General features: G+C 42.4%; 8 protein-coding genes across 21 annotated transcripts; 5 read left to right on the plus strand and 3 right to left on the minus strand.

Moving 5' to 3' along the window:
* Nucleotides 1-15,044: 15,044 nt before the first annotated feature.
* On the plus strand, nucleotides 15,045-24,960 carry LOC311252188 (protein Wnt-7b-like). 2 transcript variants are annotated; one of them, XM_084345128.1, is made up of 4 exons: nucleotides 15,045-15,292; nucleotides 16,279-16,505; nucleotides 21,066-21,340; nucleotides 22,671-24,960. In XM_084345128.1, the coding sequence occupies exons 1-4, from the start codon at nucleotides 15,210-15,212 to the stop codon at nucleotides 23,148-23,150; spliced, it is 1,065 nt and encodes a 354-aa protein (XP_084201254.1). In that variant the 5' UTR covers nucleotides 15,045-15,209; the 3' UTR covers nucleotides 23,151-24,960. The 2 variants fall into 2 exon arrangements, with proteins under 2 accessions (XP_084201254.1, XP_084201253.1); XM_084345127.1 differs by having other exon boundaries at nucleotides 15,108-15,282.
* A 68-nt stretch (nucleotides 24,961-25,028) lies between these two features.
* atxn10 (ataxin 10) lies at nucleotides 25,029-35,139 on the minus strand. Its single transcript, XM_084345123.1, has 11 exons — nucleotides 34,989-35,139; nucleotides 34,301-34,492; nucleotides 34,036-34,121; nucleotides 33,832-33,928; nucleotides 33,365-33,529; nucleotides 33,196-33,276; nucleotides 32,237-32,393; nucleotides 31,956-32,073; nucleotides 31,482-31,657; nucleotides 28,936-28,999; nucleotides 25,029-27,505 (listed from the first exon to the last, which is right to left on the minus strand). The coding sequence occupies exons 1-11, from the start codon at nucleotides 35,117-35,119 to the stop codon at nucleotides 27,321-27,323; spliced, it is 1,452 nt and encodes a 483-aa protein (XP_084201249.1). The 5' UTR covers nucleotides 35,120-35,139; the 3' UTR covers nucleotides 25,029-27,320.
* A 1,887-nt stretch (nucleotides 35,140-37,026) lies between these two features.
* On the minus strand, nucleotides 37,027-50,316 carry LOC311252694 (fibulin-1-like). Its single transcript, XM_084346108.1, has 17 exons — nucleotides 50,099-50,316; nucleotides 49,683-49,791; nucleotides 48,862-48,997; nucleotides 48,553-48,706; nucleotides 47,057-47,125; nucleotides 46,742-46,831; nucleotides 46,226-46,363; nucleotides 45,944-46,081; nucleotides 45,720-45,863; nucleotides 45,472-45,594; nucleotides 45,194-45,319; nucleotides 44,440-44,559; nucleotides 44,228-44,359; nucleotides 44,015-44,138; nucleotides 39,796-39,938; nucleotides 39,260-39,400; nucleotides 37,027-39,129 (listed from the first exon to the last, which is right to left on the minus strand). The coding sequence occupies exons 1-17, from the start codon at nucleotides 50,166-50,168 to the stop codon at nucleotides 38,990-38,992; spliced, it is 2,097 nt and encodes a 698-aa protein (XP_084202234.1). The 5' UTR covers nucleotides 50,169-50,316; the 3' UTR covers nucleotides 37,027-38,989.
* A 2,544-nt stretch (nucleotides 50,317-52,860) lies between these two features.
* On the minus strand, nucleotides 52,861-63,293 carry trim24 (tripartite motif containing 24). Of its 5 annotated transcripts, none has more exons than XM_084345852.1 (20): nucleotides 63,163-63,293; nucleotides 62,528-62,833; nucleotides 61,836-61,954; nucleotides 61,600-61,747; nucleotides 61,225-61,354; nucleotides 60,904-61,020; nucleotides 60,569-60,683; nucleotides 60,341-60,487; nucleotides 59,776-59,890; nucleotides 58,933-59,099; nucleotides 58,564-58,809; nucleotides 57,517-57,639; nucleotides 57,274-57,421; nucleotides 57,121-57,178; nucleotides 56,708-56,834; nucleotides 56,306-56,595; nucleotides 55,651-55,762; nucleotides 55,322-55,396; nucleotides 54,830-54,991; nucleotides 52,861-54,688 (listed from the first exon to the last, which is right to left on the minus strand). In XM_084345852.1, the coding sequence occupies exons 2-20, from the start codon at nucleotides 62,799-62,801 to the stop codon at nucleotides 54,113-54,115; spliced, it is 3,249 nt and encodes a 1,082-aa protein (XP_084201978.1). In that variant the 5' UTR covers nucleotides 62,802-62,833; nucleotides 63,163-63,293; the 3' UTR covers nucleotides 52,861-54,112. The 5 variants fall into 5 exon arrangements, with proteins under 5 accessions (XP_084201978.1, XP_084201979.1, XP_084201980.1 ...); XM_084345853.1 differs by having other exon boundaries at nucleotides 58,963-59,099; nucleotides 61,225-61,357; XM_084345854.1 differs by having other exon boundaries at nucleotides 57,517-57,579; nucleotides 61,225-61,357.
* Nucleotides 63,294-63,591: 298 nt separating this feature from the next.
* LOC311252416 (aldo-keto reductase family 1 member D1-like) lies at nucleotides 63,592-66,207 on the plus strand. Its single transcript, XM_084345567.1, has 9 exons — nucleotides 63,592-63,774; nucleotides 63,916-64,083; nucleotides 64,185-64,301; nucleotides 64,656-64,733; nucleotides 64,930-65,052; nucleotides 65,300-65,409; nucleotides 65,561-65,726; nucleotides 65,823-65,905; nucleotides 65,989-66,207. The coding sequence occupies exons 1-9, from the start codon at nucleotides 63,682-63,684 to the stop codon at nucleotides 66,029-66,031; spliced, it is 981 nt and encodes a 326-aa protein (XP_084201693.1). The 5' UTR covers nucleotides 63,592-63,681; the 3' UTR covers nucleotides 66,032-66,207.
* A 720-nt stretch (nucleotides 66,208-66,927) lies between these two features.
* kdm5a (lysine demethylase 5A) lies at nucleotides 66,928-83,233 on the plus strand. Of its 2 annotated transcripts, none has more exons than XM_084346278.1 (29): nucleotides 66,928-68,156; nucleotides 68,931-69,008; nucleotides 69,460-69,582; nucleotides 69,728-69,898; nucleotides 70,388-70,573; nucleotides 71,587-71,665; nucleotides 71,751-71,842; nucleotides 71,945-72,112; nucleotides 72,224-72,343; nucleotides 72,513-72,671; nucleotides 73,392-73,573; nucleotides 73,673-73,835; nucleotides 73,927-74,046; nucleotides 74,135-74,329; nucleotides 74,466-74,647; nucleotides 74,759-74,883; nucleotides 74,995-75,145; nucleotides 75,258-75,378; nucleotides 75,506-75,682; nucleotides 75,771-75,949; nucleotides 76,273-76,411; nucleotides 76,548-76,727; nucleotides 76,939-77,499; nucleotides 77,596-77,754; nucleotides 78,203-78,331; nucleotides 78,434-78,581; nucleotides 78,672-78,892; nucleotides 79,048-79,518; nucleotides 82,327-83,233. In XM_084346278.1, the coding sequence occupies exons 1-29, from the start codon at nucleotides 68,010-68,012 to the stop codon at nucleotides 82,651-82,653; spliced, it is 5,253 nt and encodes a 1,750-aa protein (XP_084202404.1). In that variant the 5' UTR covers nucleotides 66,928-68,009; the 3' UTR covers nucleotides 82,654-83,233. The 2 variants fall into 2 exon arrangements, with proteins under 2 accessions (XP_084202404.1, XP_084202405.1); XM_084346279.1 differs by having other exon boundaries at nucleotides 71,954-72,112.
* Nucleotides 83,234-84,876: 1,643 nt separating this feature from the next.
* LOC311252351 (sodium- and chloride-dependent GABA transporter 2-like) lies at nucleotides 84,877-94,039 on the plus strand. Of its 2 annotated transcripts, XM_084345432.1 has the most exons (15): nucleotides 84,877-84,958; nucleotides 85,339-85,521; nucleotides 87,542-87,676; nucleotides 87,817-87,957; nucleotides 88,051-88,138; nucleotides 88,233-88,365; nucleotides 88,479-88,613; nucleotides 90,029-90,132; nucleotides 90,383-90,507; nucleotides 90,596-90,708; nucleotides 90,982-91,119; nucleotides 92,052-92,154; nucleotides 92,282-92,382; nucleotides 92,534-92,704; nucleotides 92,939-94,039. In XM_084345432.1, exons 1-15 carry the CDS (start codon nucleotides 84,952-84,954, stop codon nucleotides 93,086-93,088), a joined length of 1,827 nt encoding a protein of 608 aa, XP_084201558.1. In that variant the 5' UTR covers nucleotides 84,877-84,951; the 3' UTR covers nucleotides 93,089-94,039. The 2 variants fall into 2 exon arrangements, with proteins under 2 accessions (XP_084201558.1, XP_084201557.1); XM_084345431.1 differs by having other exon boundaries at nucleotides 87,817-88,138.
* Nucleotides 94,040-94,711: 672 nt separating this feature from the next.
* usp15 (ubiquitin specific peptidase 15) lies at nucleotides 94,712-117,725 on the plus strand. Of its 7 annotated transcripts, XM_084345627.1 has the most exons (22): nucleotides 94,712-94,821; nucleotides 95,590-95,717; nucleotides 96,079-96,209; nucleotides 98,848-98,974; nucleotides 100,040-100,185; nucleotides 101,513-101,574; nucleotides 102,036-102,125; nucleotides 106,571-106,715; nucleotides 106,964-107,137; nucleotides 107,355-107,513; nucleotides 107,712-107,936; nucleotides 108,017-108,100; nucleotides 108,418-108,512; nucleotides 109,682-109,870; nucleotides 110,069-110,187; nucleotides 110,304-110,585; nucleotides 110,870-110,940; nucleotides 111,755-111,870; nucleotides 111,961-112,110; nucleotides 112,927-113,030; nucleotides 113,619-113,707; nucleotides 115,229-117,725. In XM_084345627.1, the coding sequence occupies exons 1-22, from the start codon at nucleotides 94,733-94,735 to the stop codon at nucleotides 115,589-115,591; spliced, it is 3,138 nt and encodes a 1,045-aa protein (XP_084201753.1). In that variant the 5' UTR covers nucleotides 94,712-94,732; the 3' UTR covers nucleotides 115,592-117,725. The 7 variants fall into 7 exon arrangements, with proteins under 7 accessions (XP_084201753.1, XP_084201754.1, XP_084201758.1 ...); XM_084345628.1 differs by lacking the exon at nucleotides 102,036-102,125; XM_084345629.1 differs by lacking the exons at nucleotides 94,712-94,821; nucleotides 95,590-95,717; nucleotides 96,079-96,209 and adding an exon at nucleotides 97,116-97,153.
* The last annotated feature ends 4,919 nt before the right edge of the window (nucleotides 117,726-122,644 follow it).

Consider the following 122,644-nt stretch of genomic DNA (forward strand, 5'->3'; position numbering starts at 1 on the left):
CTTGGATTATTTTTGATAAATAATAAGCAGTTTTTATTTGTCTGCGTCACACCCCTCCACCTTAATGTTTAACATCACATCCAGCTAGTCACATGGTTTAGCTATTTAGCTAAAAAACAGTCTTAACCAAGTTAAAATATGTATTTCAGCGTTGCAAACGTCGTGTTAAATAAAACAAAGTGCTACTCAACACCTTAAATATGGCTGAGTCACCTTCAAACACAGCTAAAAACACACTTTAGTTAACAGTGGAGTTCATTTCTCATGCTAGCTACAGGTTTAGCTCCACTGCTAATTATTTTGTCTTGTTATGCTAGCTCATGAAACACTCACGTGATGTAAAGCAGCGTCTCTTACACCTGTTTGCCTGCGTTAATGAGCCTGTTTCACTTTCGTCCTCCTTGTGCTAAGTTAACGAGGGGGGTTCTGGTTTTAAGACACCACAGGTGACTTGAAGAACAAGCCCAGACTTGTTGAGTTTCCCTCCGATATGCCTCACAGACACTTTATTGATTAATCAGCTGTGGAGATGAGGCGAGGCGGAGCAGTTAAAGGACCAATCTGTCAATCAAAGGAGTTATTCCAAAATAAAATGACCCCCTGACATCAGAAGCCGGCCGCTTACAGCTGCATGTGACCTCACCTGATGCTTTGTATGTGAACTGATGATAATAAAGCATATTTAATGTAACAATTTGGACTTTAACATGGCAGTATTTTATTTGTAGGGGATCAGTGGAGAAAAATAGACTAATTTTGAGTTTGCCTGTAAAGGATTGAGAATATTAGTGGAGCAGATTAGAGCAGATTATTCTCCATCTGCATGTGTGTATTTTTTTTAATGTTTTCTCTTTTTACTTTTAAAGACAAACACATTGCAAAAACACACATACATAGATTGTTATATAGTTATTATCTACTTTATAAAATCAGTTTTTTTAGCAGAATAAAGACATCAAACATTAAGTGATAGTAAACAGAGGAAATTAAATGCCACACTCCATTTTGTGCTGAGGATAGACCCCTGCAGTCACTCTTTGAAAATGTGGAGACAAAAAATTCAAGTGCATATTAAATAAAGTGCATCACTTTTTAGATTTAGCCTACATACTCTTTAAAGAAACAGATTCAAATTAATTATTAATATGAATTCCCTGGAATGTTTTAAAAACACACTCCTTCACTAATGTGATGTAAATGTGTAAAATAGCACCAAAGAGTGTATTATTAAATGTAAAAATAAATATTAAAAATAAAAGTCACTATCCTTCAAAATAAAGTCAGTTTGCAGAAAAGGTTTTAAATCAAAAGCATCAGACGAAAGCAGGATTTGTTTTAATAAGCTGTGAAAGAAACAGAAATGCTTTGTTCAACAATAATAATGTGGTGAGAAAGTAAAACTTTGCTGTTCAGTAGAACACAGACTCTTCATGTCACCGGTTGTGTGTTGTTTGATTTTTTTTCTCTTTCCTCTCTGTACACATGAGTCGAAGCACCAGTCAGTCCCACTGTGAACCTGCACAACAGAGCCGAGTGTATCGAGTAGTGATAAATCTGTATTGACGGGTGATATCACGGTCGCACTCAGTGACCGTGACCTGTGTACAGTACGCATATATCCACCAGGACAGACAGATACCATAGGATTAACCGTGTGTGTGTGTGTGTGTGTGTGTGTGTGTGTGTGTTCCTACAGCTCGGCTGTATATGGGCTGAGCATGTAGGTGATAGCTTACAGAGATTAGAAGGTGACACAGGTTCATATTGAGATGGAGATTCACCTGATGTGACCTCAAGACAAACCACACACACACTTGCAGTTTTTCAAAGTAAAATAAAGTCGAGTGTTAACAAGTATTTAAAGTGTGCTCTTTAAATAAAAGCTGTGTGAACACTTTTAAATCATTGGCTAATTCACTGCTTATTTTTTTCAGCTGATTCTAAACAAATGTAGGATTATTATCAATATGTAATTAATTATTGTACTATTTTGTCAAAACTTTTATGTCGAAAAAAATAGTTTTTAAAACATTATAAAACCAATTCCTTTTTTTCCCGACACACATAATAGTTTTTAATGACTTCATATAACTTTTTATAAAGTTTATCTTAATTAGCTGTCTGTATTTGTTCCAAACACACACATACACACACACACTGTGTGTTAATGGGAGCTTCTGAAGGTCCATGTGTTAATGTTATTTTATTATATATGCTGTTACAGTATTAAACATTATGGAGCATATGAATGTAAGCTGATAGCACTTGCAGTTTTGGAAAGCCTTAAAATGTTTACATTTGATCTATAAATATATTTTTGTTCCTTTTTATATATATTTCTGTAAAAAAGAATTGTTAATTAAGTTATTTAATATTTAAATTTAACTGATTTCCCTAATTGCAACTGTTTAATTTCCCTGAACTGAAGATGTATCCTATTTTTATATGTAAATTAAGATGCTGACACCATAAAAGAAATACACTTAGGGCAACAGATAGTTATATGTTTCTTGGTCTTTATAAATAATTTTGCATAGTTCCAGTCGACTCAAGTGGTAGAGACGTTCCTGAGCAGCAACTGTCAAACAATATACAGTAACGTAAAGCACTTAAGTAAAATTATCACCTCAACTATGATATTAATAGTTGTTAGTCTCACTAATGGACATACTGTAGATATGGTAATAAGCACTTATCATCCTAAACCTTGCACCTAAATGGACTTGAGCAGTCGATACTCATCAATCTTTCATTTTAAACTATTTGTACGCTCATTCACAGACATCAATTAAGAAAAAAGTATTGACAAATGTATCGACAAATACGATGGACAAGTATTGTATCCATCGTTAGACTTCTTTGAGAAGTTTTTTTCCATGATTTGAATGGAGAGGAGTGGTGAGGACGAAGGAGAACTGAGTCTTGTGGAGGTGGCCGGGGTGCTCCATTTGGCATTGCTAATTTGCAATCAGACACTCTCTTTGAGCTTCTTCGCTACCACGTCTCAAGACAGTGTGGATGGCAGCTGAGACAAAGCTAGCATTCTCGGCCGCCCAAGGCCCTTCTTAGTTTTATTTCAGGCCACTGCTCTCAGACACAGACCATTCTGCATGGAGCACTCCGAAGCCAGGAGAGGAGGAAGGAGCGAGTTCAGAGGAGGAGGAAGAGAGGCGTGGAAAAAGTGGGAGGAGGCTTTTGTCCAGCGCCAAACTGCTGTCTTTCCACCACCTACCCTCCTCTCGCTGCTCCTTCCTCTCCTTGGATGGTACCCCGGCCTGTTCCCCCGCTAACATGCTGCAGTGCAGTGCCACGCCCCACCTAGCACCATGAAAAGCCTTGATATTTGGATCGATCGCGCTGCTCTGACCGTGAGGGCCGATTACGACCTTTTTCACCTTTACCAATTTAGTTTGTCACTTTATGCCTAATCCTGACTTGAGTTTGAGTTCAGATTTCAGGCTTTCCATATCTCTGCCAAGGTTTTTGATAGCTTCAGCGGTAGTGAAATCCCCTTCCTCCCCTGCAGCATCCATCTTCCCCACGTGTTTTGTTGTCGTTCACTGTGTTCCTTGTTTGTCCCTGAAACTTTTTTAGTTTCTAACCCCACTCAGTTGAGGTCATTTTAGTTTCTAGTAAGAGCAATACTCGTGTTTTGTTGGAGATATTTTATCAAATTGACCAGGAGAGTTTTTGATCTATGCCGCCAAGTTGATCCTGACTTTATCAAGAAGATCAGGCATCGACCATGACATGACCGAGCCACATTAAATACAGTTTCTTTGACAATGATGCAGGTTTTTAGTGCCACAGGAATCCCACCCTCATAATAACTTACCTACAGATATTAATTCTGGAAACTGAAAACTCCTGTAGGTAAGATAGTAGATTTTTGAGCCTCATTCCCAACTCGTCAAATACTGACGATGGTGGCCATACCGACCTACAATCCTAAAGCCTCGGTATTTGATGAGATAGGAAACCCAGAGCATCAGTGTTACTATCTTACCAACAGGAGCTTTAAGAACACAATTATCACACCTGAACTCAACAGATGCCTTAAGCATCTGAGTCAGTATCAGGAGAGAACAGGTCGGAAAGTTGCTTCAAAGCTTACAACCCCCTCCTTTGCGATTGGTATGCTCTCCATAAATTTTTATTAAAGTTGTGTTTGTACAGTGTAGGTCGGCTGAGCATGCATGTTTTTACAGCAACGCCCTGTTTAGGGAAATAATGAAAATGAGTGAAGGGTAATAGCCATTCCTGGGCCTCACTGAGAAGATCACTACTCTAACTTATATTTAATTAAATGTTTTAGAACACTGCTATCAATACAAAGTGTGTGTCTGAATGTGCACCTACATTATCACTTTATTATCAGCAGTCCTGTGGTTGTGCAGTGTGTTGCGGCTTGGTTGCCCCAGGTAACAGGTCAATGATTACCCAGAGGGCCTTGGGTGTCCTCAAGCTCAGGTCAGAAGCACTTCCCCATGAGAGAGAGGGACAACAGCGGGCTGCAGCTGCCGTCTGTAACTCTAGGCCTGCGCAGTTATCGGTGTCTGTCTTCAAATGCTGCATTGTGCTCACGTTGTGTATGCGGGCTGCGTTAAGGGCAGGGCCACGCTTCAGGAGCTCATGCTGCATGAATGTGACGACATGGTTTCTTTTTTGTGCTAGTGGTCATTTCAAACGAGGAGGTGCTGCATTTTTGCGCTTACTGCCACGTGTTCAGCTGTGATAGGATCAATGAATCAATGGCTGGACCGTTGTCCTTCATTACGCAGCAGTAGTGTTTACAAGCAGGCCCAAAAAGTAAAGCTAACGGAAACACAGAGGGGGGAAAAACTGCCTCAGTCCTCTTTTGGTTTGGGCCATTTCCCACAGGTTGTCTCACTTATTAGCTGCTTTCCTGCGCAGGACCGAAGAGCACAATCCCTCTCAGTCTCACTCCAACATGTAACAATGCCAGGAATGGCTGCATTTGTGCAGTACGACCATTAGGCAACATCCGACTGCCTAATTCATTCAATTTCTCCCACTGCCATGCCAGCACAATTGGCCTGAAAGGGCACAGTTGGGGGGCAGAGAAGGCTGGGAAGCTCACTGCTGAAATGCAAGCAAGCTAAAGTCGGTCACACAGCTCTGACTGCAAGAGGGCCGGATGGGTTAAAGTACAGGACGAGAGCAGATCGTTGGGAAAATGGTGTCCTCGAGGCGATCCCGGCAGGGCTCAGCGGTCACCCTGACCCCCCACTCTGAGCTTGACCCCGGCTGTATCTTTAGCAGCGAACGGTACAAATTACTGGATCATATGGCTCTACTTTCTCCCTTTCTCTTTCTCACTTTCTTTTTCGTCGGATGACCACAAACAGCCATTGTCGCTGCAGACCACGAGAACAATTGGGTTCTTATGCTGTGGCTGGTCAGGGGATGGGAGGGTAAACTTCAGCAATGACTGCACTAAGTAAATTATAGCTCCAATGGCCTGTGTGGTTTGGAGAGGCTGCGCATTGTGAGAGGTCCTGCAACTAAAACCACCGGTTCAGCACATTCAGTGCCTCTGCAGTGCAAAATGACGACGGCATGGCAAATGCAGACGTTTTTTTTTTTTCCCCTCCTCGATTGGTTCACATTCATGTGACCGCTTTCAACTAACGGCGAGGGCTGTTAAGAAGCACGAGTAGCTCGCTTTCGGAAAGCACTCACACTTTCAACCGTCCCGAGTCACATCTTATGAAAACTGAATAATTGCGTGACTGCAGGGCAATGAAGGATTGCCACAGTCCTGGTCCCTCTCTCCCTCCCTTCCTCTCTCCCCCTTCCCTCTCTCAGATCGAGGCTCCGCCTGTCCACTGTCCTCCCGCGCTCCGATCGCTCCACCCTCCCGCCCTATCCCCTTTCTACATGACATCATCTGCACATCTGTCGTCCCAACAGGGTGCTGGTGACACAGACAGGCCACAAAAATTAGTAGAGCTCTCTCCCTCTGCCTTTGTCACCATCTCTTTCTCTCCTTCTGGCTCTCGGTTTCTTGCTGTTGATCTTTCTCTCCCTGTCCCTCTGTCCTCCTTCTTCTTTTCCCTTCGCTCTATAGATGCTTTTCTTTCTTTCTTTCTTTCTTTAAACACCTTTTTCCCCGCACTCTTCCCAGCTGCAGTATGTCCTGTAATAATACGGTTACATCTCACCGTTTCCTACGATGTGGGACGTACATTTGAGCAGGCAGGAAACAGCCATTAAACTAAATGATCCATGGGCCTGACCCCAGCCTTGACCCGTGTGATTGTGAGCAAACTCAATCAGCTAGGTCAGCGCTAACATGATGTGACTCTTACAAAAGTTGTCTTTTTTCATGACTTTCTCTGATTTGAGCTATTAGAGCCTGCTAAAACCGGTTAAGAGGTTGTGGTTACATCAATTTGTGTGTGTGTGTGTGTGTGTGTGTGTGTGTGTGTGTGTGTGAGGAAGAGAGTGGGAGCGATTTTGAGTGTGTTTCGCCTGTAAGGCCCGGCCCATTAAGGGCCAAGTATTGTCAAGGGAATAGAAACTTACAGAAGTGTAACACATGTTTGATTCCCAAAGCCCCAGTGCAATAATTCTTCACATGTGAATTACTAACAGATCAAATCAAGGCGTACTGGATCAAACCAGCTGCAGCAGAATAACAGTCTTTGGTGATGTAAATGCACAAATACAATTAAGTTTATAATTAACAAAGGTTGCCTGAACAAAATGTGTTTTCCTTCTATATTTTCTCTTTAAAACGAGATGAAACAGCAGCTCGTAACCTCATTCCAACACATTTTACTCACTCTTTCCTTTTTCGAAAAAATAATACATGATAAACAAATCTTGAACATATTTAAAGAACCAGAACTAATTGCTGCAAGTTGACCTTAAGCTTCACTTTTGTTCCGGCAGTTTAGACTCAGATACCAGCACAGAATGCAGCAGATGGGATTTGAATGCAGGATTACTCTGGGGGATCAAGGGTCTGATGACCACCACACACTCTTCAACCAAAACGCAAAGTTGTGAAATACTTTCATGTATTTTGTATGCATGAGTCTGGATTATTATTACTTTAATAAATCACACTAATAGGTTCTGTTATTTAGGACAAACTGCACGCTGAAAAATGACAAATGTGGCACTATTATGTAATTAGATGCGTTCTTGTAGTTGCTGTGGACACTTAAGCAGATCTGATGGCTTGAATACTAATGTCTGGTTCTCATGTAACTTACTGTAACGTACTGTAAAAGAAACGTCTGTCAATAGGGAGGTTAAACATTGCTCTTTTCACATACAATGCCTTTCACAATTCAGAGAGCACAAACTGATACCAAACAGCTTAAGCTGATGTGTCGAAATATCCTTTTAATTTGTGTTTTTTAAAGCTATTGTGTGATCCAGATTAATGTAATGATTAATGTAAAAAGCAGCACTGAGCATGATAATACTTTGATTTTAGATTCACTAAAAGCGTAGAAATCCGAAAAGAAAATCGTTCGTGTCTCGTGTTTACACGAACAAAATGTGACGGTTAAATTTTGAAAATTCGATGGTAGGAACCAAGATGGTGGAACCACGGAGGGGTGGTGGGAACCACAGGCTGCCGCACAGCCTCCTGCACTTTGAAACATAGGACTAAAGAGCCCCCTTGAGGATCTCAAACTTACTCATTTTACACACTTTGAAACGCTGCGACACGGTGAAGTCGAACACCCCTCAGGATCGACACTAAATATTTGTAGAGAATCTGAAACAAGTGGATAAGAAAAGAAGAAAGAAGATCGCTGCATATGCATTAATCATTTAAAACCAAATGATGACATTGCAATGTGATGATGAAACCGTAAAACATATTTACACGGTAATCCTAGCGTTTGTTGTGATAAAGCGTACAAAAGCTGCTGTTCTTGTGCCCTGAAAAACAAAAAGATGGTGTAAAAGGGACCAGCTTGACCCTAACAGAGGAGTCTGATCTGAACTAAGACCTTCTCTGGTGTGTTGTCTCCCTCTGCAGTTGGAACTGTGTAAAGGCAGAAGCTGTAGGCGCTAAACTCAAACAACAAAAAGTGACAAAGTGAGGTGCAAAAGGCTAAAAATCTTGCACAAAGCTGAAATAAAAGTGGTCTCCTGGGGTGGAAAACACTGAGTTTAAAGCAAACACTCTGCAGGCTTCATTCCTAATAACCACTACAGGTGATAATTCCACTTTTTAGGAGATTGTACTGCAAAATGTACATATTTCTGGGCTTGGATGGAAAATGTCAATCTAGGGGAACTTTTAGTTAACCCTTTTTTTAATTCATAACGATGGAAAAACTACTAATTAATGAGTGATAAGCAGCATCCAGAAGCAGCTTGTTCTGTTGGGAATCTCTCTCCTAGATGAATCATAACTTACTTTTTAATCTTTCCCTTTTCAGTCGCTCACAGCGGCTGAATTCAAACCCATTCCTGGTGATGCACTGTATCCATTTTCTCAACATCTGCAACATGTTTACAACTCCAAATCTGTATTTCTACACCAAAAACATAAATCCCGTTTTACATAAAAGGAATAATTTCTGCAGACATTTATGTGCCTCGTGGCATTGTTGAAAATATGGCCCTCCCTTCATCTGCTCTCAAAAAGGTTCAAGATGCTTCAAAGACAATAATTGCTCAAAAGTGGAATTGTTGTTCTGCAACATGGAAACAATTTCCCCCCTGTCAGCTTTCATGGATGCTCTGACAGTGTAAATTAGATTTGATTACAAAGTAGTTTCTTTTAGCTGTGTCATAAATACTCTCTTTGCCTGTTCGCCCCCGGGGTAATTTTGTTTTTTATCGGCAACACTCCGTAATCCCTTCAAAGTGCAGGGGGCGATGTTCATTCTCCCTAACCACACTCGGATTTCGTGTGCATTCCAGCATGCGTTTTAGCCCATTACACATATAAGCACCATGTGTTTGTCTTGCCATATTATAGTCTAAACAATGCCTCTGACATTGCGGTGAGGCTTGAAAGCCACTCGAGTTGCATGTCGCTGTGTGCCAGAATTACCCATGTGCACTTGTCTGACCTAAACAAATTAAAGCCATCAGGGTGTCTCAGTGGATCAGAGACACACATGATATACAGGACCAGGGCCTTTGATGCACGTCTCTCCCCATCTAATTAAATCTCAAATGTCATACTTAAAGATTAAGGCTGGTTTTATTCTGCATTTTTTTGACAAATCCTGTGAAAAAGCCCCAAACCAATGTGTTAGTCTGTCTCAGTGCTGTCTTTGTCTCATGTATGTCTTTAAAAACGGTCACATATATTGTACTTTTGCACGTTTCATGTTTAAGCCTTGTGGCTGAAGTTGCACATGTGGTAGGTACACGAGTACCTTTATGACACAGAATGATCACGGTATTCTTTATAGGACCAAACAGGTGTTCTTTTTAATCTGTGAAAATAAAAGCCATTGATTATTTAACTTAAAAAAGTTTCTTTTTATCGTTGACAGTGTCTTTTTTACAGTCAGCTGTTTCTCTTTAAACGTGGTTTAAAGAGTTTTGCATGTCAAACGCAGTGACTGTCACCGAGGGTGTTTGTGCACATTTTTTTTATCAGATGGTGTTGGTAATAGTGATGGTGACAATGTAAGGCTTTGGGTTTTCTTTTATTCATGATTTATTGTTGGTCTTTGTGCCATCCACGTTTCACCACTGTCTCAAAACCAAATTGGCTTTCAGGGATGTTACAGGCCAAGTTTTTCTTCTAGTATAATGTAATACTGTTTAAAATGTTTGGAGTTTGTGATATACTGAGCAGCATTATGCAATACTGTACTGTTAATATTGATTTATGACATTTTTGACGTCCCCAAAATCTTTGTGAAAATCGGTTCTACTCTTTTCTTACTTTATGCGGTATTTCTTGGGGCGATATTGCAAGTAAACAGCATGAATGCCATTATAATGCACATTTATGATTCATACAGAGTAACTGAGTGTGGAGAACTGCACTGCCACAGTTTAGTCAGACGCATTTACATTAGACTTAGCAGAAAAGACACAAGCTAATCAGCAGATTTACTAACGCTATGCTCCATATATTCTAAACCATTGGATCTAAACCTGGAGGTCCGGACACTGAAGGGGGTTTGCAAAATAATTTTACCAGATGGTCGAGGGAAAAAAACTAATAAAATAAATATATATATATTTTACAGTGGGGAACAGTTTTTGCATTACATTGCCTGTAGCAGTGATATATTTTGACGTAAAATAGATTTTATTGACTGTGAGTGTGCACTTCTGATCGGACACATACAGACCTCAGGAAGTTGTGAGTTAAGTCCCAGTGCAGGGGCCAAACTAATTTTTCTGGGGCGGCTTCAACGGTTGAGAAACAATGTGCTTTTTAAAGGATTTATAGACTGAATCACTGTGCCGACAACGACCGTCACTTCCAGTTAGACAACTGAATCTACATGATACAAAAAGGGCAAACTTGTTTATTTCTGTTGACGTTTTTATTTAACATTCAAAGATATAGAGTTAAACATGGTGGTCTGACCTATCCGACCTTCCTGCTATGCTTATTTTATGTACTGTGTTGCCACAAGATTCAATTTCCCACTTACTTAAGACAGAAGTTTTTCTCGTTGCAAAACAGTCATAACAACAATCACACATGGCTTCAGTTCGAATAGCCGTCTGTCAGATCAGAGGCTGGCAAATCAAGCCTGTTCTACTGTGGTCCTCGGTCCTGGAATGATCTGCAGGCCGAGCTTGAACTTGAGACCCCTGTATCTTTAAATGAATGGAGCCAGCGGCAGTTGCTACACACATGCTTAAATATTGTTGCCCGGTTTACAGACTGTATTATCAAATGTATTTTTGTAGTTACTGCCGCATTTGTGATTTGATATTGTTGTTGTCCTGCCACGTCCTTGATGCTGCTATTTTGACCCTGTCCTGGCTATGTCTCACTTGTAAAAGAGATTTTAATGTCAGTGTCACTTCCAAATTAAAAGAAGGTTATATATATTTGCTAGCGTCTTTAATAAACCAAGTCAGTAGCCGGCAAAAGTGCTGGTATGAAGAGGATGTGAAACATGAACGTGCATCTTAGATGAAATTCTGTTAAATATTATATATTAAAGGTACAATATGCAATTTTTTTTTACGGGCCTATAAACAAAAAAGACACCTGGCTCTTGATACATTGAATAGCAGTTTGCAAGAGCTAACGTGAGCTTTAAAGGTGTACCATTTGTTTACATTTGTATTCGTTAAAGGTGCACTATGTAGTTGTGGGGAAGAAATTTTAATCAGGAGAGAAAGATCTTCATTGACTGATTTTTTTTAATGCCAAAACAAACTCAACAAAACAAACTGTTTTCCTGACTGATTAAACTGAATAAACAAACTGACCTTAAAGGACAACACAGCTTCATACTGTTTTACTTTGTTTATATGTGGCGGACCCTGCCACCTTTCTAGCTTCAAACTGTTTCTGGGAACCTTATTTTCCTCTGAGAACAGCTTGTTTATTCAATTATGGAAAAAAATGTGTAGTATTACCTCATTAATAATGTAATTTTTATAATGAATTATAAAAACATTTCTCTCAAAACTACAGAGTGCCCCTTTAACATTAGAGCAAAACAGGCTTTTATTTTGAGTTCTTGCCCTGTTATGGTTACAGGGCAAGAACACAGGACGACATACGTACATCGTGCAAAAAAAAAGTTCAACACAGTTTTTTCAGTGTGTTTTTCCCTCCCATAAATTAATGAACCGGTGATGGGCCTGCACGTAGAAACTTCCTGTCCACTTAAAGCTGCTTGTGGGTGGGATTGTCGTTTTTTAACACTCATATATGAGCCCCGCTCTTCCAGACAAAAAATGTCACTTACGATCAGCAATACCATTTCCTCTACAACCGCTCACACATCTAGGGATTTAGGGCTCAATGTCAAGATAGGCCCACAGAGCCATAAAACATCATTATTAATCAGGACTTTTTTAGGCCTGCTTCCAGCTTGAGGCCCTTCTGCGTCACTGCTCCACTTTCTCCCTGCCTGTCTTCAGCCCTGTCACTCATCATCATATGGATGAAGCTATCAAAAACTCCCCTGTCTAAACTCTGGCAGCTGCCGCGACAGATAAAACAAAAAACAAAAGCTGTGTTCGTTTTACAGCCACTGTCATCCCTGATCTGATTCCTGTGCAGCCCTAAACTTCCCAAGTCTCCATGTCCATCTTGTGTTTTGCGCAAAAAAAATATGAAAAGAAACAGATATCACTGCATGGGCGCCAGGACAGTGAGTGCACGCTGCTTAAGTGCTATCTTGGCTTTGGAAATTGTGGTTTAGGAGGATTATTTGGACAGAAAGAGAGAGGGAGAGGGAGAGAGAAAGAGGCATACAGGAGACACATATACACAAAGGGCTCTGCTTCTGCCAGAGGCTTTATCTGCGAGTTGTCCTCTGAAATAGCTGCAGATTGAGTTCGTGTGATGAGGTTACAACAGCCAGCATGGTCCAATTTAGTGGCAGAGCTGCTTCTCATTCTAGACAGTATAGTACTGATACAGTATGGTTACACACAGGCTGAGTGGGCACGAGAATCAGGCCAATCTTATAACAGCCAAAGAATGAGAGGTATTTTATTCTTTTACACTCCAAATCACTGCTATCTCTCAAACTGTTTTGCTGGCAGCCAAAGGGAATTTAAATTAAAAGGTTCATTTCCACAAAACTACCCTCAATCATTTTCGAAGGTCTCACTTTTGTCCAGATGATTGATATCTCGCTTTGGAACAAATCTTATTAACATTATCTCCCTGTGGTTGTTTGTCCGGCTCAAGTAAAGCCGAGAACGTCTCCATTTCCAGTCTCCAAAACGTCAACAACAAGCGGAGGAAATATGGACTTTGTCCTCCGTCCACTCTGTGAAGTCGGCCTGTAAAACTGCTCGCCCTTTGAAGGTCCTGTGGGACCGAACAGGACAATCCCCTCCCATTGTACTTGTTTCACTCTCTTTAAAGTCCGACAGCAAACAGGGCGCTGTTTGAAAGGGACGTCTTTAAGAGGAAGAAGCAGCGTAAATTCCTTTTGTGTCGTCCTTGTTGGCTTTTCCAACTGATTACACCTGGGTGCTTCAAAGACTATACGGGTTTAACAAGAATATAAACCATGCAGAAAAATGTGGTTCCAACATGGTGATTAATCGAAAAGCTTCCCTCCATTTCCAAAAGGAATATAGTCTTAAAGACATCTCTTCTACCTCACGTTTCAAAAAGTACATCTTAATGAACTGCTGCTCACTACCTGCTTTGCACTCTAGCATCAACGTCTAGCCGGATGTTTTGGTGTGATGACATTTCCTTCATGCTACCACATGAGGGCGTATTGTTGGTGATGCACCAGCAGAACATGTGGGTGGGGAGACCAACAAGTCTCATGAACTGACTGTCTGAAGCATTTCAGCCAGCATCTGAGATGAGAGCAGCTCCAGCTATACAGTACTGAACTAAAACTGAGAAAAAGAGTGCATATGTCAGAGATTTTGCATCTGTAAAAGTTGATTAAGTCTGTAAAATGTCAGCAAAAACACCCATTATGATTTCCCAAAGCCCAAAATGTCCAAAACACAAATATATTGAGTTTAATATCAAATAAGACAAAGCAAAGCATCTAATGATCATATCTGAGAGATTGGAACCAGTGTTTTTTTTGGCATTCTGTCTTAAAAATTACTGAAAAGATTGTTTTATATTCTAAAAAGCTGCTAAATAATTTGCTGTTGATCAGGTAATGAATAAATCAACTGATGATTTCAGACCCCGTCCAGTCCACCTGTAGTCAAGCTACATTTTCCTGCCCTTTTTCAAATACTTAACATGTAACATTCCTACATTACAATGTGTAAAAACGACCAGTCGTTTCTATATATTTTGTGTACGTATGTACTTATTCCAAATGTTTTCAACAATGTTCAAACCCAGATTAATCCTATTTTTTCCAAGTTTAAGGTGAAATGTTCTCGATCGCCTGTCGCTTTAAATGCAAAAAGGTCAGAGTGAGGAAGGAAGTCGGATAATGTGACCAAACATAACATAAAACTATAACTATTCCTGAGTCACTTCAATAACTTCCAAGCTGGACACGTCTTTTGTTTCATTTCGATTAAGCGTCAGAAATAACATACTGTGCATTTAATCAACAACTTATCTGGTGTCTTCCAAAGAAGTCCCTCAAGAGAAAACACGATTTCATGTTACTTTAAAGGTGTGATATGTAAGAACTAGCCAAGAATTAGCGGCCAGCATATAACCAGAGTAACTAACTGTAGCTGCCGTTAGCTAGTTAGCTCTCTTAGCCGTGCATCTAGTGGTCAGACTGGGAACTCGGAGAACCAGAGGAGTGTTGACGTTTACGCCACTAGCACAGTAATGTCTTACCGAAACGGGCTGTTGTTAACTTGTATTAGCATATGCTATGCTAATTTGTAATTCTAATGTAAAAATGATTCAAGTTGAGTTTGGGGTGGCATGGTGGAATAACTGTACCCAGATGGTCACATGTTGGATCCAATCACAGGTAAAAGAGGCCTCCGCTTTTAGTCAGGAGCAGCTAAAACCCAAAATGTAAACACTGACTGTACAGACACAACTTGAGGGAGAGAGGGAGGGACAGAGAGAGAGAGTAGAGAAGGAGGTGTGTCGGGGGGTGGGATGCGGGGTGTGCGGGACTCATCCCGGGGGCTGGTGCGCCGGGAGAGGCCACTGTCTCCCACCCATCGAGTGCCACAACAGTCTCACTTTTGGAGACGTGAACGGCGCGTTATCATACATCCGGATACCCCATCAGCCCCCACTCTCCCTCCCTCTCTCTCTCTCTCTCTCTTTCTCTCTCTCTTTTCCCACCCAGTCCTCTATCAGTCCAGGTGGCAGAGCGCACTTCGGCCGTGGGATGCAGCCTCTCATCTCCGACACATGGACAGCGGAGCTTGGAGCTGCCGCAGCGCGCCACGGCTCCACTAGCTGAAGACACCCAACCGCGGAAAGAAGAGAGGAAGAGACGACCCTCCTGAGTTTTTTTAATCTCCTGGGACTTCAGATAAAAGGATATACTCGTTCACCTTCTTTTTTTTTTGGTTTGTCTTCTAATCTTTTCCAACCGCATGAGAGCAGAACCAGTTGGGTTCAATGCGCAACCATGCTCATCATCTCGTCTCGCAGTGCGCTGCTGTCCGTCTACTACCCGCAGATCTTCCTCATCCTCACCAGCGGTAGCTACCTGTAGGTTTCTTATCAATGCACTTGTTTCATTCAGACGCAAGTCGGTTTGATTCGCTTGCGAGCAGCCGTGCCTTACGCGCAATTACGCACAGGGGGAATCAAGTTAGATCGCACCTTGTTGCAGGTGTTTTATTATTTATTTTTACACTTTAAAAATCAGATTTAACATTGCTAAGTGAAGCAAACTGTCATGGTTTTAATCTCTTTGGTGACTTTATTATTTTGGAAATGGAAGAAGTCAGCCACAATTTAGGAAAAGTGGGTAAGAAATGTCGTATAATCATCTCTATTCCGCCATGGAACAAGATCTTATTCCCATAATATGAGCAATTATGTCATTTTCATTCAAACACTACGTCATAAATCGACTTGTAATAAATATCTGGACAATATTCAATCTGCATGTTTTAATATGAGCGCAGCTGATGAGAGAACCTGCTCTGCTGGATTTACACATTACACCAGAACCACTTTGTCAGAGGAGCACCTCGTCAGACAAGGGCCGTAATTGGAAAGCGGCATATGGAAAAGAGTCATGCTGGACTACCTCATGCCTTGCCTATAGGTGTAATGAGCTCTTTCTTCTGGCATTAAACGACCCAGAGCCCTCTCAGAGAGAATGATTGCTGCACCATGCATGCCTCTCATTCGTGACATGGGCAGGTCCTGAAACTTAAAATAGCTGTGGTGGTTCATGTTTTCTGTAACACAGAGAGGGTAGAGGGAAATGGAGTGGATTTGGACCCATTTTAACTATTATTCTCTTTTATGTCTTTATGAGGGTCCATTAGATTACACATGATGTGGTACGGGGTAAGGATGAATGCTCTTATCCTCTCATGTGGTTTATTTGGTTTTATCTTTGTGATCTGCAATGAAAGGTTTAGCAAAAAAAGTCTGTGTGTTCAGGTACTGTTTGTTCCTTTTAATCAACAGCAGTTGTCTCCATCTGTCCCCCTCATTAATCTCCATTTCTCCCCCCTCAGGGCGCTGTCCTCAGTGGTCGCCCTAGGCGCGAACATCATCTGCAACAAGATCCCAGGACTGGCCCCCCGTCAGAGAGCCCTCTGCCAGAGTCGCCCCGACGCCATCATTGTCATCGGCGAGGGTGCCCAACTGGGCATCAATGAGTGTCAGTACCAGTTCCGCTACGGCCGGTGGAACTGCTCGGCCCTGGGCGAGAGGACTGTCTTTGGACAAGAGCTGAGAGTAGGTCAGTCTCTGCTCAGCTTCTATAGACTTTTAAATTTCAATATAGACAGCAGGAGAGCAGGGTGAGTGAGGGGAAGAATGCTGCTCAGGGGGCAGGGGTCTTGTATAAGGTTTGTCTGGTTTATTTCTTGACATTTTTATGCCCTTATTAGAGATTTTTGCTGTCGATAGATGACTTGAAATGAGGGGAGAGAGATGGAAAATGACCTGCAACAAAGGTTCTCATCTTGACTCCAACTAGGGACGTTGTGGTTCATGGTCGGTCCTTAAAACCCCTCAGCCAGTGGGCCACACTATAGCACATCCTTGGACTTACCATACTACCTTACCTTACTTGTACCAAATGTTTTTTTTACAAAAGGAAGTCAGATCAAACCAAATGTAGACACAATAAGTCCTTGCCTTGAGGCAGAGTGTTGAAGTGACACGTCTCTCATTAATCAAGAGTTGCAACAAGTAGCCGATGAATCGATTAGTCAATCGAAAGGAAATTAGTCGCCAACTATTATATAATAATAATAGATTAATCGTATGAGACATGTTTCAGGTAAAAATCAAACTCTAGTAGGTTTCAAGCTTATTGAATGTGAGGATTTGCTGCTTTTCTTTACCATGTGTGATAGTAAATGAAGATTTTTCGGGGTTTTGGACGGCTGGTCGGACAAAAGAAGCAATTGTAAGATGTCACTTTGGGCTCTGGGAAATTGTCATTATGTTTAGTCACGAAATTCATCGATTAACTGTAAAAATAATTGGCAGTCGAATCGATAATGACAATAATCGTTGAATAACTGCCCTAACTGAGCTGTGTGGTCTGATTTTCCCATCCTTGATTTTCCCATACTTGTGGTACAGCTTGTGTGTGGATGAGCACAGTTCGTCATTGTGGTTTGACATCAGCCTGTCTTCTCATTGTTCCCGTATTTATCCTCAAACCTCCTGTAACTGTTGTCAGTGGCACAGGAAAAAAGCAGCAGCATAGCTCGACTGAGTGGCATGAAACCGACTTTGAGATGGGTGGCGAAACACCACATGCGAGAACCACAATAGATTCACAAAAAAACAAAAGGCTTTGAGGAAATTCAATGTGTGTGACATCACTGTGCTTGTAACTCACGTTGTCACAGCAAAGCAGCCATAAATGAGTGCGAAGACTTCCTTCTGAAGGAGGTTTGATGTCTGTCTGGGTGTGACATCTTCTAAATCAAACTTCTGCGATCTGTAAACACATAATCTAACACGTCTCCCTGGTTTTTAGTTGGCATTTTCCCCTGTTTTATTTCTCACCAGAAGCCTGTTTGCTCCTAATGTGAACCTCTTATATAAATTGTGTTGCAGTCCGAAATGTTTTGTTGCGGTCTTGCTGTGGGTTTGGATCCATGTTTAATCTAGCAGCTCTGGGAGCAATCACTTTCTTCTACACGGGAGACAGGCAGACAAGACGTCTGGATCCCTTTATTTCTTTTGTCAGAGGAAATGTCTCTTTTCTCTTGTGGTGTTTAAATGAGCTCAGAAAGACACTTTGGACCCTGTTTTGATCCTCTCGCCCTCCCCATGGAGACAGTTTCACCAAAGAAAGACTTAAAGGAGACTTAAACGTATAAGATCTGTATAATTAAGACTGTTATTTAATGTGAAAACATGTCAGATTCCTTTCATCTTCATGGATTCTCAGTATTGGTTTTCTTATGCCATCTTTGTGCAAAAACAGACCATACCCCCTCTTGCGTCACCAAAGCACCATCCACCACTTGGTTTGATTGACCTGCCGGTCCTTTGGACTCATTAAGCATTGAAAAAGACCAGAGAGATTCATGTTAACCACTAATTGAAGTCAGCTCCAGCAGCTGGATGGCAACAATGGGGCCCTGCATGCAGCACTGTACAATCAAAACAAATCACAGCGCGAGGAGATGGCTGTTTGGCTGTTGCATGCGCCTGATGCCTTGAGAAATGCTCACCATACAATATATCTGAATGGGTCGTGGATTTAGCCTGATGAGAGAAGACTTCAGAGTTTGTTATGAGTTATGGACGGGGGGAACCGCAGGGCCCGATGGTTTTCTGCGAGTGAGTTTGTCAGGTTGGAAAGGAGCCATTAGAGCCGCCTCCACCCGAGACGCCATGCATTAATACTCTGGCAGCATTATCCTGATTGGAGAGGGAGGATATCCTATTACCAATTGTAGTGCCAATAAATTCATTTCCCCCCTCCACACCATAAATATAAAATGTGTTTATTCTGAAGTTCAAATTGTGACATACAAAAGCTTGGGAATGGGCACATCTCACTTGAGCCTGGCCACAGATTATTTCAACATGCAACACAGCGGTATCATTTTAACGTGGACTTCCTAAGACAGACACAGAATGACACTTAAGCCGCGTGAGAAATTCCATTGATGAAAACATAAAGACGTAGCAGCTCTAAAGAAGCTCCTCCAGTCAGCCAGTAGATGTCACTTGTGTTTTCTACACTGCACTCATTACTGTTGCAACAGTCACTGACTGCTGATGCAGATCAGTGACATGAAACAAGGCAGAAAGGGAAAAAAACTGTGAATTCTTGTGAGATTATATAGATGGTCTCAATAATTCTTGTTATATCGATGCTCCTCAGAGTCAGCTTCTGATGTCTGGCCCTTTATTCTGCCTTGGACAGCGTTTAAAATGCACTGCAGCTGAAAAGAACACTACAGTCTCCTGAAGTGCTGATGCTTGAATTTAGTAAACATGGGGTAAGATTACTTAAACATCCTTTCAACATTAATTTACTCTACAACCTTCCAGTAGTGGAGTCATCCAGCAACAGTGCACTTCAGTAATGTTGAGGATTCACAGTTATTGGAAAGGGAGCGAGGTCAGAGAAGGAGAGGCATTAAATACAACTAAGGTTTAAGATCAACATAACGGTGCATCTAATCCACCAACACAGGTGTTTTTACTCATTTTTCTTCTTCTTACGACTGTGTAAGCTTGATATTGGTATTGTTGCACATGTTTGGGTGTCGAAATTTCCCCTTCATCATTTTTTATGGTTCATGAAGTTTGGTGACCACATGTAGCCTAGTTCTCATTCCAACTTCTACCTGAAACAGGTCTGATCAATAACAAGAGGCCTGTGTGGGAGTCAAACTTGCTCACCGTCCCAATTTTGTATTGCGCTCTCTTTCCCTCGATTTCCAATCCTTTTCTGTTCGCCTGTTAGTCATCATAACCTGTTTCTGGCACTGTACAGCGTGTGGTCAACTGCACTGTTGTGCCTCATCCTCCTCAGTGAGTGAGAGACGGAAAGAGAAATGGAGAGGAGAAAGATTATTTTAACATATTTCAGAGGCCCTGGAAAGAAGAATTCCCATTTCTTACATGAAGTTCTAGAGGAAAGGGGCTTTAAAATCTGCCATGTTTATTTTTCTGTCTATCGCTGGGGTCGCACCTCGTCAATCGCAAACAAGAGGCCAACAAACAGGGCAGTGACTGCAAAGACTCTCGAAAGGGTAGGGGCAAAATATTAATGAATGACACGTGAACACGTTAGGTTTCCCGAGAAGTAAAAATAAAATAAAAATGCTGGTTAATCATTATTTTCTTAATTTCATCCTTTAAATGGCGGCAGAATGCAGGAAACACAGTCCTTGAGTCTCATTTTTTTGAGGGTTGGACCCTCAAAACCCCATGTTTTAAGTCTCAAGGCTGGCAAGTATGGTGGGTGTACAGGGCCTTAAAAAAAGAATGGTAAAACTTGATGCAGTAGAAGTCGAATAAGTCTCTCTCAAGTCCAAAAACCAGTCCTTCCCACCGACTTCTCTGGGGAACAGATCCATAGTCGTGGGACCTTCGTCTTCATGCTAACAAAAATAAACATGTGGTTTACATGGTGAAGCAGTCACAGTTTGGTTAGGTTTAGGCAACAAAACAACTTGGTTAGATTTGGGAGATCTAGATCATCATTAATGTTAAACTAAAGTGACTAACATTACATACTGCACTATGTTAGATACGTTATGTCCGTTACTTTATGGAGTTGAGTTAAGCCAAGTCTTTGCTGACTTTCAGTTACACACAGGACACAAACAACCATCTCCTGGGTGAAAGTCATGTGTTTGTTTGACCCAACTATCCCTCACGACCTCCTCCACCCTGTGTGGACTGTCTCACTCTTTATACAGCATCACCTGACATTTTTAATTGTGGTATTCGGACCCATCTGTTTTCCACAGAACTTTATAGGGAGAATTTGACTTAATTTGGCGTAGTCAAAGTCTAAAGTTCTGTTAACTGTACGCAGACTGAACAAACTGGGCAGAGGTCAAGCACCACACATACTGGATCCTACATTTTCGCATAAAGCAACTCAGAAGTGTCATTCATTTTGACTCTTTCAAACTCCAAAAACCCAGATTGTAACGCAGGATCAAGCCTTTAAAAGTTCTTTCAAACTGATTTTAGAACGTCTACTTGAAATAATGAGAGTACTTGTAGCCCATTATGTCACTTTTTGCTACTTTCCACTTTCCACTCCAACTCAAATTGATTGACATTTCGCTCTTTCTCTCTTCAGGCAGCAGGGAGGCAGCGTTCACCTATGCGATCACCGCAGCCGGTGTTGCCCACGCAGTGACCACAGCTTGTAGCCAAGGCAACCTCAGCCAGTGCGGCTGCGACCGCGAGAAGCAGGGCTACCACGACTACCAAGAGGAGGGCTGGAAGTGGGGAGGCTGCTCGGCCGATGTTAAGTACGGGGTGGAGTTCTCGCGGCGCTTTGTCGACGCCCGGGAGATCAAGAAAAACGCCCGCCGGCTGATGAACCTGCACAACAACGAGGCAGGGCGAAAGGTACCACACTCCATATATAACAGTATATAAGGAAAATGTCTAAATTGGGATGGATTGTCCACGATTCTAAAGTTCAAGTACAAGTGCAGCAATGTGACTGAAATGCAAAACTTGGCAGATGCTAAGTGGAACTGTGCCATAGCCCTACAGTCCATTCATGAATTACTCACATTAAGTGAGCATAGAGGATATTATTGCAAGCCTCTCTCTATTCCCCTCTTTTAGTGGCAGCACCAAAGACCATGCTTCTGCACCACCGCACACACTGAACCAACCAAAGTCAAGAGCAAACTCCCCCCAGAGTGAAAGGTTGGCGTTAAGAGTCAGGATGAAGGGGAGTCACTGATTTGACCAGGACAAACACGTTACAAGAAGTTCTAATTACGAGCTTCGTCGCTTAATGATCACACGCTCTTATTGATGGAGAAGTAACTACAATAAAAGTAGACATGGAGCTCAGCCAAAAGGGCAAACAGTCACCTGTCAGTGTTGTCATCTGAGAACATTTGTATGGCATTATAATAGAAATCTGTCTTAAACCACAATGAAATTCTATACGTGTATGGTTGCGCAACAGCTCTGGTCAGTTTTCTGGGGCTGTCACGCCATTATGTGGTCTGAAGAAAGGTAAAGTTAATTAGAGACTACAGTCTCGGGGTATGAGTTATTTTCCCCAGGTTTTTGACATAAAGTTGGCATGCCGGACGGCGGGCTTACCAAAAGAGGCTTGAAGGCTACGCGATCGCTATTGACAGTTTGAGACTCAAACCATGGACATGTACAGACGATCGACAAATTAAGGGACCAACTTAAAGCTCCTGTTGGTAAGATAGTCCATTTTTGAGTCTCATTCCCAACTCATCAAACATTGATGCTTTGTGTTTCCCTAACTCATCGAATACTGATGCTTTCGGATGTGGACTGACTTGACCTACAAAGCGTCAGTATCACTATCTTACTAATAGGGGGCTGGGGGGGGGTTGAGTGCGTTGTTCTGAGTGATTACCTTTATCTGATGATGAATCATTTCTATCGTGAGGAGAGCAGTCTCTTTCACGATGATCCATAGGGGACGAGGGGTCACTGAATGGTTTGATGCATATGACTCATCATTAAAACACCAAATGAGGAAATATCTTTTCCAGTTTCGTCCCTCCAGTGGAGTTCTATGACTCGTTGAATCAATTCCAAGGAGCACTGAAGCTGTTTTTAAGTTGTTTTTCCCCTAATTTGTCACCCGTCTGTATATGAATCATGCAGACTATATTTTCAGCTCTTAACTATCTCTTTTAATTCATACAGACCTAATTTCTACTCTCTATGTGATCAGATCCTAGAGGAGAGGATGAAGCTGGAGTGTAAGTGTCACGGCGTATCTGGTTCCTGCACCACCAAGACCTGCTGGATCACCCTGCCCAAGTTCAGAGAGATTGGCTACCTGCTGAAGGACCGCTACATCGACGCGGTTCAAGTCGAGCCGGTCCGGGCCTCGCGGCTCCGCCAACCCTCCTTCCTAAGGCTCAAAGAAGCACGCGGCTACCAGAAGCCCACGGACACAGACTTGGTCTACTTGGAGCGTTCGCCCAACTACTGCGAAGAGGACACAGTCACGGGAAGTACAGGAACACGGGGCCGGCTGTGCAACGGCACCTCCACCCACACAGACAGTTGTAATGTGATGTGCTGTGGCCGGGGCTACAACACGCACCACTACACGCGCATCTGGCAGTGCAACTGCAAGTTCCACTGGTGCTGTTTTGTCAAGTGCAACACCTGCAGCGAGAAATCAGAGGTTTACACCTGCAAGTAGGGAATGAGGAAGTGGGGGAGAGGCTGGGGAAAGCGGACAGTGACTGAAGACAGGAGGGTTATGATAAAGTGGAATTTGAAGTGAAGGACTTGGAAGTATTTATTGAACAATTTGCACATTTTTACATCCTATTTTGGAATTCTTTAAAGAAAGAAAAAACAGACATGAGGATTGGAATAAAAGAGACACAAAAAAATTCTACCGCGCTGGTACAAAACTGTGACAAAACGCAGCATGTTGCAGTGAAAGGATTTGATGTTCTTTTTTTTTTGCCTCCGGCAAGGCAATGTTTGGAAGACAACATCTTGTAAAGATGTCGCTTACAGATGTCTCACACAAGAGGAAAAAAACAACAAAGACTATTGTTGGATCTCGAGAAGACTTTTGTTACACGGCAACTGGAAATGCTATGATAGCAAAGCGCTTCAGACTGCCATGAAGGGAGACAGGGTTGGATGACGGCAGTGAAATACTTTTAACTGTACACTCACACTGTATTCTGTTTGAACACTGAAATTAAACAAAATTATTTATGTATTTCAAACCTAAAGTCTTATAGGACAGATTTAACATTTTTCCTCTTTTATCATCTTCAATTGCTACTGATACATGTCAAGCTGGAGTCACATTTACAGCCACTAAACAGCAAAATCCTCTGCCATTTCATTTTGTATCCATTATCATTTGTCAGTGGCGTATTTTGCTATAGATTAGTTATTTTTCCTTGCACTCACATATTCACATTTTTTTCTTTTTCATGGGATATCAGTAATTTGAGGGTTGTGCTGTCGAGTGTGCTGACATCTCTCTCATGGACATGTCACCCCCCCCACTCCACCAAGCTCAGAGCCTTTGTTACGCCAAAAGTCAAAGAGGCAGAAAATACCCCCAAACTATTTTAAGCATCCAACCTGTCAGTTCGAACGGCACTTTCCATCCCGACCATGTTCGCTGTTTTGTTTACAGAGGGCTCTTGCCTTCTGAGAAAAGCATGTAAGCCTCATTGGAACTCCATAGAGGTGCAATCAGGTTCAGATGCATCCAACATTCCCATGAACAGCAGAGACGTGGAATTCCACATGGTGGCCTCTGCTTACACAAGGCCTTCCAGTGCGGTTTAGGCCTGCCTGGGTGGATGGCATGTGCCCCAACCACACAGAAGGGGGTATGAGAGGATCAAAGGCCTCAAAAAGCTATTTTTGGACAGCACCCTTAATGTATTCAGAAATGTTTATTTAGGCTTTATATAACTTACAAAACAATTTGAAGAGTATATTTTTATATGAGGAACGTGGCACTTTATGTCATTTATAGATGGAAAGGAAAGTCACTATTTACAAGTGTTTTCTAATGTCATTGTTTTCAGCTTTGAGAGCTATAAATTATTTGGAATTTATGTCTTTGGATCAAAGTTCCTGAACTGTAAATACTCCACGTGTTTTACCAAAGTAGCCCAGATTGTCTCTCTCGATGTTTTCCTTCACAACTCGACGTAGCTCATAAATGCTGAGTGATTCATCAAGTGTTGGAAAGTTGAGGAAATTTTGTAGAAACCACTGTGTATTTGAGTAAATGCATGGATAATTAATAGGAAGCTTTCGATCGAGCAGATTTCTATGTTTCCAGTTGTCTTCATTGCCTTTTCAGTAAACAGGAACAACTGACTGCATCCTTGAAGCGTAGTTGTGACTTCAAATACAGCTAACTTAAGTTTCTTTATTTGTTCTGTGGCAAAATCAAAGTCTGCATCACTTACAAACATGGACGGTTGTATTTTTTCTTTTTTACCAATAAAATTTGAGCATCCTTTTTTAATGCCTCTTGAGTTTTATGTCACGTGTGGCCTTCATTGGCCTTATCAAAAACTTTACAAACAGCTGTTTTTCACACACATACTTTATTAGGCATTATATAAACATTATTTCAACCAAACATCAGTATATATTTTACACCCTGACAAAGTTTTTTTTGCAGAAGGCCAGTAGAAAACCAGAAGGCACCAATACAATTTAGTAGAGGCCTGTGGTAGAAAACGCTGATATGGGAAACACAAGAACTTCTGGCCTCGACTGATGTGGTGCTAATGTGTTAGGAGGTGAACGCACGGCCGCGGCTATGCTACCTCATTCAGCCCGGCTGACTCGCACAGCCTCTTTCCTGTGGGGCTGAAAAGCATTGCAGCCAGTCAGTCAAGCGCAAGTAACAGCTGTTTTGTTAGCTGTCTGAAATCCTGGGGACCGGAACCGCATAAGCTCCCTTCACTATGCCGGCGGATTGAGCGGAGAGTCCAGCCGATTGTTTCAATACATTTTGTCATTAAAAATCAGTGGCAGAGCAAACAGGGTGGAGCAGGGTGTGGGCCCGGCCAGTAAAGCACTGCATTGTTGAGGTGTCAGGACCGTTCAGCTTATCCAGCAACGGGAGGAGCAGGGAGGGATGTCATTCTGCAAACTAATGCTTCTGGTCTGATTCACTCACTCACTCACACTTCGGATGTACACTTTTAGTATGCTCTCATCCATCGTCTACTAATCCAGGATTACTATCTCTTTTCAAAAGAAGCGCATACACGCAAACACACAGCTACAGCTTCATATAAAGTACAGTATTCACTAAATCTCTAAGAAGGTCTATGGAGTCTGCTAAAACTCAAAGATAGCTTGTTCGGAGCGAGGAGAGGCAATGTAAGGTGTAAAACATGAACTCAGTGTTATGAGTTTAAAGGTGGTTAATGATGTATGATGCATGCCATTAGCCCTCATGCATTATTTAGCTCTTATACTTTGCAATAGGGAAGAAATAGAGGATTTAGAATATGTTGAAGAAGAATAAGATGACATTCACTGGACTATGTTGAATATAAAGCTCACTACTGTTATGATCTTAATACAGGAAGCTTTGCAAAAGCAAGCAGAGATGCAGCTCATGCGTAGGCCCGTCACGATAATTACTTTGTCGACTTATTGTACATGTAATTAGTTGTTAGATATTGGCAGTACATTTCCTGTTAATGAATTAATGACTATTCACCTGAGCCAAATGTTTAATATAAGTAGTGGAATTTTTGTTAACGGAGAGTCAGTTTTATTTCTTGCTTTGGTTGTGTGGTTTGATTTTATTATTGGTCATTTATTTTGGATATTTCATATTTTGACGTTTGAATGTTCTTAAGAATTAAATGTTCATTGCTTCATATTGCTCTACATTATATCAGTGGCATTAAAAGCTCCTAACATAGCAATAATATTGTTTATCACAATTATTTCTGGGACAATATATTGTCCGACAAAAGAAGTTATCGTGACAGGCTTACTCAGACTGAGCACTGTTTTTAAATTACAAACATGCATAGCTTCAGTTTTTATTAGTTTTAGTATTGCATTTTGCACTTAGCTGCCCTTATATAAATAATACCTGTTTAGATAACCAGTTATTTGAAGCGTTTGAATGAGAATAAAAGTCTTTGTCCCTCTGGCGAAGACACCGCCCTTAACTAGGTAAGGAGGTGAGGGGGTTGATTACATCATATTTTGGTCATTCTCTGTTTCGCAGTTACTGCGGCAGAAGTCACTATGGGCCTGAGATTAAACCCCAACCCCTGCTGGTAACATCAGTGTCTGTGAAAGTGAAAAGCCCAGACACTGTGGTGCTCTTTGTCTTTGGATTAAAACACAAAGAATCAGCCTTGCCAAAAGGTACCAGCAGGCGCTCGCCGTTCCAAAACTCTTCATTTCCCACACTCGGGTCAAGACAAAACAAGACCTCCTGCTTCTATACCAGGGGGACCCCATGGACCTTTTGTTTATCAAGAATAACTTAAGCCCTATCTGGGCATGAGTGCAATCATCACTGAGGTAGAAAAGTAATTATACATACTTCTCTGACAGAAAAATCTCATTCAAAAGCGCTTTTTTGCTTAATATATCGGCAGTGTGGCTGTCAATTATTCTGGACAGGCACAAAAGTTAGGAATTGTTAGTGGACAGGTTATTCACCAGCAGATGAAGCTTAAGTATTAGGTAACATTAATGAGGCTTGTAGAACAACAAGAGAACATGTTCACACGTGTATATACACACATGTGCCTTATCCTTTTCTAAATAAATACTTCACATGAGAACCTGCGTGCAGGGCTTGAGGACCTCCTCTCTCCTGTCTGCTCCTGAGGTTTTACGAGTCTTTCCTCACAGGTTTGAGCAGCAGGCTTCCATCTCGCTCCTCCACCAGGAAACCCAACTCCCTGAGCGCAGAGTAGTCGGCGCTGCCACGGCGTTCCAGGGAGGCAACCAGCTCCTGGTTCTGTGTGTTGTGTTCTAGGAGGTTCCTGATGGCGAAGATGGCCCACTGGCTGATAACTGCAGGTGTCCGGTTAAGGACAGCAATGACTGTGTGGTATTTAGAATGTTTTTGACATTTTTTTTAATGGTTTCAGGCATATTGTTGGGTGTCAAGTATTTGTCATTCCTCAACAAAAACAACACTACCACATTGCACCACTTCTATAAAACGTCAACAAAATAAATTTAATGCTGTAAACGAGCATGCGAATGCAGTTGCAATGCAATAGTGCATTTACAAAATCGACTTCATGAAAAAATGCATAGAGGAAAAAAAAGTGATATACGTAGACAGATAAAAGGTAGAGGGGGTCACAGTTGGTTAAACATTTTTAACGTTCTCCCCAGGAAGTCAAATTCATGAGTGCCTGGTATTTGCCTTAGGTCAGTGAGTACACATACAGGCCAATAAACAAATGAGTTTCACAGACAGGTTATGTGTGTGATACAAAACATTCCCAACTCACCCCTCTCAAGTTTCCTGCGTAAATCCACAGGCCTTTTTTTTCTATAACAATCTTTTTCTTAACAGAAACAAATGCTGACACCTACACAAAAAAGGTGGACGGAGTGAACGCTGCGTATGGGAGAGAGGCACAAGGTAAAGGCTCGGCTCAGACTATTGACCTGGTTCAAAGACAACCTGGCACGATGCCCTCACTTGAGCCTGCTAATACCAACTGGTAGCAGGATGCCCAGCGGGGGCTCGACATGAGAACGGCTCAGGGGTGGGAGCTCATTGACCAGCAGTAAAACAGAGGTCAGAGTGTTCACAGTGTGTTGTGAACTTACAGCACAGAGTTATCACTGTATTTGACAAACCAAAAGGCAAGCCTTTTGATGGATCACATCTTTGCTAAGCTAAGCCAGCGTGTCAGAAAGATGTTGATTCAAGTGGATGTGTATTTTAGAAGCTGCAGAGATGTTTTTGCATTGGATTGCATCCTATTTAGAGGTTTGATAACATTCTGCCCCCTCATGTAGATAAATAGGGGGCTGAAAAAACATTAGAAACACCTATCAAAATGCAATCTAATACAAAAGCACCACTGTGGTCTAAATAATTACCATAGAACTGACTTGGTTCTCTGAAAAAAGTAGCATTCACAAGCAGCTCCAAAGACTTATGTAATGGACCAGCTGCGAGCAACGATGTATTGAGAGGTGCTGAATGCTATGTGAAAATTTCAACACGTTATGTTGGCCAGCCTACACACACTGCAGCAATCAAAGCTTGATGCAACACTTATTTCTAGTTACAAACACACCAGCCTTCCTGTGCCAACATGCCAAGTTCAATTCTTAAAGCGCCAGTAAAAGATACACAGCGGTTATAACGGCTTCTGGGCAGACAAGTGAACAATGATTTCAATAAACTTGCAATATATGCACATAAACACAGATGTGTTTGTGTTTCCAGATCACTGACTTGGGTTAACAAAGGATACATGGGTTGTTGCTGTCTATGTTGCAGTTGTCCAAGATGAGGGGGATGCCTTCCAGTTCTCTCACCTGAGGAAGCAAGTTCAGTAAGATGTTAAAGAATGTACCGATAAAGGAGTCTGCTTCTACTTTTCATGTTCGGTATCGCTGGACATTTTCCAGTTGTTTTGACAATTTAATACCAGTCCTGGAACAATACTTTTGCAGTCTCTATAAACAGATATCTTTATGGAAACGCAGAATCTGTAGCCAAGGGACAAGATTTTGGTGTTTCAAGCTTTTTGGTTTCCGTTTGCCCAATCGTGTTTGAGCAAGAGGCAGAAGGCATTAGCCAAAATGCAATCTACGAACACATCAGCTGTCATCTGACAACGACTGAGCTTAGTTTTTTAAAAAAGCATCTGCATTCATATGCAGATTAATTAGTCGTCTCTAAACTCAAACTCCATTCTCGCATCTCAAGTTGGTAACTGGACTGTTAACAATTACTGACGAACAGCCGTCATCTATAAAAGGTCAAATGTGTAGGATTTAGGGAGATTTAGGGGCAAAAATGGAGTATCATTTCCATCATTATGTTTTCAATCCTGTATAATCACCTGAAACCAAGAATGTTGTTACTTTAGAATGAGCCTATTATATCGACGAGGAGGACAGTAGCCTGAAAAGGAGAAAACAAACACTGGCTCCAGCGAGGGCCTTTTGTGCTTTTAGCAACCATCACAGGGGAGGGTGAGGCGAGGGGTGTTCAGTCTGCAATCTCACCGTTAGATGCCACTAAATCCTACACATTGGACAACTAATACCAGATCTGAAACAACATTTTGTTGACAGATTTCATAGCTCAAGAGAAGCTCATTTCACAGTGTTTAATCAGAGTATCTGTATGTGCTTTGTGATGACATGATGTACCAGGAATTCTGCATTGTCTTGATAAATCATTCATGAGACAAAAGGAAACTTGCATTTTCAAAGCAGCATGTGAGAGTAGTATTAAAAGCACCAATATTTTTCACCACACAATTCTCATACCAATGACCTAACAATGCTTGGAAAGTGAATTGTAGTATTAGGTCAAGCTGTGCAGTCAGTCAGTAATCACTTTTTTCTTTACAGAGAAAACAAAGTACATATTCATTTAAAGGAAAGAAATGTTTTTGACCGAAGTGTACTTCACATTGCTGCAAAAGCAGCAGTGTGGTTGAGGGTTAGTTTAAGACTGTCCCAATGGGGTGATCTGCTCTGTATCATGTGTCTAATTCTATAGGCTTAATTGTTGTCTTTGCTTGCTGTTGCCCTTGTGGTTACCCTCCAAACAGACTGCTAGGAGCTCCGAGACGAGACAAAGTGCTGAGTTTCAGAAAATGGAAATGTCATTTACACTGTCGAAGAAACAAAGTCGCTGACTAGTGCAAGCGCCCAGGTCTGCATTTTCCACTTTCGAAATAATTGTCTGAAGTTGCTTACATTATGTCCAAACCGATAAAGCGATGAATAACTGGACACTGACTGCAGCTCCGTACATGCAGCTCAGCGCTTTGCATGCACATCTGAAATTACAATCTCTCCCGAAGGTGAACAGAATGACAATTGGTTTACTGGAAGAGTTCTTAGTGAAAACAGATATGGGGTGATTTCTGACCACTGACAGACCACAGATCAGCATCCATAAATATTATAGAGAGGCCAACTGAGGGTGGCCATCCCACAAGCATTCCTCAAATCTGTTTCTATTAAGTAGGACTGAGTCTATAATGTGCCACAGATAGAGGCCCACTCCTCCCAGTCCACTTCGTTTTCTATCTGTGCTTTATGGTAATAGTGAGATGCTGACAGATGGCGATGGAGGGGAACTGATAAAAATCACTAAAGCGAGGGAGGAAATGTCTCACATTTCAGCGCAAAACCAAATTGTTGTGTTGAAAGAGCTCGTAAGCTTGCAGTCGTTGGAACACACAGCCTCGTGCTTCATTAGACGTTACACTCATTTGCGGTGCTCATTCCCGAGAGGTCATGTGGTTTGATACAACAGCTCATTACTAGAGCCTGCACTTTAAACATGCTAATTTAGAGCAGAGACAGGTCTGTCAAAGCAAGACAAGGAGGGCCCCTCAGACCTCCTCTTGACCTGTGACCCCCATTGTGTTAGACTGATCAAGGGTGCTCACTATATCTTGAGAGGCCCCAGATCCCATTAGAGGAGGGATCCAAGTGGATTAGAGAAAGAAAGAAAGAAATTCAAATGAATAACGATAACAATCATTAACACTTACGTAGGTTGTTATTTTGGGTATTTTATGTTGTTTTTTTTCCCTAAATTCCCCTCTTACTTATGGGGAAGTAGATAAATATGGGAATTAATACAAAGATAAATAAAAACATAAGCAAATCAAAACAGGAATATCAATTTAAGTTATGTTTTATGAATTAATTAATGCCTGCATTTATTTTTTATATTATTTTTTATGGAATAAATCGCATATCAATGTATTTATTTGTTCATGAAGTACCATTTTCTGTTCTTTCATCCATCAATTAATTAAATCCAAACCTTGTTCTGGTTGTTAGTGTTGTTGTGACACAGGTTTCCTATCAGCCTGATGAGGTGGGCCTTGAAGCTGATGACAGGGGATTGGTCTCCATCTCCGCCGAAGGAGGAGAAGTTCTGTGCGGAACTGAAAACATTCTTGCTGGACTTCCCTATAGCATGCACCTGCTCCAGGAGCTCTGCAGAGAACACGTTAAGGGTGAAAAGAGGAAAAGCACACAGAGTATTGAGATGATGTTACAGCCATTAGCTCTAATTACTCTAATTATGAATTAAGAATTATGGAATTTGATTTCTACAGTAGATACATTTACTTTAGATACGTTGTCTAAGCAACGTGTTTTTATTTGGATCAAGATCTTCCACCATTTCAATCAGTGTCTACTGTGCACAGATGAAATCACCCAAAGATGCCTAATCTGACCCACAAACTCCAGTTGGGTCAGAGAGGTAGTGTGAGTGTGAGTTTTCATTTACCAACAGTGGTCATTAGAAGGTCCGGATGGTCCTGCAGGAACATGAACTGGCTGCAGTCTGAGGTCATCTCACACAGCACGTCCAGTAGACTTATCACTGTCAGTGCCTCCTGCAGGACCTATAGGGGATTGCAACAAACAGGTGTTGGTCACATGGAGGGTGTTGTGTGAGTTCTTGTTAGGGAGGAGACATATCAGTTAGAAAATGGAAACCTTAAAGTAGAACAAAGCTCTCCCAATAGTACACAGTTTACTCGATTGAGTCAGGTTAACTTTCTGTACCTCCTCACTGGAGACCGAGCCAGTGGCGAGTGTCAGCACAGCTCCACAAACTTTCTGGAAGGTACTAGCCAGGAAACGAGCCACACTGGGTGGGATGCCACACTCATCTGAGTCCTCCTCTCTCAGCTGGGCAAAGAGCAGCTCTAACAGAGTAACTCTGGAAAAAAAACATGCACACACGTCTTTATGACACATCTGCAGCACCTTTTAGTATTACATATTCATATTTTCTGTAACACATTAGCAACTAATTAGTTAGCAGCTTCACACTTAGTCTTTTAGGTAGAATTTAATATTCTTTTTTGTGTTTGTCTATGACCCTTTCAAGCCCTTTGAATTGCTTTGTGTCTAAATGGTGCCCTTAAAAAAACTTGCCATGCCTTATTAAGCCACACAGGTTATTAGTACACTAGCATCACTTCTAGTTTTGAGTTTTGATGCATACAAACATGCAATATTTATTAAGTGTTATTGAGGGAGAATCACTATTCTTGTGGTATCACCACATTATAAGGCCCATACCTTGCAAAGCTTAGTAAGATCATAATTAATTTATAACAATTTCCTTATGATCAATGAGCTTGAATTAGTAGGTAATTGAGGGAAAACTCTTAATGTTAAATAGTGAAAGTTAATGGCCTAGTAGTGATAGGATGTGGTCAGGCAGAATAAAGCATTAAGTGCTTTATAATGACTAGTAAAGAGCCAATAGGCTAATAATATGCACACATATAAGCAATTAGATAATGGTTAATAAGTATACCCTAATATGAAGTGTTTCCTTTTTCTCTATGTGTACTCCATTATAGGCTGTGTTAGCTTTTCTGGGTATATTAACTTGCTATTCTGCAAGTCTTTTATTAGAGGTTTGATGCGGCCATGTTTTATTACAGGGTCAGTTTCTGTGTAATGTAACCAAGTGACATTTACTCTCTGTCACTACATTTAAAGGAAAGTACCTTTCATGGTGAGACATCCCAGAGTACATGCTCTCCACGAGAGCTGAAGACTTGAGGAAATGTTGGGTAGCAATGATAACCCTGTAATTGAGCAAATACAAAATATAACTCTTTATAAAAATGAACAATTGCTTTACATACACCATCACACACACACACACAATCTTACGTCCAGTCCAGGTCAGGCTGGGTCCTGCAGAGCTCCATCACCCTGAGAGCCACCTGGATGTTCTGCGGCTCAGACAGATCCTCCACCTTGGCTTCATCTAGACATGTGTGGAGCACCATAGAGGCGTAGTTCACTGCCTTCTCATCGTCAACACTGAGCAGCTGCCTGTTAACACATGTTTGGGTTGATTCAATGTGTGAACAAATGGCTTGGCTACAAATGTCAGCAATAAAGCTTTCACAAATACAAATACTGCTGCAGAATGTGTGTTCGTGTGAAAAACAAAGGGCTTAACGTGGTCTCACATCAACTCTGTTTTTAGTGTGGAAGAGACAGAGAGCTGTGGATGAGATGCTTTTTACATAATGTAAATCAATCAATCAATCAATAACTATTGTATTAGTATCATAGCGTTTATTTAAAAGTGTTGCTTAACATTAACTTCAACTGTAGTACACAAAACTTACAGGAGAAGATTTGGGAAACTCTGCTGCCAGATGTCGTCTTTACACATTTGGTTTCCAACGGCCAGGTTACCGAGGAACTGGATCCCACAACGAAGAGCTGGGCCATAGAGGATGATTGAAAAAACAAAGATCAGAATCAGAAAGGCTGCATTAAAGAAAAAGTAATTATTTTACGAAGGATCAATTACCTAATTTTAGACTTACGTTCAAGTATGTCATCTCTGTTCTCCAAATTTGGGATCCGAAGGATGCTCAGGAGTTTAAGAGATACATCAATGAAACCAACCTCCCTGGAGAAAAAGAGAATTACATCATTATGTTCTTACTGTATGTTTAGAAGATTATTCCCCTATTTTATGATGTTCCTTAATATCTTTCTCATATTCTCCCATCCACTCATCCTTAATAGTCACGTTATTGTATTCATCTTCTCAACCATCTCATTAACAATGTATGTATCTTGAAGTACCTGAGTACACTCTGGTTGCGAGTGCTCTGGACACAGGCGTTCCTCTGAGCCCTGAAGCACTCAGCGGTCAGCTGCAGCTGCAGGCCGACAGACTGCAGGTCTTCATCCTCACCGCTGACAGCCTGCAGCTCATCACACAGTCGGGACAAGACCTTTAAAAGGCTGGAGAAGGCCTCCTCCTCCACCACATCCCTGGGACAACAGAAAAAGGAAGGCACTATGGTTATTTTAGTACACAAGCCTGGAAGCAATAAGGGGGGGAAATGTGGAGTTGGAAGTTGAACGTCACAGCAGACATTTTAGTTTGACAAAAACAGGTGCAGCTTTACTATAAAACTGTTGCTTTGCATTGTGATAACTGCCTGTACTGACCCCTCATTACCGTCATTGGCTACACCCTGCCCTGATAACTATCTCTAGACAGAGAGCCACTGAGAGCTTTTAAGCTAAATAACTGCTGTAGTTAATAGGTCAGTAAAGTAAATATATCTTAGTTTGCTATACTGCAGCGAGGTGGTTAAATGAGCACCCAACTTAATGGTTAGTGACACAGAACTGGCCTGAATAACGGTCGTAATAACGGACCGGTAATGTCACGCTGGACGTTGTATTCGACAGTACGTAGCGTTAGCTCATAAGCTAACACCCTCAGTTTCCGTTAAAATGCAGTAAATGACTTTGTCCACACCTGTATTCCTTGTCCCGTAACGCAGTGGTGAATGTTTTTAGGACCGGCAAGTGTTCAGAGCGGTGATTTTCATTCAAAATGCCAGCGAAAGACGCTGGGATGTCCAAGTTGCTGTTGGTGATAGCTGCCATGTTTGCCTGCTTCACGCCTGTGGGCGGGACTTCCGGATATATCTCAAACACGCTATTGGTTGAATCCAGGATCAGGGCGGAGTCAGAGCATGTGCTGCTGTTTGCACACAAATGTCAAGTCACTGAGGCTCACTGAGGAGAAAGCTCTGGAGATGTTATTCATTCTTGGTCAGGGCAGGGGATAGCAGAAGTAGAAAGTAACTAAATACATTGCTTCAGAACAAATTTTATGGTGCCTCTACTATTTGATTATATACTTTATACTGTGACTCCACTTTGGCTCCGAGGCAAATATGGTGCTTTTTACTCCACTACATTTATTTTATCTATTTGAGTTCACTTTGCAGATTGAGATAAATAATATATAATCAATTAATAAATTATCATGTGTTATTAGGCATATACTCTATTGATACCAGGGGTAAATTCATAAATCAAACAGCAGTCTATAAAGTGGTTAACGCCCCACCTATATCAGCTGCAACGTTAAAGTAATGAACAAATGACTGCATCAGTGATTTTAATCCAATAATACTTTATTCTTAAATGGGCTGCTCTACATAATGAGTACTTTAATTTGTTAAGTATATTTTGATGCTGATAAGATAAGATGTTCCTTTATTGATCCCCCTTGGGAGAAATTCACAGGTAACACAGCAGTACAGAGGGAAATAAGTAGCAGCACAAGAGTGAGTCTCAAAAAATAGAGACAATAATGAGGAGATATTGGAAAGAATAAAATAACATTTTGGATAAAAATATAATAAAAACTATTTGAATAAAGATAAACATACCATATACAGTGTGTACATGACGTGTGCAATATATAATAAATGTGCCTGTGCAAATGTGTAATGTGCAGGGTTCCTGAGATAATAAAGTGACAGTGAAGTGTATGGTTGAGTCTCATCAGTCTAGAAAGGAGGTGTTGGGAGCTGTGGTGGTGGTGTTGTGTAGTCTTTTGCACTTTTGCACATGCTAATAAAGAAGCCTCTTTATAACTTTCTTCATTCATTTACACTTTCGTTTTCATTATTGCTATTAATAATTCATAAAGAAGCATAACCAATAATCTAATTTAGATATATACCATATTGTCTTCCGGTATTACTGACAACTTCAGCTTCAACTTTATGCAAAAAAGGACATTTGCAGCCAGGCGAAATATAAATCAGTACCATGTTCTAATAAGGCAGCCTTTATAAAGGGTTTTTAAATGGGAACTTATAGCTTCACTAGTAGTTGATGGATTGGTCATAATCCATTCATAAAGTATGTTGTCCGTAGTCTTGTGAATTGAGATGTTTTCTAAAATAAGGTCCAATAATTTCCTAAACAGAAGTTCTGTACAAGCTGCTCTCACAACTGATTTACCTAAAGGAATGCTGAAAGGTCTGAAGATCAATTCAATGAGGCCTGACAATTTGTGGGACAATTGTTGCAGCTGAAACAACAGAAGCCACAGGACAAGCCCTCGGGATTCCTATGCAAAGTGGCAAATTTTAGATTACAGGATTTTGCTCCGTCTGGTTGTCCCCTGTGTTTTCACTGGCCGGGCGCAGCACAGCAGTGGTGAAAGGCAGATCGATGTGGGGGAGAGTTGATTATGGATGGTAAGATGTATCCACCTCAAGCAATTTGTCAGCTTTAAGACGAGGTATTCGAGGATCCAAACATTCCCAGCATAGGAGTTCCATTATTCACTCTTTGAGTGGAATAACTGGAAATATCCTTACAAACTGGAAGCGGTATGGTACAACGGGGAATCTGAAGAGTTGAGTTACAGGAAAAACAGTACATCCTTTCAGTTTTTAGTTATTCTGGAAACCTCAGTTATGCTAACTAAAAGATGGCCTGTTTAGTCTGCAGTGCGAGAGGATTGGGCTCTTTTCAATCAAAAACACGAGTACAATTAACCGCATGGTCTTTATTATTCACAGATGCTCGTAAAGTCTCATGGTACAAAACACAATCAATGTTGAAAACAAATCCGCAATTCATTATCAAATGAAGCGTGAAGCCTCCGGTCTGTCAAAACAGATGAGAAGGAGTAAATATAAAACAGTTCCGCAGGTCAATCAACAGTCTATAATAGTGGCACTCATCACAACAAAGGCTAAACCCAAGTAGACAGTGGTTAAGGAGATGACAGCACCGGGTTAATCTATTACATTATTTCGTTCAACTCTTGTAAAAGGCATTTATTTTTCAACACATCTAGGGTCGAGGTATCAAGTGAGGAATGAGTCTTATTTTGGCATGGCGACGTGGCATGTAGCGTTGCTTTATGGATTGATGTTGGCTGTTTTGTTGGCTGGTCTACCACTTTGGTCTAGACTGAAATATCTCAAAAGGTTGCTACAGACATTCATGGCTCACACATGATGTATAATAACTAATAATTTTGCAGATCCCATAAATTCTCCTCTAACGCCTCCATGAGGTTGCAATTTGTGGTTTCAAGCAAAACGTCTCAACAGCCATTGGATGATCGCCCAGTCGCCAGAATAATATGTTGGCATTGCACGTTTCTGCAAACCAAAGATATGGTAAATTTGTATAATTCATACATATCATAACAACAGAGCTACAATACATGTCATATCACGGTCACATTAAATGTATTTGAGCTGACTGTCACGTCCGGGGAGGTGGATGGTGGTGCCGTAACAGTTAGCCAAGATGGCTGCCAAGTGAGAGACCACTGTTCCAGATGGCGTTCTAACAGTTGTGAGCGTAAAACCACAAGACAGCGTAATACAATTTCCAGCTTTGTTTGTGGTGACAGAAACAGGTAAACCTAAACTTAACCAGACCAAAAGCACAGCGTACTCACAGCATAAAATTGAAAACTGAAACCTTAAGAAAGGTCCAATGCCAACATTTATTCTGGCAGTTGGGTGGCAGATGGCGTGTCATGAAATAAGACATTCATAACACTTTATATCCCCTCATGATGAATTTTAATAATTTCGATGATTCCTTAAAGCTGCTTTAGGCATTATTTTCTTAAAGACAGCTGCTTCGAAAAAACAGAAAGGAGTTGTGCAAGTGTGGTGACATAGAGAGAATGCTAACTGAATGGACAGGAGGTTAGCTAAAACGACGACAACGCTTACAGCAGCTTTAACTTCTCATTCAGTCATAAATTAACTGAGACTTTGGTTTTTGACCAAATGCCTGCAAAATTATCAACATTTCCATTAGCCTTAGTTATTCTTTATATTTAGCGCTAATCAGCAGGTGTTAGCATGCTAACACACTGAATTGAGATGGTAAACATGGTATTACATCTGCAAAACATTAGCACTGTCACTGTAAGCACATTAGCATGCTGACATTAGCATTTAGCTGAAAACACTACAGTGCAAGTAAGGCCTCACAGAGCTGCCTGATTGGCTATAGGCTCTTAGTCCAGCATCTTCTGATCATGTTTTCTTGTTTTATTGGTAGATATTATGTTGAAATAACAAAACAAGACTAACGCCCTGTTTTCAATACATTTAAACCGTTTCAAATTAACCAAATCCTATGATTTATCTTATCTTGCACACAACAGCTTCAACATTTGAGCTGTTTATCAATGTTCAGTGAGATAAGTGCAGCGCCTTCAGATATTATAACTGTATTTAAAGCAACATTATGTAGAAATTGGCCTTTTGTGTGAGTTGGCGCCCCCCACAGTTTCTGAGTGGAACACAACTATTGTAAATACAAATCCCAGGTCTGTAACACCATTCACCCTGTTACAAGACACTGTACCATCAACATGATTTTGTTTAAGGTAAAAAAAGTTACATAATGTGGCTTTAAATAATATTTGCCAGGTTATGTGACATATTGCTCACGCAGTACGCTTCTTAGTTCAGCTCAGAACCAGAACTCAGAGATGAAGACATGGATCACCACAATGTTGCGGCGGCTAATGAGCCCTGAGATGACATAGTCCATAGCCACCTCCAACACAAGGTCCCTGGGGCCAATGATAGGTCTCACCTGCCGGACCACACCTGAGGGAGGACGCAGACTGGGATTAATGACTGAAATTCAGTTGCTGGAGAGATATGAATAAAAATAATGTATTTCTGTGATTATTAATTATTTGATTTGATAAAGAATTGACAGCCTGGTTCCTCTTACCGATAATCATGCCCTGGTGGGAGCGTTTCTGTACGTCAAAAGAGAACTGGTCGTCTGCAGCCAGGATTTTAAAGAAAACATCGGTGGCACCGGGTGGAGGAGCAGGGTTCGCCGCCGCAACAGTCCGCAGGAAAACTATATCTGATGGAGGAATTGGTTTAAAGTTTCTATTAGTCCGATACACGCAAACCACAAAGTGCATTTGGGTCTTCAAATGAGATAATTATGATGTGATTAAACAATTGCTTTGTGGGCTGAAATAAGTAATTGAATCCGATGTGCTGTGGCAGGTTGGTAGGCGGAAAATTGTATTTCAATGAGGCTGCAAATAATGTTTGAATTTGCTATTACAAGCTACTGTGTGAGCCCTTTCAGCCCCTGGCCAGAAAAAAAAGTCAGATCCTGCCACTAAGCATTCTGACTTCACAGGGGTCAAGCTTTTGGCATTATAATGAAAAAAAAGCCTCTTCCCCTATTAAGGTCCTCTATACAAACACATCTAAAAGCTAGTTTCTAAGAACTTGCTGTTCACTTACCCTCTGGTCCAGTGAATTCTCTGAAGGTTGGCAGGGAGAGGCCAGTGTGGGTGATGAGCTGGGCAGGGTCGTAACTGCAGCCGACGTCGCCATGTTGGCAATCCCTAACACAACGTAAATTGACCGAAGCATCTTGTCCGGGTCTGAAAAAGGCCCATGGAAAGGAAGCGAGATGAGCAGAGAGAAGGGCATGGGGAGAAATACACACAATCTGACAAAGAAGTGTGAGTTTCCCACAATTTTTACGTACACAGTATCCAGCAGTATTCAGAAGAAAATGTTTTGACCAAAGCTCCACAGTTGAGTTGAGTGAGGAGAACCTGGCAACACCTGAATAGCCCCATAGACCTCCTTGGTTAACCAAAGACCGTGTGCATTAAAAGGAGGCCAAACCCTGATTCAACAACCTAAAATCATGTTTGTGGGGTTCCCCGACGTGAAGACAGTAGCGCTTTCAAACATAGCCTCGAAAACTGCAAAGGGAGCAGAGCCATGTAATTAGCAGCAAGCAGGTGAGTCCAAGTTGTTCGCTGAGCACGAGGCCAAAGCCACAGAGATGATTGCGTGGTATTCTGCACCAGCGAAACGCCACCAAGGAAAAACAGGATGGCAGAAAACCACATGAGGGTATGTACAGTAAGAATGGATGTCATTTGAGCGATCCAATGACATCATCGTCACATGGTGGATTATCATCATAAATTATCAATAATTATAATTTCTCTATTTTCTCTTTTGAAGATTATTTATTTAGCATTCTGGAAAAGTAGATGGTTATATAATCCAAAGATTAAAGAGAATAATTACAGCATATATTCAATATATTTGCATTTTCAATCAGCTCAGATTGGACTAGGCTCCAAAAACCAGCAGGAGGGAAGTGGAACGGTGGAAAATTTGTCTGGCTGCCTTCATCCAGCTGACCAACACAGCAACTGGCCTCTTAGTATCACTTACAACAAATTAACTGATAACCACCCAATACCAACACTAAACGCACCATCCATCATACGAGCTGTAATGCCACCCCACCACTAATTGAGCCCCCATGCTGGCCGAGCCCCAGGTGCCCATAAATAAGTGCCACGCTTATTTTTCTTGCTATCCGCTAAGGCGAGGCCCGTTTGATCCTATGGCGAGGCCGCTTGGAACAGATAATAGGAAAAATTGGTTTCTGCATTAGAAATGACCGCAGCGGAGGAAGCACGAGAGTAGCGGCAGAAACCATAGCCGGTGTGTGTGTTAGTGCTCGGGTATTAAAGATTGAAAAGCCATTTTTAACTGTCACTTTTTAATTCCAAACACATAGAAAGTGCACATGGAGAGAAGCTGCCGCACAGACATGAGGTGGAGGGAGCTGCTATCAATACAGAAGAATAATCCTGTCACAGTGTTGTAGAGATCTACAACAGCTAATGGGCCCCATCTAGTGGTGCAATGCCCTAATATTTTTGCTATCTACTGCTATATCAAATGCTAGGATAAACAACAAATTGATTTCAAGAAATGAATCCCCCAGACCACATTAGGCCTATGTATATATACATATTATATATATAAGTCAATATATATATATATATTGACAAGAGTTAGATGACTAGATCAATAGCTACAACTCTTGTGTCTGCATTGAATATGAAGCTCCAGCTAGCTTAGACTGGACGCAGCTAGCTTGACTCCACCCAAAGGTAATAAAATCTCTCAACTGCGAGATATAAGTTAAAAACTACATTTACGTCTGTTTTGTTGGAGTTGCGTGTCAGGCCATTTCTTAGCCAGGCACGGTGATTACTCAAAGCCGTTTTCCTGCTTTCAGTCTCTGTGCTAAGCTAAGCTAGCAAGCTGCTGGCTGGACAGTGGCGTTGTTTTAGCATCATATGCTAGAATAAATGCCAAAAAAGGCATTGGGTGTTGTTTTACAGATTAAAAAAAGGAAAAAAAGGAACCAAGACACACTACATATACAAATGCAATTGGATGTTGTTGCTTAACCAATCATCTTCTATAAAATAATAACTTTACGACATTTTGAGGTAGTTTGGGCTTTCTCTATGGTTGGGAAATGTGCTAATTAACTTTCTTTCTGAGAGTTAAGTGAGCTGGTCAATACCAGTCTACGCTGAATATGCTACAGAAACCCATTAGCATAAAGACTGAAAGTAGTCAGCTTGGCTCTGCTTAACCAATCATTTACTGTAAAATAATCATTTTACTACATTTTGAAGGAATAGTTTGAGGGTTTTTTGGATGGAAATTACGCTCATTGACTTTCTTACTGAGAGTTAGATTAGAAGATCAATAGGCTACCACTCCGCTAACAGTTAGCTGAAATTAGCATAAAGACTAGACTTGACAAGACTTGTTTTTGTGTTTTGTGCTAAGCTAAGCTAATTGGCCGTACAGTAGTTAAGTTTTTAGCATACAGACATGAGTGTTTTTACTATTCTCATAAATTCTTGGACGGAAAGCAAATCTGAGTACTTCACACGAGGTTGAATTATTCCTTAAAATGATTCAGAATTTGTTCACCACGATTATCAAAGTAAGCAGGTTTTACTTTCACAATCATCCATTCTTTTCTCTATGAAGTATTCAGTTCTGGCTTTCCATCTGTACCTCTAACTGATACTTTGTTTGATACAATGAGCAGAGATGGGCAGTATTTCAATTAAAATACGTATTTAACTACTTCTGCTTCTTTCTTTCTATAGGGCAGAAAAAAATTAGAAATAATAAGTCACAATTTTATCCACAGGTTTAAACTCTAGAATTTTTTTGGTAAACAATTAGCCAAATCAGCTTAGCCTTATTAGTTCAGACTATTTGTTGTAATGCTCTGTTGTAATGCTATTGTTTTGTGCCTCTTGCATTCATTAATTTCAGTTCCTGCAGCATTTCAACAGGTTTTTACTGAAAGAAACCACTCAGCATGCACCCCTGAGGTTGCAGCCCATCATCTCCAAAATGTTCTGATTGGCAACCTTCACATCTATGATGCGGCGATAATGGAGCTACTGGATTAATAATTGACTTAGTGTGGGGTTAATGTATCACAGACGCAATAAAAGGTTAACTTGACCCAGTACAAGGGGATTTATTTGTCATTATACAACACAGGGTTGCATAACGAGTCTGTACTCCTTCTAGCTTCACAAATGTAGAACACTGGTCTGTGTACAATTACATGTGCTCTCTGGCACTGAGCAGGTATATATAAATCAGGAAAGGTAACGGGCAGAGGCTGAGAATTAAAGGGGACATTTTATTAAGTTATAAAAAATTTAAAGTTTCTTTAATTGACCACTGCAATTCACCAATAACGCTGCTGTTCATCTCAAACTTTAGGTGAATTATGTATTGTTTTCCCACTCAACAAGATCAATATATCAGCCCCTTAATAACTGCATAAAAAGGCAGATGGAAAGCCGGAGCTGTGGGTATAAAGGAAAGGATGGATGAAAATGAAAGTCACCATTATGATACATAAGTGGTGAGTACACAATAGGGACAGACATCAAAAACCAAAAACAACATCTAATACGGAAATATTCTCGAGGGCCGGATGGACAGCTCGTGTGTGACAAACACTGCGATCTTGGCCATGTACAGATGTGCCGTCCCGTAGCGAATCAGCCTCATCTCCACAGTCAGAAAGAAGTCTTGGGGCGCATGTAAGGCGCGACGCAGTGAGATCTCTCCTCCGTGAGCCTTCTGCTCCACGACAAAGTATCCCTCCTCGTTTCCTGAGACTATGTCGAACAGCATTTTGTCTCCGGCCACAGAATTAGAGGCTCCCATCCGGAAAACATCAGCAGGGACGGGAGTGTTGGTGGGGAAGCTGATGTTGTAGAAGGAGATTCTCAGCGGGAGCGAGAAACACGACGCAGGATCCTGCTCGAATTCGCAAGCTACGCGCTCACAACGGCTGAAAGGGAAAAAAACGAAAATGCTCATCGGATGGAGGTCGGAAACCGTTACATACATGGGTGGAAAAAGAGGGAAAGGAACGAGAGAAGGAGTGATTGATGCTGGAGGATGAGAGAGGGCCGAAAACTGCGACAAACTTCGACAGCAGAGTTAGGGTAGACAACACATCACAACAAGTCAAATAAGAAAAAGAAAGAAATGAGCACTAAACTGTGGACATGTAAGATGCATCATGCTCAGCTGGGGACAATCAATTATCTTGTTTCACCAGCTCCTAATAATCAGCTCTCACCCTTTTGATAGATGCCGGAAGTTCGGAGGACATACGAAGGACAGGCAGCGAAATCCTCCCTGGATGTTGAAACAGCTTTCAGACACAGAGCAGTTATGGCTCCCTGCTGCACATTCATCAATGTCTGAAAAAAAACATGGGGGAGGCGAAGGTTAGACATTTAATAGTAATTTAAAACTCGAGGGAAAGGGAGGAAAAGGTTCGTCCGCTGACCTTGGCATGTGCGTCCATTGTGGCCGATGGTGTAGCCCGTGGGTGGGCAGGTGCAGTAAAAACTTCCCGGGGCGTTGGAGCAGCGGTAGGAGCACACGTGACCTCCGGTAGGCAGAGCGCACTCATCGATGTCTAAGGGCAGAAGAGAGTAAAAGTGAGCGTCGCAGTGTGTGGTGAATAATTACCCACCGTTGAGTCCTTCACAACAGTACCTTCACATGATATCCCATCAATGTCACTCAGCTGGTAACCACGGCGACAGTAGCACTGGTAGGAGCCAAAGACGTTGGCACACTCCTGGCTGCAAGGGTTGGCCTCACACTCGTTGACATCTACCAGGATACAGGCACAGATACAAGTCCACACTCATTCATAGATTTCTTTTTAGCATCGCATTAAAATGACTTACAGGTGCGTGACATTGATCATCTCATTGATCATCAATGCCCCCTCATGGCAATGGCACTCCCTGATGGCAGTGCCTCCCCCAGCAGGGCAATGCACCCTGCCATACTACAAAGACTGTTCTGAGGGGCATTCCTGAGCAGTTCTTGCAGTGTGACAGGGTGTATTGTTAGTCTGGGAGGTGACTTGGTCTGCAACCGTCTTTTGGGTGGGTGGTGTGCTTCAACTGGGTCCAGGCCAAGGACAATGTACCCTGCCATACTGCAAAAACTGTTCTGTACTGGCCTCCAAATTGTCAAGGTGTCAACTGATTGTGGGCCTTGCTGGAACAAGTCTGATCCACGGAAGATCCAATCCACCTGAAAACCCACACGACTAAAAGGAGCCACAGCCAATGACCTGGTGGCAGACATGGGTGGTGCGCTTCAACTGGGTCCAGGCCCAGGACCCAAGGTTTCTAAGCATTGCATTGTAATGTCCCTGCCGGTCCTTTCAGTGTTGTGGCTAATATACAGTGTATCATGTAGCTCTGACATAAGTCCAATGAAAAGTGATTTTTACCTTCACAGTTTCTGCCGTCGTGGGACAGTTTGAAGCCAGTGGTGCAGCTGCATGTGTAGGACCCCTCTGTGTTGTCACACTTGTGGGCGCAGAGTCGTCCAGGATAATGCCTGCACTCATTGATGTCTAAAGTCCACAGAGGACAGACAGTGAATTTACCAGAGAGCCCATCACATATCTCATATGTAAGCTGAGACAACATGAAAACATATTATTTCGTGGCTGATGTGCACAAAATGTTCCACCTGACACAAAAAGACAGTGAATTCCTGCTATACCTTCACACAATCTGGTGATGCTGTTGAAGATGAAGCCAATTTTGCATTCACAGCGGTACGAGCCCATCAGGTTAACACAACCGTGGGCGCCACACACATTGCCTGCACGACACTCATCTACATCTGTAACATGAGGGAGAGAAGTTACATCTCATTAGTTTGGGGGAATTAAGGTGAGACACAGTGAGAAGAAAACACAATTTTGGAGACTTTCAAACAGAATATCAGTGTATTTTGACAACACCTACCTTCGCAACGTGTGCCGTCCTCAGTTAGATGATAGCCTCGTCCACAGGTGACTGTGTTCTTGCGACAGGTGTAGGAGCCTGCTGTGTTGATACATGTCTGCCCATGCGGGCATGGAGTGGTATAGGCCACACACTCATTTATATCTAATGAGAAAACATATTTAGCAAGTCAGCTCACCCTGTGGATGTTTTTCCATGGGTTTTCGGTGAGACATCAAACTCACCAATACAGCTGCCGATAGCGTCCTGAATGAAACCGTCTGAGCAACTCTCCTTTGGGTGGCAGCGAAACGAGCCAACTGTGTTGGTGCAAACAAAGTCTGGTCCACAGTTATGGGTCCCCAATTTACACTCATCTATGTCTGGAACAGGAAAAGAGAAAAGAAATCAAGCATAATATACTTTACATAAATTCTGTTTTACATGAAATATCGTAAACTATCGGCCTTGTCTTGAGATAGAAAGGATTTAGGTGTTTTTTTTGTACAGTGCTCCTGAATTGTTACCTTGGCAAGCGTTGTCGTCTTTGAGTTCATACCCAGTGCCACAACTGGTTTCCCTCTGACAGCGAAAGGAGCCCTCTGTATTAATGCAAACTTGGCCGGTGACACAGTTGTGACTGCCAGTAAGACACTCATTAACATCTGAGGAGAAAGACATCAACTTGAAAATAAGAACATCAGTCACTACGTATAGTGTAGTAATTTTGGTGAAACTGTGTGTACGTACTGCTGTGCTTTCAGCTAAATGTTAGCATGCTAACATGTTCACAATGACAATTCTAACATGCTCATTTTCAGCAAGTTTAATGTTTACCATGTTCACCATCTTAGTTTGGCTTGTTTATAGGAATGTCATCAGCTTTGCAGTTATTTGGTCTCAACTAAAGTATCTGAAACATTAAAGCTGCAATATGTAAGAATTTTGGTTGAAAACATTAAAGACCTAAAGTCTGAGATAAGAAATTCTTAATTACATTTAATATTTTCCGGTGAAGTTGGGCTTCTATTTACATTACTTACCCTCACAGTTTACTCCATCTTGGCATAGTTGATAACCATCATGGCATGCACATGTACCGTTACCTATGCACAACTGGGAGCAATTGGAGCCTGAAAACAGCAGAGAGACACATGAAGAAGAAGAAGACATCGCAGTGTACAGTGTGTAGTATCTGTAGTCTCAATCCCATTTCGCCCCCTCGGTGCCACGCCCCTGGTCCGAGATCACAAGAATCATGTCACTGGCTGATGGAAGACAAAGCCACAAAGAGTCTAAGCCTCTTACAGCTCTAATTATAACAAAGGAGACCAATTTGAGAAATAAAGGTGCCAAACCTCTACAGGCGTCCGACTCCACTGGAGGCTCTGCAGTAACGCTGGCCTCAGGCTTTTCTGTCACTGGTTCTATAGAAGAAAAAGCCTCATTAAAACAAATTATGAGAAAATATTCAGCACCTTGTTTCACAGTATGACTTCTCAAATCTCTGCGGCAAAGAAATCGTGTGTTTTTGTGCTCCCCACACGTTTGTGTTTTTCACCTTAGGGCACTGGAACACCATTTGGCCCCGAGTTACCATTTGGCAAGGTGTCTGCAGATTAGTCTTGCGAATACCCCTGTGACCTAGACTGTCTGACTCTCTGGCAACAATCTGATCCACAGCTGCCACCCCAAGGCCATTCATTTTAGGCCCTGCTCTCTCTGCTCCTAGTAACGCTGCCTGTTTCGATCTATTCACTTCTTTTGAAAACTTTACGAGCGTAAACAAATCTCAGAGAGCTTCTTAGAGTACATATTGAACGGTGTGGTAATAATTTCGGTTTAAGACAAACAAAAATTAAGTGAAATCGTCAACAGAATGTGAGGAAACAACAGTTCTGACATCATGTCAGAGACATCGTGTTGCAGAGATGGCTCACAAACTCCCAGTCTGGACCGCTAACTGCATGGCTAACTGGGCTAACTACCTAACATCAGTTACAGTTAGCAGCAGTTAGCGGATGCTTTGGTGATATGCTGCCCCGCATTTGTTTGGATTCTTACATATTGCACCTTTAATATGAACACATTTCGGTTCGCCAGGTTGTGAAAAATTCGGTAGCTTCGATAGAAGGTTCATTTTCATCTGGCTCTGCTCGTGGTCGTGCTCAACGGCTGTTGATCTGATTGCCTGAAGTTAACCTGTGATAGGCCGTAACAGACAGATGGTTTGTCCAATCACCTGCCAAGTATTTTTTGAAAGTGCCTTTGTCTTTTCAACAAACCATCTGGCACAACAGGTTAGTGATAAATACAAATGGACATGGACGGGGCCTCTGACGTGGGGGAACACCAGGTCAGTAGTCCTGTAGCCAGGGTCATGAGGTCATGAGAGGGCCAAAAAGTGCCCAAAAGGTCCCTCTAGACCTTAAAATAATATGGTCAAGGATGCCAAATTTCTAAAAAGCCAAAAAGTCTGCAGGTGTAAGTGTTAATAAGAGGTTAGTAACGGGATTTAGGTCTAGCTCATCTGCAATAGTTTCCTACAAATTGAATATCAAACAAGTTAGTAACAGTTTTACAACCTGACAGCTCTTTTCGGTAGCTTGTAACTGATCCCTCAAGCCTTACGAATCTTTATTAACCATTAACAAAGCTATTAGTTCCGATTCACTAGAAAGAGGGACCAAATCATGTTGTGCCATAAGTCATTTGGCCCCTTTTGTGTGCAAATGACCAAGTGTATTGATTGTTTTAAGTGTCGCAGCCAGTCAGTAGCCATTCCTTCGTGATAAGAGTGGAGCTAATCAAGACACAGACGACTGAAAGCACACGATCGTTTAGATCTTCTCACCGTTATCAGCTGGTTTGGTTTCCTCTGTTGTGTTTTTGCCGCAGCAGGTTTTAGCTGCAAATGCACACTGTCTCCGCAGCGTCAAACCCGGGAGCTCGCAGCTCGAGCCCCGGCTCGCTGTCATCAGGCCGAGCACACAGCAGTCGCAGCACATCTGAACAGGAGGGTGAGACAGTAAGAACAAAACCTTATCTTAAATGTGATTGTTCCCGCTATTTATTGATTTACAAAGGGCTTAGTGTTTTTGCGTGTGTAAGAGTGAGGAGACGTGTAAAGGTTGAAGATATTGACACTAGAAAGGAGGAAAACCTTTGAGATTTTGGTTTCCCAGGGGTCTCCTTCGAAAAAGGGCCTCTCGCAGGCCCCTTGCCCCTTGGCCATCTTGACGCCATTGTCACAGAGTTGGTCCGCTGCTGCTGCTGCACAGCACTGCTCCTGGGCAATCCTGAGAATAAATGGCAAAAAATGTAGTAGGAAACCTCATCCAAAACAGAAACTGCTCTCTTTGCTCTGAGGTAAGAGTTGGATAAGAAGCATGTGAAGAAATCCTTAGTATTTACATTAGATACAGTGGATCAAGTGGATTTCTGTCGTAATACTTTTCATAACAATAAGTAACCGACCTTATATTAAAAAAGTCATGTTGCCATGGATAAAAAAAACCTTTGTTTCCCTGCCTTTCATTGGCAAATGTTCCCTCCACTGACCTCCATGTGTTGACCAGGTGTTCCTCTATTGCATTAATCACCACCTCTGTCTTCTAACAGTCAAACAGGGACCTTTAGTGTTAAAATGCTCCAGGGGGCCACTTTACGCCTGCACTTACTGTGTAGTTATCCTCCCCTACAGTGGGATGGATGGTTGAGGGCTGTGGAGATGATTTGGGGCTTGAAACCCCGAGGGGGAATTTTCTGCTTTTAAAAATGCCATCACAAACGCTGGTCTAGGCTACGCACATTTCCTCATGCAAAACTCCAACATTTTGTAACTCAGGCATACCAAGAAGATCAATACACTGTAAATAAACACAGCAAACTTCACACATTCCCTCGCTGAACCCACTGTACTAACCCTTCTTTGCTCCCTGGGCCCCTTTTTGAGACTCTCCAGAGAAACCAGGTGTTGCCTACCTGCAGGTGTGGGACGAGGAGATGAGGTGGAGGATTGTACAGTCTTGTCCTGCCAGGGCCCGATCCCTCCCATCCTGACAGCACTCTAGTACAGTGGGAGGCTGAATCTCTGGTGGCATGAGGATTAGAAATAGACAGAAGAGGTATGAGGCGGCAGAGAAGATGGAAAAAAATTGCCATGCTGCCCCTGAGTGCCAGTGGCTGACTCAGATTTAATTAAAGTGGTCTCACACTTTGGTCTCAGATAGACAGACACTTTATAGAAAGTAGGTTGAGCGTCTGCAGTGCCTCACGTTTAAAAGTCCTCAAAACAAACAAGCTTGTAGAAGTCATTTAACCACTAACAGTTTCATATATATTCAAAATCTGCATGATCTGCATCTCATCTCATCTCCAAACTTGAGCAACGTTCCTACCTTGTCCATGCAGAACTCCGCACAAAAAAACCAAAAGTGTTGACCAGTGTGCCATCGGACTCTGTTTCATGTATCTCCCCCCTCGGATCGTCTAAATTTGGCGATTATACGAATGAATTTGAGGATCGGCGGCTGAACTGCAGCAGTGGACTATGTGTGTGTGTCCGACAAGAAGGAGAGCATCACAGTCAGAGCGGCGGCAGGAGAGGCGACACAGATCTCGCCGCCGGGGGAAGGTTGGAGCTTTGGGGGCGGTGAGGGCGGGGTGGACGGAGCCACGGTTAACTGTCTGGGCTCCTGAATAATACAAACAACTGGATTTATTTTTGTGTACAAAGGCAGTAAAATATGTAGTTGTTGACTGAGTAGAAGATAAATAAGCCGCGAAAGCTGTTAGAAAAGTTTAAATGTATGGAAGCCGTGTGCAGGCAAAAATAAAATAAGACTGAAATAAGCCAGTGGAGTTTTAAGAAGACGGTTTCAAAAAGTATGGAGGCCCTATACAGGCAAAATGAGAAATAATAAGAACAATGAAATAAACAATTATAAATAATAAGCCAAGTCATTCTGGCTTTTAAAATGTCTTAAACCACAACTTTGTAATGTGTTTTTTTATTATTATTATTTTTATTTTAATATTATTTCAGTTTTTGAAACAAGGAAGTTGAAATGTGTACTATTTTTCAAACTACTAAAATCTAATATTGAAATTAAAAAAAACAAAAAAAACAGGGAATAATAATTGTTGTATTGAGCTCTGTTTCCTCGTCGAGATGTGTTTGTCCCACCCGGGTCCGAAATGGCCCAAAGGGCGAAGGAAGCGCATGTTCACAAAAAGCTCGCCCGGAGTTGTTGTGCTGTCCAACAGAGGCACTGTGGAGAGAGCTAAGGTTCAAAACTGACTTTTTTTTAGCAAGTTTTATCTGAAGATGTTGTATTGTAGAAGTGAAATCCAAATTTCATGACTGTCTAGTTATATTTTTAAACTGGGACAACAGCACATATGTTTGTGTTTTTGGATGTTTTCTTTACAAAGCCTATATGAACATTTTCATATTTATCATTTTATAAAATTATTTTGATGTTTTTGTTGATGTGTTAAATATTGCACATTTTGCCATTTAATTTTGTATTTATTGAATTTGAATAATAATAATTGTATGTTCTAAAAAGTAAGTATACACTATTTATTTTTTGTTTAATGTTATTAAAGTCTTTAATGCTTGTCTGAGCCTCCTTTCCTATTAAACAGAGGGGGAACAGTATCTGACAGCAATATTACAAGCTGTCAGGATGCGTTCCCCCTGTTGTAAATGGTCAAATTTAATGATATCAGCCTGAAAATCACAGGACTTATCTGTTGTGGGGAAAGAAGTCAGCAGTATGAATTTGAAAGATGTGTGAGCCTCTTTTCCTATGGAACAGAGGGGGAAGGGTATCTGACAGCAATACTCCAAGCTGTCAGGATGTGCTTTACCTGCTATAATGGAGCTGGATTTAAGCCAATAATGATAAAATAGCAATTTATATTTAGCCTATAAATGAATGAGCACACTTTCTTCCAACATCCATAATATTCTAAATGAAAAGTCTCTCACAAATATAATATTCTTTATTGATAGATATAACAGTAGTTGGTTGTTTTAATGAAGACATAAAAACACATGTGCGTACATGTGTCTTGTCCCAGTTTAATAATATAACTAGATAGTCATGAAATTTGGATTTCACTTCTACAATACAACATCTTCAGATAAAACTTGCTAAAAAAAGTCAGTTTTGAACCTTAGCCCTCTCCACAGTGCCTCTGTGGTACGAGCACGACAGCTCGGGGCCATTTCGGACAGGTGCCAGGACTAAGGGAAACACATCTCGACGAGGAAACAGAGCTCGATACAATAATAATAATAGAATTTTTGGTAAGCTACCAATATATTGGTCAGCCGATATGATCGACTTATATTGGCCTATCACAGATATATTAGCGTATATATAGTGTCCGATATGTGCCAACAACAAAACTTTTTTTTAAAATGTTTTAACAGAGCATAATGCAGAAAAAAGATGCTTGGGTAGTTTTTAATTATTTAAGTTGCACTATGTAGTTTTGGGGAAGAAATTTGATTCAGAAGACAACTATCATCATTGATTTACTTTTTAATGCCTAACCAAACTTTTTTCATGACTGAATAAACTGAGTAAACAAACTGACCTTAAAAGGACAATAGTTTTGTACTGTTTTACTATTAATATTTGGCGGACCCTGCATCCTTTCTAGCTTCACACTGTGTTCTGGGACCTTATTTTCCTCCAAGAACAGCTTGTTTATTCAGTTATGGAAAAAATAAATATTTCTGAGTTTGTATTATTACCTAGTTTATTCATAAATTCATATATTTTAAAATTTGGAGTGTGAATTTCTTCTAAATACCCAGTGAAGTTTATTTTGTGTGACGACCACAGCTGAGGGTTTTAAAAAATGCAAATATCACTCAACTGTATATACGTATTCTGTATAATATTACACATTTTATACACAAGCCGGTATATCAGTATCAGTTTTTTACTCCTAATATCAGCTTTGGCAGCAAACCCAAATATCCAGACCGCCAGGCTCTACTTGTGACCCCCTGTGTGGGTTGAGACTGTAGCTTTGGAAACACTCCTCAAAGCTATGAATAAATTGAGTTTTTCATGGTGCAGCATGTTGAATTATACATTTAAAAAAAACACAGAAAAAAGATGACAAAATTGAAAGCATGTAAGATCTACATGTATCCCTGTTTATTACAAATATTGTAAATGCAGGTATTTTTTTATGCTCAACAGTTCATTTACAGGTCTTGTGTATCCTCAATAAATAAAATAAAATAATAAAAAAAAGATGTTAAACAAATTGCTGAATAGTGAGTAGTCAGTTTTTGACATACGGGAGAGTTTAGCTATTTTAAGTCTCTATAATAAAGTGTTTTCTCCTTAATGCCATGGACAAATAGGGTGCCACTGCATGCTTTTTAAAGTCCGTCTGAGACAGACTAAAACAATAAGGCTCACCTAATCTTATGCAAAACTAATCATGCAGCAGCAGGGCAAGGACTCATTTGTAAAACACACTGTCGTCACAGGCTGATGATGAGAAAGTGATGATCATGTCTTTGCATTATCTAGGACTGATAACAGTCAAGTCTGAAGAGTTGTTCTCCTGATAGAAACCCACAAGGCTGTTGGGATTTGGGGGATAAGAGGCCTCAAACTAGCAACATAAAAATGAAACATGACAGTTGCAAATCATTTTCGTTCTTAAAAGGACCAAGCAGCATCATTTTCAAAATGCCACATTTGTCAAGGGGCTGTTTAAATCAATAGCACAGATAGAGGTGGCACTTCTGTACAAAAACTACAGTACATACAGCAGCCCTATTCATTTCATTCATAGCATTAATACAATACTAATAATAAAATAAAATAAAAAACAATACTATTGCATTAAAACCATTTGTTTGAGCCAAATGGCTAGCACAAGTGAGCTCAAGTCTATTAACGCAAAAACTGAGGCATTGTTATTTATACTAAGACATCTTGCATGCAATTCTAATCCAAAATCTCTTTTTGTTCTCATTATGATTGCAGCATTTATGCCTTCAGTTTATGGCATTGTTATATACAAGTAATAAGCAAAGTAACTGATGATAGCTTACACAACGATCCTATTAACAAAGAATATCTTTTGTGTGCTTTTCAGTGTTGTCATCTCAGAAAATAACCTTCTGTGTTACAGTAAAAATGTAACCTCTTTCCAAAAGGAGCTTTATTTGCTCCTCTCATTGTGCATCTACGACAGGACCACTACTAAATAAGTCTATTTAGTAAAGCAGTACCCTTTGTTCCTATTGCAAATATAACATTTTACAAACAAAATGTCTGATTGCAGCAAGGTAGGTCCCCACTGGGGCCACTTCTGTGGAAGACTAAAATCATCCAGCAGTTTCAGCAGTTTGTCTCTGATGTAACCATCTATCCCTCCTCCTCCTCTTTGGCTGTGTCTGCAGGAGCTGACTCCTTCTCCTGGGTTTCAGCAGGATCTTCAGTCTTGTCCATAGAGAGCTGAGGGTTCTCCTCTCTTGCGGAGCTGGAAGCTTCTCCATCTTTTGTTTCACTTTCATCAGCAGCCGAGCTTTTCACCTCCTGCTCAGGACTTTTCTCTTGCTGCTCTGCCTCCTCTGCAGGAGGCGAGCCTTCCTCCTTGGCTGTTACCTTTTTGTCCGTCCCCTTATCGCTCGTATCGATCGCCTCCTCCTCTGTTTCTGGCTTTTCTTCCTTTGCCAGGGCTGAAGTTTCTTCCAGAGGAGCCAAGTCCTCTTCTACAGGAGGGATTCCTTCTCCCACAGGACTTTGTGGTTTATCGTCTTCAAGGGGGGCAATTCCTTCCTCCATCATCTCTTCCTCTTCTTCATCTATCTCATCCTCCAAAGGAGGGATCATCTGTTCTTCCCTCCCACCAGGGAAGACTTTATCTGGGTAGACTAGCTTAAGCTGCTCCTCAAAGTAGTCCTCCAAGTACAAGCCTGCACTGCCCACTTCTGAGGTCACCTGTACAGGCAACGCAAAGAACTATCAGTTATATAAAGTTTCAAATTCACATTATGACAAGACATACTATGTTACAATAAAGTTTTTGCAGATGACTGGTTAATTTCCCAAAAGATTAATGTTATAGAAACTGACGTTTACCTTGTAGTACTTTGCACAGTTGATAAAAATGAGCCTGATGTCCGCGACAAACCCCTCCGGACAACTGTAGCATTCAGCTTCCCCCGACTTTGACTCAAGCCTCCGCTTCACTATTGACAAATCCATTGGCGTCTTGATCAGCTCTTTGTACCTTCTTGTCTCCTACAACAGAAAAAAACAAAGTCAAAGTTGAGCACCTAATACAACTGTCATGAAAATCAGATTTTAAATAGCTGCTTTCAAACGCAATTTTTATGCTAAAACACAGCTGCAATTCAGTGTCATGTCACATACACATCACATCACAAAGATTTCCCAGATTTATTAATTTGCGGTGGCAGTTTAACACTTTCAATATGAGCTAATAATGTTTTAAAATAACACGAAAAGCAATGTGATTAAACTTTTTTTTTTAAAACCCACGTAAGAACACAACTTACTGCAACTGAGCAGGGTTTTTTTTATTGACAAATACTAAATTCAATAACTTACTGATGGAGTAGCAGGCTGCTGGAAGTCGGTGCTGAAGTCATTGCAGAACAGACGTAGTAGCAGCCTCTCACACCTCTGCACATCCAAAAAAGAATTAAAAAAGAGGAAACATTAGATCTGACATTAACTTGATCATCTTATGTGTCTGTCTTAATGAGATTAAACTTGTTTGGGTACGGTGACCCTGATGCTCATAACAACATTTCAGAAAACACAACGGCATGTCAGAAAACGATAGGAAATGTTGTGTTTTCTGAAATGGTGTTGTGTTTTGGATGATCATAAAAACAGAACAAGTCTCTAAATAACAGCCGAGTGTGTAAACATACCCTTCTATCGACAGGTGGGAACCCCTCAGAGGCGGGGTCATCCTTCCTCTTGCAGTCATACTTCATCTCAGGAGAGATGACGTCGCGGCAGAACGAACAAAACCACTCGCCACTGTGGAGATAAGTCAGCACAGGAAAGCTGTTAAGGACAGATGCATGGACTGGCTGACTACTGCTGAATATGATCAATATATAATATAATATATAATATCAATAAGTACTGTCAGCACAGAACAGCCAAGATTAGTCACTGACAAGACCCACAGACCAGGTTGTCAGAATCCCCATCAGTATACATTTTTGGCAAACTACTCCTTTAATTAATTCTTGTTCAGTAAAAAGATAAGGAAGGATAGTGATCTATGAGGGACTTCCTCCATGAAAATCAGACAACCAAACGATAACTTAAACGCTGTGGTGAATGAGAACATTTTATACCCGGATGTAGTGTGGTTTGAACAAGAAATACAGGAACTGCAGTACAATGACAGCACATGCAAAAGTCCTGTTAACTTTTTGAGTTGTTTACAATTCATTTCAGATGTATCAAAACTCTTTTAACAAACCTTCGAATATCACAAACTAATATTCCAGCTGCAATAAAGTAGAAAGCCTAACCTGCATATTACTGTAAAACAATAGACCCGTCTCTCACCTGGGGGACTCATTAAGAGTTGGGATGTGACAGGTCAGATGAAAAACTTTGGGGCACTTGTCACAACAGAGTAGTTCCCCTCCGTTCTGACAGACGGCGCACCAGTCCTCGTTGGGGTCTTCCTCCGGCTCTGCTCTCTTCTCAGACTCTGGCTGCCCTGCGGGTTGAGGACGCTGTTCTTTCCCAGCTTTGGACTCAGATCCAGGGACTGATGCTGGGGCAGCCACCTTTAGCTGCTGCCGAGGCTTTGACTGAGCCCCGGTGCTGCTGTCTGGCAGGCTGGACTGCACCTAAGAAAATGTAGGATATATGACTAAATATTATAATTTTTTTTAAATTTCAAACAAATTGCTACAATTCTAAGACATTCTGGACTGGATTTAACCAAAGTCATTCTCTTACAAAACGAACTTCATCCTCATCCTCTGGTTCATCCTTGATGACTATAACGGGCCCGGGGGACGTCCTTCTTCGTCGCTTGGCCGAAGGGGCAGACGGAGGCTCAAAAGTCGGCTTCCAGGACGTCGTCCTTCAATTAAGAGATTGCAAGAGAGACGGGAAGATTGTGACCATTATATAGTTGTAAAAGACGAAGCAGCATTTCCAACCCATCACTCTTGTTAACAAGCTCAGATTCATAAGCCAAACAAAATAAAGACAAAAATAAATCTGTTACAAATAAAAAGCTACTAGCTTGAAGAACTGTGATGAACTACGAAGGCATGCAGGCTAAATAGTTAAACACTCAACACTCAGCCATTCCACTGAGCCATAGAAATGAGGAACTGTGACGAGGAAAGATTTCAGGAACTTACGCTGTGCTTCTGTCTGAAGAAGACGGCTTGGCTAACGGAGAGTTCTGCCTTGCTTGAGCTTCAGAGAAGAAGAAGATAAAAAGCTTTACTTGAGATAAATGTTCACATAAGAGGGTATTCGGGTTGTTGCTACATCAGAGCTCTGATAACAACCTGTTACGTGATTAAGCGTGCTTGTCTTGTCCACAGTTGCTGAAGCTCCACTTGTAGCAAAGCTGGGTTTGGGGATGGAGATGGTGATGGAGGGGACGGGTCCAACAGCCTCACTCCTCTTCAGATAGGAGGACTCCGTCAGGCCCCGCTGTAGGAGACAATAAAAAACAATGCTTCACAATGCTTCATAAACAAATCAAGCACTTTCATGCGAGACTGAAAACTTTGTTGCTTCCTCCCAACCTGATGTAGTGACGTCTGTGTGGCTGCTCCGGTGGACAGAGGCTGCGGGTAGCGGGACGTACCCTGCAACACATCCATGGGTTTAGGAGGGTAGGTCGAGCTTTGGATCAGATCTCTCAGAGACTAAATGTAGAAAAGAACCCAAGTTGAAAGAAAAGTTCAGGTTTTAAAAAAAGCCAGTTTGTCATCATCTATAAGTCAAAGACATTCTCAGAAAATAAATGTATCTAGAAGCTGAAAGAAGACAATACAATGTGGTAGATAAACCAACTCGATTCACCCTCCGTTTCAAGGCAAATGATAATCAAGTTTTAACGAAAGATTTACAACAACAATAACGTCAGAGAAACCTCAAGTGATTAAAACAAAAGTTGGCTGAGGACAGTACTGGGAACTTCTGCTTCTGGTATCTGACTCTTTAGTATGCCCCGCCTACAGATACTTCCCTAGTGACAAGAGGCTCATGTCTGGCATACAGAGCATACAGTACATTCCACACATACATAAACCAATCAGCCACATATTAAAAACCACTGACAGATGACGTGAATAACACTGATCATCTCATCACAATGCGATGTTCTGCTGGGAAACCTTGAATGCTGGCATTCATGTGAATGCCACTTGACAAGCACCACCCATCCAAACACTGTTGTGGACAAGGTACACCCCGTCATCACAACAACACTACTCGATGGCAGTGGCCCCCCAGCAGGACAATGTGCTCAGGAACAGCTCGAGGAACACAATAAAGGGCCCAAGGTGTTGACCGGGCCTCCAAATTCCCCAGATCCCAATCTGATCGAGCATCTGTAAGACGTGCTGGAGCAGGTCTGATCCATGGAGGCCCCACCCCCCAACATACAGAACCCAGAGGATCCACTATAAAACACCTTGGTGCCAGGACACAGGACAGGACACCCTCAGAGGTCTGAAGTCCGTGTCTTGACAGGTCAGAGCTGTTTTGGCTGCACAAGGGGAACCTTCACAATATTAGGCAGGTGGTCATAATGTTATGCCTGATCGGTGTACATTGCACTAACTTACCTGAGCAGGTGTGAATCCTGTGTTGTGCAGCATGGATGATGTGGGGCTTCTGGGGTTGGGGTGGGAGTTTACGAATCTGCGTCCCTGTTGTCCCAAGTTTGGGGGGCCTTGGGAGGGGGAGGACCCACCGTGGATGGGTCTGGTTGGGGGCGGGGGGCCGGGAGGTCCTGGGAGCCTGACGTTTTGATACCAGGACCAGTGGTTGGGAGGGGGCTGCCTGTGGGGTTGCTGGGAAAGCTTGTCCACCTTGGACAGTGGAATAAATGCATAGATAAATGCAGAGTATTTGGTATGGTGGTACAGTATGAGTATAATGAAAGTGCTCTTTCACACTTATCAGTCTTAAAACAAATCAATTTGTCAAAGTACCAAAACTACTGGCTGTGGTGAAAACCCAACCTGCATCTGGAGCTGAGCCAGCGTGCTCTGTCTCTGCTGAGCTGCTGTGAGAGCTCCAGTGGGTGCCTCTGCTCTGGGACCTGCCTGGTGGTTGGTGATGGGCGGACGGGCAGGTCCCCTTTCTACTACCAGAGAGCCTGGAGAAAATAAGGAAATGGTTAAGAAATAAATCAAGGATCTATAGCAGTGGCATTAAGAGTTCATGCAGGTGTCCTCCGCCTCTCATAAACTTGATATTCCTGTTGAAAACTACTGTCTTGCGTGTGCTCAAACAAATAAAGACGATAATTGAGAACGGTCGATTGTGTGAACTGAAAACACAAGATTAATAAAGTTATTTAGGTCAGAAGAGATTCCCACACTCGAATACAGAGAAGCAAAAAAAAACATCTATCTTGTTTATTTGACTCAAGAGCACACTGACAAATAAAGATAAAAGTACAGGATATCGTCATCAAAAAGGTTTCAACAGTGGCAAACGCCCCTCTCAATACTGTGAACGACCATACTGAGGATTTTTTCCCCTTTATCCTGAATCTCAGCTGCTGATGTAGTTTGTTTATCATTTAAAGACTATCTCTAGTTCTGCATTTTTCCAAGTTATAGTCACAGTGTGCATCAGTGGCTTATAAACTAAAACTGTAATGAACTAAAAGGAAATGTGTAGTTCGCAGTTATTTGCGGAGATTATGGGTTTTTAAGACACACTTAGACTTCTACAGATCCGTCATAAACAACTGTTATTCTAAGTCAGCAATCGATACCCGTTGCAGCTTGACTTGAAGTGTAAGTTGTAGGGGACTCCAGTCTTACCGAGGTCTACATTAGTGGCCCAGAAGCCAGAGCGACACTGGAACCGCACAGAACTCTGAGGGACAATTGAAGGATTACAGCTCGCTCTCATCAGGTAGTGGATCTGATAAAGGATCTAGAAGACAAAAAGACAAGGACATTTCAATCAGTCACTGAGTTCATTGCAGATATTGTAGGTTTTTATCAAATTGCTATTGTTTTTTTTCTACAGTAACATAAAGGTACATGTAACAACTAAACATTAAATACATTTTCGTTACACAGCTCTTACACCAATTTCACTTTCACTCTTTATTTTTCAGTTGCCAACTACTTCTGCCTACTGAACGCAGACACACTAAGTCCCTAGTTTCTTTGAAATATCTCCATAAAAGCTTTCTCTTTGTGAAAGGTTTTAAAATGTATGCTTTTATTTATACAGTTTTGTTTCTATTTATTTGAACTCATTCATTTTATTAATTTTTAGCAGCAACACACAACTTCAAGCTCTCAATACACATTTTCTTCAGAAAACACAAACAAATAAATCAAGTTTAATTTGCAGTGTGATGTTAAAGTCACTCACCAGCCTCTTGCAGTACAGGAGCGCTGTTCCACTGTGGCTGGCTGTGGCCCATTTGGTAAAACTGATGACGTGGTCCAGGTGCCTGCTCAGAGAGTTGACGTCCTCTTGCTGCTTCTTCAAACCCACCTCATGGTCCTTAGTCAGAGCCTAGGAGTAAATGTGTGAATGAATTGTCTAAACGTCACGACTGCCTTTGAACAGTAATTTTTCCAAACAGATTAATCTTACCTCAAGCTGGTTGACCAGAATCTTTCCCTTCCTGTTGATCTCCATAATCAAATTACAGATGGACTTCTTTATTTCATTAGTTACAGACTTCCGGTTTTCGTCAACTTGCTGGAGTCTGGAATAATAAGTGGCAGAAAATGAATTTTACAAATCATGCCTCACATGAATCCCATGAGGATTTTGAGGGTAATCCCATTCTGCTAAAACTACAGCTAAAACTTTGCTAAAGTCTGGAAAGATGAGTATTCCTTGAGAACCATTTTGTCACAATTATACTGCACAGAAATGTGCGTTTATCTAAAAAAATAGAAACGCTGATCTAGTTCCAGCTTTACCCAGTGCTGATACAGGTGGACACTTCCTCAATGGCCTTTCTTTTCTCTTGCAACTGCTGTGTCATGTTCTCCAGATACTGCCTGTGGTTCCTGTACGCGTCCTCCAAGAACTGGTAGCTACACACATAGAACATGTTCATTAATGATTGGAAGCTCACTTTTACAACAACAGTTCTTGGTGTTCTAGTTTTCACCTAAATGAATCATTAGGTATTCTTATTTGGTAACAAACCGACACTGTGCATCTCATGAAAGTAATGATGGAAGATAAACAGAAAAATACACTATTTCTATTGTCGAAAAGAACAAAAATCTGCCTACTTGTGATCTTTGTGCTTAAGCAGCTGACAGTCTCGACAGGTGAGTCGGTCACACGTCTCACAAAACAGCTTCAGAGGCTCCTGCTTGTGGATGTCACAGAACACAGGCTTCTGTGTGGACATACCTACTGCTTCTGGGATACAAAGAAGAGGGACATTTAAGAACAGAAAGTCAGCTTTTTAAGCTATCTCTCCCATCATTATCATGACTCACACATCCTGCCAGAGCCGTTTACCCGCTTGTCCACTTTGCATCTCTGGCAGGTAGACAACAGTGGTCCCACCCCTCTATACACTTGTTGAACAACCCTCTTAACTTTTAGGTTGAACTAATTGCTGAAAAACTGACATTTCCCTGCCCCATTCCACACAATACCTGGAGACATCTCCTCCTTCTGGCGTATGGTGTGATCCCTGGTGAACTTGACCCTTTGGTGTGCCTCGATACACGTCACACACAGAAACTCCACACACTCCACGCAGTAACCTGTTGCCTCCGTGTTGTCCTCGCAGCTCATACACACCTATCGAAGGCAAAGATAAAGAACAAATGAAAAGGGAGAGATCCCCACTACCTATGACCGTTGTGACATGACTGGCTCAAGGACCAACCTGGCTGGTTTTCTCCACCGTGCTGCTTGGCACCTCGGCAGAGTCCTTCACAAAGAAGTTATCCAACACGTCCATCTCCCAGCATTCCTGTCTGCATACCGGACATCGAATGGCACCCACTGGAATGAGAGAGCAGAAGCACATGTAAAAAGGTGTCAGCTCACAACTACTACGATTACTTTATTATTTCAAACAAACACAGGGTTGGGTGATACTTAGCAGCTATGGTATAGATTTTAATAGAAGAGGATTTAAATATGATACATGCACAGAGATGGTCAATAGGCAGCCAATGTAGTGACATGGTGATTTGAGAGTAGTTATATGATATCATTATTAAAGTTTTGTCGAGCTGGTGTTAAAGTTAAGCAACACACATTTCTGACAACAAAAAAAGCACCAAACTTTTGTTACAACATACAAATATTGACATGTTTAGCCAAAAGCATCCTGAGATCGCAGTGTCCTCATCATCCAGCCCGACATAGAAGTTATGTGACACTAAGCTTAAGGTTAAATTTTGGCTTATCACTGCTGGCAGGCCCCCCACCAGCTTCATTTCCAGCTTGGTATGAAGAGCTTTCTTATCACTAGCTGCCACAGTGACATTAATCACAACTCGCTACAAAGTCCTCATATCACGTCTCCGTTTCAGGCCAAAAAAAATAAATAATAACAAACACTATCCTTACATGGTTTGTTGCTGTCGACTTGACCCTGTGAGTCACGCCTCGGGTCAGCACTCCTGAAAGGAGCAGGGAGGCATCTCTTGCAGAAAGAGTGGAGACACGGCAGCAGTTTGGGCTCTCTGTTGTGGAAGCTCAACTTGCAGATAGGACAAGTGTCCATGAGCCCGAAGGTGCCTTGCTGTTTCAGCCTCTCCTCCTCGGCTGGCAAACTTTCCGCCTCGTTTTCCACGATAATGACAATGTCGTCGTTGTCAACATTTTCGGCACTTTCATCCATTTTTTTAGGGAGGGGGTCTGCTGTTTCCCGATCTTTCCAGTCAACCAATCAATGTAGCGTTGCGATAGGAAACAAAGGATAACGTTAGCCTCTAATTTCCCGACTTAACAAGCCTGATAGGGAATATAGTTACTTACATTGTGCCTTACAACATCAAAAACATAGTCCTTTCATCCTACAAGATGGCTTATCAAACTGTGCGATAGCACCTTTAGCTAAAGTCTAATTCTCCCCGTTGAAGGAGCTAAATTAGCAACGTAGCCTGTTTTAATTGCACGCATACAAGAGACAATAAATAATGAATTTCGCTGCTTGTGGCGGTTCTATTGTGAACAGGCGAAACATAACAATTCAAACTCACTTTGAAATTATCAGCACGCTACAAACATAGTGTTTATACGCTCATATGTCCATGGGAGAGGCAACCATCTGGGAATTCTTAACTCAAAACATATACCATCTACTACCCAGAGTGCACCGCGATGTTTTAAAGCTACAGTGCCCGGTTGGGGCCAAACTACATCTGGAGAAGAGCAACTTGAAATTTTATATTTTGTAGACAATTTCCTGTGACATGTGATTAATACGGATCCCCAAAGTAAAAATGCTAACTATTGTTATTAACTATTTACTAATTATTTAGACATGAATGCTTTAGACACGTAAAAAAAATTAATAAAAAAAAATCACATTTCTTTTTTTTCCTGATCTGTGAGGGGCTGATCTTTCCACCAGGGAGGAGTCTCTGTTGGGGATTAAGTGCATAGGACAAACCTAATATACTGTGCAGATTTGTATTGTGCAATCTTCAGTCTGGGGTTTGACTAAGCACACAAGCAGCAGCAGCAGCACTGGTAACATTTGTTACACTTTGATAATCATGGATTTGACAGCTGAGAGCCACTCCATCCCTTTGAGTGATGGAAACAGCATACCTTTAATTGGACTGGGAACTTATGGGGATCCTCGCACGGTAAGACACACTATTGAGCCAGGTAGCTTGTGATAAGACATTAACTAACTGAGTACTGCATGTCACTTAAAAACAGTACACTGTTCAGTTTGTGGTGCACTGGGTTTGATTAAGGGAAATGACTGGTGGTGTTTTTTATAGACCCCTAAAGGAACTGCATGTGACTCGGTCAAAGTGGCTATTGAAACTGGTTACAGACATATTGACGGTGCCCTGGTCTACTTCAATGAACATGAGGTTGGACAAGCTATAAGGGAGAAAATTGCAGATGGAACTGTAAAGAGAGAGGACATCTTCTACTGTGGAAAGGTTTGGAGAGTGCTTTAAGAGTTCATTGAACTTTACAACTACAGAGTGGCTGCTGGACTTTTGCAACAACTAACGTCTTTTCAACTGCACCGATCATACAGTTGTGGAACACATTCCACCCCCCAGAATTGGTACGACCAGCTTTGGAGAGGACCTTGAAGACATTACAGCTGGATTATGTTGACCTCTACATTGTCGAAATGCCCACAGCCTTCAAGGTAAACATGTATATATTAAAGGTGCACTATGTAGTTTTGGGCAAGAATTTTTAATCAGAAGAGAAAGATCTTCATTGACTGAATAGTTTTCATGACTGAATAAACAAACTGACCTTAAAGAACAATGCAGTTTCATACTGTTTTTACTTTGTTTGTATGTGGCGGACCCTGCCACCTTTCTAGCTTCAAACATTGTTCTGGGGACCTTCTTTTTTTTTTTTTTCTGAGAACAGCTTGTTGATTCAGTTATGGAAAAACTCAAATATTTCTGCATTTGAATTTCTTCTCAAAAACTACACAGTGCTTCATCAGTACTCACTCATATAATAATAACAATGTTATTATTTTCTGAAGCCAGGAGACACATTTTACCCCAAGGATGAGAATGAGAAGCACATATATCACGAGACAGATCTCTGTGCCACGTGGGAGGTGAGACTTGAGACTCAAGAATACAGAGACTTATCTTTTTATTCATGAATGGCCAACATGGATTATAAGTAACTAATTAACTTAGTTCACTTAGTCTAACATTTGCTGGAAACAATACAACTAACAATCTGTTCAAAGTTCAAAGTCTAATTTGTTACTTTCTGCCTTTCTCGCTTTTTTTTTACACCTTGGACAGGCGATGGAGGCTTGCAAAGATGCTGGACTAGTAAAGTCTCTTGGCGTATCCAACTTCAATAAGAGACAACTAGAGTTGATCCTCAACAAACCTGGGCTGAAACACAAGCCTGTGTCAAACCAGGTACAGAGAATGTCTTAATAATGAAGGCAAATTAGAAGAACTTGGATTATCACGCCCCGAGTCATTGACTTATAATTATATTCTCAACAAACTGAACAGAAATCCTTTCAAAAACTGTAAAGATGCCCTTTAGAAAACTAATAATATGTGATAATAATGACTAATACAGCACACAAGACTCACAAAAGGAAGCATTCAGTCTATTTCCATCAACTAACAAACACTTTTTGTGCTTTTTTAACCACAGGTTGAATGCCATCCCTATTTCACCCAGCCAAAGTTGATGGAGTACTGCAAGCAGCATGATATTGTCATTGTGGGATACAGCCCCTTGGGGACATCCAGAGATGCATCCTGGTATGCAAGAAATTTGTACTAGAACTTGTGTACTCTCATTCAGTTAATGTGTAACTAATCGTAACAGATAAAAGACGCTGTGTCCTTGGCTTAAAACGCTAACATGTTGCACGAGGAAAAACTGTAAAAACTGTCCAAACCATTTCCGCAGGGTAAACCTTAAATGCCCCCCATTGTTGGAAGATGAGCTACTGGTATCAGTTGCCAAAAAGTATAACAAGACCACAGCCCAGGTGGCCTTGAGGTTCAACGTGCAGAGAGGAGTGGTTGTCATCCCAAAGAGCTTCAGCCCTGTTCGCATCAAGGAGAACTTTCAGGTTTGTTTGTGTGGCACAGTTTAGGCGGCAAATCACACCAGCATGCTGTGTGTAAAAAAGAAATGAACTTTAAAAAGTTCTGCGATTGATCTGCAGATATTCGACTTCTCTCTTTCTGAGGCTGAGATGAAGGCAATCGAGGGACTGAACAAGAACATTCGATTTGTGGAGCTTCTCATGTGAGTGTAGCGCGCAGCAGCCTACTGATGTTTTCTTCCTGTGATAAATAAATGATTACTATTTCTCTTCACTGACTCAACAGGTGGTCCGATCATCCAGAGTATCCATTTCATGATGACTACTAGACGCCACAGATGTCGAGACTTTATTTGAGTGTGACCAAACGAGTTGCCTTGTTCACTTTGTTGCTTTTAGAACATGGTGTGCCTTAACTTGAAAATAATTGTACTGTACATTTCATGAAACATTTTTTCTGATTTATACTATATGTGTTGAATAATGTAAATATATTTTTGATGAATGTGACATCATTAAAGCAATAATCTGATTGTTTCAGTTCTGTGTTCATATTTCTTTGTCTTGGTGAGTGATTTAAAGACAATTGGAAAACATTGTTCTCAGCCTCGCTTCTTCTTTAGACAGCCCCTACAGTCCCGACGGAAGTGGAGGATGGGTGCCGTAGTATATGACTGTAAACCGGTCCAGAAACACCGGCAATAATAAGATTGGCCATTATTGTTGAAAAAATATACATATTTACGAATATGACCTTTTAAACTGAACCGTGAAGCCAAATTAGATTATGTAATCGGTTACGTTTCACACTTTAACTGTGCAGTTAACCTGTAAAAAGGATGCTGAGTTGAAGTGCTGTAGGAAATATTATCATCAAATCAAATCACGCCTGTTGAACATGTAATAGGTACTAAAGACTGCTAGTCTTTTAAAAGTACGCGGTTGCTGGGATGTGGGGTTTTTATAGTAGACATGAGCTATTAGTAAAGGCAATTAAAAATAATCAAACCCCACATTAGCATATGTTTGCTAAATGTATCCTTAATTACCACCTAAATGTCATTGTCTCTCCTTATTGCACGGAAACAACACATAATAGCGGCAAAATATCGCTGTTTTCTGATGCAAGTTGTTGACAATTGCTGTTCAAACGCCAACGCTACCTTTTAGAAAACCTGCGACCTCGGAAGTATTTTAAAGTTTCCGAGTGTTCATGAAGGCACCATAACAGCTCTCCCAACCTTGCTAGTTGTAGCTAGCCCGTTAGCTAATGCGGATACAGTACCTACAGACGACGTTAAATTATACGGAAAGTGACACTCGGTAAAACAAAGCAACACGAACATTGCCCTTTTTCTACGTGATTCCGACTGGCCTATTCAAGCTATGGCGGACTGTGCTGCTCGTCCGACTTTCTCAGCTAATGTCAATGTTAGCTGCGCAACGGGCAGCAGTAGCTAGCTAAGCTGATATTAGCCAACCAAATTAGCCGTGTGCTAGTTTTCCACTGCCTCAAATGCTTCAATGAATGGGGGGTTGTTGCACGGAGTGAAGACGCCAGTCAACAGTGTACGCTTGCTGCTACTAGCCTCCCCCGTGTTGTTGTCCAGCTTGGCTATCAGAGACTCGACGAAGTGGACGTAAAGACTGGAGTTTATCTAGGAAAGCCTGACGAGCGAGCGTGATTACGTTAGCTAATGAACACTACCAGCTTGCCACAGGACTTAACCAACCGTGGATAACTTTGTTGGAAATGCATCATCACGAAGAAATCATGCACTATCCAGGTGCAGAGACGTAGCAATAGCGATGGTAGCTTGCGTAACATAATATCGGAGCCAACACTGTAAAGCCGGAGTATTTTTGTTTTGTGTTGACAAACTTATTTTCTATTTCTGTGATCATCCCTGGCCCAAGTCCTCACTGCAGGGTTGGTTATTGTGAAGTTGTCGTCTGTGAGAAGGAATGATGGCGTTTCGGACTGACCCTGCCCTCCGTCCCAGGTAGGGGAGTGGTGGTGAAGACTCCCCGGCCTGGCTTGGCCCGCTGTTTGCGGATGATGGCAAAACATTGATCAGCTTTGTTGTTGTATTAATGCATTCACTTTCAAAACCAGATCATGATTCGCCATCGCGACTGGGATGGCCTGCCATTGAAGTGATTTGTTATTCGAAGGATCATGATGGACACGGAGGAAGTTCCCCAAGACGAGAATAATTGGAAATAATCATGGACTGTTGAGCTCAACTCGGTGCAATTTTTATCAGATATTATTTTTGAAGACTGTTTCACTGGCGCCACACCGACATGTCTGCGTTTGCTGAGTTCGTCCCCCCTCCTGAATGCCCGGTTTTTGAGCCGAGTTGGGAGGATTTCTCGGATCCTTTAGGATTTATCAACAAGATCCGACCCATCGCAGAGAAAACGGGCATCTGCAAGATCCGGCCCCCTGAGGTAAACTCGCATATCATTTCAAACATAGGATTATAGTCTGCGAGAATTTGCCTGTTATGCTCCTACGTAGGTATTGCTGGATTATCAGGGCCTGCGTGTATTTTGCGTTAGGCAACGACATTACTACGTTAGTTACCATCACTCTAATAGAGGTCAAATAAGATTAATTTCTTTGCACTCAACTGTACATATTTTCCACTTGGTTGATATTGTGTTTCATCTGTTGTCCGGAAAAGTTTTGTAAAGGCGAAATAGATTCAACAGTTCCGATTACACTTGCTTTGTTTTTATTTTCTTCGTGGCTAGCTAAGTAACTCTACAGTGACTGTACCACGTTAGCTGCGAAGATGCGACATTGGGCCACATGCAGGCCTGTCGCTCCTGTCACACCATAACACCAGATTTAAGTCATGTTAAATACACATACAAGTCAACATTCCAGTAGATTTTTAATGTTTTTGTTTTTGTCTGTGTGGCCAAATAAAGCGTTACTATCCCTTCAAAATAGACTGAACAACATGTTGAACATAATAGCTTCCAACACACAGTATTTATGCCCAGATAGTCCTGTACAAAAATAGCCTGAATTGCACTTTTCAAACTGTATGAGCAGTGGTAATTTGTTATTATTATTTATAACCCATAATCTCTGTTAATAAGCTCAGCTCATGCCCCTCCCCAAAGAAACAGTGATTTTCTGCCAAGTTGCAGCATTGTTGCTCTCATGTCCTCATTGTTGATGTTGCTCAATGTGTCCGATTTCTTGTTTGCCAGGATTGGCAGCCTCCATTCGCCTGCGATGTACGCAACTTTCGCTTTACGCCTCGAGTACAAAGACTGAATGAACTTGAGGTGAGTTTGACAAAGATACACCATGCCATCATGCCAATCATGCTGAGTGAAAGTGTGTCTAGGGATTTGCTTGATGAAGAAGGAAACATGTATTTTAGAAGGTATTCTGTTTTAAATTTTGATTGACACACAAATTGTCCACAAACTTTAAGCCACTTCAAGATGGGTACACAGACTGTGCTTCCTCCTACGGTGTCTGTCTTACACCTGCCCAGATTTGTGTGTGTGTTTTTTCGAGCCTTTGACTCCTTCTTATGTTCAATGTAAAGTGAGAGCAGCAGAACAGCTCCAGTATTGGATTAAAGGTTTTCACATAACCAGAGAAGTATGGTGGTGTGTCAGAGTGCAGCCATTCAAACATCATTTTGCCCGAGGTGTCCAGTGTGCATGAAAGCAGAACATTGGTCCCCTGCATTCATAGTCTGTCCTCTCTCTCTCCCTCTCTTTCCAGGCCCTCACTCGGGTTAAGCTCAACTTTCTGGATCAAATCGCAAAGTTCTGGGAACTGCAGGGATCCAAGATCCGCTTCCCTCATGTGGAGAGAAAGGTTTTGGACCTCTACCAGCTCAGCAAGGTAAAACTCAATTAGATCAGTTTAGGATTGTTTTTTATCAACTGTTCTCATTTTGTTTTGTTTTTTTATTTATTCATTTTTAATCAGAGATTTTGTCTATCATAGTAGTTTAAAAAAGCCCATATTGGATGCTTGTGTGTTTTAGATTGTGTCGTCAGAGGGTGGCTTCGAGACAGCGTGCAAAGAGAAGAGATGGTCCAAGGTGGCCAGCCGAATGGGCTTCCCACCCGGGAAAGGCACCGGATCACTGCTGCGCTCACACTATGAGAGGATCCTTTATCCGTATGAACTCTTCCAGTCTGGGGCCACGCTGACTGTGAGTGGTGCTGAGTTAACATAGACCAGCTAACACAGTTTGACCTCGCTTCATACAGCTGCACAGTAGCATTATGGGGGTTTACTGACAAAAAAAACAACCCCAATATGGAAGCAAGTGTAAACACAGTGTTATTGTTGACCTAAATTTTCTGCACACTCTTGCTCTGGGCATTCATCCATTTATACGATTTCACATGAGTTATAAAAAATCATTTTTTAAAATATATAATAGAGCAAGTTGCATTATGTGGACATTTTGAGAGTAGATGTTATTATTTGGTTACTCTACTTTTTATCCCCCATCGAGCTTAATCTATTTTGGCTGTTACCAGTGTCGCTTCAACCAAACTTGACCAAATCAAACATGCTACAAAATGATTTGAACCAAGTGTCACAGTATTAATAATAGCAATGCTTTTTCAAAGCCTGGAATTAATTTCAAAGGTCTCCAAAAATCTCTAATTTCTTTCCACTCCACTCCTTTCAGGGCATCCAGCGGCTATACGATGAAGGAGACGATGGGGAAGAGGTAGATGAGGGAATGGGTGAGGAGACAATGGAGGAAGAGGAGCAAGATGAGGAGGAGGACAAGGAGAAAGATGGGGAGAGTGATGGAATGCAAACCAAACACCGGCTTCTGCCTGAGAGACGCTCCAGGCGCCTAAAGTCCGAGGTAAATGGGAAAAGAAAAAACTACAAGAAGTGTTTTGCTACAATTGTGGTAGCTGAGTAGATAAGGTGATGTAGGATACAATACAGAGGGTTTATGCATTTGATCAGCTGATCTCAAAAGTGTGATAAGCTGTTTTACGTAAAAACATATTTTGAGTGGAATTTTTGATAAATGTGTCCTTTGTGTGCTCAGTTTTCAATTTAAGCCATTTGCAAACAATGTGTTTTCATAGCACTCATTCCCCCCCTTTATTCCTCTTAACATCCTTTGCTTTAAAGGGACAGTTCATCCTAAAATCAAAATTAAATATTTTCCCCCTTATCTTTAGTGCTCTTTATCTATCTAGATTGTTTTGGTGTAAGTCGCTGAGTTTTGACAATATCGGCTGTAGAGACGTCTACCTTCTATCAAATATAATGGCACTAGGTGGATCTTGGCTTGTGGTGCTCAAAGTGCCAAAAAAATATGAAAAACTCAACAGTAATGTCTTTTCCCAGAAAATAGTGAGCTGTTTTTTATATTCTTTCTGCCAAACTAAGCCATGTATCCATGTGCAGAGGGAAGCTGCAGCTACTCACGGACGAGGGACTAGCTAATGTTACAGCTCAATCATCCTGCGCTGTCCATGGTGATATGGTAGAAAGAAAGTAGTTCCTACATGAAACATCTTATATCAAGGTCTGTGGATTATATATATATTTTTTTGTCTTGTTTTTGCGCTTCATGCAGTACAAGCTGAGTGCCGCCTAGTTCTCTATGGTCGATATCTCTAAAAGTTTGGAACTCAAAACAAAACAATCTAGATGGATATATAACACTGCAGGTAAGAGGGAAAATATGTTTTTAAATTTTGGGGTGAACTGTCCCTTTAAGGATCCCTCTCCCTTTCCAGATTCCCAGCTGTGGCAGACATTCTCCCCAGAGGCCGTCTTAACATTTGGCCTTTCAGCAGGATCACTGTTTCACAGTCTGCTGTTGTTGCTGATGTTGTTGTTGCTCTTCTTCTTCTCTAGAGGGAAAACAAGGAGCCAAAAGGTCTGAAGATCTTTGGTACAAGTCCCAAGATGGTCGGCTTGGAGATTGTATCAGCTGGTGAGGATCATTTTTGTTTGACCTGTATTTTCACACATGGTGAGTATTTCTATCCTTACACCGGCACTTTTTCCTTTTCACTCAGATGATGGATTCAACAAGAAGCAGCGTCACCTCAAAGCCCAGGCCTTTGCCATCAAAATGAGACCACGCAAGGAAACCTTGGAGGTCAACTTTGTGAGTGTCAGCTGATTGTGATCAGCATTTTCCTGATGGGTGATGCTTGGTATATCTTGTGAAACAGCAGGCGTGACCTTTTCTTTGTGTTCTGTGGTTCTGATCCCCCAGATCGACCTGTACCTCTGCCTGGTGTGCGGACGGGGCGATGAGGAGGACCGGCTCCTGCTGTGTGACGGCTGTGACGACAGCTACCACACCTTCTGCCTGATCCCGCCTCTACAGGACGTGCCCAAAGGAGACTGGCGCTGTCCAAAGTGTGTTGCTGAGGTATGGCTTAAGCACTGTAGAATTGTAACTAATTAATTTGTCTTTCCTTTAGATATTTAATCTTTTTCACTTGATGTAAATTGTACTCAGTGTGTCCATCTACCCTCACAGGAGTGCAGTAAGCCCAGAGAGGCATTTGGCTTCGAGCAGGCAGTGAGAGAGTACAGTCTCCAAAGTTTTGGAGAAATGGCTGACCAGTTCAAGTCTGACTACTTCAACATGCCTGTTCATGTACGTAAAATCCCCTTAGTGTAATATGTAAACTATACATGGACGGCCTTTCATCATCTGTCTGTCACACTTTCTTCTTTTACAATTGGAGGTTAAATGTGTTGCTAACAGGCTTTTCATTGTTGAGATAATGCATGGGGAGTTCATTATTACCGCCTTGTGCCCCCAGATGGTCCCCACAGAGTTGGTGGAAAAAGAGTTCTGGCGCCTGGTAAGCAGCATCGAGGAGGACGTCATCGTGGAGTACGGAGCTGACATCAGCTCCAAGGAGGTGGGCAGCGGATTTCCTGTCAGGGACGGTAAAAGGAGGCTGCTGGGAGATGAGGAGGTGAGACCATTGATCTCTTTTAAGTTTTTAACTTGACAAACCTGTATTGAAGAGTTCTTAAATTTTCAATATATTGTTTTAGAATATGACTTGTTGTATTTTTCAACTTTTAGAGAATTTGTTATCTGTGCATATCACATTGAGTACCTCAGTTCATTATTTCTGACATGTTCTGTGAGTATGTTATAACTAGTGAACTACATTTAATAAGGATTCCCGTGTGTCCTAGTGTCCTAGGTCATTTTAATCATCAGACTTCCATCTCACAGATCCTTCAAAAGTTTTTTTCTTGGGGTGTCTGGTTTTGGCTTGTCTGTGTTCAGACGGGAAACAATATGGCACCCGGCTGGTATCAAACAATCTCATATTTCAGCTAAACAGTATATTAAAATATGATTTTGGAAAAAAGAAATAGGCGAGAAGTAGATGATGCAGTAATAGAATCTTAGTTCATATTTATTCCGAACTGCCTCATTTTACAGTTTGGTCTGAGTTTGACCCCTGATCAACCCTGGCGACCCTCTTAATCTAACTCTCTCTTGAATGAGAAGGTATAATCTGATTTATGATGGAAATGAGCTGGGAGCTCTGGGTACAGGCAACATGGAGGGACATTGTAATTTTACAAATCTGGTTGAAAATTGTTAAAGTTTCCCTTTAAGTAAAAACATGACATGTACCCTGAAATGAAAGAACACTCTTTGTTCCCTTTCCTGTTAGGAGTATGCCAACTCAGGCTGGAACCTGAACAACATGCCAGTGCTGGAGCAGTCGGTGCTCACCCACATCAATGTTGACATCTCGGGTATGAAGGTGCCCTGGCTCTATGTGGGCATGTGTTTCTCCTCATTCTGTTGGCACATCGAGGATCACTGGAGTTACTCCATCAACTTCCTGCATTGGTGAGACTCAACAAAGATTGCTCAAGAATTTATTACAGTCTGATGATTAAAATAGTCACTCTGGTGTATTTAATGTTAATTTATTTGTCTGTTCTCCAGGGGGGAACCGAAGACCTGGTATGGAGTGCCGGCCTCTGCAGCAGAGCAGCTGGAGGCCGTTATGAAAAAGTTGGCTCCAGAACTGTTTGACTCCCAGCCTGACCTTCTCCATCAACTGGTCACCATCATGAATCCTAATGTCCTCATGGAGCACGGTGTCCCTGTATGTATTCTGAGCCTTCACGTTTGTGTATCTGATAAGATTTTGTCCACGTTGATTATTAGTTATATTTATGTATGTATTGCACCCTCAGGTGTACAGGACCAATCAGTGTGCAGGGGAGTTTGTGGTCACCTTCCCCAGGGCCTACCACAGCGGCTTCAACCAGGGCTACAACTTTGCAGAGGCTGTTAACTTCTGCACCGCTGACTGGGTGAGGGAAAGCAAATCCTTCTGGCATTAAGAACAATTATTTTTTCCTTGAATGTGTTTATTCATCTTTCTCAAATGCCCATCCCTAGTTACCCATGGGTCGTCAGTGCGTGGCCCATTACAGACGCCTCCACCGCTACTGCGTCTTCTCCCACGAGGAGTTGCTGTGCAAGATGGCTGCTGATCCAGAGAGCCTTGACGTGGAACTGGCTGCCGCCGTCTTCAAGGAAATGGGAGATATGATGGAGGAGGAGACTAAACTCAGGCAGGCTGTCCAAGAAAAAGTGAGTTACTTATTTTTGGTTTGGTTGGTTTTTGCTTGTAAAAGGTCTGAACTCATGCCTTACCTTTCATTTAATGTAATTGCCTCAACTTATATTGTGCCCGATGGCATCATCAATTCTCTTTCCTTCTCTACAGGGGGTGCTGTCCTCAGAGCAGGAGGTGTTTGAACTTTTACCTGACGATGAGCGCCAGTGTCACAAGTGTAAGACAACCTGCTTCCTGTCTGCACTGACCTGCTCCTGCAGCCCCGATAGACTGGTCTGTCTCCACCATGCAGCAGATCTCTGTGACTGCCCACACGGCAATAAGTGTCTTCGGTGAGAGATCTGTCAAGAAATCTAATTTGTCACAGCCTAAATTTGATTCTTTCAGGCTTGGACCACACACACACCACATTTTCAAGTCGATATCTGCACAATATTTTTCAGATATCGTTATGATCTGGAGGAGTTTCCGTCCATGCTTTACGGGGTCAAAACACGGGCTCAGTCTTATGACACCTGGTCGAAGAGGGTCACCGAGGCCTTGGCTGCCGACCAGAAAAACAAGAAAGGTTTTAAGCTTTAGTTCTTCTACAAAATGTGAAAAAGTTGCCCAAAAACGGTTGTGTTATTGTAGTGGTGTCTGTTTGTGCCATTGCTTGATTGTTTTGTGTGTCTCATAGATCTTATTGAGCTCAAGGTTCTGCTGGAGGATGCAGAGGACAGGAAGTATCCTGAGAAAGCGTTGTTCCGCCGCCTGAGGGAGATGGTCAAAGAGGCGGAGACGTGCTCGTCTGTAGCTCAGCTGCTGCTTAGCCGCAAACAGAGGCACAGGTCAGTGGACATGAATACACCTTAATGTAATCCAACAGACAAGTGATGTACTGATTGCCCAGCATTTACACAGTGTGCACTGACCCGTCTCTCTTTTTTCATGTGTATGCAGCAGTCGTCTGCGCTCTGAGAGCAGTCGTAACCGCACAAAATTGACTGTGGATGAGCTCAAGGCCTTTGTGGATCAGCTCTACAGGCTGCCCTGTATCATCAGCCAGGCCCGACAAGTCAAAGTTAGTCCCCTCAATTCCTTTGTGCTTGTGTAGTCCACACTTAATGTCTCTTTCCTTTTGTTCTCTTCCCTCTATAAATCACCCGCTTTCGCCACCACAAAACTTGTGCTTGACTTTTTACTCCCAGGAGTTACTAGAGAATGTGGAGGACTTCCACGAGCGAGCCCAGGTGGCGCTGTCGGACGAGATGCCCGATTCCTCTAAGCTGCAGGCACTGTTGGACCTGGGTAGTGGCTTGGATGTAGAGCTGCCAGAGCTGCCTCGATTGAAACAGGAGCTCCAGCAGGCCCGCTGGCTCGACGAGGTTAGCTCAGACTTCACCGTCAACCTGTTTGTCTGAGTTGTTGTAACTGTAGCCTCATGTAACATGTGCTGTCATTGTCGTGTCTCAGGTGCGTGTCACCCTGGCTGAGCCTCACCGCGTCACCCTGGAGCTGATGAAGAGGCTGATAGACTCTGGGGTGGGCCTGGCTCCCCATCACGCTGTAGAGAAAGCCATGGCCGAACTACAGGAGATCCTCACTGTCTCAGAGAGATGGGAGGATAAGGCCCGCGCCTGCCTGCAGGCCAGGTAAGAATGCATTTGCACTTTTCCACAGCTCTGTTCATAACTTAATGAACGACAGGTTTGATACAAAGTCTTCAAGGTCTGCAAAGTGACAGTGTACATAATTGCCATGGGTATAAAAGAACCCTATAAAGTGTATTTTCATGATAGTGTTTGTAGTAATAATTTAGATGTGATGATAAAGAGTTCAAAAGTCTGACAATTTTTGGTTTAGGTACCTTGAAATTATTTAAGATAAGTGCTTGAATTTTACTCAACAAAAAACAAATTCAATCTTATTGGCTGAGCCATACATCTAATGCCTGTCTGTCCTCATATAACCCCAGACCTCGACACAGCATGGTTACCTTGGAGAGCATTGTCCTGGAAGCTAGGAACATCCCAGCATACCTACCTAATATTTTAGCCCTACGAGAGGCTCTTCAGAAGGCGAAGGAGTGGACCGCTAAGGTGGAAGCCATTCAGGTATTGTCTAACCCATATCTCAAGCCATGTGACCTTGAGGACCTTTGATTGTGACTTCCCTCAGTGCTGTGAAAAAGGGCATTTCATCTGTAAACTGTCTCTAACCCTTCTCCTTCTGTGAATACACCTCACACAGAGCGGCAGCAGCTATGCTTACCTGGAGCAGCTGGAGAGCCTGCTGGCCAGGGGTCGCTCCATCCCCGTTCGGCTCGATCCACTGGCCCAGGTGGAGTCTCAGGTGGCCGCAGCCCGAGCCTGGAGGGAAAGGACAGGTCGCACCTTCCTCAAGAAGAACTCCACGTACACACTGCTCCAGGTGGGCCATCATAAAAAAGTTGATCTGATGCTCTCTGCTTCTCGGAGTCAGGACTGTGTAAATTGTGCTGTATACAGACACTTGAAGGCAAATAAGCGTTATGAGTCTCAGATCACATTTTTTTTGTAACTTCAACCGATGTTATAATGTCTTGTACCAGTAGGATATTAATAAAAAATATATTGTTGCTACCCTGTGTGTCTCCTTTTAGGTCCTCAGCCCTCGCATTGATATCGGGGTCTACGGCAACAGCAAGAGCAAGAGGAAACGTGTCAAAGAGCTCATGGAGAAGGAGAGAGGAGGCTTTGACCCGGATGCTCTGAGCGACCTGGAGGAGAGCCTGGAAGAGGTGCGAGACCCTTCCACTGTTGTAGCGGCCTTCAAAGCCAAAGAGCAGAAAGAAGTGGAGTCCATCCACTCGCTCCGTGCCGCCAATTTAGCCAAGATGGCGATGGCGGACCGTATTGAGGAGGTCAAGTTCTGCTTGTGTCGAAAGACGGCCAGTGGCTTCATGTTGCAGTGCGAGCTTTGTAAGGACTGGTTCCACGGGGCGTGCGTGCCTCTGCCTAAGACGGGATCTCAGAAGAAGCTGGGCGTTGGTTGGCAGAGCAATAGCAAAGACTCCAAGTTCCTGTGTCCGCTGTGTCAGCGGTCGAGGAGGCCAAGGTTAGAGACTATCCTGTCGCTGTTGGTGTCGCTGCAGAAGCTGCCAGTGCGTCTGCCTGAAGGAGAAGCCTTGCAGTGTTTGACAGAGAGGGCAATGAGCTGGCAGGTATGCATTAAAATTACATTACTCATTATAGCTCATTTATATGGAACACTTCCACACTAAATTCTCACCTTAACACTGGTCCGACTGTCATACCAGGACCGAGCGCGTCAAGCTCTGGCCACAGAGGAGCTGTCCTCAGCCCTGGCAAAGCTGTCTGTGCTGAGCCAGCGCATGGTGGAGCAGGCTGCTAGGGAGAAAACTGAGAAGATCATCAATGCCGAGCTGCAGAAAGCTGCTGCCAACCCTGACTTGCAGGTACTTCAGACTCTTACCTTTCATCAAATGTGGCACCTACTGCAATTTCAGATGTAACCAGAAGAGGGCACTAATGTGTAAACATAAAATAGACCACAAGATTGGACGGACATCTACAATGTGAAAAAGAGTGCAGGGAGTTAGAGGCACCTGATGGCATTTTGCCACAAACCTTTATAATCCACTGGATGTATTTTGATAAAAATAGTATACAAAGTTTTTTTTTTCTGACACATTCTTTATTTACACCCCTAATTACAGTTTTTGAAGGGTAATAATAAAAGAAGATAGCAGCTATTTTGGTACTCTGCTATTGGAGAAAGCCACAAAAACATTAAAAGCACTACATACACAGACCATGAAAAGAAATCGAAATGATTCGTGACAAAGTCAATATAAGACACATCAGCGATGTTGAGTATGTTTGTGTATTTCTGTCCTTCCTCAGGGGCACATCCAGACTTTTCAGCAGTCAGGTTTCAGCAGAGCCACATCACCTCGCCAGTCCGTGGACTACGATGACGAGGAGACGGACTCTGACGAGGACATCAGGGAGACTTATGGTTATGACATGAAGGTATGTGAGGGCAGCAAGGAGTGATGCTGTTCAAGATGCATATAATCAAGCAGGAATTTTTTTTCTTATCCTTACCTCTTGGTGCATCTGTTTGTGCTGCAGGACCCAGGCGAGGTGAAGCCCTACCTGTTCTGCGATGAGGAGATTCCTGTTAAGTCTGAGGAGGTGGTCAGTCACATGTGGCCGGCTGCCACGCCCTCCTTCTGCGCTGAACATGCCTACTCGTCAGCCTCCAAGTCCTGTGTGCAAAGTGAGGCCAAAGTCACTTACGTAGATAACGTCCGTTTCTTCGAGTCTGAAACGAATGTCTTCATTATCTCATACTGAATTTGCATTTCAGATGTGGGCACGCCCAGGAAGCAGCCCAGGAAGACCCCCCTGGTACCTCGCAGCCTGGAGCCGCCAGTGCTCGAGCTGTCCCCGCAGGCGAAGGCGCAGCTGGAGGAGCTGATGATGCTGGGAGACCTGCTGGAGGTGTCCCTGGATGAAACCCAGCACATCTGGAGGATTCTGCAGGCCACGCACCCCCCGTCTGAGGAGAGATTCCTGCAGGTCATGGAGGTAGGGAGGTCATCCATTATGTAACCTGATTGCGCAGCTAGATAGAGACTTAACATTGGATTTGGGTCGGTTCTGATTTTGTGAAAAGATGCATAGATAGAGGTCAAATTATGGGGAAAAAAAATCTCATGTCATCTTTCCTACCTTTTCTACAGCCTGACGACTCTCTAATGGAGAAGCCACTAAAGCTCAAGCTCAAAGATTCAGAGAAGAAGAGGAAACGGAAATTAGAAAGAGCAGAGCACCACCACATGCTGATGGCGGCGTCCGCTGGCGGGGCTTCGGCAATGGGCGACATGCGACCGGCCAAGTCCAAAGAGCTGAAAAGGGTGGGTCTGGAACTGGGTCTCGGGGGCAAACCCAAGAAGAAAAAACTCAAACTGAACCTGGACAAGAACCGGGAGATGAAGCAGCTGGCCAAACGGTTAGCCAAGGAGGAGAAGGAGAGGAAGAGGAAGGAGAAGGCAGCGGCCAAGGCGGAGGCCATCAGGGAGGGGCTGGAGAAGAGGAAGGAGAAGAAGATTCTCGACATTCCCTCCAAGTACGACTGGTCCGGGGCTGAGGACTCCAATGATGAGAACGCTGTGTGTGCAGCCAAGAACTGCCAGAGACCCTGTAAAGATAAGGTGAGGACTCATGATGTCATCGCCCTCTACAGAGTGTTATTGTGATTTGGTCATTGAATCTGTACTTTCCCACATATATAAGTCTGAGATTCAGCACTTAAGATGGAGAGTGTGTTGTCAAGAAGTTGTGTTGCAGTGAAAGAGGCTCAAGAGGTGAATCATAGATGATTGATAAACACAGCTACAGTTTAGCAATTAACAGAGGTCAAAGGCAACCATGTGACTGAGTGCAAACTCAAAGGTCTTTATGTTTTAAATATTATTCTTCAAATATTCATTTAAAGCCATGTCTTTACTTGGAATATGGACAAAATTCATGTGGTGATTATTAGCATTATCTAATATTGACAAATGTAAACAAAATCATATCTTAAAATGTTGTCACTTATGTCCCATTGAGTCCAAATCGGCTGCCAATATTCACATGCTCAAGTAACTAACTGATTTTCTCAATATTGTAAAATAATAGGCAATTAAATTAGCTGTTAGTTGTATCCGAAATATGAAGCGGACAAAAGTAGCAAATCCTTTCATTGGAGAAGCTTGAATCAGAAAATTAGGGAAATTTTTGCTTGTAAAATGTAATCGTCTGCTGATCGACTTATCAGTTAATCAGCTAGCTGTTTCCACTCTGAATATAATTTTCAAAATACATATTTTCTCAGTGAATTGTCTTGTGAAAATAAATATATCACACTGAGAGAATTTAGATAACTTTCTGTTGTAATCATTCACATTTACAGTTAGACTGGACAGTTGTGAACCACCGATTCTAAATATGAGTAACTTGTTCGAATACTTTGGAGAAATGATAAGAGGCTCATTCATTTGGCTGGACTATGGATAAAATGTATTAACATTTGTATATGGAAGGGCCTGTAGAGACATCTCGCAACTCCCTTCTGCTGTGATTAGAGGCTGCTGATAGAACTTTACATTTTCTGTATATTGACTGTCATGATGATGTCTGGAGTTGTAAGTTGGGAAGTACTTCTCAATTAGCAGTCTCATGTTCCAAAGTTTGATGTGAAGTGCAGATTGACCTAATTAGATTGGACATGATGCCCTGTTACAATGTGCCTTGACCATGATGTTGGCCGACTTGTGAGACCATGTGAGTTAGAAAATTCTTGACCCCTCCTACTAACATCCCCGCCAAAGTAAGAGCAGGCAGTCTATTCTGGATGACACTTTGGAGGCCTCTAAACCTCCAGCCCATGTCCAGGTGAATGACACAGGGTTTTTTTTGTTTGCCGAGTTAATACCGAACACTTCTCAAAATGAAACATCATGGAACTTTATTGAATATCAACAGCTGATAACAGCACTGGAACACCTTAAGGAGAGTTACACATAACGTATTAACAGGACACACTGATGTGGTCCTTTTCGGAGACGGCACCGCAGACTGTCCTCCAAGTTAACCAGTGGCTAGTCTGATTCTCATGTGTGTCTGCGGGGGCAGCCAATCGGAGCCGAGGAACTGGTAGGCATGCAGCTCTGTGGGTGGAGTAAAGATGGTGAAATTATGAAGGTGCTGCTCTGAAGTGGGCCAACAACACCTGATGTTGGGATGATGCATTTACTAATTATAAAATCCAGAACACAAGGTCAAATCTGGTCAGCTGTGTGTTTAATCTGTCTCGATGATAGAATGGCGACCTGTCCAGGGTGCACCCTTCCTTTAGCCCAGTGCATGCTGGGAAGAGGCCCGTGCCTCTGCACCCTTGAACAGGATCACCTGAACATGACATAAAAATCTCAGAGAAGTGGTTTTGGCCTTTTTCAAAAAGAGTTGATGCTCTTCGTGAGAGATGGAAACACCTTTTCTGAATAAGTTCTGATGTAGTGAACATTGACCTTGCATGATCGATGAGCTGTTTCTGCTCCGAGAGAAGAAATGAAAAATAATGTAAGATAAAAACGGTCTCCTCATCGCTCCTTACAAATCACTATTTGCTGTTCAACTGGCAGCACGATTTATTTTCCTAGGATAGCAAAGGAATGACCTGCACTACTCTGCCTTTGATTGGTTAACCCTGATATTCTTACCCTAACTCAAACCAATAATCACTAATCATATATAAATGTACCCAACCAACAAAGGCAACAAGTACTAGCCAATCAGAGGAGTATAGGACAATATGGAACTTTTACCTTGAAACCTCTGAAACCTCTATTTGTGTATAAATGTACTCCCTTTTTGTTTAAATTATTATACATTTAAAAATGTTCCCAAACCCATAACATAAAATGAATAATAATCGCGTCACTGTGGTGGATGTCTCTACCGATTTGTCTCTCAAGAATCAAATGTTGTGTGACTTGCTGCTAAAGATAGCAGCATACAACCACAGTCATAAATGTATTTGTTGACTTGATAAATTAGTGTGTTTGTCAACCAAGTGTAGAAAATATTTGACTCTAGCCTCTTAATGAACTACACTTATCAGAGAAGGAGATGCAGATGAAGAGAAGCAGTGGAGAAAGACTTGATGATGATGTTTGTTTCACTCCATAGTAAATTAGCTGACGGTCGTTATACGTGTGCAAAACATGTCCCTGATCATTTACAGTCCATCAGTGTTTGACTTTGTTTTCAGTACAATAGATCAATCAAACAGTGACAGACTTGCAGCTTTACCGTGCTGTTAAAATTTACACTCGAGTGATGTTTTTCTGGAAGTTTGTGCTCTACTTGACAAACCCCTGTCACGTTTTTTTTTTTAATAACCTTCCTGTTTCCTTGTTGCCCCTCCTTAATCCTCACTCACATGCCTTCCTCCGTCTGCCCGTGTCTATCTCCAGGTGGACTGGGTGCAGTGCGACGGCGGCTGCGACGAGTGGTTCCACCAGGTGTGCGTGGGCGTGTCGTGCGAAATGGCCGAGAACGAAGACTACATCTGCATGGACTGCTCCCGTAAAGCCGCCGGGGTGAGCCCGGGAGGAAGCGTGGCGATAACCGTGGAGGAGGTAGCGGAGGAGAACGTTGTAGTGCTGGCGACGTCGATCGGCGTGCAGAGCCTGCCGTCGTCGGCTGTCGGGGCGTCGTGGTCTCACGCGCCCGCCGCCTCTCATCTAAACCCAGCAGCTTCACATCAGCAGCAGCAGCAAGAGCCTCAGCAGGGCAGTTAGCGCTTAAAAACACTAGAATCCAGGCAAGACTGTACAGAATCTGAGGAACAAAGAAGCTGGGGGGGAGGACAGGTCAAACCAGAGGTTTTTGTGTAACGGCCTGGATTATAGAGCACAAGAAGAACTTGCATCTGGAAGGCAGAGAAGAGTCCGACTGACATGCGCTCTCTCTGTGCGCGAAGATCTGTTGAATTGGCTGTTAGTACTCAGACAAGACTAAGTCCTCCTACAACAGTTTTAGGTTTAGAAACATCCCCCGAACAATAACAAGTCATCGGTACACTTACTTAAAAACACCCACTTACTCCAGCTGTTGTATTCAGTGCAAACAGGCAAATAAACAGACGTGTCCCCAGTTGTGTTTTACTGGACGTCCTGACCCGCTCCCCTCTGCCCTCCGCCTGGCTCCTCAGACAGTAACATCTCAATATGTAGGATTCCAGACTAGGAAAACACAAATGGTTGTAATGTAGTGGAATTATTTATAATGTACATACTTTTAAGCAATTAAAAAAAAATGAATTGTGGCTTTTTTTGTTTTGTTTTCTCACCTTTAATAAACTATTCCTAGTCAAATGATTGATAATTGTGATGTTTTTTTTTCATTGTGTGAATTTGCTTTTACGAGCCAGTTTGTCCGGACTTTTCTTTCTTTCTTTCAAATAACAGATTGTCTTTAAATCATGCAAACAAAATGAAGCAAAAGTATAATTTTAAAAAGTAAAATTTGAGGGTATTTTTGTGTCCTTTTATTTGGCTGGAATGCCAGAGTTTGACCCACCAATCATCCCGAGGCCTCTGCAGTGACTTGTTGATTGATTTCAAGTGGCAAGTTAAGCTTCACATTTCCTGTGTTACTCATTAAGCTCAATTAGAGGCGAGATGTCGAGGTATGTTGCTGAATTCAATAATAAGCAGGCAAATGTTTCACACAACATGCATGAATTCCCGAAGAGATGACCTTGCTGAAAAAATTCTCTTAACAAAAAATCTTTGATTTTTTTTTTTCCAACATGGTGGGACGGGAAAAAGCATCAATTTTATAGGAATTCTACATCAACGTCCGAATTTGCAGGGGAGGGTTGTGAGAGGGGGCTTGGTGGAGGGCTGCGCTGAACTTCTAACTCAACCAAGTCAAATCCGGTGTGAACTGACCTCAGCTGCTTTTCTGACTCACCTCTGTCACCGCTTTGACCGGGGAGAGTCAGAAATATGCGATCACGAGGGGCTGCGAGGCATCAACACAATGAAGAGTAATGGTGCATAATAGATTGCACAACTGCAACAGTCTGCTCTGTCATCTTATACCGTTACATCTTCATCGCCTGCAGTTTGTTGTGTCGACTGAGTGGAGTCTATGCATGAAAATGTAGTCTGGAGTCTTAAAGGGGCATTATGTAGTCTTGGAAAATAAATTAAAACCCAGTTTTGTTATATTTTCAATATTAATGAGGAAATACAAACTCAGAAATATATATATTTTTCCATAACTGAATAAACAAGCTGTTCGCAGAGGAAAATAAGGTCTCCAGAACACTGTTTGAAGCTAGAAAGGTGGCAGGGTCCGCCACATATAAACAGAGTAATACAGTATGAAACTGTGTTGTCCTTTAAGGTCATTTTGTTTGTTTAGGTTTATTCAGTCATGAAAATGAAGAGTTTATTTAGTTTGTTAAGGCATGAATAAATCAGTCAATGGAGATCTTTCTCTTCTGATTAAAATGTCTTCCCCAAAACTACTTAGTGCACCTTTAATGGTAGATTAGACATGATGAACCTTTCATAATAATCACTTTATAGCAGTGATATATTTGAAGGTTTCTGTGAATTTCTTTTATTATAAGGAGACACTTTTTATGTCAAGATTTGTCTGTTTTTGCATTTTTTGTAAGCCTGCTAAAATTTAATTTCTGCCTGACATCAACTGGAAACAACCTCTGAATGAGATTACGATGTACTGCGCTGCAGAAAGCAAATACACGGAACCCCAAAATCAAAACCTTAATATGAGGGTGCCCTAACCCTTCCTGTTGATTAAAAAAAAAAACCATATCTTTATATCTATATCCTTAAAGCAGTACAATGACACAGTTATATAACTGAAATATTTTGATGTACTTTGCTCAGAAGGAGGCAGAAGAAAGGGAGTGACCCTGGAGGCTGGCCCTAAGTTTAGCATTACAAACACCCGCCCCTCACGCCGGTCATGTTAAATTCTAAAACCTGCAGCATTCACAGAGAAATCTCCAGAGACTGCCTCAGCACTGAGAGAAACACAGAAGATCAATTAGCACTGCAATGAAAGGTAAGCTGTCACTTGTGGTCATTTTACAAAGATTTTTAATGCAATTTCAGTGAATTCAAACTCGTTTAAGTACTTTGTTTTAATAATTTCATTTGTTTAAGGCAAAGATAAAGATGGCACTGCATTTACATGTAATTGATTTAATTCATGATTTATACAAAGCTTAAATTTGATCCTCTTGTGTGTGTTTTTGAACATGCATCCTCCTTTTCTGTCTTTCCAATTTTGCACATTCATAGTTAAACTATTTTGCTCCACTGATGTAGCTGAAACTGTGTGACTGTCATATTTGATGCCTTGCTTAAGGGCATCTCTACTGTTACAACCTGCTTCTCTAACCTCCTGCAACCCTCCTCTCCCTCTCCTTCTCTCTCCTGCAGGAGACGCTGCCAAAGCAGACCTCCGCAATGGCACCAAGGACCTGCTGCCTCCCTCGGAGGAGAAGATGGAGGAGCGGGGCCAGTGGGACAACAAGATAGAGTTCATCCTGTCGGTGGCCGGCTCCATCATCGGCCTGGGCAACATGTGGCGCTTCCCCTACCTCTGCTACAAGAACGGAGGAGGTGAGTGGAGGATGAACAGTGGATGGAGGAAGGAGTTAAAACAGCACGATATGCATATGCAGTACACATTTAAAGCATCCATTACTGCTCTTGTGCACTTTTACATTCAACCATTTGCTATTGTTTTTACATGCACTCAATAGCTGCAGTCATGCATGGTGGAAAAACACATGGCAGAACACCTGAATGCTCCTTTTTGTTGTTTTAGCTCAGGTGAGAGAAATTAAAATCGTGCATATTCAAGGACTCACAATCAACCAAACCCCAGAGAGTGTGTTACCCATTTATTTGTGGACATTCTTGTGTAGCTGCTAAATTGGACGCCCCTTCTTCCTCCCTCCATGGGGTGGCAGGGTCAGGGGTTCAGGGCTGATCGGGGTCAGGCAGCTGTTGTTGCTCCTCGCTCACAGCAGCTGTCCCCGCAGAGAGGCGGAAATCTGAGCGCGCCAAACATCCTCGGTCGACGGGGCGTCAGACACAAAAGGGCGAAAGAGAGTGGCAGTGGCTCAGGTGTACAGCTACAGAAACCTTTCTCTATGTCTTCTTGCAGTACTTTGTGCCTTCAAGTACTTACTACATCACCCACACGTGACCTTGCATGGTTCTTGAATTTTACATGGCTTATTTTTGTATTTAAGGTTTGTTCAAACCCCCTCAACCTGGAGTTTGGTGCGAACGGAAGCAACGTGTGAAATTATAGACAGGACAAACAAACATGTAATAGGTAATGCATGATGAGTAATGAGTAATCTAAGTCAAGGGTACAGGAAGTGTGAAAGAGAGGTAGACAGAGAAGATTCCCATCATTTTAGCATAATCTGGCTTTAAACCAGAGACGCTTTGTTTCTACAGTCATTCACACAGGGAGCTCAACATGGGGCCATTTGTCCACATCTGAGCAGACTGACTGTGACTGTAGCTGCGGTCTGTGTTTGCCTCCACATTTCCAGTAATGTAAGAAGGCCCTGAAGCCACATGTCCGCACTGGATTCCTGTAGATGCTCTGATTTAATCAAAAGTGGTGGAAAGTAACCAACATTTAAACTATTTAGTTCAAGTATTTAAGTATTAATTTGAGATAGGCTTGCACGTTATTTGAGTCTTTTCCTTTGATATCATTTTGTACATTTTCTCTGGTATTGTTTTCTGTAGTACTTTTTACCCCACGACATTTATCTGACAACATGAGTACATTTTACAAGTTAAGATTTCTGCGTACAAAACATATTAAAAGCATATGATCTTTTGTTGTAAATTGAATGAACCAACAGTACATGCAAGGACAGCTCAAACAAGTACTAAGTTGATTAACTGATCAGCTGATTGATAGAATATTGGGAACTTGTGAGGATGTGTTCGTTTTCCTTGAAATTACTTTAATCATTTCTATTTATTTTGTAATAATTTTGAGGTTTGGAGTTTTTAAAAACAAGCACAGGCAACGTGTCTCTTTGGGCTCCTGGTAATTGTGATGGCATTACTCACCATTTTAAACATTTTTACAAACAGAACAATCAAGAATAATCAGCAGATTAATCCATAATGAAAATAATCATAAGATGCAATCTTTTTTTTTTTTACAAAATAACAAAAATGAGCTCGAATCTCAGCCACTTACAGCGGTAAAATCCTGCTTTCACATTACTGCATGATTCATAATAATCTAATAATGATATAAAATAGGGCATATTTCCACATTGAGTACTTTTACTTTTAATACTTTAAGTACATTTTCCTGATTATACTCATATACTTCTACTTAAGTAACATTTTCAGTGCACCTTCACTTATACTGGAGAATTTTGACAGTATGGTATTGGTACTTTACCTTAAGCTAAGCAACTGAAAACTTCCTCCACCACTTTGTGCCTGTCTGGTGGATAATACGTGTGAGAATGAATGTATTTCTCATACAGTATACGCATACGCTACCAGCAACTGAGAATACGTATGGACTGGAGATGGGCAACCATTTTCCATTCCCAAAAACTTTAACCCTGAAATCCTTTCCTCAACTCAGGTGCTTTCCTCATCCCATACCTGATCTTCCTCTTCGCCTGTGGCGTTCCCGTCTTCTTCCTGGAGACGGCCCTGGGCCAGTACACCAGCGAGGGAGGCATTACCTGCTGGAGAAAAATCAGTCCCTTGTTTGAAGGTAGGCAGGACAGGTGTATCACCTTCAGGAAAGTCATACAACATCTGGCAAATGTTACAAAGCCATGGTATAAAAACCAGAGTTCAACTGGTTTTGCTAATATGTTTTCAGTGCTGTATATTAATGTGTTCTTTCTGCAGGTATTGGCTATGGCACCCAGGTGATCGTGACTCTGTTGAACTTCTACTACATCATCGTTCTGGCCTGGGGGATTTTCTACCTGTCTTTCTCCTTCTCCTGGGACCTGGCCTGGTCGTCCTGCAACAACACATGGAACACAGGTCAGGAATGCTCTTCAAAACGCATCAGAAGCTCCTCAAAAGTTTTTGAGTTGTTGAAGGGTTTTTACATTTTGCCCTTCTTCCCCCCCCCAGAAAACTGTGTGGAGTTTGCAAGGAGAAACACGTCAGCCAACCAAACAATGGACCTGAACACCACCTCTCCTGTCATCGAGTTCTGGGAGTGAGTTCTTCAGACCGCCTGACCTCCTTTCGGTGATATCTCACTGTTCTGAAAACGACAATGAAGACTCATGTTTTATTTCCTGTCTCTGCAGGAGGAGAGCGCTGAGGATTTCCCCAGGCCTCGACCACATGGGATCTCTGAACTGGGACCTGGCTCTGTGCCTGTTCATCGCCTGGGTCATGTGCTACTTCTGCATCTGGAAGGGGGTGAAATCCACAGGGAAGGTGGGTGAGAAGTGTTTAACCAAAGGGGCACATTGAGAATGACATCTGGGATCTGTTTCTTCTTTTCCACGTTTCCTCTTAACATCACTTGTTGGATGTGTGTGTCTGTGTAGGTGGTCTACTTCACAGCCACCTTCCCCTATGTGATGCTGATTGTGCTGCTGATCAGAGGACTCACCCTGCCTGGCGCTGGTATCGGCATCCAGTTCTACCTTTACCCAGACCTGGGACGACTAGCGGATCCACAGGTACCAGGATGTCACACAAACCCCTTCGAATTAAAGGTCCCACACTGGAGAGGCTCATATTTCCATGTCTTGTTTGGTTCTGAAGCAGGTCTTAGAGACAGGCACTGAAAACATAGCGTTCAATCAGAGGGTGAATGGAGGTGTTTCAGCAATAGACACAGAAAATAATGTGTTTTTTGAACATTAAAGCATGTAAACATTTTCTAGTAGTCACCCAAAATAAAAATATGAACTTAAATTGAGCATTATATGGGAACTTTAAAGCTGCACTATGCAGTTTTGGGGAAAAATTTAATCAGAAGATAAGGATCTTCATGACATAAACAAACTGACCTTAAAGGACAACACAATTTCATACTGTTTTACTTTGTTTATATGCGGCGGACCCTGCCACCTTTCTAGCTTCAAACAGTGTTCTGGGGACCTTATTTTCCTCTGAGAACAACTTGTGGAAAAAATAAATATTTCTGAGTTTGTGTTATTACCTCATTAATATTCAGAATTCATACATATTAAAGTTTGAATTTCTTCTCCAAAACTACATACTGCCCCTTTAAAGTGCAGAGAATCAATTGATTGATGTCTTCTTTACGAATCCATCATGGTGGTGTCATTACCTTTAGCTAATTCAAACAAAATTCACAATGAGGGCCTTCAGAAGATTTAGCGACGCATGTGGTCCCTGTGGGCGAGGGCGCACCAGGTGCAGGTATCCCATGGTTCTCTGCTGGGGAGCCTAGTTTCTGCTGGGTCCATCTGCTCTCCATGAAAGAGGCAGGGGCCACAGGGATCAAACGCAGGGCCGGGACACCACAGAGACTGTAAACATGAGCCGCTGACAGACAGCTAACCAGGCTTTGCCCCTCCGGGAGGACGAAAGAGTTCTTAACTCAGACTCAGACTAGCAACGGTCCAATTAGAAGAGCTCAGTTAGTGTCCCTTGTTAGCTTTTCATGTATCTCTCCTGTTGTTGCGTGCTGTTATATTTTATTGTCTCATTCTGCTTTGGTCGCCAGCTAGTTTGCCATAATACCAAACCAAACAAACTGGCGTAAATCCTGATTATTACTTGCTCTATATTAAATTTGAAATTGTAGTGTTTTTGTATCTGAACAGGTTAGAGTTTTGACTCATTTTACTATCCATCCCAGATCCTGTACTTTTTATATTTACAGAAGCCCGCTTTGTTAATCAATATGTAGAAAAACAACATGTGACAGACTTTTCACAAGTTATTGTTTTGCAACTGCAATGGTCAATGATTATGTATGCTGACACTCGGCACGTGAAATCCTCCGGATTATCTAAACACTTCACGGCACGCTTGTGTATATACATCAACCTAAGTATGAATACATAATTCAGCATCGCTTTAGTCTAGTGGCTTCATTTTTTTTCTTTTTCTTTTGTGTTAGGTGTGGATGGATGCTGGCACCCAGATCTTCTTCTCCTACGCCATCTGTTTAGGGGCACTGACTGCTCTGGGAAGCTACAACAAATACAACAATAACTGTTACAGGTATATAAAACAATTGCTATGCAAACATGATTACATGCTCAGATATAGACTACAAACGCCTTCCCAAAGAAGTACATATTTACATGATGCGTTGACAGCTTTGTAATATCGTGGTAACAGTGAGGTAATAATTTGATAATAAAGAGGTAATACTTAAATAAATGTAATAACCAGGTAATATTTAGTTGTTTTTTACAACACCTCCATGCGTGTGTGAATCTGGAGCTTAACAATGTAACTTCTGTTGCAGAGACTGCCTGTCACTGTGCTTTCTGAACAGCGGCACCAGCTTTGTGGCAGGCTTTGCGATCTTCTCCATCCTGGGTTTCATGTCTTATGAGCAGAATGTTCCCATCTCAGAAGTGGCAGAATCTGGTGAGGCTTACATATCGACTACATTCAAGGCTGAGAGCAAAAGGGAATAAAAAAGAATGGGTTTACATGTGCTTACTTGTCTCTGTAGGTCCGGGCCTGGCCTTCATAGCTTATCCCCGCGCTGTGAGCATGATGCCATTCTCTCCTCTGTGGGCCGCCCTCTTCTTCATCATGATAGTTTTTCTAGGGCTTGACAGCCAGGTACAGAGTTAATTAACACACACACCCACACACACACACACACACACTGGTTTCCACAGTAACACAGATTACTGAACAAATGCAGGATGATTTGTGGTTGTCCTTGTACATTTGATTTAAAACTCCCTTTTGGAGACTTATTTTAAACTTTCTTTGCTCTCATTTTGCATTTGCAGTATTTGTTTTCACAAAGTTGATATTAACTGAGCAAGTCTTTACTTCATTATAGCTGACAAACAAAGAGAGTCTCATTCATTTTGCATCTCCTGTCAGTTTGTGTGTGTCGAGAGCCTCGTGACGGCGGTGGTGGACATGTACCCGGCTGTGTTCAGACGTAAAAACCGCAGGGAGCTCTTCCTGTTGGCTGTTAGCCTTTTCTCCTTCTTCATGGGCCTCATCATGCTGATGGAGGTAGGGGTCACACTCTGGGACCACACACACATGCACAGATGCAAACTATGGACACACAGATGCATGCACAGTGACGAAGATCTACAAGCACAAACTCGGGTTTCACTGCAGAAGACCATGATTTGTACAGTTAGTGTCTTTAAATCTTATTGCTCATGGTGTTTCCCCCACATTGTATTTTACAAACAGGGTCATTAACTCTGTCCACTGAACCTTAAAACTAATGAAATGAAATGACATACACTCAACTCAGGCTGTTGCTGTCGGGGAGGGGGTTGCACCTGGCGGGTTTGATGCTTTGTACTGCTGAAATAAACTATTTTGGAGTCCAACATGGTTGACATGGTTTCACCTCTGCACAGCTGGAAACATGAATGCTCTGCAGAGGTGTCAACAAGTCATCTTTTTGTACGTACAAGCAAGTCAAAGGTTTTATGCAGCGTGTCTCAGGTGAGTCTCAAGTGTTGTTATTGACACCCAAGTCTCTAGATTTGTGCTTCAGCGTTTCTTTTATATATATATTACTATTTACTAAAAAATAAACACAACAACAACACCAACAAAAAAACCCAACAACAAACAAATAAAAATTTAGACACAATGGGCACATATACAGACAGTATACAGTAAACAGTCACAATTGTAATGATACACAATTATATTTGAAGATATGGTAAGAATCATTACCCACAATGCAATGTAGCAACTTAGGCAATTTATTAGATTACATGCAACTTCCTCTGGAGAAGATGTTATACTACTTTTTTCACATATGCAATAGTACTCCCCAAGACCTGTAAACACACTTTAATGTGTAAAATTGGTGGAGTTACCCTTTAATCTGTTTTGTGTTAAAACCAGTGGATTAAGTGTAACAGGTTTATTATCCTAGTATAACTATGCCTCAGTTCTTTATTTCTCTCTCTTTGTAGGGGGGCATGTACGTCTTCCAGCTGTTTGACTACTATGCAGCCAGTGGCATGTGTCTTCTCTTCATGGCCATCTTTGAGACCGTCTGCATTGCATGGGTCTATGGTAAGCCGGCCTCAAACATCAATAACTTTTTGGGCTATTTGTTTTAATCAAGCAGATCAGAGTGTTTATGCTGATCACAGGCAGACGTTCCTATTCAGCAATTTTTGTCTTTACTGTGTTTTCCCAGGTGCGGATCGCTTTTACGATAACATTGAGGACATGATTGGCTACCGCCCAGGACCTTACATCAAGTACTGTTGGTTGTTCTTCACCCCGGCCACATGCATTGTGAGTATCAACAAACTAATTGAGTAGCAGCAAGGCGTTCCAAAAATGACAAAGGCTGACAGCATTTGAGGCCCCCTCAACTCTTTTGCAGTAATCACAAGACATTCATTCCTCACCAGTAATACTAATACTTCTCTGCTCGTCTCTCCAGGGTACCTTTGCCTTCTCCCTCATCAAATACACTCCTCTGAAGTACAACAATGAGTACGTGTACCCGTGGTGGGGCTATGCCATTGGCTGGCTGCTCGCCCTCGCCTCCATGGTCTGCATCCCGTTTTGGATGGTGTACAAGATCAGCACCACCCCAGGGACACTCAGAGAGGTAAGAGATGACCCTTAAAGAGCTCTTTGTGTCAGTGGCATATCCAGAATCTTTGACTGGGGGCCCAAGTGGGGCACTGACTTATGCAATATAACGCTTCCATACTTTATTCTTTAACTCCTCAAAAATAAATTGTGCAGCCACACACACACACAAACAATGCACATACATAAATATAGTCACAGTAGAAATTACCAACACATTTTTAATTAATTAGCCTGTGTCTTTCTACAGCGTATCCAGCTGCTCATCACACCATGTGACAGCTTGCCCAAAACCAAGAGGGAGCAGGAGAAGTTGCTGGCCATCTTTGCTCCTGATGGAGATGCCAGCATGACCACAAATGGCTACTATCCTGTCCCAGAGAAAGACTCCAACTTATGAGCCCCCCCGCTGGTGATTAGTGTGGGAAAAGACCATGGGGTTTTGGTTTCATCCTTGACTTGCTGCACCCTTGCCTCCATCCCAAAGATCACAGCAGGGAAAGATACATTACAGTGTCACATCACTTCATCTACTTTTATTTATACACAACAGATGTGGAGGACTCAGGAGATAATAGGCTTAGGACGCGTTGGATTTGCCAGCGCCTGTAGCTTTCAGAGTTGGCAGTAATGTGATAAAAGAAGGATAAAGAAAAAATAAGTTATAAAGCCCTTTATTGTTAGCCATTTATTGGATTTCTTAGAAGTCATAAGGGGGACATTTTATCAGGGACGAAAGTCATCTACTCCAACTGACTCATTCTGTTCATATTGGCATATATTGTTCAGCTCTGCACTTCACAGGTGGTGTAAATGAAATAATTCAAGGTCAGCTGAGATTCAAGAGTCCTTGAATCTGTTGAAATTTTATAATAAAAGTTAACAGCATTTCCGTCTCATTCAAATGTGGTAGGGACACACAGGTTCTACCAGAAGTTTAGAAATACATTCTTGACTTTGCATATAAGGAAGTTGGTGCAGTTGTAACAATAAGACAGTAAAATCATTGATGGAAGAGGTTAACCATTTGTTACCACAGAAAAGTGGGCTACATGTAAGTATCTGTATCTGACATCACGTCATGGCTACTTAGCCACTATTTGTATCATATATTGTATTATCATAACCGATTGGGGAAATTTCCCTCATTGTATTTACAAGAATTGAATTAAAATGTTTTGCATGAATGGACTGTGTAATAAAAAGATAAACTGTCAGTAATAATTACTATATTGTAGCATTGAATAGTCGTAGAACTAACATGACATGATATTTTGTGCTGTAACATATATGACTGTACAAAGAAATGTGAATCTTGTAAGTGTGTTTTTAAATAAACATGCAAAATTTAGTGTTGACTTGAATCATTTTATCAGTTGTACACAGTGTGTACTTTTATCTATTTGTCTGAGAAGAAGATCAATAATTTACATTATGTAAAGAGTACACCATGTTAGGGCCTAAAGAATGAATACCTCCACCTCCTTTAATGGTTATTCTACTTATCTACCTACTGCTAGTCCCCCAACTTTATGATGTGAGATACTAAATCACTGGAGTGCCCCTTTAATTTACTGATCATTGCAGAAAAATGCCAAAAAATATACCTTTTACTGTCTCAAAATAGGAGGGGATGTATAATTTCCTGATCAGAAAAATCAGGTTATGTTATGGAAAAAACACAAAGCTCCAATTAGGTCCACTGACAAAATCTTAATGAAATAAGACTCTGCTTAGAGGTATTTTACTCCCTGTATGAAATGTTGTGTTAAACATTTTTAAGATTATAATGCTCCTGGCTGGACAAAGACGGAAAGTTGCTGAAGACTGTTTTTTAAAGGGGCACAGACATCAAGAAGGCTGCGCAGACACAATGATGGAGCAGTTTTGGATAATTTTTCTAGAATGATTTTACCACTGGGTGTCACGCTTCTCCCCTTCTGCCGGCGAGCTCGTGATTGGCTGAAACGGCAGCGTCACCCTCTACGTGCCTCGGTGACGCCCCACACTTTCCCAGCATGCAGCGGGTGATGTCTGAGGAAAGATGGCGGAAGGAGGAGCGGCTGATCTGGATACCCAGAGAGGAGAGGTCGCGGCACTGTTGAAAACACAGCTGAGAAAGGGAGACACTTGGTAAGACTTGAGCTGAAACCTTTTCAAAGATACCGCGTGGCCGTCGGCCGGCTCCGCCGAGGCTGTCAACGCCATGGAGGATAAGAAAGCCGAGGTGACGGGCCGTGTTGACAGTTAGCTCCGAGCTAGCTAACGGGAGCCCGTCAGCTTCATGTGTGTCAGCTTGGCAGGCTAGCGGTGCTTCGGCTAACGCTAGCTTCTAAACTGTCAGTGAAGAACGACAGACCCCACATATCTTCTACATTACATGTTGCATTCTGGTGATTATGTGCGCTGCTTCCAAATTACAGTGTCGCTTTTTAACTTAATTGTTGACAAGATCTCAGTGAGGCTACATTCGTTGGTCTGCTCTAGTTAGCAGGCTAATAGCTAATTGGCTAGTCCACCGAAGCTCCAAGTGGTTTGCCAGTCAGTGGGTTCATCCCGTCGACTTCGGCAGGGCGGAGTCGGAAAAGAAGCACCTGTCAAAATCACAGAGCCAGCTGGCCTGGCATGCAGCAACCTGAACTCAAGTCGGCGTCAACAGTGCTACTGTTACAACTATCAATCTGTGTCAAATTAGCCTCCCAGAGTCAGATTTGTTTGGAGAACTGACAGCAAGGTAGCCTTCACCTGCCAGAGTATTTCCACAGTCACCATTCAATGTGTTTGAGAAAAAAGCTTTGGTTTACATCTTACAGACTGTTGCCTGACCCTTGAACAATCTAGACCGATCAGTCCCATCTTGCTTTATCAGAGCTGAAGTAATATCGCTTCCCTTCTCTGCAGGTACCTTGTGGACAGTCATTGGTTCAAACAGTGGAAGAAATATGTGGGATATGACAGCTGGGACAAATACCAGATGGGTGACCAGAATGTCTACCCAGGACCAGTTGATAACTCTGGTCTCCTCAGAGGTAAGACGGGTGATGCATCACCTCATGAGACCTTAAATCACCATTATGAATTTATTGTGAATACTGTGTGGCCCTTATGCACCACATTGTCAGTAAAGCTTATCATTCTGGAAGTAGCAACAAAGAGTTGAGAGGAAAAGGGAACAAAAAACAACATTGTTGACTGACTCCATAGAGTAGCCTTTTTAGGGGGGGGTTCATAGAAAGCTCTCCAGTGTACCTTTTTTCCTTTGTGTGTTTTGTGTCGTGTGAGACAGTCACTGCAGGGTCAGCGCTGTAAGTGCTGTCCCATAGTGTGCTTTCCCTCCTCCCTCTAACTGCTCATTTCTCACCCTTTCTCTCACCTCCTCCCTACCTCTAGATGGGGATGTGCTGGCCATCAAGGAGCACCTCATCGACGAGCTCGACTACATCTTGGTCCCGACGGAGGGCTGGAATAAGCTAGTCAGCTGGTATGGGTTGAAGGAGGGTCAGGAGCCAATTGCACGCAAGGTAAGGGTTCATTCATGAGAACTGGACTATGAATTGATGGTTGGAGAGTGTTCTGCTCGCTTCATTATATACTACTGGCAAAGGTTGTTCCCTCCGGTGCGATTTAATGGTTCTGGTTCGTAGCTGAGGTGTCTGGTGTGGCTTGCGACGGGTTGAACGGGAGGAATGTGTGCAAAGGTGGTTGTTTGAGATCATGATATCAGGAGTGTAGCACAATTGTAACAGAAACTTGAGTTCTGCAAGAGTGTTATGCAACATGAAATAGAAAAAGACTCAGCTAACTGATATCAGAACTATAGTACTTCAAGATAATATTGATCTGTCTCCACTGCTGCTTGTTATACGTTTTTAACAGAAAGAAAAGTTGAGAGTGTTAAGCACAAAGTTTTGTTTGGATTGGAATACTGTAGCCTTGCTTGTTACAATAAGAAATGCTGCAGTAGGTATTGATTGGCTGACTTAGATGTGAGAAGATTAAGACCCTGTGTACTGGAGACCTTGCGGGAAGGGGATGCAAGAGTGACTGTGTGTTTCATTCATTCCCTTCAGCTTTTTGTTCATTCCTGTCAGGAAGTGCTCTTATTCTTTATGGTTAAAAAGTACTTTCACACACATTTTGGTAGAGTGAAACGAACCACTGCATTGCTGTATGTGTGCTTACAGTTGATTAGTCAGTGGAATATGTCATGATGGCGGCTGCAACCTAACAGGACCTACAGTATCAAATCCCGGCTTTAAATCTCACTAGTCATGCCATCATGGCTGCTAGAAGAGGTTCCTCTATCATTCTCTCTCTAGTCTTTCTCCCCCCTTCCATCGACCCTCCCATTTTGCCATGTATGTCGCTGGACGTATCGGGTGGCCGCGGGGTTTCTATTTTCAGGCGACGTTCTGGATGACTGAAAAGAAACATGGAGCGATCTGCGCGACACAACATGCAGGAGGTTCATTATTAGTTTTTCTCTTTTTTTCAACTCCTTGTTTCTTCTGTGGGGTTATCAGCCTGAGGTGCGGAGGGGGGAGGCACAAAAAGGATTCAGGAGGATTGTAGTCACGGGTTTATCGCTATGTTTCTTTTCCGTTTGTCCTCTTCTGGTCTGATTGCCAAACACCGGCGGAGTGTTCCTGCTTGTCCTTGTTTTTTGAAGTGGAGGAATGCCGGCTGAGGTCACACTGAGTGAAGCGGCTTCTGAGAGGAGTGCGAGAGGCACAACCAGTATGGGAGGAGTGGGGGGGGTGGGTGGGGTAAATGGTTTTGGCTCGGCTCTGATTTAAGAAATTCTGTCTGAGATTGGCGATGAGTTTACAAACACATGGGTGGTGGGCCCATCGGGATATCGGGGTATGGGTAAGGCAGGTGTGGGCTGGGGGGAATCTGAGCCGTGTGCATGACTATTGCAGTTCTCAGGGAGGTTTGTGAAGTTGTTACTGTGTGTGTGCGTGTGTGTCGGAGGGGCTCAGGGGTGAAATAAATAGGCTGGGACCCCTCAGCTGTTTCCACGAGGTGCTGCTAATTTAGGCACTTCACTCTGCTCCTATCAGGACACCAGATGAGTGGCAACCAGGCCAGAAGACTGTACTTTGTTCTCCATGAGACACTGGAGCTAGTACAACCCCCAATTTACCAGACAATTTTTGTGGTTTGAGACAGCAAATAATTCATTATAAAGAAGTAAAGTAAGAGGTGTACCTGATGGGCTGCTGCTATAGAATGCTTACTAGTTCCTATTCAAAGAATAAAAAGCTGGTTTAGGTGTTCCATGTTCGGTTGACTTGCTGCAAAAGCTTCATTTTTGTGACATGATGAGCAGGAGGTTGTTTTTTTTTGTCTGATATAGTGACAGCAGAGAAGCGTCTTCACGTCTTGTGCTTTGGCTTAACATGTATCTGTTGCTACATTATGTTTTTTAGTTTTACGCTTTTGCTTGGTGCAGTCAGCTCATGTAGCCCAGATATGACACACAGTTAATATTTTAAGAACAGTTGAGAATTTCTGGAATTATCCGGAGGGGTACTTGTATATTATAGTTGTGTTTTCCTCGTTACAGCAACTTATGGTGAGAATGTAATGCACGGTATCTGCTTATACTTTATAAGTACATATTAAGGCTGACCTGAAAGCCGGAAAAGCCGTTGCCATGGTATTCGATGTCCAAATAAGTATTCGAATGCTTTGTTGTTTGTATTTTAAGAGGAAGAAGACATTGTGTCACCTGTATCAAAAAAGGGGCAACAGACTGATAAAGAGTGAGAAATGAAGCTTCTTTATGGTGTTTAATTATTCTCACAACCTGTGTGCACTTCTCTGCATGCAAAAATGCTGCGCCTCGAGCACTTGCTGGTCCTTCTCTCGTTTTTCAAGTTGACTTTTTAGATTATGGAGATGGAGATGGAATAGACAGTGGCTTAGGTCTCCCCTCCTATTTGTAGGAGGGGAATAATGGCCTAGAGTTTGAGGAAGGTATGATAGCTTGTGTTGTTCTTGCCGAAGCTTCGAATCCCCAAAAATGATATTCAGACCAGTGCTAGTACACACATATAACATTTGATGTCACGGTTTGCAATATATTTGTATTTTATTGCTTCATGGGTTCTGTCTTAGATTAATTAGTTAATAATCTTTCTGTTAATTTTTCAGGTGGTGGAACAGGGTATGTTTGTGAAGCACTGCAAGGTGGAGGTGTACCTGACGGAGCTGAAGCTCTGTGAAGACAGCAACATGGACAATGTGATCACCAGACGCTTCAGTAAAGCTGACACAATAGGTAAGCCTCAGTCAGTCCGGAGTCTTGGCTACATTGCTGCAAGTTGAATTAACTTCAGTTAGTTAGATATTTTCATTACTTTGATTTCTACTTCTTTTCATTTACCCTTTTCTTTTGATTAAGGCTGTTTTTTCATTTCGAGGCACATACAGAAAATATGTCCTATTTATAGTTATATAATATTTATTTAAATATTATAGGTTTTGACCACAAATGTCTTGCTTTAAAACATTAATCAAAAGATTAATTCATCTTCATGTTATTCTTGACTTAATGTGTATTTTCCAAAGAAAACGGTCTGTTTATGGTTAAAGAATTTACCTGCCATTACTTCTTATTTTAGTATTCACACTAATAAGAAGTTCTTAATTATTAATACATGAAAGACAAGATGGCTTCTAAAATCCAAACATCCTCTTCAGTGCCTCCATGTTCAGTAACACCACATTTCGTAATACAGACATTTGTAAACCATGTCTCGTCACTCGTCAGTGTTTGCAGGTTGCAAGCATGATCATAGATGAATTCACTGATTAGTTCCTCCTTTATTGGTCTAATCTTTCTCCATTCTGCAAGTAAAGCCTCGTTTCCACCTACGACACCCGGTTGCATCTCTTTAATGTTTCCGGACTTGACCGTATCCCCGTTCAAAAATTAGTACCCAGAATTTGTAGTCCCAGGAACTACTTTTCAAGGAACTAAAAGCTCTAAGACCCACGAAGATTAGGCAAATTAGTCTGCTGATGTATGTAAAAGCGTCACATGTCATGTTGTCATGCAACTATACAACACTAAGATCTGGACTTTGTGTTCTGCACTACAAACCCTGATCTCCAAAGTTCCTGTATTTTTGGAGAGTACTATAGAGCCTTAACTACGACTTTTTTGGGGGGGGGAAATTATGCGCAGGGACTTCCACCAAAGGTTCCAAGTCCCTGGAAAAGTTAGTGCAGTGGAAACATGGCTTTGGTAAACTTGACGTAAACTTGCTATTTCCGTTTTTAACCTCATAATGTTAACCTGTCTTTTTCTTTTCCTTTTTAAAATATTCATGCTTTGCTGCAGATATGATAGAGAAGGAGATGAGGAAGCTGTTTAGCATTCCTGATGAGAAGGAGACCAGATTGTGGAACAGGTACATGAGCAACACCTTTGAGCCTCTCAACAAGCCTGACAGCACCATTCAAGACGCCGGCCTCTACCAAGGACAGGTAAGGACTTTTGTTGTTTTATCTTAGACTTCTGCAAGGTTCTTTTTTAGGAGTCTTATTTGACAAAATCAACACGGAGCCGTCCAAATATGGCTTGCTATGTAGACAGTTATTATTCCTGAGCTCAGTGAAATACGCTCTAGTTTCAATCACCCTTATCAGATAGCTTTTCCTTATTTGTGCTCTCTGCCTGTCAGCCCTTTTAGGCCACAGCAGAGCGGAGCTTCAGAATAAACCCTCCGTTTTTCTGCTTCATTTGAACCAGGTTATCATGACCTGGATGGTAATGAAATTCAACTGGATTACTTTCTTTTTGGGGCTCATGTACCGTGAAGTCATTTAGACACTGTAGGTGGTACTGTGACAAGTTTCTTCTTTGTCGTTGTGTTAAAGTTTGAGTCTCTTCAGGCGGTGCTGTTGTCTATTTCTTTTTATCACTGCTCCTACTTTCTACAAAGTTCCTCTCCTGGGTAAACACTCAACATAAACAGGTACATTTTTAACTTAAAAAACCTCAACACAGAGTGGTTAGAGCAGCAAAACAGGAATGTATTTATTTGATATGACACACAGTAGATCATTTAAATCATCATCTGACTCTCTGTGGAGTAATGTTAACACAGTACAGTCAGACTGCCCTGTAAATGAGCCGGTCGCTTCTCCCAAACCCGCCAACATCTGTGAGTCAGCTGCCACGCAAGCCACTTAACCTCCCCTTGTAAGCTGCTTAAACCGTGCACGCATGTCCTGGCATCCACCTGACAGTCGACTAGAGCAGACGCATCCTCTGTACGAGCCTAGACTAATGTAGACACCTGGCCACTTTGGGCCAGCGGGCTTCAGATCAGCAGCTGCTCCAGAGGATCGTTGAGCCTCGGACAAATCCTCACACAGTGAAAGAGGAGATAAGATTTGTCTGGCTCCCTGTCTTTCTCCATCGGAAATCAGATCTTTAGAGTATGTGGGAAAGGCAAAACACACCTGTTTCTTTGTGTTTATTTATAAAAAATGTGTCTAATATAGTCTTCCAGTCTCAAGTCCTCTGATTATCTGGTCAAATCTGGAAAAAAAAAATACACATGGTTTATCTGATGAGATATTTGCCGTGACATACAGCAAATAAGATGACTGTATGAACAACAACATCAGTATCAACTATTAGTCACTGGTAAAATTATTATTTTAAACATCAGTATCATACCAGAGTTTCACAATCTCTCATCCTGAAATTTCAGTAGTACAGGATGTACTACAGGATGGGAGCACTTAAAGGTTTAAATTTGTGGAAGCAGATGGAGCCCTCCTTTCTTTCTGCTGTCTCCCACAGGTTCTCGTAATAGAGCAGAAGAATGAGGATGGCACATGGCCTCGAGGCTCCACGGCACCCAAGTGAGTGAGCGGCGCATCACCTGGCTTATATTGCTTTGTTGACTGAAAAAAAAGGAAGTTACCACAGAAATAGAACGCCATTTCCACGCTGTATCCAAACACGTCTGTTGATATACTGAAGGATTACACAGAATTGAATTGTTAAAGACTTTAATACTTGATCAGATGTGACCCAGCAACAGAAATCCTCGTCTTTCTTTGGAAATTTCAATTTACAATTGTGCAACCCTGTGTAAAGTTTCCCTGCTATGTCACTATAGCACCTCATCATCTTCAAAAATCCCCTCTCTCTACAACTTTGCCTCAGACTACCTCTTTTGCTTGACCTTTTGTTGCTGACATATCCCTCCGTTTTATTTCAATTCATCCCAGTTTTATTTAATTGACACTCGCGCACCTTTCTGGAACAGCTCCTTATTTCCTCTCCTCTAACTCATGATCTATTCTTTATCTTTTTGAAGGTCATCTGGTGCTTCCAATCTCTCTGCTTTGCCAAAGATCTCGCCTTCATCTCTCACAAACAATCATAACAGCAGCTTCAACAGCAGGAAGTAAGGCTTAGTAGTGGGTCGAAGAGCTGAGGGGGTGGGGTTTGGACGCCAACAGCCAGAGATGGAGTCTGGAGGGTTTCTTATCATTAAGCTTCATGTTCACTTCACTTGAATTTCAGATTGAATTGACTTATGGAGTGTTAAATTCTGCAGAAATTACTGCAGCAAGAAAGTGAGTTTTCTCAGCTGTTCTGCTCAGTTTACACAGCAACACTTAGTTTGAAGATAAACTTTTTCTTGTTCAGATCTGTCTCTGGCTGTTGGTTCTGGGCTCAAAGCTATCTCGTGATGATTCAGCTGTAAGTGCTGATCGCAGGGCGGGGGAAGGGGGCTCACGAGGGATCGATCTCTTTTGAAATTTCTTCAGCGACAGCAGTGCTCTCTATAAAAGGCCCGTCGGTGACTCTGAGTGCCTTATCAGCATTAGTTACCATTTCTGATCCTCTGATTTTCTACCTTACTCATTAATAGTGCTGGCAAGGGCTGCATGATTATGGTTGATTTGATAATTACTTTATCCATTACTCTCATACAACACTTACTGCTAACAATCAAATGATAACCTAAGACTGAACATGTGTTATCTGATTTAACACCAAAGTATATCCAAATAACTATCTATTTAATGAACTCAGCTGCTTTCATATTCGAATGTAGAAGGATTTTCGAAGCCTGATCCATTTTTCGACGTTGCTTTTTGACAGATTTGAGAGATGAAAGATGTAAGATTTGTCGGCCTGCAGCTCCTTATGAGGTCGCATTCTGACTGACTTAATTGCTGGGACGGAAAACGCATGAAGCCAGTTTTACGCTCAGACATCCTGTTTTATACACTGGTGTATACTTTATGAATCTGTTCCTCGAACTGGTCCTCTCGGATTCTAATGAATTTTCTCAGCGCTGTCTACAGCCTTACACACTCACCACCAGCACCAGTGTTGTTTTAACACAGTTGTTGGTCGGAAGACAGCCTCACTCTTACTTTTTAAGGATAAGTTCAACCAGAAATGATAATTCAGTAATTATCTACTCACTCGGACGCTGATGGAAAGTCAGGTGAAGTTTTCTGGAACTTCATAGCAAAACAGCGTTGCAGCATTCACCTGCTGAAGAGAACAACAGAAAAACATAAAATGGCTCCATACAGCTTGTTAGGCATAATCCAAGTCTCTGAAAGCCCAGATAACCCAAATTGAAGTGAAGAGTCTAGTTTTCACCCTCGACGTGTGGTCAAGCCAGTGCACTCACTTCAGATTGGGTGTGTGCGTTAAGCTTAACAGCTAAGCAATGCGGTTACGTCTTTTCAACTCAATTTAGGAACTTTGGAAACTTGGATTACACGGGACAAACTGTATGTAACCCTTTTATGTTTTTTTTTCTAGATTTTTTCCCATGAAGTCCCCATCTTCATTTTTTTTAGGAGAATGATGCAACACTGTTTTGCTGTGAAGCTCCAGAAATGTTTTGTGGACTACGAAACCTCACCTGACTTTCCATCGCTTGAGGATGAGGAGAATTTTCATTTAGGATGAATGTATCCATTAATGCGATTACAAATTTTAAATAAACTTTTGAACATGAATCATCAGCACTGCACTGTATTTGGAGAGTGTCTACAATCCTGGGACGGCACAGAATCTTTGAAACTCTTGGTTATATTTCAAACCAACGTACCTAATTTTCAAAGATGGCCTCTGTAAGATTTAACTGCCCACATCTCCATCTTTAGTTTTGTTTTTGTTTCATGATGCCGTTGCACATTCAACATTTCCAGCTTGGTGTCCTGAGTGCTGACAGTGAAGCTGACACACCAAATCAGGAGTTTCGAAGGTTTCACAACACTTGCGAAACAAATAAAGCCATCGTTAATAATTCAAAAAGAAAACCACGGTACCCCTGTATGTATAATCACGCAGCTCGTGTGTTAGCCTATGTTTTCTGAAGTTTCTTTATTATTTAACAGTTGTATTGAAATCGTAGAACCAGCTCAGGTATCAGTCTGGATTTCTTGCTGTGTGAAAGTGAATCACAGCTCACTTTCTGTCCAACTTTCAGTTTCTGTTTTCTGAAAACGCCACTGTAGCATAAATTAATGTTTGTCACTAAAGCACTGGGACCCAGCGGCTCTGTCGGCCCTCTGCTAGAGAGCACTGCTGGGCTGTGGGTGGAGCTTTCACCTCTGCTGTCCAGTAGACTTTACTGTCCCCTGCTTCCTCTTTATGTGTGTGATTTACTGCATGCTGGAGTGTGTCTTTCTGTGTGTGTGCGCGTGTGTGCGTGGTTGTGCGTGCGTCTTTAGATATAGACACTCTGCACTGCATTTTTTCTCGATACTGTTGGAATGCAGAAATAATAGCCATGAGCTCGGCCACCCTGAAAAATCAATATTGACAAAGAAGGAAGGTGTTGAAGTGAGGTTAGCCTGTCCTTCCTACACTCGGTGAAAAGAAAATCTCTCCAATTATTTTTCTCTGCGTCTGGCCCGTACTGGGAGTGTAGTTGCACTTTGTCATTTCGCAGCTCTGCCTCATATTGTTTGATGGCAGTGGCATCTTTCAGATTGTGGGATGCAGAGAGTGGGTGACTTGGGGAAATTGGATCTTACTCCCAGCAGCTCTCCTGTCCCTGATTCACTGGTGTGCCAGAGCTGTCGTTTCCTCTGAATTATGCATGGGGCCTCTTTTTTTCATATGAAGTGTTCCAGCATTACATAACACTTGTCTTTTTGATTTTGCGGTTTTTGGCCCGGTCTGTTTGGCGTTGGTAACAGCAGTTAAGTGTCACCATCTTACTAGGCGGTGTCCCCGCATTCTGGCAGGCAGGTTCTCCCTCTCTTCCTCTGCCTCCCTCTCTCTCTTTTACCTCTCCTCTCCCCCGAGCTCATTGCGATGCACACGTTCTGCAGTCTTAAGTGACCTTCAGAATACATTTCATCTGCTCCTGCTCCTCTCATCGCCTGCCTCCACACGCACTCACACTGGCCCCGGTGATGAAACCCGCCCTCTCTTCAGGGGTTACTTTATTTATGAAAAGCCTCCCTGTTTAAAAGCCAACGTACAGGCAGCCATGGCAGGCAAAAGAGGGAGTGTCAAGGTGTGTGTTTGGCTTAAAATGGGTGCGAAGAGTGTGAATGTGTGTGTCGAGATGAGAGTGTAAGAAACGGGGATAAATGGTGTGTCGGCATGAGTGAACGTGTTAATGTGTGTGTATATCTGTGTTAGAGAGAGATACTGAGAGAGAGTCAGGCCTGTGAATACTGCAGCCTCAGCTGGATGCAGTGGATCAGCTGCTCCCTCCATCCCCATCTCATTTCTCCTCTGTCAGCCCCCCCCCCTTCCTCCCCCCCTTGTACTGTCCGCCCCTCCCCCCTATTCTCTCTGCCTCTCCCTCTCTCTCTCTCCCTCTCTGTGCACCTCTAGCTTCGGTAGCAGTAGTCTTGAGCATCCTTGCTGCTGCTGATGCTGCTATAAATATCCGCCGGTAGCCGTAGAGCAGCAGAGAGCAGCAGGCAGGCCAGAGGGAGGAGCACAAGACTAGAGGACAGGACGGGACGGGACAGGACAGGACAGGACAGGACAGGACAGGACAGGAGGGATCTGAGGCAGAGAGGATAACAAGATGACAGGCGGTCGAGCTCGGAAAAGAAGAAGGGGGGAGAAGAGAAGAGGGGAGCTGCTTAGTTAGCTCTAAGAGAGAGGAGGCGTGTGTGTTTGTGCGTTCTGTGGTTTGGTCGTTGGCCTGCGCTGGACTCGGAAGTCAAATTTAGACCTAAACTTGGTCCAGACTATCCCCAAACTGCTGCTGGAGCATTTACTGGGTTCAGCTGAGGACTTAACAGTCGAGACTGGAGCTGGACTTTGCTTCGCGGCCTCTAAAATCCAGGCTTCGCATGCGCCGCCGGACACCCGGAACCGAACCTCATCCTGACCCCGTCCGGGCTGCCGGTCGCTCAGTTTGGCGCGGACATGTGGGCCGGCGCGGGCCGGGGCGGGGCTGAGATGTCATGCTCCTGTGTTGCTGGTGGTGCCTGAGGCCTGAGGCGGTGGAGCTGGACAGCAGGAGGGTGGACCACCACCGCGTGCTGAACTGCGAGGCCACTGCCTCCACCGCCATCACAGCTGTTTCCCTTGACCAGTGGGAGCCAGAAACGAGCAGCGATGCCTTGCAGCCCTTGCAGAGGTCTGCTGAGCGCTGCAGTTGGACTAGCTTGAAGCTGGATTGTTTGTTTTTATTGGAGGAAATAGTGGAAGCTGGTGTTTTTTTTTAGAGCATTGTTGAGTGTATTAACAACTTTATCTTGCTAAAAAACATTGTATACTAATTTCTCTCAGTGTAGATGTGTTACATTTATGTGTTCAACTTTTCCTTTGCTTGTAGCAGTTTGACAAATCCTATCTGACCTCCTATAACCTGCTTGTCTGTCCTTCTATATGTTTATTGCACAGTGTGAAGAACTCGAGCTATAGTTTGCCGTCTTACCATGCCTACAACAGCTATGACTACTCAGACCAGAGCAGGCAGAGTGAGCGCTCGGGCCTCTGTGGACTCTCCAACCTAGGCAACACCTGCTTCATGAACTCTGCAGTGCAGGTAACAGAATGCCTTTAGGAAAAAAATATTGAAAGTCATTCTGGCTCTCTCCAAGTCTTCAAATATTTGTGCATTGAGTCGAGAAAAACTTCCTGCAGAAATGACGGCACTTGAAGGCCGAAGAAGAGTTGGAGCTCCATGTCTGTGCATATTATGAGTGTCAGCAGTGACAGCGTGGAAGTTTGCAAAGCAGTTCTTGTGAAGAGCCTAAATCCACCCTCTGCTGATTATTGCCCTCTCTCCTGCAGTGTTTAAGCAATATCCCTCCACTGACGGAGTACTTCCTCAAAGACAAGTACACGGACGAGCTGAATGTGGACAACCCGCTGGGCATGAAGGGGGAGATCGCCAGAGCCTACGCCGAGCTTATCAAGCAGCTGTGGACGGGCAAATACAGCTACGTCACCCCAAGGCCTTTCAAGGTGACATAAAGATTCTCTAAAGGAGTTGTGTGTGTTGGGGCCACTATCAAAACAATGTTCTGTTTCTACATTTTTGTAAGGAAGGGTCTGAAAAAGCACTATTAACATGGCACCTATAGTAGCTGTTACCTTTCACTTATAGATTTCTAATTCTGGGTAGAAAGCATCCCAGTTCCTTTTCTTTGTTCTGTTTTCTCATGTGTTTTCCATCCTCCAGACCCAGGTGGGCCGCTTCGCCCCACAGTTCTCGGGCTACCAACAGCAGGACTCTCACGAGCTGCTAGCCTTTCTCCTGGACGGCCTTCACGAGGACCTCAACCGCATCAGGAAGAAGCCCTACATCCAGCTGAAGGACGCCAACGGCAGGCCTGATAAGGTGAGATTGAGATAAAAGTGTTAAATTGTGGCCAGATCCTAAAGTGTATCCAGCTGTCCAAAGATAAAGGAAAAGTGTTGCTCACGTCCTATAAAATATGACTCAATGTATGCGTTTTTCATTTTATATGACTCATTTATATACCTCTGTATAAATAGTTTGAAACAATCAGTTCTTCTGCCTTGCTGTTGATCTCAGGTGGTGGCGGAGGAGGCGTGGGAGAACCACATCAAGAGAAACGACTCCATCATCGTGGACATCTTCCACGGCCTTTTCAAGTCCACCCTGGTGTGTCCTGTGTGCTCCAAGGTCTCCGTGACCTTTGACCCTTTCTGCTACTTGACCCTGCCCCTGCCCATGAAGAAGGAGCGCACGCTGGAGGTCTACCTGGTCCGACTGGACCCTCTGGCCAAACCCACGCAGGTAACACGTAATGTCCGGGAGAGCAACATTGTGACCTCATGTGGAGGCGGAAGGTTGACGGTGGCGTGTTTATGTTTCAGTACAAGCTGACCGTGCCGAAGGTGGGCTACATCTCTGACCTGTGTACCTCGCTCTCCAACCTGTCAGGGGTGCCTGCTGAGAAGGTACAAACATCACAGTCAGCTCTGCTCCAGGCACTAACCTGCTCTCTTTAGAGATTCCCTGCCTACTCAGACACAGCACCTTGTGGGAAAAGAAAATGATTCCTGTCGATCAAGGAGCTGAATAAAAAAGCAAAAAAAGGAAAATATATACAGAAAGTGCCAATGAAACAATACTTTCCAACTCATACCAGTTATTCACACTCAAATGAGTTTGTGTACTAAATAATCTCAAGAATATGCCGTATGTCAGGTTGATAAGCCAATGTTTACACAAATCTTCTGACTACGTCTCTCTCCACTTGTCTTTCATCCCCCAGATGATTGTAACTGACATCTACAACCACCGTTTCCACCGGATCTTCGCCACCAATGAGAACCTCAGCAGCATCATGGAGAGAGATGATATCTATGTGTGAGTGTGGAACTCGGCTGACAGGCACACTGTTATCTCAATTTCGATGGAGCGTTATCTTTTACTTCTGGCTAAATCGAAGTGTCGGGGCCTTGTTTACCGTCAAGATTCAAAAGAATTTTAATCGTTATAGTGCAACGCAAGATAATGAAATGTCTTTCAAAAAAACAAAAACTTTGCAGACTAATTAATAAAAAAACAATCAAGTGTTGAGGATGAGTGAAGAAGCTGCTCCTTAGACTGCTGGTACAGCTGTTGGTGCTTCTGTATCTTTCCCAAGATGGCAGAAGGATGAACAGACTTTGGCTGTTGGGGGTAATGCATAACAAAGTAATGAATTCCTGTAATAGCATTACATTTGTCTAGATCGCAGTAATGTAACAGATTACTGTTTCCTAAAGTCGGTAATCACATTACAGCTACTAATCTAACAATTACCATGTCATTGCTAGGGGTTACATAAGTCCTTCATTTATCTGCCTACTGGGCGGATAGAAGGTTCGCAAGCACGCTCACACAACGAGCACCTAATCTCTTCTGATATCCATGAAATTCAACACAGCAACACTGTCTGCTGCGCCCATGGAGAGGCTCTTTACTCTGTGCAGTCTTTAGTTTACTCCGAGGAGGAACAGATTGTCTAGCAAACGTTTTGAGAGACTCCTCCTCATGAGGGATAACCACGGTTTTAGTGGTAAATACCTCATATACGCTGGGCTAGTCTACCGTAAAGCCGTGGTTTACAGTAAGAGAGTGACTTAAGAGTGTGTTTGCTCTGTTAAATGCAGTTTATTCGTCATTTAACGACCTTAGAATAAATTGTTTATTTCCTCCTTATTAGATAGGGCTAATATCTGGCCATTTATAAAGTTTAATGTTACGTGATATTGCTCAGGGGATGTTGCAGAGTAATGAGTAATGTCTAATACATTACTGTTTCTGTGTAACGGCCCCAACGCTGTTTACTATTTAAAAAGAAAAAAACTTGACACCGAATGCGTGGTGTGATTTCACTCATTTAATATTTGGTTACGTTTTTAATTGGTTTTAAGTCTCCTTGATAACTCTATTGATCAGTTGGCTCCCCACCAATTTAAATCACCATATTTGCCAAGGACGTAAATATGCTGGAAATCGGTTTTCCTAACAGCACACGCTTCTCTCTGCAGATTTGAGCTGGCGGTGAACAGGGTGGAGGATACGGACCACGTAGTGATCCCGGTGCACCTGAGGGAGAAGTACAAGCAGTCGGGCTACAACCACACCAGCACGCCGCTCTTCGGACAGCCCTTCCTCATCGCCGTCCCCAGAACCCTCAGTGAAGACAAACTCTACAACATGCTGCTGCTGCGCCTCTGGTACGTCCATGTGTCTCCATGGTGGATCATATTGGCACACAGCTAATGGGCGTCAAGTTTGATGTTCGCGGATAAGTTTGTCTTATCTACAAGGCATTTTGGCATGCAATCAAGAAGCAATAAAAAGCCCTTTAGAAGACATTGCTTAGCTTGTTTAAGTAGGTTAGAAAAGGACTAAAAATGGTTTTGTCTTTGAAGCCGGTTCGTTAGATCTTCAGTAGAGGAGGAAGAAGAGGATTGTGAAGAAACGCAGCCAACAAAACAACACACTGTCAATGGTAATGCCACTAATGGACTGCTGGAGGAGGGGTCGCCGAGTGAGTGCACAAACACCCACACATACAGACATGTTACGATCAAATACCTGTATACCTTAACTTGATTTGTGCCACAGTCAATAAAGTGGTTAAACATCTCGTCCATCCTCCCTCAGGCGAGATGGAGACCGACGAGCAGGACGACGAGTCCAGTCAGGATCAGGAGCTGCCTTCCGAGAACGACAACAGCCAGTCAGAGGACTCGGTGGGCGGGGACAACGAGCTGGAGAATGGCGTGGTCGGCCCTCAGAACTCCACCAAAGGCCAGCAGACGGCAGGGCACAACAAAAAGAGACTTTTTACATTCCAGTTCAATAACATGGGGAAAACGGACTTCTCGCTCATCAAGGAGGACACCAGGCAGATCCGCTTCGACGAGGGACACCTTCGGCTCAGTGGTAGAAACTCACAATGTCCTCAAAATATATTCATGCTCACCATCTAGTATCCAATCATTAACATTTTTAATGGAACTAGAATTTTTCAAATTCTCGATATCTTATACTGTAAGGATAATATGTAAATTTATAATTGAATCACAGCCCAGGAAAGTAAATGAGTCCTTTTGTGAGCACCAGACTAAATGACCCTGTAGATAAATGGATGAAATAACTGAATGATAAATGACGACGATGGTGTTATTAAAGATGACTCGTGGTTTTGTGTGTCCTCCTTTTTACAGACCGCTCTTATCTCTCCTTGGACTGGGAACCAGAGATCAAGAAGAAGTACTTCGATGAGACTGTCGTCGAGGTAAAGCTAATATTTATCTGATGCTATGATATCCAACTTTCCTGTATAAATGCAACATAGCGGCAATCTGGTGTCAGGTTTCAAAATATGGCGATGTGAGCAGGCAGGAGCAGCAGGAAGTCCTGGTAATAAGCATAAGTGACTTGTAATGTGAAGGTCACAGATCTGACATCTGCAGCAGACGATCCGATCCGAAAGAAAGGTGTTAAACCTCCACCTTTCATTTTATTAGTCTATATTTAACTTGTGGGTGCCAAAAACTCATATAATCAGTTTTGTTCTAAAGGGTGCTGCAGGATTTAGTCCTCAAACCCGGAAATGAGTTGGCAATTTCACACTTTCAGTTCTCTCAGCTGGAGGTCAAGGGGTTTTTCGAATGGGTTTTTAGTTCGATGCCTAAAATAAAGTCTGTGGTTAACACAATGAGTTTTTCACCCTTTTGTTCTACAACATAAAAATGTCAGTAAATACCCCAATTGTGAATTTTAAAGCATTTATGTATCTATAAAAGGGCTGTTGCTAACAAGAAGCTAAATGAGACTACAGAGCTAATGGGGACATTAAACGTTATCACGCAGAAACCGGAAACTCATCTACTCGCACCACTACTTTACTTGCAACCACACTAACAAGTGTGTGTAGTACAGTGCAGTAGGAAACTTAGTGGTTAAGATGCTAATTTTCTGGGTTAGCCCTCACACAAATATGTCATCCCTGCAGCACATTTTTAAAAGAGAGACGTGACAGGAACACAGCAGTGCTATAAGAAGTGTTTTCCAACAACTGTTATGTGTGTTTGTGTGACTGAGAACAGGACTTCGACAAGCACGAGAGCATGGAGTACAAGCCTCAGAAGAAGGCGTTCTTTAAGTTGAAGGACTGCATCGAGCTGTTCACCACCAAGGAGAAACTGGGAGCCGAAGACCCATGGTGAGACAACACTCACCGCACAGTCAAAACACACAAACACGGTGGGGTCGACTGCACCTGCCAACTTGAAATGTGCATGTGGTCTCGCAGGTACTGTCCGAACTGCAAGCAGCACCAACAGGCCACTAAGAAGCTGGACCTGTGGTCTCTGCCGCCGGTGCTGGTGGTCCATCTGAAACGCTTCTCCTACAGTCGTTATATGAGGGATAAACTGGACTCGCTTGTTGATTTCCCACTCAAGTACGTGTGCGCACACACAGGCACACACACACACACACACACACACACACACACACACACACACACACACACACACACACACACACACAGAAAAGGCAATAAATCACTGCAGCAGAACACTGCGTTTTCTGCAGTTTGTCCATTGTTTCTGCTTTGCAGACCTGTTTTTACCTCATCTACATACAGTATATGCAGACCTAGTGTATACGTATAGATGAATAGTTTCATGCGCATTAAGAATGTAATTACAGTTTTTTATCCGTCAGTAAAATAAGCTCCATCTGAAACATTTTATACCTGATAATTTTTCTGTTGTCGTCAAGTAGGGCTGCAACTAACGATTATTTTAATTAGTGATTACTCTCCCAATTATTTCAATGATTGTTCTATTTATCGTTCGGTCTATCGTTTTTGAATTATGAAAAAAAGGTTTAATATCACAGTAAAGTTAATACGCTACGGGGAGGTTGAAAAGTTGGTGTATGGATAAAAAGAAAATGCGATGAAGTGCATCTGGAACAGATGTGGTGAACAATGAATCACAAGACTTGAGCCTCCACAAAGTAGACAAAAAGTGTTGACAGATGAAAACATCAAATCTGTGTGAAATTAGGAGGAGGCCGTAACCTTCCTCACATTAATACATGAAACAGACATCATGTTTCCTACGAGGTTTTCCAGCATCTGCGGTTTGACAGGTGTTCTTTTTAATACATCATCTAGTTACACAATGTTTTTGTTAATAATTCATGATTCAAACATTTCGTACACGACACCTGACGACTTCTTACATACTGTATGACGTGTTTCCTGCAGAGACCTGGATATGTCTGAGTTCCTCATCAACCCCAACGCTGGGCCCTGTCGCTATGATCTCATCGCTGTGTCCAACCACTACGGAGGGATGGGTGGAGGCCACTGTAAGATTCTCCACATGTCACTGAGGACTTTAAAAAGCCTCCTTTCTGCTTCCCTTTGTGTCCTTTTGGCATGATACCATTTTGATTTTATTTGTCTCATATGTAAAACAAGACAGATTTTCTTGTTGATATTTGTTGCTTTATGCACCAACACTCCTCATCACTCCATGAAGCATAATCAAGAAACATGTCTGAAACCCTGTGATTGCAGCAGGCGAGAAGCGTGTTGTTTCTGTCAGTCATGACTGGTGTGTGCACGTCCTTATCACACAGAGCTTTGTTTCACTCTGAAGCTCACCACAGGCGTCACAGCAGGGGGGGGGGGTTTCGCTGCTTTTTGCACCGTCATTCTGTTATAATTGTAGCCAACTGATGCTTGTTTGAATATGCTTTTCACTGTAGTCACCAAAAGAGTTGTCAGGAAGTTTTGGATGGCTCTAATACTCAGTAATGATACACAGCTGTAAGCTAGTGTCCTGTTACAGAAATGTGTAGAAATGTATCATAAACAGTGAACATACTGTGCTGAACCGGCACACCTGAAAAGAGAGAAACCTGTCTAATGCTTCGTTCTCGTCTTCTGCTCAGATACCGCATACGCCAAGAACAAAGACGACGAAAAGTGGTACAACTTTGATGACAGCAGCGTGTCTCCTGCCAACGAAGATCAAATAGTGGTGAGCATCCGCATTTTGCAACAGCCAGGCAACAGTCCTTCTGTATATTCATCAGAGGCAGTTTTGCCGGAAAAGAACTAGAAAAGTTAATTTCATCAAAGTAATTGGGATTAATTATTACACTACAGAACAGTCTGATTTCTCAAAGATGTCCAGCTGTGGTGGCAATTCCAAAAAAAGCACTAATGAGGTCCTGAGAACTCGTACTGTTACCGTTATGGAAGAGTTGGTTATTAAGTAGTAATTGGCAAAGGCAACTCAAGCGAGTGATTGAAGCCAGAAAGCCCACACTCCAACAACGTGGAGTCTCTGGGCGCTGTCGAGGATGTTTGTAAAGGCTTTTACTCCTCACTGCCCACTGAGGATTCCACTACAGCACAGACACAGGTGAAACTTTCAATGACATGAAAAATTGCAAACCAGCTGTCATTATATATTCAGCTTGACGCCTTGGCTTTGACCTGGGCAAAACAAACAGTATGAGACCACTAATGCTGAGCTTGTCCTTGTGTTTAATATTCAGTATTTTCATTAAGAGCTGTCTCTTTCTGTCGATTTCTGCACGACTAATGATCCGTGCTTCTCAGTCATGCTGCTTCAAAACTGAGAGGAAGTTTAAAGGGCGAGGCAGCTGATATTGTACTTTGGTTATTGTAAAAGACCAACATTAGACAATGTTCCTACTAAGCTGTTTGCATAGCCAATGAAAATGTAAATTCCTGTTTACATGCAGCCTTGCATAGTCCAATAAACACGCTCTAATATGTGGTTTATGATGACAAGATATGGGAAAGTGGAACAGCTGGAGCTGCTTGTGCAAAACCATCTCAGTTGAGACGCTTTGTCTGAGTGCGCTGTGTACATGTCCAAAGAACGCTCCTAAAACCGGAATAATATCAGAATATACCACGTAAAACGCTACATTCGCCATATCCAAACAGAATATCCAGTTTACATGTCATAGGGATCGACTGTTTTTCTCAGGGCTGATACTGATTATTGGTAATCAAGGAAACTGATTACTTGTGTTGTGTAAACATAGTTAGTTTGGGGGCAGAACAGGGAATGAGACCACAGAATGGTGAGAGACAGAAAGGATATTGCGTTAATAAAATGTATTTAATCAGCTACTGGACAAAAAACCCACAAATTCCCATAATTGGAAAAATGATGAATATCTGATACACTTGTTAGTCGCATCAATTCATAGTTGGTTTTGATCCTTTTCTTGATAAGTTGACAAAAATAAAGAATATCACCAGACTTCATATCTTCTGACTTCCTGTGAATGGACCGATGAGTCATCATGTGTTTAACCAATTACAATTCAGGAGGTAATCACGCAGCAGGTTTGTCTTGGGAAAAAATGTCCTGGGGGCGAGCTGTAATTAATGCAGGATCAAATGCAGGATTGTGAGTCAACAGGATCCTGTTGACTCACAATTCACAATAAATGCACGGTCATGTTATTAAAAGAGGAGTTGTTTGTGTAGCTGACTAACTATGTCGTCTTTCCTTTAGTCCAAAGCTGGCTATGTGCTGTTCTACCAGCGCCAGGACACGGTGAAGGGCACCGGCTACTTCGCTCTGGACCGCGAGGAGGAGGAGGAGGAAGAGGAGGAGGAGGAGGAAGGAGAGGAGGAGGAGAACGAAGGCGAGGCGAGGCAGGAGAGAAAGACCGCCTCCTCTTCTCAGGGCGCCGCATCCGCCGCCGCCGCATCTGCCGCCTCCGCTCTGAGCGACGAGGAGGACCTGAACGAGAACCGGCGCAGGAAGAACGACAACGAGCAGGAGGACGAGGAGGAGGAGGAAGAGGAAGAAGAGGAGGAGGAAGAGGAGGAGGAGCAGGCGCCCAATCGAGACGTCACCATGAAAACCAACTGAGGCGAGCGAGGACAGGAATAAATGGAGAGAGAGACAAGGATCTTTCCATCCAAAGCCATATGGACACACAGCATGGCAGCGGGCGCCACCGGTCCCACCCAGCGGCTCGGACTCGGCCGCTCGACAGGCGGAGCCACTGCGGGGGATGAAGGGGAGCTGCCGGGGTACGCAAGAAATCAGGGCCCTCCTCTGTGGTTGGATCACTGTGTGTGCGTGTGCGCGCGTGTGTGTGTGTGTGTCAAGTGTGTGAGTGTGTCGCCACGTCCATTCGTTAAGATTTGCTCACCTGCTCTCTGAAAAGACTCACATCAGGGCTGATTCGGAGGCTTCACAGTGCTGTGGGGTCACGCTCTGACTCGCCCTCCTGCTTTTTGTGTTCCTTTGTTGTTTTTTTTATATATATATATTTTTGAGAGCATCGTTGGCATATCATTTTACTATCATTTAGACCTTGTAAATATTTTAAACACTGAATTATATCGGGTTATCATGATGCGCTGAAACATTTTTGAACTTGCACAATCACCAACCATCCACCTTTTTCTTTTCTTTTTTTTTGTGTGTGTGTATTATTGCCAGACAAACTGCAGTTGTATAACAACTTTCTCAGAGGGTTTTCTCCCATAAAAAGTTTAGGAAGCTGCCTTTAGTAAGCCAGCGACGGGACGTGTCTGCTGTCTAGACTCGGCGTAGAGACGTGACACTCATAGTTGTGTGGTTTTTACAAAAGTGTCAAACAGCCAAACTGTCCTAGCTTCGTGCTGCTGCTGCTGCTGCTGTGATCTCGCATTTTTAGACAGATTATTAGCATACTGGCATGAACTTTAGAGATTTAAGGTCCTGCTTTCGCCGTCTCTCTCTCTGATCTCCTCCAAAATAAAGCAGGATTGAGCAGTCATCCAGCCAACTTTGCAAAAAAACAGACTCAGAACTCTGCGTGTTTTATCTGCAAAAATGAATCGGCGTTAAGATGTTTCAGGAGCTCCAGAAGCACCCCCGTCTTAACTCCGCTCCCGATATCTGTTTAAAAGTTAGCTGGCAGACTCAAAGATCTCCCCCTCCGACTCTCCCTCTTAAGTTATTCATGGGTGGTGTTTTAAAGCTTTACCACGGCTCTCTGCGCTCTCTCTCCTCATATCAGAGGCACTGTGAGATTAGAAAACATCGGTGATTTCGCTGACATCAGATGGCTCGTCTCTTGTTTGCATCACCTCGGCCTTAACTCTCAATCTCAGACCAGTCGCCTTTTCTTTGCACATCACTTATCAGCGCCGCCTTCTCTCGCACGGCCCCTTCACACACCTACACTCGTGTGCGAATGTCCATATGATTTGTTGGTTCGTCTGCTTTTTTTTTTTTTTTTTTTTTTAAACCCACAAGAGGGCCTGAATGTATGCTGAATGGAATGAACACTGACCAGATGTATGTGGTTGATGCCTTTTTGATTCTCTATAGGGCCAGATGTGTTTTTTTCCTTCTTTTTTTGTTTCATGGCTCCCTTTTTGTTTTTGGTTTGGTTGAATGCGATGGTAATGGGTTCTTAGCCTTTGATATTAGCTGTATGAAATCATGGGTACTGCTGAATGCGTCCCTTTCCACAGGGGGGAAATATGCGTCTTTGTGGTCCTGGGAAGGAAAGGGGAGGGAGGGTTAGGGGTGGGGGGGGGACAAAAAAAACCTATGGGGTGAGTCCGCCTAAAAGGCCTTTCAGCTTTTGGGATCATGATACAGTGAAAATATTGTGTGGCAGATTGTTGCAGGATATTCCTCCATCGACGTAAAACTATTCTCCATGGTGGAGTGTTAATGTTTTCTTTTTCTACCTGTTCTTTCCATTGTAAAAACAGCATCAGCGTACCTGTTGTCGCCTCAGAATATTAGACGTGTACCATGCCTTTTACGAGCATCTCTGTGCTTTGACTTCAGTGGGCTTCACCGCCTCGCTGCTGCCTTGCTTTTCGGGCGACTCACCCCATCCTGAATGAGATGTGATTGCTACTATAGGCTTATACAATACTGTACATAAGAGTTCACTCTGTGAGTGCACATTTGATAAAGTTTATTTATTTATATGTAAGCATTTAATAATAAACAGACAATATATTTAAAACCTTGGCAAGACCTGAAATGTCGCTGGGAAGGGAGGGAGGGAGGGAGGGAGGGCTGTGGATGAGTCCACACATAAACACTAGTTTGCAAAGTCTTGCCTGTGCTCTTGTCAGGGAGGGAATATTTTTAAAGAAAGGATGCTTCTGTTGTTTTGGGACTTTTTTTGTAAAAAAAAAAATAATCCAGACATCCTTGCATGACGACATTAAGGGGGTTTCCAGGTTTGGCTGCACTTGAGTTCACTTGGGTTTACATTTGAATTGTGCATGTGTATTTATACACAATCTTCAATAAAGTTGTGTAAAGCTTCCTGCTGGTCTCTCTTCTCTTTAGTGTGTGTCGTTTTATCAAAGTTAAAGGTGCACTGTGTAGTTGTGGGGAAGACATTTTAATCAGAAGAGAAAGAAATTGATTTTTTTTTTTTATTTCTTAATAAACTAAATACACAAACACTTTGTTTTCATGACTGAATAAACAAACTGACCTTAAAGGACAACACAATTTCATACTGTTTTACTTTGTTCATATGTGGCGGACCCTGCCACCCTCCTAGCTTCAAACAGTGTTCTCAGGACCTCTGAGAACAGCTTGTTTATTCAGTTATGGAAAAAATAAATATCTCTGATTATCTACTGTTTTATTACCTCATTAATATTGTAGGTATTAAAATTCTGACTTTCAACGTCTTCCCCAAAACTACACAGTGCCCCTTTAAAGGAAAATACCTAAAGATGTGTACTTGTTAATTTTTGCTTATCATGTCTGGGCTTAAAAAATATTTTTTAGTGTAAAAAGTAAAGATCCTGTTAAAGCTTCAATCTGGTGTCAATCTCTTCATCTTCATCAAAAGCACAGAGATCTTCATCACAGCAGTGAGGAGGAACCCCTGCAGTATCCTTCATCTCACTGTTCCCCCTGAATCGTGTCTTATTTTTGGGATTTAAACGAGACATACACCTCGTCTGCCATTTTACTTCCCACTCTGTGTAGTCTGTCCCAGTATGTGCAGCAGCTGCAGGCTCATCTGTGAGGAGGAACACGGTGTTCTCTCCGGGTTCCGACGGGGTTCTCTGCCCGCTCACAGCTGGGAGGTTCCCCCGTGCAGCGGCTCGTCCCTCTGACCAATAGGAGGGAGGAGGAGAGGAGCCGGCAGTGTGCAGAACAGTGGATCACTCTGAGGGAGAAAACGGAAACCAGTCGGTCAGTCAGTGAAAGTGACCCAAAACTTAAAACTCGAGGAGGAGCTCGGGAAATATGATGAATTTTAAACATATAGCCTATATTTAACATCTTTACAGAGAAATCTGTAGACATTTATTTTTAGAGTATCTATAATGTTTCAGCAAATACAGGTGGGGCTTGATAGCTTTTAAATTTCCACCTGAGTCAAAGTTTTATCTTGAGGTATGTAAGAATTGTCCATGTGTTGAATTCATACTCCCCACAATAAGTGCAGCATATCACCAGTTAATGCAAACTGCTGCTAACTGTGTTCTGTGTATACATCCATGAATGAAGCTACTGTTAGCTTAGCCATGCAGCTAGCTGCTACTAGCTGAGTGTTGGTGTTTACACCACTAGCGCAGGAGCTTAAGGCCTAGTCCACACATACGCTGGTATTTTTAAAAACAAATTTTTTTCCTCCTCTGGTTTCAATAACATTCCCGTCCACACCAACGGTATGAAAACATAAACGTAGGCTGTCAAGCGCACGCCAAAGCAACAGGTGGCGATAAAACCTTTACTGTAAGGCCACATTGGCCAAGCAGAAGCCTGCTACACAATGGAGACGAGCCAAAAAACCCTGGTTTTCCTGTCTACACACAAATAGAAATAGCTCCATTTAAGAAACACCCGTGTAGTGTGTACAGGGCCTTAGACTATTAGGAGCAAGAGGTTTTCAGGTCTGGGTCTAGCTAGCTAGCATGCTAACTTTAGCCGATATCTCTGCAACACAACACATCAGTGCCTTTGACACATCAAAACTGTTATATCTTCATATTCTGTGGACAATTTTAGTTAATTTTCAACTGAAATTCTTCATAATAGCGTAGCGTATCTGTTGATTATATTTTATATCATTAATGTGAATCTTCAGAGGAACTAATAAAGGTGTCAGATAAATGTAGTTAAGTAAAAGGTAGTAACTAGTACCTAGTTACTTTCCACCACTGATTTTTCTGATTTTTCTAAATGTTTGTATTCACCTGACACCATTTATTAGCTGATGAGAAGATAGGTGGGAAAAATAAGATTTTAAGTTTTTTAAGTTGATTTTTTTAAAGTAAAAATGTGAACAATAAAGCAAGTTGATACTGGTTAGAATAAAAAATGGTTTTGCTCTGTAATTACTATAATTATTTTTCAATAAATTGTTTAATAAATGGTTCGTAAAACATTCCACTGTGTGTTAATGGTGAAATTATGATCATCATGGTCTGTTGCTGTTGTCCTGAGACAGGTGTCTTGAGTGCGGCCAGCTGATGGCGCACTCTGCCACCTTCTCTCTCCCTCTGCAGGAGTTCGGAAAAACCCGTCGGAGTGAGACCTCTGCGTTTTCCTCTGCTCTCCGCTCGTGCCTACACCCGTCCTGACGTTCCCCGCGAATTTTATCCACGCCGCTCCGCCAGTTCCACTCATTTTCCACACCTACCTGACATGCGGCATTTGCGGGGAGAAAAAGGGCAGAGACAGCGGCTCGTCGCTCCGCTGTGGATTTTCTACACGGCTTCGTGTTTTGGATCGAGCGGGTTTGACGGCGGGACAACTTTCCTGCGCGACGCAGAGACAGAGACAGACAACAATAGATTATAAAACAGTCTGCTGCAGTTCAGCTGCAAGGTGAAGGAGTCGGTGTGGGGTTTTCCTGCGTCCTCTCTGATCCAACTAAACCCTGGTAATATTCCTACAGAATCACAGCTGTGAGTTTATGTTGACTTTGTTCGCTTGTCTGCTGCTGATTGCTTGTGCTTCATTACGCAAACAAAAGACTAAAATCAGTTTTTCCTATTTTACATTTTTTATTTTTGGTCATTTTATTCCGTGTTGGTTCAAACTAATACATGCTGTCATGTGTCTATGGTGATTTTTACGCGTAATTTCACGTTTCGATGTCTGGAGTCTGCAGAATCCCGCAGATCATATATTGTTTTTTCCGATTCATTCATGTCATGCGGACTGAATTTTAATGTCATCATGCCAAAACAACATTTACAGCCTCCGCGATCCCTTGTTGTGGGTCTGACACGGGGATGAATGTCGCCCGTGGCACTCAGGAAACAGACGGGGAGCCCCGCCGTCCTCACCTGCCATATGTCATTTTCACTGAGGTCATCCGAGGAGAGGAGGAGGTGCAGGAAATATGGGATAGGTACAGGAGGTGTTTTTTTTTTTCTCCTCCTTTTCTTTGGGTGGGGTTTTTGTCTCGATTTATTGCGGCCACGTTTTGCGCGCACGCCATTTTATCCCCCCCGTGCGCTTTTACGCACAGCGACACAGACCGACTGAGCGGAGAGATCCCAAAGAGGACAAAAGAAAAAGGCAGAGAGCGTCGAGGGGCCACGCTCTGGTTGAGGTAGTAGTTTGTGCTGTTGGTCGGGTTGTCATATTACCCCTTGTGGAGATGACTGCGCAATCTACTGCCTTGCCGGCGCTGGTGACTTGCGACAGAGGAGGCGAACCGGATCGACGCGGACGACTGGGCTCACTGTGTTGTTTGTAAACAGAATAAACTGAACGGAGTCTGAATGTGCCTCCATAATAACCATGTCTCCTGTGCGTAAATGAACAGAAGGTGTGAATATGTTTGAATGAAACACGTGCAAAGCTTTAATATATTTGAAATAAAGTGGTTTTAATGTTACATATCATGTGCGTTTGTGTCTCTTCTTTCCAACTCTTTTTTTAAATTTTTCTCAGGAGCCTGGAGGATAATATGATTGTCCAAGAGAGTCAGGATATGTATCCATAATTCAGAGGAGCTGACATAGTTTTTATCCTTTGGAATCAAGACAGCTGACCTTATAATGCTGTTCACTGCAGTGGAGTTTACCTGTGGACATGTTTTACATTACTGGTGGGACTTAGGACAAGTTTAGGGAGTGTACGAAAATTATTTGAGGGGGAGAGGCGTAAGCGTGGCTCATCATATGAAGGGATGGTATTCTGGTTCTTTCTGATGAGTGACAGTGCCAGCTCTTTTCTGAAAATTAAAGTGTAGCTTGGACATTTAGTAAAAATTATGCATAATTTTGCAACTTGCAATTTTGCCAATTGCTCAAGGTGACAACATTGGGGATGACTGAAGCTGGGGGCACCCTGGGAGGATCTAGGCACAGACATTCTAGGCCATCTTGCCACTAGGGGGCCCCAACAGGGGGAAAGAAGTGTCTACTTCAAATAATGTTTAACATACATTTTAAAATATTTAAAAAATCTAAAATAAATCTCCAGTCAGGGCCTGAAAAAAGTCTGCCTGGGGTAATCTGTCCATTCAATCCGGCCCTGAGGGTACCCCCTCAGAAAAATATTCACCATTAAAAACTAATTTCCTGCTATTTTAAATATATTTTAAAGTCCTTTAACATATCGGTTGAACCTTTTATTTAATTGCTAGCTAATATACTGTATGTATGCTAACTATCTAACATCCTGGCAGGAATTTAACATAAAAAAATGAGACCATAACCACCCATAAAATAATAATTTCACCAAAAATATCACAATCGATAGTGATGTAGCCAATGTAACACTGTTTTATCTTCTAGTTTTCCACTTTTAATGTTTGAAACTAATGAAATAGAGAGAAAGTAAGTGTTTGAAAATTGTACCGACACCCACAGAAGTCAACTAGGGCTGCTATTGCTAATCCAACTGCTATTATGCAATATAATGGCTAGAAAATTATTGTTCCAGGGGAACACCATCATATTAATGTCAAACTGA

Source organism: Pagrus pagrus (assembly GCF_965226575.1).
Source record: "Pagrus pagrus genome assembly, chromosome: 23".
In the NCBI taxonomy this organism is placed as follows: Eukaryota; Metazoa; Chordata; class Actinopteri; order Spariformes; family Sparidae; genus Pagrus; species Pagrus pagrus.

Coding starts and splice junctions, on each gene's coding strand:
- LOC311252188 (XM_084345128.1), top strand. CDS start 15,210: ATGCTCATCATCTCGTCTCGCAGTGCGCTGCTGTCCGTCTACTACCCG. Junction 15,293..16,278: donor CTCACCAGCGGTAGCTACCT/GTAGGTTTCTTA, acceptor CTCCCCCCTCAG/GGCGCTGTCCTCAGTGGTCG. Junction 16,506..21,065: donor TGGACAAGAGCTGAGAGTAG/GTCAGTCTCTGC, acceptor TTCTCTCTTCAG/GCAGCAGGGAGGCAGCGTTC.
- atxn10 (XM_084345123.1), bottom strand. CDS start 35,119: ATGGCAGCTATCACCAACAGCAACTTGGACATCCCAGCGTCTTTCGCT. Junction 34,122..34,300: donor CGCAACCAGAGTGTACTCAG/GTACTTCAAGAT, acceptor CTTTTTCTCCAG/GGAGGTTGGTTTCATTGATG. Junction 31,658..31,955: donor CCTTCTAATGACCACTGTTG/GTAAATGAAAAC, acceptor TGTTCTCTGCAG/AGCTCCTGGAGCAGGTGCAT.
- LOC311252694 (XM_084346108.1), bottom strand. CDS start 50,168: ATGAAACAGAGTCCGATGGCACACTGGTCAACACTTTTGGTTTTTTTG. Junction 47,126..48,552: donor AACCAAACCAGCTGATAACG/GTGAGAAGATCT, acceptor TTTCTTCTATAG/AACCAGTGACAGAAAAGCCT. Junction 39,939..44,014: donor TTCCGGCATCTATCAAAAGG/GTGAGAGCTGAT, acceptor GGCCTTTTTCAG/ACCCGGACAAGATGCTTCGG.
- trim24 (XM_084345850.1), bottom strand. CDS start 62,801: ATGGATGAAAGTGCCGAAAATGTTGACAACGACGACATTGTCATTATC. Junction 61,748..61,835: donor CGGTGGAGAAAACCAGCCAG/GTTGGTCCTTGA, acceptor TGCCTTCGATAG/GTGTGTATGAGCTGCGAGGA. Junction 56,596..56,707: donor ATGAGGATGAAGTTCGTTTT/GTAAGAGAATGA, acceptor ACATTTTCTTAG/GTGCAGTCCAGCCTGCCAGA.
- LOC311252416 (XM_084345567.1), top strand. CDS start 63,682: ATGGATTTGACAGCTGAGAGCCACTCCATCCCTTTGAGTGATGGAAAC. Junction 64,302..64,655: donor AAATGCCCACAGCCTTCAAG/GTAAACATGTAT, acceptor TATTTTCTGAAG/CCAGGAGACACATTTTACCC. Junction 64,734..64,929: donor ATCTCTGTGCCACGTGGGAG/GTGAGACTTGAG, acceptor CACCTTGGACAG/GCGATGGAGGCTTGCAAAGA.
- kdm5a (XM_084346278.1), top strand. CDS start 68,010: ATGTCTGCGTTTGCTGAGTTCGTCCCCCCTCCTGAATGCCCGGTTTTT. Junction 71,666..71,750: donor CTTGGAGATTGTATCAGCTG/GTGAGGATCATT, acceptor CTTTTCACTCAG/ATGATGGATTCAACAAGAAG. Junction 74,047..74,134: donor ACTTCTGCACCGCTGACTGG/GTGAGGGAAAGC, acceptor GCCCATCCCTAG/TTACCCATGGGTCGTCAGTG.
- LOC311252351 (XM_084345431.1), top strand. Junction 87,677..87,816: donor AATCAGTCCCTTGTTTGAAG/GTAGGCAGGACA, acceptor TTCTTTCTGCAG/GTATTGGCTATGGCACCCAG. Junction 91,120..92,051: donor GCCTCATCATGCTGATGGAG/GTAGGGGTCACA, acceptor CTCTCTTTGTAG/GGGGGCATGTACGTCTTCCA.
- usp15 (XM_084345627.1), top strand. CDS start 94,733: ATGGCGGAAGGAGGAGCGGCTGATCTGGATACCCAGAGAGGAGAGGTC. Junction 108,513..109,681: donor GAGAGAGATGATATCTATGT/GTGAGTGTGGAA, acceptor TTCTCTCTGCAG/ATTTGAGCTGGCGGTGAACA. Junction 110,586..110,869: donor GGGACACCTTCGGCTCAGTG/GTAGAAACTCAC, acceptor TCCTTTTTACAG/ACCGCTCTTATCTCTCCTTG.